The 144179-nt window shown below is 38.5% G+C and overlaps 3 protein-coding genes across 6 annotated transcripts; 1 reads left to right on the top strand and 2 right to left on the bottom strand.

Annotated features, from left to right (window-relative positions):
• Positions 1–23380: 23380 nt before the first annotated feature.
• Positions 23381–64139, bottom strand: LOC133616731 (hydroxylysine kinase-like). 3 transcript variants are annotated; one of them, XM_061976310.2, is made up of 5 exons: positions 63758–64139; positions 54493–54796; positions 47944–48086; positions 40695–40875; positions 23381–24212 (listed from the first exon to the last, which is right to left on the bottom strand). In XM_061976310.2, exons 2-5 carry the CDS (start codon positions 54794–54796, stop codon positions 23758–23760), a joined length of 1083 nt encoding a protein of 360 aa, XP_061832294.1. In that variant the 5' UTR covers positions 63758–64139; the 3' UTR covers positions 23381–23757. The 3 variants fall into 3 exon arrangements, with proteins under 3 accessions (XP_061832294.1, XP_061832295.1, XP_061832296.1); XM_061976311.2 differs by lacking the exon at positions 63758–64139 and adding an exon at positions 61663–61729; XM_061976312.2 differs by lacking the exon at positions 63758–64139 and adding an exon at positions 57869–57949.
• Positions 64140–70119: 5980 nt separating this feature from the next.
• On the bottom strand, positions 70120–108340 carry LOC133616733 (hydroxylysine kinase-like). Of its 2 annotated transcripts, none has more exons than XM_061976314.1 (5): positions 108325–108340; positions 99002–99309; positions 86494–86636; positions 75039–75219; positions 70120–70893 (listed from the first exon to the last, which is right to left on the bottom strand). In XM_061976314.1, exons 2-5 carry the CDS (start codon positions 99303–99305, stop codon positions 70436–70438), a joined length of 1086 nt encoding a protein of 361 aa, XP_061832298.1. In that variant the 5' UTR covers positions 99306–99309; positions 108325–108340; the 3' UTR covers positions 70120–70435. The 2 variants fall into 2 exon arrangements, with proteins under 2 accessions (XP_061832298.1, XP_061832297.1); XM_061976313.1 differs by lacking the exon at positions 108325–108340 and adding an exon at positions 99386–99840.
• A 14713-nt stretch (positions 108341–123053) lies between these two features.
• zranb2 (zinc finger, RAN-binding domain containing 2) lies at positions 123054–143693 on the top strand. The gene is made up of 10 exons (XM_061975473.1): positions 123054–123201; positions 127583–127635; positions 127710–127818; positions 129044–129126; positions 129193–129269; positions 133784–133936; positions 134060–134232; positions 142615–142674; positions 142871–143020; positions 143178–143693. Exons 1-10 carry the CDS (start codon positions 123146–123148, stop codon positions 143233–143235), a joined length of 972 nt encoding a protein of 323 aa, XP_061831457.1. The 5' UTR covers positions 123054–123145; the 3' UTR covers positions 143236–143693.
• The last annotated feature ends 486 nt before the right edge of the window (positions 143694–144179 follow it).

Below are 144179 nucleotides of genomic sequence, written 5' to 3'. Positions count from 1 at the left end.
GTGTAAGAAGGTGTGCTCGCTGTCTGTAAGAGGGAGACACAGGAAAGAGTGAGAAGAGCCTGTCGTGTAATGCCAGCAGCTAAAAGCAACTGCGTGAGAATCCACAGACGTGTGGATGTGTTGAAGGTGTGCTGGAAAATGCGGAACGGAAATTAGGGAGCAGCAGAAAAGTGGAATGTATTATGTAAATCGGTGCGTTGGAAAACACGGACCGGAGTTTTTTTTTTAAACTGGATCTGGATCGGCATTTTCCCATGCCTTGCCGATACGCAATTTTTGGCAAATATCGGCAGCCGATCCGATCCAAATATCGGATCTGGACATCCCTACCTGGGAGTCTTGTTCACGAGTGAGGGAAGAGTGGATGGTGAGGTTGACAGGCGGATCGGTGCGGCGTCTTCAGTAATGCGGACGCTGTATCGATCCGTTGTGGTGAAGAAGGAGCTGAGCCGGAAGGCAAAGCTCTCAATTTACCGGTCGATCTACGTTCACATCCTCACCTATGGTCATGAGCTTTGGGTTATGACCGAAAGGACAAGATCACGGGTACTGAAATGAGTTTCCTCCGCCGGGGGGCGGGTCTCTCCCTTAGAGATAGGGTGAGAAGCTCTGTCATCCGGGGGGAGCTCAAAGTAAAGCCGCGGCTCCTCCACATGGAGAGGAGCCAGATGAGGTTGTTCGGGCATCTGCTCAGAATGCCACCTGAACGCCTCCCTAGGAAGGTGTTTCGGGCACGTCCGACCGGTAGGAGGCCACGTGGAAGACCCAGGACATTTTGGGAAGACTATGTCTCCCGGCTGGCCTGGGAACGCCTCGGGATCCCCCGGGAGAAGCTGGACCAAGTGGCTGGGGAGAGGAAAGTCTGGGCTTCCCTCCTTAGGCTGCTTCCCCCGCGACCCGACCTCGGATAAGTGGAAGAAAATGGATGGATGGATGGATTGTCAGAAGTGATGAGAGGCGATGTGAGGAGCGTCTGCTTGCCAGAAGACATTCCAAGTGGCCCTCGGAGCGTCTAATGTTACATCTTCACACCATCCATCCATCCATCTTCTTCCGCTTATCCGAGGGCAGCAGCTTAAGCAGGGAAGCCCAGACTTCCCTCTCCCCAGCCACTTCGTCCAGCTCCTCCAGGGGGATCCCGAGGCGTTCCCAGGCCAGCCGGGAGAGATAGTCTTCCCAGCGTGTCCTGGATCTTCCCCGTGGCCTCCTACCGGTCGGACGTGCCCGAAACACCTTCCTAGGGAGGCGTTCGGGTGGCATCCTGACCAGATGCCCGAACCACCTCATCTGGCTCCTCTCGATGTGGAGGAGCAGCGGCTTTACTTTGAGCTCCCCCCGAATGACAGAGCTTCTCACCCTATCTCTAAGGGAGAGCCCCGCCACCCGGCGGAGGAAACTCATTTCAGTACCCGTGATCTTGTCCTTTCGGTCATAACCCAAAGCTCATGACCATAGGTGAGGATGGGAACGTAGATCGACGGGTAAATCGAGAGCTTTTCCTTCCGGCTCAGCTCCTTCTTCACCACAACAGATCGATACAGCGTCCGCATTACTGAAGACGCCGCACCGATCCGCCTTTTGATCTCACGATCCACTCTTCCCCCACTCGTGAACAAGACTCCGAGGTACTTGAACTCCTCCACTTGGGGCAAGATCTCCTCCCCAACCCGGAGATGACACTCCACCCTTTTCCGGGAGAGAACCATGGACTCGGACTTGGAGGTGCTGATTCCCATCCCAGTCGCTTCACACTCGGCTTGCGAACCGATCCAGTGAGAGCTGAAGATCTTGGCCGGAGGAAGCCATCAGGACCACATCATCTGCAAATAGCAGAGACCTAATCCTGCAGCCACCAAACCAGATCCCCTCAACGCCCTGACTGCGCCTAGAAATTCTGTCCATAAAGGTTATGAACAGAATCGGTGACAAAGGGCAGCCTTGGCGGAGTCATCTTCACACCCACAGAGGAATATCATCAACACTCATTTTGTCTCAGACTAAACTCTTTTATTGTTTTTTTTTCTGATTTATGACTAAAGGTGAGGTCTGACATCACTTCTGGGTGCAACGTCTTGATATTGTCAGCATAAGACGAGCGGCACCGCAACATCACTTTGTCGCAGCAGAAGAGTGAATCTGAACGTTGGTGATGTATCACTCCCACAGATGGAAGGTCGTCCGTAACAGTTTGCAGAGAAGCATCATTATGACGACATGCATTTATAACCGCAGCATTTATAAACACAGCATTTATAACCGCAGCCTGCCTTGAAGCACAGGCAGGAGTCTTCACTTTTTATGCTGACGTGCCGGGGACTGGATTTTGAAAAGGAAGTGTGAGTGTGTCTGCTTTAGCGATAAGAAGCGCATGAGAGATATGACACAATGAAGCAGCACATCTGCCAGAACAAGCTGTTTCACGCCGCTCTCGTCGGCACTACACCACTCTGCTGGCCTGGATCAGCATGCAAATATTATCAACACCTTAACCAGAGGTGGGTACAGTACCGTATTTTCCGCACTATTAGCCGCACCTAAAAACCACAAATTTACTCAAAAGCTGACAGTGCGGCTTTTAACCCGGTGCGCTTTATATATGGATTAATATTACGATTCATTTTCATAAAGTTTCGATCTCGCAACTTCGGTAAACAGCCGCCATCTTTTTTCCCCGTAGAAGAGGAAGCGCTTCTTCTTCTACGCAAGCAACCGCCAAAGTAAGCACCCGCCCCCATAGAACAGGAAGCGCTTCTTCTTCTACTGTAAGCAACCACCCGCCCGCGTAGAAGAAGAAAAAGCGCGCGGATATACCGTACGTTTCATTTCCTTTGTGTGTTTACATCTGTAAAGACCACAAAATGGCTCCTACTAAGCGTCAGGGATCCGGTTCATGAAAAGACGCAATCTCTCCATCCGCACACGGATTACTATTTCACAGCAACTGATATTCCTGTGAACCGCACTGTGGATACAACGGGAGCACTTACGGTGAATATTCGCACCACAGGGAATGAGAAGTCATCCTTCACTGTGGTTCTAGCTTGCCATGCTAATGGCCAGAAACTTCCACCCATGGTGATATTCAAAAGGAAGACCTTGCCAAAAGAGACCTTTCCAGCCGGCGTCATCATAAAAGCTAACTCGAAGGGATGGATGAAGAAAAGATGAGCGAGTGGTTAAGGTAAGTTTAAGTTTACGCGAAGAGGCCGGGTGGCTTTTTTCACGCAGCTCTGTCCATGTTGATATACGTATGTTTGTGATTGCACATTTGCGTACATTTTGGGAGTGAACAGAGTTGTTAGAACGCTGGTTTTTAATATATTATTAAAGTTTGACTGACCTATCTGACTGTTTTTTTGACATTCCTTTAGCGCAGTTAGATGCGGCTTACAACACGGGGCGGCTTATAGGTGGACAAAGTTATGAAATATGCCGTTCATTGAAGGCGCGGCTTTTAACCCAGGGCGCCTTATGGTGCGGAAAATACGGTAGCCAGAAATTGTACTCAAGTAAGAGTACTGTTACTTTAGAGATTTATTACTCAAGTAAAAGTAAGGAGTAGTCACCCAAATATTTACTTGAGTAAAAGTAAAAAGTATGTTGTGAAAAAACTACTCAAGTACTGAGTAACTGATGAGTAACATACACACTCATATCATATATATATATATATATATATATATATATATATATATATATATATATATATATATATGTATGTGTGGGAAAAAAAATCACAAGACTATTTCATCTCTACAGGCCTGTTTCATGAGGGGGGGTACCCTCAATCGTCAGGAGATTTTAATGGGAGCATTCGCATACCATGGTTTATATAGGGCACAGAGTGGGTGGGTACAGGCTGGCGTAGGGGCGTGGTAATTGGCTCATGTGTTACCTAGGAGGTGTTTCCGTCTATGGCGGCATGTTGTTACAATTTCGCTGCGCTTGTTGAGGGATGACAGGTCTGGACGGTAAATAATAAACAGCTTCTCTTTCAAGCATAGGTGGCATCTTTTATTACCACTATTGTAAGGTGTGCTGGATGCAAGAATTTGCCATGTTATTGAATATTCAACATTATTGTCTTTGAGGTCCCAAATGTGTTTGCTGAGTTCTGTGGTATTTCGCAGGTTTTTGTTCCTGAAAGAAGCCTTGTGGTTGTTCCATCTGGTTTTGAATTCACCCTCGGTTAATCCTACATATGTGTCGGATGTGTTAATGTCCTTGCGTATTACCTTAGATTGGTAGACAACTGATGTTTGTAAGCACCCCCCGTTGAGGGGGCAATCAGGTTTCTTTCGACAGTTACATGCTTTGTTGGTTTTGGAGTCGCTCTGACTGGGGGTCGACGGCTCATTTGCAATTGTTTTGTTGTGGTTTGAGATGATTTGTCGTATATTGTTCATGCAGCTGTAGCTCAATTTAATGTTGTTCTTGTTGAATACTTTTCTTAGGTTGTTGTCTTTGGGAAAGTGTTTGTCAATCAGATTGAGGAATTTGTGTCCAATGTTCGTTGAGACGTTTTTGCTGTATGGGGGGTTGTACCAGATGATGTCGTTTCGTTTTCTGTTCTTTTTTGGCTGGTTTCCTGGCGTGGGTTCATAGGTGAGGGAGAAATTGTATCCGCTTTCATCAAGGGCTTTTTGGTACGGGGGGGTTGCTTGTGTATGTGTATATATATATATATATATATATATATATATATATATATATGTATATATATATATATACACACATATATACACATACATTGATATATACAGTATATCATTTATATTTATTTATTTTGCCGTTTTTGTTTACATGTTAAAGGTGTTTTAATGAATATACATGCATGTTTAACACATATAGATTCCTTTCTTTCATGAAGACAAGAATATAAGTTGGTGTATTACCTGATTCTGATGACTTGCGTTGATTGTAATCAGACCGTAGTGCTGATAGCGTCCACGTTTTCAAATGCAGGAGAAAAAAAGTTCCTCCTTTCTGTCTAATACCACATGAAAGTGGTTGGTTTTTGGCATCTTATTTGTCCAGCTTCCATATTCGTTTTCACACACTTTACAAGAAATACATTGGCGGCAAATTCCGTAGCTTGCTAGCTTGTTTGCGCTGGCTTTCGGAGACTCTTATTTTGAAAGCGCAGGCGCGATGGAGCGGCACTTTTATTGTGAAGACAGGAACTGTGCAGTCAGTCTTTAGGCTTGTGACGGGATGTACGGTTGAAATAAAAAAGTGTCTTTTTTCCTTCACACTTTTGATTGATTGATTGAAACTTTTATTAGTAGATTGCACAGTACAGTACATATTCCCTACAATTGACCACTAAATGGTAACACCCCAATAAGTTTTTCAACTTGTTTAAGTCAGGTCATGTGACCGCCTGGCTCTGTTTGATTGGTCCAACGTCACCAGTGACTGCATCTGATTGGTGGAACGAAGTGAAACGTCATCAGTAAGGCAGGCACTTTGAAGGTCTGTCTGACAGACCAAAACAAACAAAGCGTGCATTAACAGTTCGATAAAAATTAGTAGCGAGTAGCGAGCTGAATGTAGATAAAAGTAGCGGAGTAAAAGTAGCGTTTCTTCTCTATAAATAAACTCAAGTAAAAGTAAAAGTAAGTTGCATTAAAACTACTCTTAGAAGTACAATTTATCCCAAAAGTTACTCAAGTAGATGTAACGGAGTAAATGTAGCGCGTTACTACCCACCTCTGACCTTAACGCATGTCTTTAACACTGGTGTGTCTTCTCTGCTCATACTTGCCAACCCTCCCAGATTTTCCGGGAGACTCCCGAAATTCAGCGCCTCTCCCGAAAACCTCCCGGGACCAATTTTCTCCCGAAAATCTCCCGAAATTCAGGCGGAGCTGGAGGCCACGCCCCCTCCAGCTCCATGGCAGTTTCATTAACGTCCTCCCAGCGCGGTAACAACACACAACAACAGCAGTCAAGTTTTCGTCTACCGTAAAGCAGTTCGTCTGCCGTAAACAGCAATGTTGTGACACTCTTAAACAGGACAATACTGCCATCTACTGTACATGCATATGTGACCCACCCATAATGTGTCACATTTTTGTGTTGATTTATTTATTTTATTTTGTGGTTTGAATTCGTTTTTGGAGCTGTCATTACACATTTATCAGTATTCACATTGGTCAGTAGGGGGCAGTAGGGCGTTTCTTCCCAATTGAATGCAATCACCTGCAGACCGGAAGTGTCTTGTCATTCTGATGAGCGCGACCAGTCTGTGAACAATTGAAACGTCCTGTGTGCTTTTTCCTCCTCTATAACAGGTTAGTTTTGGTGAATCAACTCACTGAATAATATCCATGTGATCTTTATAAGTTTAAGTACACATTCTGATGGTGGAGCCTAACTCTAAAGTGTTTGTGAGTTGTAGTTTGTATTGGTGAATGAATCCAGTGCACAGCTGCAGTAATCAATACAAAAAGGCGACGTGAGTGCGCAATGTTTATATAGGAACTTCTGATCCTAATTCAGACTCCCAGATTAGAGCTCCTGTTTTCTTATTGATTTTATAATGTATATTTGTATAATGTGTGTGTTCTGAAATAGTGACAGAGAATAGAACAAGGATGGACAATTCAACCCTTAACGCAACAATGAGTAGATGAGTGTTATGTGTGTGTATATGTGTAAATAAATGAACACTGAAATTCAAGTATTTATTTTATATATATATATATATATATATATATATATATATATATATATATATATATATATATATATATATATATATATATATATATATATAATAAAATATATATATATATATATATAATAAAATATATATATATATATAATAAAATATATATATATATATATAGCTAGAATTCACTGAACGTCAAGTATTTCTTATATATATATATATATATATACATATATATATATATATATATATATATATATATATATATATATATATATATATATATATATATATATATGAAATACTTTACTTGGTGAATTCTAGCTGTAAATGTACTCCCCCCCTTTTAGCCACGCCCCCAACCACGCCCCCGTCCCACCCCGACCACGCCCACCCCCACCCCTCCCCCCACCTCCCGAAATCGGAGGTCTCAAGGTTGGCAAGTATGTGCTCCATAATATCATCAAAAGGTTCATAGAATCTGGAGAAATCACTGCGCGTAAAATTGAATGCCCGTGACCGTGGATCCCTCGGGCGATAATGCATCAAAAAGCCACATCAGTGTGTAAAGGATATCACCACATGGGCCCAGGAACACTTCAGAAAACCACTGTCAGTAACTACAGTTGGTCGCTACATCTGTAAGCGCGAGTTAAAACTCTACTACGCAAAGCCAAAGCCATTTATCAACAACACCCAGAAACGCGTGTAAACCACTTAACATCTGTGAAGACCAAGTCCTGCAAGCAGATGATATCACCTTCATGTCACCACAGCTGATCTGTCGTACCTCGACGAGGCACAATTACACCCACCGTACTACGCAAACAAGAGCATCAAGTTGCAACTACAGGCTGAAAGTGCATTTATTTTGCTACATGGAGAAGGTTGGACATCTGTAAGTAATCACACAGATCCCATTGTCATCTGAAAAGGTAAATACGTTAATTTGTTGAGGAAGAGTAAATGGTGCACTTTTAAGTTGTTTATGAGTGTGTTTACTACATTATCCATTAGTAGCTATACCTTGTGTGCAGTATTATTCTAAATCATTTTAAAAGTAGGCACTTATTTGCATTTTTATCCAAATATTGGGGTATTCTCTGAAACAAAATGGTATGTATACAAGCAAATAACCTGTGATTAATCATGAGTATTCACGGTTTTGATTAATCTGATTTATAAAATAGTCACTTTAAAAGCCCTAATTATTAATAAACAGTGTTTTCTCTTGGCATGGGCAAACATACACAAAAGTCTTGCAAAAATGAATAAAAAATGTTCTGCTATTGAAAACAGGTATTTATTTTGTGCTTAGAAATACATAAAAATGCTTAATAAATCATAAATGTGTGGACAGGAGAGAGGTTTGATAATAGTAATGGATTAGAATGACATAGCGCTTTTCTAAGGACTAGATACTCAAAGCACTCACAGAGAATTGAGAACTTGTCACGTTTTTGTTTGGCTAGGTTCTGTTTGGTTTCTGGACTCTTTTAGTTTCTGCTTACACTCCATTGTTTTGTCACCATGACTACCATTTGTTTCACGTTTGCACTCACGCACCTGTTGCCAATGATGTCACTATTATTTAAGCCTGTCACTTTCTGTTGGTCGGCCTGGCGACATTACCCTTGCTACCTCCGCGACCGATGCTACCCTTGAGATTCATGTTTAACATAGATCATGCTTCATGCCATGCCACAGTAAGTCTTTTGTTTTATGTCCATAGTTTTGGTCGGCCTGGCGACATTACCCTTGCTACCAATTTAATAACAATTTTACTGACAACAACTTTATTGACATAATTGACAACATTATTGACAACAGTGTTATAGACAACAATGTTTCTGACAACAATTTTACTGACAACAACTTTATTGACATAATTGACAACATTATTGACAACAGTGTTATAGACAACAATGTTTCTGACAACAATGTTATTGACAACAATTTAACTGACAACAACTTTATTGACATAATTGACAACATTATTGACAATAGTGTTATAGACAACAATGTTTCTGACAACAATTTTACTGACAACAACTTTATTGACATAATTGACAACATTATTGACAAAAGTGTCATAGACAACAATGTTTCTGACAACAATATTATTGACAACAATTTTACTGACAACTTTATTGACATAATTGACAACATTATTGACAAAAGTGTCATAGACAACAATCTTTCTGACAACAATGTTATTGACAACAATTTTACTGACAACAACTTTATTGACATAATTGACAACATTATTGACAACAGTGTTACAGACAACAATGTTTCTGACAACAACATTATTGACATAATTGACAACATTATTGACAAAAGTGTCATAGACAACAATCTTTCTGACAACAATGTTATTGACAACAATTTTACTGACAACAACTTTATTGACATAATTGACAACATTATTGACAACAGCATTATAGATAACAATGTTTCTGACAACAATTTTACTGACAACAACTTTATTGACATAATTGACAACATTATTGACAACAGTGTTATAGATAACAATGTTTCTGACAACAATGTTATTGACAACAATTTTACTGACAACAACTTTATTGACATAATTGACAACATTATTGACAAAAGTGTCATAGACAACAATGTTTCTGACAACAATATTATTCACAACAATTTTACTGACAACAACTTTATTGACATAATTGACAACATTATTGACAACAGTGTTATAGACAACAATGTTTCTGACAACAATATTATTGACAACAATTTTACTGACAACAACTTTATTGACATAATTGACAACATTATTGACAAAAGTGTCATAGACAACAATCTTTCTGACAACAATGTTATTGACAACAATTTTACTGACAACAACTTTATTGACATAATTGACAACATTATTGACAACAGTGTTATAGACAACAATGTTTCTGACAACATTATTGACAACAATTTTACTGACAACAACTTTATTGACATAATTGACAACATTATTGACAAAAGTGTCATAGACAACAATCTTTCTGACAACAATGTTATTGACAACAATTTTACTGACAACAACTTTATTGACATAATTGACAACATTATTGACAACAGCGTTATAGATAACAATGTTTCTGACAACAATTTTACTGACAACAACTTTATTGACATAATTGACAACATTATTGACAACAGTGTTATAGACAACAATGTTTCTGACAACAATGTTATTGACAACAATTTTACTGACAACAACTTTATTGACATAATTGACAACATTATTGACAACAGTGTTATAGACAACAATGTTTCTGACAACAATATTATTGACAACAATTTTACTGACAACAACTTTATTGACATAATTGACAACATTACTGACAAAAGTGTCATAGACAACAATCTTTCTGACAACAATGTTATTGACAACAATTTTACTGACAACTTTATTGACATAATTGACAACATTATTGACAACAGTGTTATGGACAACAATGTTTCTGACAACAACATTATTGACAACAATTTTACTGACAACAACTTTATTGACATAATTGACAACATTATTGACAAAAGTGTCATAGACAACAATCTTTCTGACAACAATGTTATTGACAACAATTTTACTGACAACAACTTTATTGACATAATTGACAACATTATTGACAACAGCGTTATAGATAACAATGTTTCTGACAACAATTTTACTGACAACAACTTTATTGACATAATTGACAACATTATTGACAACAGTGTTATAGATAACAATGTTTCTGACAACAATGTTATTGACAACAATTTTACTGACAACAACTTTATTGACATTATTGACAACAGTGTTATAGACAACAATGTTTCCGACAACAATATTATTGACAACAATTTTACTGACAACAACTTTATTGACATAATTGACAACATTATTGACAAAAGTGTCATAGACAACAATATTATTGACAACAATTTTACTGACAACAACTTTATTGACATAACTGACAACATTATTGACAACAGTGTCATGCCACAGTAAGTCTTTTGTTTTATGTCCATAGTTTTGGTCGGCCTGGCGACATTACCCTTGCTACCTCCGCGACCGATGCTACCCTTGAGATTCATGTTTAACATAGATCATGCTTCATGCCATGCCACAGTAAGTCTTTTGTTTTATGTCCATAGTTTTGGTCGGCCTGGCGACATTACCCTTGCTACCAATTTAATAACAATTTTACTGACAACAACTTTATTGACATAATTGACAACATTATTGACAACAGTGTTATAGACAACAATGTTTCTGACAACAATTTTACTGACAACAACTTTATTGACATAATTGACAACATTATTGACAACAGTGTTATAGACAACAATGTTTCTGACAACAATGTTATTGACAACAATTTAACTGACAACAACTTTATTGACATAATTGACAACATTATTGACAATAGTGTTATAGACAACAATGTTTCTGACAACAATTTTACTGACAACAACTTTATTGACATAATTGACAACATTATTGACAAAAGTGTCATAGACAACAATCTTTCTGACAACAATGTTATTGACAACAATTTTACTGACAACAACTTTATTGACATAATTGACAACATTATTGACAACAGTGTTATAGACAACAATGTTTCTGACAACAACATTATTGACAACAATTTTACTGACAACAACTTTATTGACATAATTGACAACATTATTGACAAAAGTGTCATAGACAACAATGTTTCTGACAACAATGTTATTGACAACAATTTTACTGACAACAACTTTATTGACATAATTGACAACATTATTGACAACAGCGTTATAGATAACAATGTTTCTGACAACAATTTTACTGACAACAACTTTATTGACATAATTGACAACATTATTGACAACAGTGTTATAGATAACAATGTTTCTGACAACAATGTTATTGACAACAATTTTACTGACAACAACTTTATTGACATAATTGACAACATTATTGACAACAGTGTTATAGACAACAATGTTTCAGACAACAATATTATTGACAACAATTTTACTGACAACAACTTTATTGACATAACTGACAACATTATTGACAACAGTGTCATGCCACAGTAAGTGTTTTGTTTTATGTCCATAGTTTTGGTCGGCCTGGCGACATTACCCTTGCTACCTCCGCGACCGATGCTACCCTTGAGATTCATGTTTAACATAGATCATGCTTCATGCCATGCCACAGTAAGTCTTTTGTTTTATGTCCATAGTTTTGGTCGGCCTGGCGACATTACCCATGCTACCTCCGCGACCGATGCTACCCTTGAGATTCATGTTTAACATAGATCATGCTTCATGCCATGCCACAGTAAGTCTTTTGTTTTATGTCCATAGTTTTGGTCGGCCTGGCGACATTACCCTTGCTACCTCCGCGAACGATGCTACCCTTGAGATTCATGTTTAACATAGATCATGCTTCATGCCATGCCACAGTAAGCCTTTTGTTTTATGTCCATAGTTTTGGTCGGCCTGGCGACATTACCCTTGCTACCTCCGCGACCGATGCTACCCTTGAGATTCATGTTTAACATAGATTATGCTTCATGCCATGCCACAGTAAGTCTTTTGTTTTATGTCCATAGTTTTTGCCTTTGAGCTAGTTTATTGTTTTCATAGCCAAGTTTGTTCTCCGCCTTGTGCGCACCTTTAGTTTGTACCTTTTGTTAGTGTTAAAATAAAATATGTATTTACCTTCACGCCATGTCCGCTCCAACTTTTATTGCATCTCGGGAAAACAAAACCCCCAAAGTCCTCGTCATGACAGAAGCCATTATTCATTCCCTTCACATTCAAAGTGAAGCAGAGATGAGGAGGAGGCGAGAAGAAAACAAACAGGTTTTTGTTTTTGTTTTGTGATCAAAACTAGCCAAGGTGTCAGCCTTTTTCTCACTCGCAGCAAATGTGTGTTATTGTAGTATCTGCTAGGCTACATAATAACATGTTTTGCCAGATTGCTGTAGTCTACATTCTTGGGGGCAGTTCTGCTAAACAGTGGTCCCTGATTGTGGGCAGGTAATAAAGTATGGCCATTAAGTGTGCTGTGCCCATGTGGGCTGGCACACATCCCGCGAGAGAAAGTCTGAGTACGTCCGTATAAGGTATGCAGAATGACCTTCAGATCCATTGTGAGCGGGCGTTCATGTTTTGGATAAGGACGAGCTAACGGTTAGTTATGTTATGGCCTAAACCAGATGCTTAGGGTGCACTCACATACACCAACATGCCTTTGCATGGCCATGATGGAGTCACCTTCTGGACCGCCACCCTAATGGACTGAGATGACGGAGCGGCTTGTCTGGCCGCCCCTGAGAGAGAGAGAGAGAGGTATCATTTGGCTCAAACCTCTCCAGGTGCTGCGGTGATGCCTGCTTGATCAATAAGGGAGTCTTTGTGCAACACACCCGGGCCACACCGCTGCCCAGGGGAGACGGTGGCTAGGCCGGAGCAACGACGTGATCCACATTGGTGAGTACTAAAGTGCTTGAAATAGTCAACTATTGTCAGCGAGGGTCTGATGAGATGCAAGCTCAGCAATAAAGGTTGGCAAAAACTTTTTGTTTTTAAGTCAACAGTTTTGTCGCTTTTCAACAGCTCTCATTTTCCCACCAGTCACACACTTCCAGCCTTCACCATAATAGTACCGCTTAAACACATCCAGTCCAACTGGCCTAGCACTGTTATTGACAACAATGTATCTGACAACAACATTATTGACAATGCTATTAACAACATTCATTGACAATGTATTTGACAACATTATTGACAACAACATTATTGACAACATTATTAACAACAACATTATTGACAACAACATTATTGACAATGCTATTAACAACATTCATTGACAATGTATTTGACAACATTATTGACGACATTATTGACAACAACATTATTGACAACATTATTAACAACAACATTATTGACAACAACATTATTGGCAATGCTATTAACAACATTCATTGACAATGTATTTGACAACATTATTGACAACAACATTATTGACAACATTATTAACAACATTATTGACAACAACATTATTGGCAATGCTATTAACAACATTAATTGACAATGTATTTGACAACATTATTGACGACATTATTGACAACAACATTATTGACAACATTATTAACAACAACATTATTGACAACAACATTATTGGCAACGCTATTAACAACATTCATTGACAATGTATTTGACAACATTATTGACGACATTATTGACAACAACATTATTGACAACATTATTAACAACAACATTATTGACAACAACATTATTGGCAATGCTATTAACAACATTCATTGACAATGTATTTGACAACATTATTGACGACATTATTGACAACAACATTATTGACAACATTATAAACAACATCATTATTGACAACAACATTATTGACAACATTATTGACAACAACATTATTGGCAATGCTATTAACAACATTCATTGACAATGTATTTGACAACATTATTGACGACATTATTGACAACAACATTATTGACAACATTATTAACAACAACATTATTGACAACAACATTATTGACAACATTATTAACAACAACATTATTGGCAATGCTATTAACAACATTCATTGACAATGTATTTGACAACATTATTGACGACATTATTGACAACAACATTATTGACAACATTATTAACAACAACATTATTGACAACAACATTATTGGCAATGCTATTAACAACATTCATTGACAATGTATTTGACAACATTATTGACGACATTATTGACAACAACATTATTGACAACATTATTAACAACAACATTATTGACAACAACATTATTGGCAATGCTATTAACAACATTCATTGACAATGTATTTGACAACATTATTGACGACATTATTGACAACAACATTATTGACAACATTATTAACAACAACATTATTGACAACAACATTATTGGCAATGCTATTAACAACATTCATTGACAATGTATTTGACAACATTATTGACGACATTATTGACAACAACATTATTGACAACATTATTAACAACAACATTATTGACAACGACATTTTTGACAACATTATTAACAACAACATTATTGACAACAACATTATTGGCAATGCTATTAACAACATTCATTGACAATGTATTTGACAACATTATTGACAACATTATTGACAACAACATTATTGACAACATTATTAACAACAACATTATTGACAACAACATTATTGGCAATGCTATTAACAACATTCATTGACAATGTATTTGACAACATTATTGACAACAACATTATTGACAACATTATTAACAACAACATTATTGACAACAACATTATTGGCAATGCTATTAACAACATTCATTGACAATGTATTTGACAACATTATTGACGACATTATTGACAACAACATTATTGACAACATTATTAACAACAACATTATTAACAACAACATTATTGGCAATGCTATTAACAACATTCATTGACAATGTATTTGACAACATTATTGACGACATTATTGACAACAACATTATTGACAACATTATTAACAACAACATTATTGACAACAACATTATTGACAACAACATTATTGACAACATTATTAACAACAACATTATTGACAACAACATTATTGACAACATTATTAACAACATTCATTGACAATGTATTTGACAACATTATTGACGACATTATTGACAACAACATTATTGACAACATTATTAACAACAACATTATTGACAACAACATTATTGGCAATGCTATTAACAACATTCATTGACAATGTATTTGACAACATTATTGACAACAACATTATTGACAACATTATTAACAACAACATTATTGACAACAACATTATTGGCAATGCTATTAACAACATTCATTGACAATGTATTTGACAACATTATTGACAACATTATTGACAACAACATTATTGACAACATTACTAACAACAACATTTTTGACAACAACATTATTGGCAATGCTATTAACAACATTCATTGACAACGTATTTGACAACATTATTGACAACAACATGATTGACAACAACATTATTGACATAATTTACAACATTATTAACAACAACGTTATTGAGATTATTGACAACAGTGTTATAGACAACAATGTATCTGACAACAATATTGTTGACAACAATTTTACTGACAACAACTTTATTTGACATAATTGACAACATTATTGACAACAGTGTTATAGACAACAATGTTTCTGACAACAATATTATTGACAACAATTTTACTGACAACAACTTTATTTGACATAATTGACAACATTATTGACAACAGTGTTATAGACAACAATGTTTCTGACAACAATATTATTGACAGCAATTTATAATTGACAACATTATTGACAACAGTGTTATAGACCAGTGGTCCCCAACCACCGGGCCACGGCCCCGGTACCAGTCCGTGGATCGATTGGTACCGGGCCGCACAAGAATTTTTTTTTTTTTAATTAAATCAACATAAAAAACACAAGACACACTTACAATTAGTTCACCTACATTATATATCAATATAGATCAATACAGTCTGCAGGGATACAGTCCCTAAGCACACATGATTGTATTTTTTTATGACAAAAAAATAAAATAAAAAAATAAACCCCCCCCCCCCCCCCCCCCCCCCCCCCCCCCCCCCCCCCCGGTCCGTGGGACAAAAAAGGTTCGGGACCACTGTTTTAGACAACTATGTTTCTGACAACAATATTATTGACAACAATTTTACTGACAACAACTTTATTGACATAATTGACAACATTATTGACAACAGTGTTATAGACAACAATGTTTCTGACAACAATGTTATTGACAACAATTTTACTGACAACAACTTTATTGACATAATTGACAACATTATTGACAAAAGTGCCATAGACAACAATGTTTCTGACAACAATGTTATTGACAACAATTTTACTGACAACAACTTTATTGACATAATTGACAACATTATTGACAAAAGTGTCATAGACAACAATGTTTCTGACAACAATTTTACTGACAACAACTTTATTGACATAATTGACAACATTATTGACAAACGTGTCATAGACAACAATGTTTCTGACAACAATGTTATTGACAACAATTTTACTGACAACAACTTTATTGACATAATTGACAACATTATTGACAACAGTGTTATAGACAACAATGTTTCTGACAACAATATTATTGACAACAATTTATAATGGACAACATTATTGACAACAGTGTTATAGACCAGTGGTCCCCAACCACCGGGCCACGGCCCGGTACCAGTCCGTGGATCGATTGGTACCGGGCCACACAATAATTTTTTATTAAATCAACATAAAAAACACAAGACACACTTACAATTAGTTCACTTACAGTATATATCAATATAGATCAATACAGTCTGCAGGGATACAGTCCGTAAGCACACATGATTGTATTTTTTTATGACAAAAAATAAAATTAAAAAATTAAAAAAACCACCCCCCGTGGGACAAATTTTCAGGCGTTGACCGGTCCGCGGTTCCAATAAGGTTGGGGACCACTGTTATAGACAACTATGTTTCTGACAACAATACTATTGACAACAATTTTACTGACAACAACTTTATTGACATAATTGACAACATTATTGACAAAAGTGTCATAGACAACAATGTTTCTGACAACAATGTTATTGACAACAATTTTACTGACAACAACTTTATTGACATCATTGACAACATTATTGACAACAGTGTTATAGACAACAATGTTTCTGACAACAACTTTATTGACATAATTGACAACATTATTGACAACAGTGTTATAGACAACAATGTTTCTGACAACAATGTTATTGACAGCAATTTTGCTGACAACAACTTTATTGACATAATTGACAACATTATTGACAAAAGTGTCATAGACAGCAATGTTTCTGACAACAATGTTATTGACAACAATTTTACTGACAACAACTTTATTGACATAATTGACAACATTATTGACAACAGTTTTATAGACAACAATGTTTCTGACAACAATTTTACTGACAACAACTTTATTGACATAATTGACAACATTATTGGCAACAGTGTTATAGACAACAATGTTTCTGACAACAATTTTACTGACAACAACTTTATTGACATAATTGACAACATTATTGGCAACAGTGTTATAGACAACAATGTTTCTGACAACAATTTTACTGACAACAACTTTATTGACATAATTGACAACATTATTGACAACAGTGTTATAGACAACAATGTTATTGACAACAATTTTACTGACAACAACTTTATTGACATAATTGACAACATTATTGACAACAGTGTTATAGACAACACAGTTCTTCACAACAATTTTACTGACAACAACTTTATTGACATAATTGACAACATTATTGACAAAAGTGTCATAGACAGCAATGTTTCTGACAACAATGTTATTGACAACAGTTTTACTGACAACAACTTTATTGACATAATTGACAACAGTTTTATAGACAACAATGTTTCTGACAACACTTTTACTGACAACAACTTTATTGACATAATTGACAACATTATTGACAACAGTGTTATAGATAACAATGTTTCTGACAACAATGTTATTGACAACAATTTTACTGACAACAACTTTATTGACATAATTGACAACATTATTGACAACAGTGTTATAGACAACAATGTTTCCGACAACAATGTTATTGACAACAATTTTACTGACAACAACTTTATTGACATAATTGACAACATTATTGACAACAGTGTTATAGACAACAATGTTTCTGACAACAATTTTACTGACAACAACTTTATTGACATAATTGACAACATTATTGACAACAGTGTTATAGACAACAATGTTTCCGACAACAATGTTATTGACAACAATTTTACTGACAACAACTTTATTGACATAATTGACAACATTTCTGACAACATTATTGGAATCATTGAAAATATTATTGGCAACATCCTTATCGACAACAATATTTCTGACAACAACATTGACAATAACGTTATTGACAATGTTATTAACAACAGTATTGACAACGTATTTGACAACATTATTGAAGCTGCCTTTTTAACCCAGAAGTTGTGAAAAGGATCAAATCTGAGTTCTCTCCAAAGTAATCCAGATATTATTTTGACAAACCAAACTAAGCATATTTAATATTGTTTTTTTGACGTGTGTCTTTTTTTCCCCCAATGCAAAGTACAAATTAGGTCATTAACCCAAGTGGTGTCTTCTCACAAGAGATTCCACAAGACGAGATGGATGTTTTGTTTCACCTTGTCAGAATTATGAGTGATGAAAGTCCAAAAGCCATTTCCTGTACAGAAAGCCTGAGACGTAGTGGGAGATCATCTCTGTGTCCTAATAAAGACGCTACACGCCTCATAAATCAACTTGGTGTCTTCATGCTTCGCCGTTCCAACAATGTGTGATTAAAAAGTCCTGTTCTATTCATCAAGAGTGCACTTCATTAAGTAGGACTCGCCGAGAGGACGCGTCTCACTTGGCTCCTGTCAAAAGGAGGACAAGATGAAAGGAGTGCAAATGGTGGCTTCTTTCTTGCTGTCAGCTGCTTTAAGTTCAAGTCTCTCTTCTGATGGACGTCCACCATCGTCCAGTCACAAGATCAACATCACTTCACTTTACTACACAAATGTTTGCTTCTAACAGTAAATATTGTTGTATTTACAGTATTGTCAACATGTTAACAACGTACACATTGTCTTTTCCTCCCTTGGTTCATTTCTCATTGCTAGGAGCGCTGGTTGTGCACACCTGTCACTGATCACGAGTCAGAGGGTTTTGTATAAGGCAGCCTCACCGTCCAGTCCTCGCCGGGCCATTACTAGCGTTGTGCTACTGTTTACGTTCCATGCTAGCTGTATGCTATTGTTGACGTTTCATATTTGCTTTGCTATGTTTCACATGCCGCATCCCAGAGGCACCACTTGTTGTAGTTTTGCTACTTAAAGAAGTCAATAACTCATAATAATGTTGTCAATAATGTTGTTATCAATATTGTTGTCGAATACGTTGTCAATACTGTTGCTAATAGCATTGTCAATTACGTTATTGTCACTAATGTTGTTGTCTATAACACTGTTGTCAATAATGTTGTCCATTATGTCAATAATGTTGTTGTCAATAATGTTGTCAAATACGTTGTCAATACTGTTGTTAATAACATTGTCAATTATATTATTGTCAATAATGTTGTTGTCAGAAACATTGTTGTCTACAACACTGTTGTCAATAATGTTGTTGTCAATAATGTTGTCAATAATGTTGTGAAATACGTTGTCAATACTGTTGCTAATAACATTGTCAATTATGTTATTGCCACTAACGTTGTTGTCTATAACACTGTTGTCAATAATGTTGTCAATTATGTCAATAATGTTGTTGTCAATAATGTTGTCAAATACGTTGTCAATACTGTTGTTAATAACATTGTCAATTATATTATTGTCAATAATGTTGTTGTCAGAAACATTGTTGTCTACAACACTGTTGTCAATAATGTTGTTGTCAATAATGTTGTTGTCAATAATGTTGTCAATAATGTTGTGAAATACGTTGTCAATACTGTTGCTAATATCATTGTCAATTATGTTATTGCCACTAACGTTGTTGTCTATAACACTGTTGTCAATAATGTTGTCAATTATGTCAAAAATAGTGTTGTCAATAATGTTGTCAATTATGTCAATAATAGTGTTGTCAATAATGTTGTTGTCAATAATGTTGTCAATTATGTAAATAATAGTGTTGTCAATAATGTTGTCAATTATGTCAATAATGTTGTCAAATACGTTGTCAATACTGTTGTTAAAAACATTGTCAATTATGTCATTGTCAATAATGTTGTTGTCAGAAACATTGTTGTTAATAACAGTGTTATCAATAATGTTGTTGTCAATAATGTTGTCAAATACGTTGTCAATACTGTCGTTAAAAACATTGTCAATTATGTCATTGTCAATAATGTTGTTGTCAGAAACATTGTTGTTAATAACAGTGTTGTCAAAAATGTTGTTGTCAATAATGTTGTGAAATAAATTGTCAATACTGTTGCTAATAACATTGTCAATTATTCTATTGTCACTAATGTTGTTGTCTATAACACAGTTGTCAATAATGTTGTTGTCAATAGTGTTGTTGTCAATAATGTTGTCAAATACGTTGTCAATACTGTTGTTAAAAACATTGTCAATTATGTCATCGTCAATAATGTTGTTGTCAGAAACATTGTTGTTAATAACAGTGTTGTCAAAAATGTTGTTGTCAATAATGTTGTGAAATAAATTGTCAATACTGTTGCTAATAACATTGTCAATTATTTTATTGTCACTAATGTTGTTGTCTATAACACTGTTGTCAATAATGTTGTTGTCAATAGTGTTGTTGTCAATAATGTTGTCAAATACGTTGTCAATACTGTTGTTAAAAACATTGTCAATTATGTCATTGTCAATAATGTTGTTGTCAGAAACATTGTTGTTAATAACAGTGTTGTCAATAATGTTGTTGTCAATAATGTTGTCAAATATGTTGTCAATACTGTTGTTAAACAAATTGTCAATTATGTCATTGTCAATAATGTTGTTGTCAGAAACATTGTTGTTAAGAACAGTGTTGTCAATAATGTTGTCAATAAAGTTGTCAATTACATTGCTGTCAATAATGTTGTTTTCAGAAACATTGTTGTCAATAGAATTGCTGTCAATAATGTTGTTTCAAGAAATAAAGTTTTTGTCAATAATGTTGTCAATAACAATGTTGTCTATAATGTTGTCGATAACATTTCTGTCACTAATGTTGTCGATAATGTTGTTGTCAATAACGTTGTTGTCAATAACGTTGTTATTAATAATGTTGTCAATAACAATGTTGTCAATAATGTTGTCGATAACATTTCTGTCACTAATGTTGTCAATAACAATGTTGTCAATAACGCTGTTTGTCAATAATGTTGTTGTCAATAACGATGTTGTCAATAACATTGTTGTTAATAATGTTGTCAATAACAATGTCGTCAATAATGTTGTCGATAACATTTGTGTCACTAATGTTGTCAATAACGTTGTTGTCAATAACGTTGTTGTCAATAACATTGTCGTCAATAACGTTGTTAATAATGTTGTCAATAACAATGTTGTCAATAATGTTGTCGATAACATTTCTGTCACTAATGTTTTCAATAATGTTGTTGTCAATAACACTGTTTGTCAATAATGTTGTTGTCAATAACGTTGTTGTTAATAATGTTGTCAATAATGTTGTCAATAACAATGTTGTCAATAATGTGGTCGATAACATTTCTGTCACTAATGTTGTTGTCAAAAACGTTGTTTGTCAATATTGTTGTTGTCAATAATGTTGTCAATAACAATGCTGTCAATAATGTTGTTTTCATAAACATTGTTGTCAATAACAATATTGTCAATAATGTTGTCAATTACACTTATGTCAATAATGTTGTCAATAATGTTGTTGTCAATAAAGTTGTCAATAACAATGTTGTCGATAACATTTATGTCACTAATGTTGTCAATAATGTTGTTAATAATGTTGTTTGTCAATAATGTTGTTGTCAATAACGTTGTTTTTAATAATCTTGTCAATAACAATGTTGTCAATAATGTTGTTGATAATATTTATGTCACTAATGTTGTCAATAATGTTGTTGTCAATAACGTTGTTTGTCAATAATGTTGTTGTCAATAACGTGGTTGTCAATAATGTTGTCAATAACAATGTTGTCAATAATGTTGTCGATAACATTTCTGTCACTAATGTTGTCAATAACAATGTTGTCAATAATGTTGTCGATAACATTTCTGTCACTCATGTTGTCAATAATGTTGTTGTCAATAACGTTGTTTGTCAATAACGTGGTTGTTAATAATGTTGTCAATAACAATGTTGTCAATAACATTTCTGTCACTAATGTTGTCAATAACAATGTTGTCAATAATGTTGTCGATAACATTTCTGTCACTAATGTTGTCAATAATGTTGTTGTCAATAACGTTGTTTGTCAATAATGTTGTCAATAACAATGTTGTCAATAACATTTCTGTCACTAATGTTGTCAATAACAATGTTGTCGATAACATTTCTGTCACTAATGTTGTCAATAATGTTGTTGTCAATAACGTTGTTTGTCAATAATGTTGTCAATAACAATGTTGTCAATAATGTTGTCGATAACATTTCTGTCACTAATGTTGTCAATAACAATGTTGTCAATAATGTTGTCGATAACATTTCTGTCACTAATGCTGTCAATAATGTTGTTGTCAATAACGTTGTTTGTCAATAACGTGGTTGTTAATAATGTTGTCAATAACAATGTTGTCAATAATGTTGTTGTCAATAACGTTGTTTGTCAATAACGTGGTTGTTAATAATGTTGTCAATAACAATGTTGTCAATAATGTTGTTGTCAATAACGTTGTTCGTCAATAGCGTGGTTGTTAATAATGTTGTCAATAACAATGTTGTCGATAACATTTCTGTCACTAATGTTGTCAATAATGTTGTTGTCAATAACGTTGTTTGTCAATAATGTTGTCAATGACCTCTACAATGAGATAAACTCTCCTGGCCATCCAAAGAAGTCCAGACCACATGACAATGTGACGACCAATCGGTCTTTTTAGAAAGAAATAGAAGTGGAGAGTTGTAGACAACTTTATTGTGAGTCAGTTGAACACACACCACTAAATATTCCAATAGAAACATATTTGACTCAAATTCATAAACATTGAAAATAGGTCCTTTTTAAATGCCTTCAATAATTCAGACAAATGGAAACCCCACCCAACGTCCTTCAATTGCAACATATTCAGAGCCTGATGTACTAAAAGCTGTGTGTGTGTGTGTGTGTGTGTGTGTGTGTGTGTGTGTGTGTGTGTGTGTGTGTGTGTGTGTGTGTGTGTGTGTGTGTGTGTGTGTGTGTGTGTGTGTGTGTGTGTGTGTGGCTCTTAGTAGATCAGCGTCTAAGTTGAATGCAAACTTTAGGTTGTTGAGTAATAAAAAGATGAAGAGATAATATAGAGCGCATACGACTTGCAACACGCCGATTTATTTCATTTGGGACTTTGTGCGACTGCAGTCAGCAGCCGTCTGGAACCACACCTCCTCCACCCGCTCCTTTCCCAGATCCAAAAGTTGCTGCAGAATCAGACCGTCGTTCTTGGCCGAGTCCACGAAATATTCCTGGTTCTCGGGCTGCACCGTCAGAATCTGCATGCACAGCACCACCGACTGGCAGAAGCGGGACAGAACCAACCAAAAGAGACAATCCCTCTCCGCCTGGTTCAGAGGAAGGACACTTTCCCAGCCTGCCAGGATGGCTCCGCCCACCTCCATGGGGTTTGGGCGCGCCAGCATGGCGTGCATGATGCTGATGGCGAGCTCGTGCACAAAGTACCCCAGGCTCATGTCCCCGAAATCAATGATACCCGACAGCTTGTAGGCGTGGCTCTCGTCCGCTTCAACCAGCATGTTCAGATGCGTCAAGTCGCCGTGTATCACACCTGTGGAGACACAAATGTATCACACCTGTGGAGACAAAAATGTATCACACCTGTGGAGACACAAAGGTATCACACCTGTGGAGACAAAAATGTATCACACCTGTGGAGACACAAAGGTATCACACCTGTGGAGACAAAAATGTATCACACCTGTGGAGACAAGAATAAGTTGTGGTGTATCACACCTGTAGAGACAAAAATAATAATTGTCAAAACGTCAGGATTTTTTCTAAGTATCACTTAGAAAAAATCCAGATTCTTTTGACACTTAGAAAAAATCCAGATTTGTTTGACACTTAGAAAAAATCCCGACTTTTTGACACTTAAAAAAATTCCGACTTTTTGACAAACAATTTCCGACTTTTTGACACTTGGAAAAAATCCCGATTTTTTGACACTTGGAAAAAAATCGTGACTCTTTGACACTTAGGAAAAATTCCAACTTTTTGACAAAAAAATGTCCGACTTTTTGACACTTGGGAAAAAATCCAGACTTTTTGACAAAAATATTTCCGTCTTTTTGACCCAAACATTTCTGACTTTTTGACACTGTGAAAAAAATCCAGATTTTTTGACAAAAATTTTTTTTTCCAATTTATTGACATTTCGACACTAAGAAAAAATCCGGACCTTTTGACAATTACAAAAAATCCAAATTTTTTGACACTTAGAAATAATCCCGATTTTTTTGACATTTAGAAAAAATCCCAACTTTTTGACATTTAGAAAAAATCCTGACTTTGACATTTACAAAAAATCCCGACATTTTGACCAAAAAAAAAATCCAGATTTTTTTGGACAAAAAAATCTTGACTTTTTGACAAAAAAAATTCTGACTTTTTCACACTTAGAAAAAAATCTGGATTTTTGAAATTTACAAAAATATCCGGACTTTTTGAAATTTAGAAAAATCCAGACTTTTTACAAACTATTTCTGACTTTTTGACACTTACAAAAAATCCTGATTTTTTGACCAAAATTTTTTTTGACTTTTTGACACTTAGAAAGTATCCGGATTTTTTGACACTTGGAAAAAAATCTGAACTTTTTGACCCAAAAAATTCCGCCTTTTTGACACTTAGAAAAAAATCTCAACTTTTTGACACTTAAAAAAAGTCCCAACTTTTTGACGCTTGGAAAAAATCCTGATTTTTTTTAAACTTACAAAAAATCCTGATTTTTTTTGAAACTTACAAAAAATCCTGACATTTTGACAAAAAACCCCAGATTTTTTGAAAAAAAAATCCAGATTTTTTGAAGAAAAAAAATACTGATTTTTTTACAAAAAAATCCCGATTTTTTGACAAAAAAAATTCAGATTTTTTGACACTTACAAAAAGTCCTGACTTTTTGAAAGTTAAAAAAATCCAGACTTTTTGACACTTAGAAAAAATCCAGACTTTTTGACACTTTGAAAAAATCCAGATTTTTTGACCAAAGATTTCTGACTTGTTGACACTTAAATTGCTGTGTATCACACCTGTGGAGACAAAAATGTATCACACCTGTGGAGACAAAAATGTATCACACCTGTGGAGACACAAATGTATCACACCTGTGGAGACACAAATGTATCACACCTGTGGAGACACAAATGTATCACACCTGTGGAGACAAAAATGTATCACACCTGTGGAGACACAAATGTATCACACCTGTGGAGACACAAATGTATCACACCTGTGGAGACACAAATGTATCACACCTGTGGAGACACAAATGTATCACACCTGTGGAGACACAAATGTATCACACCTGTGGAGACAAAAATGCATCACACCTGTGGAAACACAAATGTATCACACCTGTGGAGACAAGAATAAGTTGTGGTGTATCACACCTGTGGAGACAAAAATAATAATTGTCAAAAAGTCAGGATTTTTTCTAAGTGTCACTTAGAAAAAAATCCAGATTTTTTTGACACTTGGAAAAAATCCAGATTTTTTTGACACTTAGAAAAAAATCCTGACTTTTTGACACTTACAAAAAATTCAGACTTTTTGACAAACAATTTCCGACTTTTTGACACTTGGAAAAAATCCCGATTTTTTGACACTTGGAAAAAATTCCTGACTTTTTGACACTTGGGAAAAATTCAGACTTTTTCACAAACAATTTCTGACTTTTTGACACTTAAAAAACTTTTTGACAAAAAAATGTCCGACTTTTTGACACTTGGGAAAAAAACAAGACTTTTTGACAAAAATATTTCCGTCTTTTTGACCCAAACATTTCTAACTTTTTGACACTGTGAAAAAAATCCAGATTTTTTGACAAAAAAAAATTCCAATTTATTAACATTTAGAAAAAATCCAGACTTTTCGACACTAAGAAAAAATCCGGACCTTTTGACAATTACAAAAAATCCGGACCTTTTGACAATTACAAAAAATGCCAATTTTTTGACACTTATAAATAATCCCGATTTTTTGACATTTGGAAAAAATCCCAACTTTTTGACATTTAGAAAAAATCCTGACTTTGACATTGACAAAAAATCCCGACATTTTGACCAAAAAAATCCCGATTTTTTTTGGACAAAAAAATCTTGACTTTTTGACAAAAAAAATTCTGACTTTTTCACACTTACAAAAAAATCTGGATTTTTTAAAATTTACAAAAATATCCGGACTTTTTGAAATTTAGAAAAATCCAGACATTTTACAAACTATTTCTGACTTTTTCACACTTACAAAAAATCCCGATTTTTTGACCCAAAAAAATTGTGACTTTTTGACACTTAGAAAGAATCCGGATTTTTTGACACTTGGAAAAAAATCTGAACTTTTTGACCAAAAAAATTCCGCCTTTTTGACACTTAGAAAAAAATCCCAACTTTTTGACACTTAGAAAAAGTCCCAACTTTTTGACGCTTAGAAAAAATCCTGACCTTTTGACACTTAGAAAAATCACAACTTTTTGACACTTAGAAAAAATCCTGATTTTTTTGACACTTAGAAAAAATCCTGATTTTTTTGACACTTACAAAAAATCCTGATTTTTTTTAAACTTACAAAAAATCCTGATTTTTTTTAAACTTACAAAAAATCCTGACATTTTGACAAAAAAAACCAGATTTTTTGAAAAAAAAATCCTGATTTTTTTGAAAAAAAAAATCCTGATTTTTTGACAAAAAAAATTCAGATTTTTTTGACACTTAGAAAAAGTCCTGACTTTGACATTGACAAAAAATCCCGACATTTTGACCAAAAAAATCCCGACATTTTGGACAAAAAAATCTTGACTTTTTGACAAAAAAAATTCTGACTTTTTCACACTTAGAAAAAATCTGGATTTTTGAAATTTACAAAAATATCCGGACTTTTTGAAATTTAGAAAAATCCAGACATTTTACAAACTATTTCTGACTTTTTGACACTTACAAAAAATTCCGACTTTTTGACCAAAAAAAATTGTGACTTTTTGACACTTAGAAAAAATCTGGATTTTTTGACACTTGGAAAAAAATCTGAACTTTTTGACCAAAAAAATTCCGCCTTTTTGACACTTAGAAAAAAATCCCAACTTTTTGACACTTAAAAAAAGTCCCAACTTTTTGACACTTGGAAAAAATCCAGATTTTTTTGAAACTTACAAAAAATCCTGATTTTTTTTAAACTTACAAAAAATCCTGACATTTTGACAAAAAAAAACAGATCTTTTGAAAAAAAAAATCCAGATTTGTTTGACACTTAGAAAAAATCCTGACTTTTTGACACTTACAAAAAATTCTGACTTTTTGACAAACAATTTCCGACTTTTTGACACTTGGAAAAAATCCCGATTTTTTGACACTTGGAAAAGAATCCTGACTTTTTGACACTTGGGAAAATTCCGACTTTTTCACAAACAATTTCTGACTTTCTGACACTTAGAAAAAATCCCAACTTTTTGACAAAAAAATGTCCGACTTTTTGACACTTGGGAAAAAATCCAGACTTTTTGACAAAAATATTTCCGTCTTTTTGACCCAAACATTTCTGACTTTTTGACACTATGACAAAAAAAATTTCCAATTTATTAACATTTAGAAAAAATCCAGACTTTTCGACACTAAGAAAAAATCCGGACATTTTGACAATTACAAAAAATCCAAATTTTTTGACACTTAGAAATAACCCCGATTTTTTGACATTTAGAAAAAATCCCTACTTTTTGACATTTAGAAATAATCCTGACTTTGACATTGACAAAAAATCCCGACATTTTGACCAAAAAAATCCCGATTTTTTGGACAAAAAAATCTTGACTTTTTGACAAAAAAAATTCTGACTTTTTCACACTTACAAAAAATCTGGATTTTTTTGAAATTTACAAAAATATCCGGACTTTTTGAAATTTTGAAAAATCCAGACATTTTACAAACTATTTCTGACTTTTTGACACTTACAAAAAATCCCGATTTTTTGACCAAAAAAAATTGTGACTTTTTGACACTTAGAAAGAATCCGGATTTTTTGACACTTGGAAAAAAATCTGAACTTTTTGACCCAAAAAATTCCGCCTTTTTGACACTTAGAAAAAAAGCCCAACTTTTTGACACTTAAAAAAAGTCCCAACTTTTTGACGTTTGGAAAAAATCCTGATTTTTTTGAAACTTACAAAAAATCCTGATTTTTTTTTAAACTTACAAAAAATCCTGACATTTTGACAAAAAAAAACAGATTTTTTGAAAAAAAAAATCCAGATTTGTTTGACACTTAGAAAAAATCCTGACTTTTTGACACTTACAAAAAATTCCGACTTTTTGACAAACAATTTCCGACTTTTTGACACTTGGAAAAAATCCCGATTTTTTGACACTTGGAAAAGAATCCTGACTTTTTGACACTTAGGAAAATTCCGACTTTTTCACAAACAATTTCTGACTTTCTGACACTTAGAAAAAATCCCAACTTTTTGACAAAAAAATGTCCGACTTTTTGACACTTGGGAAAAAAACAAGACTTTTTGACAAAGATATTTCCGTCTTTTTGACCCAAACATTTCTAACTTTTTGACACTGTGAAAAAAATCCAGATTTTTTGACCAAAAAAAATTCCAATTTATTAACATTTAGAAAAAATCCAGACTTTTCGACACAAAGAAAAAATCCGGACATTTTGACAATTACAAAAAATCCAAATTTTTTGACACTTAGAAATAATCCTGATTTTTTTGACATTTAGAAAAAATCCCAACTTTTTGACATTTAGAAAAAATCCTGACTTTGACATTTACAAAAAATCCCGACATTTTGACCAAAAAAAATCCAAATTTTTTGGACAAAAAAATCTTGACTTTTTGACAAAAAAAATTCTGACTTTTTCACACTTAGAAAAAATCTGGATTTTTGAAATTTACAAAAATATCCGGACTTTTTGAAATTTAGAAAAATCCAGACTTTTTACAAACTATTTCTGACTTTTTGACACTTACAAAAAATCCTGATTTTTTGACCAAGACATTTTTTGACTTTTTGACACTTAGAAAGAATCCGGATTTTTTGACACTTGGAAAAAAATCTGAACTTTTTGACCCAAAAAATTCCGCCTTTTTGACACTTAGAAAAAAATCCCAACTTTTTGACACTTAAAAAAAGTCCCAACTTTTTGACGCTTGGAAAAAATCCTGATTTTTTGGAAACTTACAAAAAATCCTGATTTTTTTGAAACTTACAAAAAATCCTGACATTTTGACAAAAAACCCCAGATTTTTTGAAAAAAAAATCCAGATTTTTTGAAGAAAAAAAATACTGATTTTTTTACAAAAAAAATCCCGATTTTTTTGACAAAAAAAATTCAGATTTTTTGACACTTACAAAAAGTCCTGACTTTTTGAAAGTTAAAAAAATCCAGACTTTTTGACACTTAGAAAAAATCCAGACTTTTTGACACTTTGAAAAAATCCAGATTTTTTGACCAAAGATTTCTGACTTGTTGACACTTAAATTGCTGTGTATCACACCTGTGGAGACAAAAATGTATCACACCTGTGGAGACAAAAATGTATCACACCTGTGGAGACACAAATGTATCACACCTGTGGAGACACAAATGTATCACACCTGTGGAGACACAAATGTATCACACCTGTGGAGACACAAATGTATCACACCTGTGGAGACAAAAATGTATCACACCTGTGGAGACACAAATGTATCACACCTGTGGAGACAAAAATGTATCACACCTGTGGAGACACAAATGTATCACACCTGTGGAGACACAAATGTATCGCACCTGTGGAGACAAAAATGTATCACACCTGTGGAGACACAAATGTATCACACCTGTGGAGACACAAAGGTATCACACCTGTGGAGACACAAATGTATCACACCTGTGGAGACAAAAATGTATCACACCTGTGGAGACAAGAATAAGTTGTGGTGTATCACACCTGTAGAGACAAAAATAATAATTGTCAAAACGTCAGGATTTTTTCTAAGTGTCACTTCGAAAAAAATCCAGATTTTTTTTGACACTTGGAAAAAAATCCAGATTTTTTTGACACTTGGAAAAAAATCCTGACTTTTTGACACTTACAAAAAATTCCGACTTTTTGACAAACAATTTCCGACTTTTTGACACTTGGAAAAAATCCCGATTTTTTGACACTTGGAAAAAAATCCTGACTTTTTGACACTTACAAAAAATTCCGACTTTTTGACAAACAATTTCCGACTTTTTGACACTTGGAAAAAATCCCGATTTTTTGACACTTGGAAAAGAATCCTGACTTTTTGACACTTAGGAAAATTCCGACTTTTTCACAAACAATTTCTGACTTTCTGACACTTAGAAAAAATCCCAACTTTTTGACAAAAAAATGTCCGACTTTTTGACACTTGGGAAAAAAACAAGACTTTTTGACAAAAATATTTCCGTCTTTTTGACCCAAACATTTCTAACTTTTTGACACTGTGAAAAAAATCCAGATTTTTTGACAAAAAAAAATTCCAATTTATTAACATTTAGAAAAAATCCAGACTTTTCGACACAAAGAAAAAATCCGGACATTTTGACAATTACAAAAAATCCAAATTTTTTGACACTTAGAAATAATCCTGATTTTTTTGACATTTAGAAAAAATCCCAACTTTTTGACATTTAGAAAAAATCCTGACTTTGACATTTACAAAAAATCCCGACATTTTGACCAAAAAAAATCCAAATTTTTTGGACAAAAAAATCTTGACTTTTTGACAAAAAAAATTCTGACTTTTTCACACTTAGAAAAAATCTGGATTTTTGAAATTTACAAAAATATCCGGACTTTTTGAAATTTAGAAAAATCCAGAATTTTTACAAACTATTTCTGACTTTTTGACACTTACAAAAAATCCTGATTTTTTGACCAAAACATTTTTTGACTTTTTGACACTTAGAAAGAATCCGGATTTTTTGACACTTGGAAAAAAATCTGAACTTTTTGACCCAAAAAATTCCGCCTTTTTGACACTTAGAAAAAAATCCCAACTTTTTGACACTTAAAAAAAGTCCCAACTTTTTGACGCTTGGAAAAAATCCTGATTTTTTTGAAACTTACAAAAAATCCTGATTTTTTTGAAACTTACAAAAAATCCTGACATTTTGACAAAAAACCCCAGATTTTTTGAAAAAAAAATCCAGATTTTTTGAAGAAAAAAAATACTGATTTTTTTACAAAAAAATCCCGATTTTTTGACAAAAAAAATTCAGATTTTTTGACACTTACAAAAAGTCCTGACTTTTTGAAAGTTAAAAAAATCCAGACTTTTTGACACTTAGAAAAAATCCAGACTTTTTGACACTTTGAAAAAATCCAGATTTTTTGACCAAAGATTTCTGACTTGTTGACACTTAAATTGCTGTGTATCACACCTGTGGAGACAAAAATGTATCACACCTGTGGAGACAAAAATGTATCACACCTGTGGAGACACAAATGTATCACACCTGTGGAGACACAAATGTATCACACCTGTGGAGACACAAATGTATCACACCTGTGGAGACACAAATGTATCACACCTGTGGAGACAAAAATGTATCACACCTGTGGAGACACAAATGTATCACACCTGTGGAGACAAAAATGTATCACACCTGTGGAGACACAAATGTATCACACCTGTGGAGACACAAATGTATCGCACCTGTGGAGACAAAAATGTATCACACCTGTGGAGACACAAATGTATCACACCTGTGGAGACAAAAATGTATCACACCTGTGGAGACACAAATGTATCACACCTGTGGAGACAAAAATGTATCACACCTGTGGAGACACAAATGCATCACACCTGTGGAGACAAGAATAAGTTGTGGTGTATCACACCTGTGGAGACAAAAATAATAATTGTCAAAAAGTCAGGGTTTTTTCTAAGTGTCACTTGGAAAAAATCCAGATTTTTTGGTCACTTAGAAAAAATCCAGATTTTTTTGACACTTAGAAAAAAATCCTGACTTTTTGACACTTACAAAAAATTCCGACTTTTTGACAAACAATTTCCGACTTTTTGACACTTGGAAAAAATCCCAATTTTTTGACACTTGGAAAAGAATCCTGACTTTTTGACACTTAGGAAAAATTCCAACTTTTTGACAAAAAAATGTCCGACTTTTTGACACTTGGGAAAAAATCCAGACTTTTTGACAAAAATATTTCCGTCTTTTTGACCCAAACATTTCTGACTTTTTGACACTATGACAAAAAAAAATTCCAATTTATTAACATTTAGAAAAAATCCAGACTTTTCGACACTAAGAAAAAATCCGGACATTTTGACAATTACAAAAAATCCAAATTTTTTGACATTTAGAAAAAATCCCAACTTTTTGACATTTAGAAATAATCCTGACTTTGACATTGACAAAAAATCCCGACATTTTGACCAAAAAAATCCCGACATTTTGGACAAAAAAATCTTGACTTTTTGACAAAAAAAATTCTGACTTTTTCACACTTACAAAAAATCTGGATTTTTTTTTAAATTTACAAAAATATCTGGACTTTTTGAAATTTACAAAAATCCAGACATTTTACAAACTATTTCTGACTTTTTGACACTTACAAAAAATCCCGATTTTTTTACCAAAAAAAATTGTGACTTTTTGACACTTAGAAAGAATCCGGATTTTTTGACACTTTGAAAAAAATCTGAACTTTTTGACCAAAAAGATTCCGCCTTTTTGACACTTGGAAAAAAATCCCAACTTTTTGACACTTAGAAAAAGTCCCAACTTTTTGACGCTTAGAAAAAATCCTGACCTTTTGACACTTAGAAAAATCACAACTTTTTGACACTTAGAAAAAATCCTGATTTTTTTTAAACTTACAAAAAAATCCTGATTTTTTTTAAATTTACAAAAAATCCTGACATTTTGACAAAAAAACCCAGATTTTTTTTTTTTTTAATCCAGATTTTTTGAAAAAAAAAATCCTGTTTTTTTTTACAAAAAAATCCCGATCTTTTGACCAAAAAAATTCAGATTTTTTGACCAAAAAAATTCAGATTTTTTGACACTTAGAAAAAGTCCTGACTTTTTGAAAGTTAAAAAAATCCAGACTTTTTGACACTTGGAAAAAATCCAGACTTTTTGACACTTAGAAAAAAATCCTGACTTTTTGACACTAACAAAAAATTCAGACTTTTTGACAAACAATTTCCGACTTTTTGACACTTGGAAAAAATCCCGATTTTTTGACACTTGGAAAAGAATCCTGACTTTTTGACACTTAGGAAAATTCCGACTTTTTCACAAACAATTTCTGACTTTCTGACACTTAGAAAAAATCCCAACTTTTTGACGAAAAAAATGTCCGACTTTTTGACACTTGGGAAAAAAACAAGACTTTTTGACAAAAATATTCCCGTCTTTTTGACCCAAACATTTCTGACTTTTTGACACTATGACAAAATTTTTTTCCAATTTATTAACATTTAGAAAAAATCCAGACTTTTCGACACTAAGAAAAAATCCGGACCTTTTGACAATTACAAAAAATCCAAATTTTTTGACACTTAGAAATAATCCCGATTTTTTTTACATTTAGAAAAAATCCCAATTTTTTGACATTTAGAAATAATCCTGACTTTGACATTGACAAAAAATCCCGACATTTTGACCAAAAAAATCCCGATTTTTTTGGACAAAAAAATCTTGACTTTTTGACAAAAAAAATTCTGACTTTTTCACACTTACAAAAAATCTGGATTTTTTTAAATTTACAAAAATATCCGGACTTTTTGAAATTTTGAAAAATCCAGACATTTTACAAACTATTTCTGACTTTTTGACACTTACAAAAAAAATCCCGATTTTTTGACCCAAATTTTTTTTGACTTTTTGACACTTAGAAAGAATCCGGATTTTTTGACACTTGGAAAAAAATCTTAACTTTTTGACCCAAAAAATTCCGCCTTTTTGACACTTAGAAAAAAATCCCAACTTTTTGACACTTAAAAAAAGTCCCAACTTTTTGACGCTTGGAAAAAATCCAGATTTTTTTTGAAACTTACAAAAAATCCTGATTTTTTTGAAACTTACAAAAAATCCTGACATTTTGACAAAAAAAACCCAGATTTTTTGAAAAAAAAAAATCCAGATTTTTTGAAGAAAAAAAATACTGATTTTTTTACAAAAAAATCCCGATTTTTTGACAAAAAAAATTCAGATTTTTTGACACTTAGAAAAAGTCCTGACTTTTTGAAAGTTAAAAAAAATCCAGACTTTTTGACACTTAGAAAAAATCCAGACTTTTTGACACTTTGAAAAAATCCAGATTTTTTGACCAAAGATTTCTGACTTGTTGACACTTAAATTGCTGTGTATCGCACCTGTGGAGACAAAAATGTATCACACCTGTGGAGACACAAATGTATCACACCTGTGGAGACACAAATGTATCACACCTGTGGAGACACAAATGTATCACACCTGTGGAGACACAAATGTATCACACCTGTGGAGACACAAATGTATCACACCTGTGGAGACACAAATGTATCACACCTGTGGAGACAAAAATGTATCACACCTGTGGAGACACAAATGTATCACACCTGTGGAGACACAAATGTATCACACCTGTGGAGACACAAATGTATCACACCTGTGGAGACACAAATGTATCACACCTGTGGAGACAAAAATGTATCACACCTGTGGAGACACAAATGTATCACACCTGTGGAGACACAAATGTATCACACCTGTGGAGGCAAAAATGTATCACACCTGTGGAGACAAAAATGTATCACACCTGTGGAGACAAAAATGCATCACACCTGTGGAGACACAAATGTATCACACCTGTGGAGACAAAAATGTATCACACCTGTGGAGACAAAAATGTATCACACCTGTGGAGACAAAAATGTATCACACCTGTGGAGACACAAATGTATCACACCTGTGGAGACACAAATGTATCACACCTGTGGAGACAAAAATGCATCACACCTGTGGAAACACAAATGTATCACACCTGTGGAGACAAAAATGTATCACACCTGTGGAGACAAAAATGAATCACACCTGTGGAGACACAAATATATCACACTTGTGGAGACAAAAATGTATCACACTTGTGGAGACACAAATGTATCACACCTGTGGAGACAAGAATAAGTTGTGGTGTATCACACCTGTGGAGACAAAAATAATAATTGTCAAAAAGTCAGGATTTTTTCTAAGTGTCACTTAGAAAAAATCCAGATTTTTTTGACACTTAGAAAAAAATCCTGACTTTTTGACACTTACAAAAAATTCCGACTTTTTGACAAACAATTTCCGACTTTTTGACACTTGGAAAAAATCCCGATTTTTTGACACTTGGAAAAGAACCCTGACTTTTTGACACTTGGGAAAATTCCGACTTTTTCACAAACAATTTCTGACTTTCTGACACTTAGAAAAAAATCCCAACTTTGTGACAAAAAAATGTCCGACTTTTTGACACTTGGGAAAAAAACAAGACTTTTTGACAAAAATATTTCCGTCTTTTTGACCCAAACATTTCTGACTTTTTGACACTATGACAAAAAAAAATTCCAATTTATTAACATTTAGAAAAAATCCAGACTTTTCGACACTAAGAAAAAATCCGGACATTTTGACAATTACAAAAAAATCCAAATTTTTTTGACACTTAGAAATAATCCAGATTTTTTGACATTTAGAAGAAAAAAAAAACTTTTTGACATTTAGAAAAAATCCTGACTTTGACATTGACAAAAAATCCCGACATTTTGACCAAAAAAAAATCCCGATTTTTTGGACAAAAAAATCTTGACTTTTTGACAAAAAAATCTTGACCTTTTGACAAAAAAAATTCTGACTTTTTCACACTTACAAAAAATCTGGATTTTTTTAAATTTACAAAAATATCCGGACTTTTTGAAATTTTGAAAAATCCAGACATTTTACAAACTATTTCTGACTTTTTGACATTTAGAAAGAATCCGGATTTTTTGACACTTGGAAAAAAATCTGAACTTTTTGACCCAAAAAATTCCGCCTTTTTGACACTTAGAAAAAAATCCCAACTTTTTGACACTTAAAAAAAGTCCCAACTTTTTGACGCTTGGAAAAAATCCTGATTTTTTTTAAACTTACAAAAAATGCTGATTTTTTTGAAACTTACAAAAAATCCTGACATTTTGACAAAAAAACCCAGATTTTTTGAAAAAAAAATCCAGATTTTTTGAAAAAAAAAATACAGATTTTTTTGAAAAAAAAAATACAGATTTTTTTTACAAAAAAAATACAGATTTTTTGACAAAAAAAATTCAGATTTTTTGACACTTAGAAAAAGTCCTGACTTTTTGAAAGTTAAAAAAATCCAGACTTTTTGACACTTAGAAAAAATCCAGACTTTTTGACACTTTGAAAAAATCCAGATTTTTTGACCAAAGATTTCTGACTTGTTGACACTTAAATTGCTGTGTATCACACCTGTGGAGACACAAATGTATCACACCTGTGGAGACACAAATGTATCACACCTGTGGAGACAAAAATGTATCACACCTGTGGAGACACAAATGTATCACACCTGTGGAGACACAAATGTATCACACCTGTGGAGACACAAATGTATCACACCTGTGGAGACAAAAATGTATCACATCTGTGGAGACACAAATGTATCACACCTGTGGAGACAAAAATGTATCACACCTGTGGAGACAAAAATGTATCACACCTGTGGAGACAAAATGTATCACACCTGTGGAGACACAAATGTATCACACCTGTGGAGACACAAATGTATCACACCTGTGGAGACAAAAATGTATCACACCTGTGGAGACACAAATGTATCACACCTGTGGAGACAAAAATGTATCACACCTGTGGAGACACAAATGTATCACACCTGTGGAGACAAAATGTATCACACCTGTGGAGACAAAAATGTATCACACCTGTGGAGACACAAATGTATCACACCTGTGGAGACAAAAATGTATCACACCTGTGGAGACACAAATGTATCACACCTGTGGAGACAAAAATGTATCACACCTGTGGAGACACAAATGTATCACACCTGTGGAGACAAAATGTATCACACCTGTGGAGACAAAAATGTATCACACCTGTGGAGACACAAATGTATCACACCTGTGGAGACAAGAATAAGTTGTGGTGTATCACACCTGTGGAGACAAAAATAATAATTGTCAAAAAGTCAGGATTTTTTCTAAGTGTCACTTAGAAAAAATCCAGATTTTTTTGACACTTAGAAAAAAATCCAGATTTTTTTGACACTTAGAAAAAAGTCCTGACTTTTTGACACTTGTAAAAAATTCAGACTTTTTGACAAACAATTTCCGACTTTTTGACACTTGGAAAAAAATCCCGATTTTTTGACACTTGGAAAAAAATCCTGACTTTTTGACACTTAGGAAAAATTACAACTTTTTGACAAAAAAATGTCCGACTTTTTGACACTTGGGAAAAAATCCAGACTTTATGACAAAAATATTTCCGTCTTTTTGACCCAAACATTTCTGACTTTTTGACACTGAAAAAAATCCAGATTTTTGGACAAAAAAATAAAAAATTCCAATTTATTAACATTTCGACACTAAGAAAAAATCCGGACCTTTTGACAATTACAAAAAATCCAAATTTTTTGACACTTAGAAATAATCCCGATTTTTTTGACATTTAGAAAAAATCCCAACTTTTTGACATTTAGAAAACATCCTGACTTTGACATTGACAAAAAATCCCGACATTTTGACCAAAAAAAATCCCGGTTTTTTTAAACAAAAAAATCTTGACTTTTTGACAAAAAAAATTCTGACTTTTTCACACTTACAAAAAAATCTGGATTTTTTAAAATTTACAAAAATATCCGGACTTTTTGAAATTTAGAAAAATCCAGACATTTTACAAACTATTTCTGACTTTTTCACACTTACAAAAAATCCCGATTTTTTTACCAAAAAAAATTGTGACTTTTTGACACTTAGAAAGAATCCGGATTTTTTGACACTTGGAAAAAAATCTGAACTTTTTGACCAAAAAAATTCCGCCTTTTTGACACTTAGAAAAAAATCCCAACTTTTTGACACTTAGAAAAAGTCCCAACTTTTTGACGCTTGGAAAAAATCCTGACCTTTTGAGACTTAGAAAAATCACAACTTTTTGACACTTAGAAAAAATCCTGATTTTTTTGACACTTACAAAAAATCCTGATTTTTTTTAAATTTACAAAAAATCCTGATTTTTTTGAAACTTACAAAAAATCCTGACATTTTGACAAAAAAACCCAGATTTTTTGAAAAAAAAATCCTGATTTTTTTGAAAAAAAAAAATCCTGATTTTTTTACAAAAAAATCCCGATTTTTTGACAAAAAAAATTCAGATTTTTTTGACACTTAGAAAAAGTCCTGACTTTGACATTGACAAAAAATCCCGACATTTTGACCAAAAAAATCCCGACATTTTGGACAAAAAAATCTTGACTTTTTGACAAAAAAAATTCTGACTTTTTCACACTTAGAAAAAATCTGGATTTTTGAAATTTACTAAAATATCCGGACTTTTTGAAATTTAGAAAAATCCAGACTTTTTACAAAGTATTTCTGACTTTTTGACACTTACAAAAAATTCCGACTTTTTGACCAAAAAAAATTGTGACTTTTTGACACTTAGAAAAAATCTGGATTTTTTGACACTTGGAAAAAAATCTGAACTTTTTGACCAAGAATTTCCGCCTTTTTGACACTTAGAAAAAAATCCCAACTTTTTGACACTTAAAAAAAGTCCCAACTTTTTGACGCTTAGAAAAAATCCTGACCTTTTGACACTTAGAAAAATCACAACTTTTTGACAAAAAAATGTCCGACTTTTTGACACTTGGGAAAAAATCCAGACTTTTTGACAAAAATATTTCCGTCTTTTTGACCCAAACATTTCTGACTTTTTGACCGTATGACAAAAAAAATTCCAATTTATTAACATTTAGAAAAAATCCAGACTTTTCGACACTAAGAAAAAATCCGGACCTTTTGACAATTACAAAAAATCCAAATTTTTTGACACTTAGAAATAATCCCGATTTTTTTGACATTTAGAAAAAATCCCAACTTTTTGACATTTAGAAAAAAATCCTGACTTTGACATTTGCAAAAAATCCCGACATTTTGACCAAAAAAATCCAGATTTTTTGGACAAAAAAATCTTGACTTTTTGACAAAAAAAATTCTGACTTTTTCACACTTAGAAAAAATCTGGATTTTTGAAATTTAGAAAAATATCCGGACTTTTTGAAATTTAGAAAAATCCAGACTTTTTACAAACTATTTCTGACTTTTTGACACTTACAAAAAATTCCGACTTTTTGACAAAAAAAAATTGTGACTTTTTGACACTTGGAAAAAATCCGGATTTTTTGACACTTGGAAAAAAATCCGGATTTTTTGACACTTGGAAAAAAATCTGAACTTTTTGACCAAAAAAAATCCGCCTTTTTGACACTTAGAAAAAAATCCCAATTTTTTGACACTTAAAAAAAGTCCCAACTTTTTGACGCTTAGAAAAAATCCTGATTTTTTTGACACTTACAAAAAATCCTGATTTTTTTGAAACTTACAAAAAATCCTGACATTTTGACAAAAAAAAACAGATTTTTTGAAAAAAAAATACTGATTTTTTTACAAAAAAATCCCGATTTTTTGACAAAAAAAATTCAGATTTTTTGACTTTTAGAAAAAGTCCTGACTTTTTGAAAGTTAAAAAAATCCAGACTTTTTGACATTTAGAAAAAATCCAGACTTTTTGACACTTTGAAAAAATCCAGATTTTTTGACCAAAGATTTCTGACTTGTTGACACTTAAATTGCTGTGTATCACACCTGTGGAGACAAAAATAAGTCCAGGTGTATCACACCTGTGGAGACAAAGGTTAGGGTTAAAGGGTTAGGTTTAGGATTGGGGTTAAAGGTTAGGGGTTAGGGTTAGAGGGTTAGGCTAGGGTTGAGAACATGATACTTACACTTGCGGAAAGCAGAGTATTTAGGGGCCACATAGGTCTTGTACTGATGGAGAACCGTCCTCACGCCCGCCTGGAGAGGATGTCCATCTAGAAGGTTCATGTAGTCCTCCAGGAGAAGAACATTTGACAAGTTCCATTTGAAGTCGTCTCTCTGCAACGCTGAGAGTTGAGGATGTTCCATCTTGGACAAAAATGGACAAAAATAGTCCGGTACTCTGTAAGATGTTCTCAGTCTTAAAATATGTTGCAGACCTCACACATGTAGACAAAAACGTTGAACAGTTTTCATGTTCTTGCGTGCGTCATGTTATAGATTATACATTCAATGATAGCTAATGCTAGCTATCCAAATTGCTATCATTAGCTAACAACAGCTAAGGCTAACATGCATGCACGTGTGACGTACGTACGTTGTTACCTCATCACGTCTTAGAAGTCGTACGAGGGCGGGATGTAATTGTAAAGTTAGCGCCTTCTAGGTCTGCATAAATGTTGCAAACCTTCCCTTTAAAGGTGAACTGCACTTTTTTGTCATTCATTCACAATCCTATGTAAGACAAGAACACATATGTTTTTCTTTGTTTATGCATTCTAAGTCGTAAATAAATGCTAGCAAAAGTCAGCTATATCCCGCCTACACAATGCCCTAAAAACATCCAAAACCTCCATCAATGTTTTATACACACGCTGTAAGTATATATGTAGTATCTAGTAACATTCCTAATAACATGTAACATATACATGATGTAAGTATATATGTAATGTGGTAACATTTATAATAACATGTAATACATACATGATGTAAGTATATATGTCATGTAGTAACATTCATAATAACATGTCATATATGCATGATGTAAGTATATATGTCATGTAGTAACATTCATAATAACATGTAATATATACATGATGTAAGTATATATGTCATGTAGTAACATTCATAATAACATGTAATATATACATGATGTAAGTATATATGTCATGTAGTAACATTCATAATAACATGTAATATATACATGATGTAAGTATATATGTCATGTAGTAACATTCATAATAACATGTAATATATACATGATGTAAGTATATATGTCATGTAGTAACATTCATAATAACATGTAATATATACATGATGTAAGTACATATGTAGTATCTAGTAACATTAATAATAACATGTAATATATACATGATATAAGTATATATGTAATGTCGTAACATTCATAATAACATGTAATATATACATGATGTAAGTATATATGTCATGTAGTAACATTCATAATAACATGTAATATTTACATATTTTGATCATTTTAAGCATATGGCGGCATTCACTTCCCCTTCAACAACAACAAGACTACTAATCATGGCAGACTTGATGAGAGACAACAAAGACTACTTTGGGACAAATGATGATTCAGAAACTACTATTTTTGAGCCTGAACATAAGGAGGATGATCTACAAGTTTTAGAAGCTGTGTGCTAAACAGATGCAGCTTTTGTCAAACACAAAGCATAATGTAGCAGTATTGCTAAGTGCTAAACAATATACTGTATACAAACATTAAAAAAAGTTTCTTACTGTACAATGTTTGCTCTCACTGGGATAAAGACTGATGTTTATATCTTCCAGTTTGCATCAACAATTCATCATAATCCTCACAATTGAATAAAAAAACGAGTGTCTTTTTGTGGTCTAAGTTGGATGTCAAATTTGACCAACTTGTGGGTTTATGTCCACAACCTTCTACTATCCAGGTGAGAGACATGATTTATCATCTTAAATGAACTTTCACCAACTCAGAGGCGTTGCAGCAGCTCAACATGTCGATATAGCAGCATAACCTATATCGACGTTAGAACTTCCATCCATCCATCCATCTTCCTCCGCTTATCCGAGGTCGGGTCGCGGGGGCAGCAGCCTAAGCAGGGAAGCCCAGACTTCCCTCTCCCCAGCCACTTCGTCCAGCTCCTCCCGGGGGATCCCGAGGCGTTCCCAGGCCAGCCGGGAGACATAGTCTTCCCAACGTGTCCTGGGTCTTCCTCGTGGCCTCCTACCGGTCGGACATGCCCTAAACACCTCCTTAGGGAGGCGCTCGGGTGGCATCCTGACCAGATGCCCGAACCACCTCATCTGGCTCCTCTCCATGTGGAGGAGCAGCGGCTTTACTTTGAGCTCCCCCCGGATGACAGAGCTTCTTACCCTATCTCTAAGGGAGAGCCCCGCCACCCGGCGGAGGAAACTCATTTCGGCCGCTTGTACCCGTGATCTTGTCCTTTTGGTCATAACCCAAAGTTCATGACCATAGGTGAGGATGGGAACGTAGATCGACCGGTAAATTGAGAGCTTTGCCTTCCGGCTCAGCTCCTTCTTCACCACAACGGATCGATACAGCGTCCGCATTACTGAAGACGCCGCACCGATCCGCCTGTCGATCTCACGATCCACTCTTCCCTCACTCGTGAACAAGACTCCGAGGTACTTGAACTCCTCCACTTGGGGCAAGATCTCCTCCCCAACCCGGAGATGGCACTCCACCCTTTTCCGGGCGAGAACCATGGACTCGGACTTGGAGGTGCTGATTCTCATCCCAGTCGCTTCACACTCAGCTGCGAACCGATCCAGTGAGAGCTGAAGATCCTGGCCAGATGAAGCCATCAGGACCAAATCATCTGCAAAAAGCAGAGACCTAATCCTGCAGCCACCAAACCGGATCCCCTCAACGTGTGAGGTGACGTTCCACGTCCCAAGAGCTAGCTTCTGTAGCCGAGGATCGGACCGCCAAGTGCCCTGCCTTCGGCTACCGCCCAGTTCACATTGCACCAGACCTCTATGGCCCCTGCTATGGGTGGTGAGCCCATTGGAGGGGGGACCCACGTTGCCTCTTCGGGCTGTGCCCGGCCGGGCCCCATGGGGACAGGCCCGGCCACCAGGCGCTCGCCATCGTGCCCCAACTCCGGGCCTGGCTCCGGAGGGGAGCCCCGGTGACCCGCGTCCGGGCGAGGGAAATCTGAGTCTCGGTTCTTGCATTTCCATAGAAGTCTTCGAGCTGCTCTTTGTCTGATCCCTCACCTAGGACCTGTTTGTCTTGGGAGACCCTACCAGGGGGCATGGAAGCCCCCGGACAACATAGCTCCTAGGATCATTGGGACACGCAAACTCCTCTACCACGTTAAGGTGGCAGCTCAGAGTTAGAACTTATAATAACAATATTGCTGATACTTGGTAATATTCACATGTAAATGTAGTATTGTTGGTTTTTTGGGATGTTTTAAAACAATATCATCATGACTCCTACTGACTCCGATAGCTGACTTTTACTTGCGTTCATTTACCAGTTAGAATGCATAAAAAACTCACGCGTGTTTTTGTTGATTGGTTGTTTGATTGTGAATAATGGGCGACATTCCAAAAAAGTGCAGTTCCTTTTGAAGAGCAGTTTGTAAATGGCAAGCATTGACATTTACCTACACGTCAGCTCCTTAGAAGGTTCTTATTAGAACTCCAAAGTGCAAACAAAGAAATGGGAGAGAGCGGAAAATACATTTGAGTCATCAATGCTTTGAAGTGAAATATCCAAAAATGAAGACCACAGCCTTTAAAAGCACAAACGTGGTTTTCGCAGCTTACTGCGAGTTCGTTCTCCCAGGATGCAAACGGACTATTCCGGACAAGGCTTGCAGGTAGGAACATATTTATGAATCTAACTACAAAATAGGAGGAACAGTGTGGTTTTCGTCCTGGTCGTGGAACTGTGGACCAGCTCTATACTCTGGGCAGGGTCCTTGAGGGTGCATGGGATTTTGCCCAACCAGTCTACATGTGTTTTGTGGACTTGGAGAAGGCATTCGACCGTGTCCCTCGGGAAGTCCTGTGGGGAGTGCTCAGAGAGTATGGGGTATCGGACTGTCTGATTGTGGCAGTCCGCTCCCTGTATGCTCAGTGCCAGAGCTTGGTCCGCATTGCCGGCAGTAAGTCGGACACGTTTCCAGTGAGGGTTGGACTCCGCCAAGGCTGCCCTTTGTCACCCATTCTGTTCTGAACTTTTATGGACAGAATTTCTAGGCGCAGTCAAGGCGTTGAGGGTATCTGGTTTGGTGGCTGCAGGATTAGGTCTCTGCTTTTTGCAGATGATGTGGTCCTGATGGCTTCATCTGGCCAGGATCTTCAGCTCTCACTGGATCGGTTCGCAGCCGAGTGTGAAGCGACTGGGATGAGAATCAGCACTTCCAAGTCCGAGTCCATGGTTCTCGCCCGGAAAAGGGTGGAGTGCCATCTCCGGGTTGGGGAGGAGATCTTGCCCCAAGTGGAGGAGTTCAAGTACCTCGGAGTCTTGTTCACGAGTGAGGGAAGAGTGGATCGTGAGATCGACAGGCGGATCGGTGCGGCGTCTTCAGTAATGCGGACGCTGTATCGATCCGTTGTGGTGAAGAAGGAGCTGAGCCGGAAGGCAAAGCTCTCAATTTACCGGTCGATCTACATTCCCATCCTCACCTATGGTCATGAGCTTTGGGTTATGACCGAAAGGACAAGATCACGGGTACAAGCGGCCGAAATGAGTTTCCTCCGCCGGGTGGCGGGGCTCTCCCTTAGAGATAGGGTGAGGAGCTCTGTCATCCGGGAGGAACTCAAAGTAAAGCCGCTGCTCCTCCACATCGAGAGGAGCCAGATGAGGTGGTTCGGGCATCTGGTCAGGATGCCACCCGAACGCCTCCCTAGGGAGGTGTTTAGGGCACGTCCGACCGGTGGGAGGCCGCGGGGAAGACCCAGGACACGTTGGGAAGACTATGTCTCCCAGCTGGCCTGGGAACGCCTCGGGGTCCCACAGGAAGAGCTGGACGAAGTGGCTGGGGAGAGGGAAGTCTGGGCTTCCCTGCTTAGGCTGCTGCCCCCGCGACCCGACCTCGGATAAGCGGAAGAAGATGGATGGATGGAATGAACTACAAAATAACAGGCAAACAACTAAGGCAAGCGTGCTTATCGCACGCGGAAGCTGAGGCGAAAACTTAGCGCAGGAAACATGGAACTATGGACAAGGCAAAAACTCTCTAACTGTGGCATGAAATAAACAAGACTTACGTGGAGGGTTGCGTGAAGCAAACAAATTACGCCAGGGCATAGACTAAATAGCCCTCTGATTAGTTCCCGGGCAACAGGTGAGCGTCCCGAACACTAACCAGAGGCAGGAAAGTGCAATACGTAACCAAACTCAGGAGGTGCACAAAGAGGAACTAAAAGAGTCCAAAACTAACGGAACATAACAAAAACATGATCCGGACCCCGGATCATGACACCAACATTATTGGCATGACAAGATGATCCCACCTGGGGGGTTTTCCACGCAGCTCATCCTGATCTTTGTCCCTCAGTGGAACAATGGAGCTTCAGGTTGTGTCCAACATCTCACGTGGAGATGTTGCAAATGCATCCTTCAGGCCTGAAGGCTCTGATGAACCTCGATCACCTCAACTTTACAAACATGGACACCAGTTCCTCAGTGAAGACATTGGAGCAACATCTCCACAAGCCTCCTGGAAACTCTGACATCCAGCATGCAAGAAAACTGCTTTTATGGCCAAACTCCCGTTTTTAAGTCCTTCCTTCACATTTCTATGTTTGTTTTCCATTCATCCGTCCAGCAGCCTAAGCAGAGGAGCCCAGACTTCCCTCTCCCCAGCCACTTGGTCCAGCTCCTCCCGGGGAATCCCGAGGAGTTTCCAGGCCAGCCGGGAGACATAGTCTTCCCAACGTGTCCTGGGTTTTCCCCTTGGCCTCCTGCCGGTTGGACGGAGGTGTTTGGCTGACATCCTGACCAGATGCCCGAACCACCTCATCTGGCACTTCTCCATGTGGAGGAGTAGCAGCTTTACTTTGAGCTCCTCCCGGATGACAGAGCTTCTCACCCTATCTCTAAGGGAGAGCCCTGCCACCCGGCGAAGGAAACTCATACCCGTGATCTTGTCCTTTCGGAGCTCATGACCATAGGTGAGGATGGGAACGTAGATCAACCGGTAAATTGAGAGCTTTGCCTTCCGGCTCAGCTCCTTCTTCACCACAACGGATCGATACAGCGTCCGCATTACTGAAGACGCCTGTCGATCTCACGATGCACGATCAGGATGTTTGTCTTTTAAATGTTTTTCTAGTTTTCACTTTAGATCAGCTATAAACAGACTATTTCACTTTAAGACTTTGATGCTCAGATGTATTTTTGTCTCACTCCCATTTCTTTGTTTTGAATTTTGAAGGTCTGCTTAGAACCTTCTTTAGATTCCACAAGGCAAAAATGTCAATCCTTGCAAATCTGCTCTTGTGTGGATCTCTCTTGAAAACGTTTTGTGTTTTTCTCCTCGCTCGCCCTAAAAAAGCCGTAGTCCGTCAAATTGGAAAGTCTTCTGTAGACACCAGATCAGGTGGGAGGGCATGAAACGAGAAGGAATAACAGCAGAGACCCCAATAGTCTTCTGGGCTGACGCCGAGGAGGAGGAGTCTGGTAGACGGCGGATGCTCAAAAGCCCACATAAGTACGTCCGTCAATCCGTGACATCACAGATTCTCTCTTGACCTAAGATTCTAAAATGGAGCGTTCAGAGGCATCCCGAACTGCCTGCTAGGCTAACCCGGCTGTCAGGCTTGTTTGGTTAGGTTTGGGTTTTCCTCTGTGTTTGTTTATTTCCTGTCCGCGCTCTTATTTTGGCTCCATTTCCTGCATCTTTCCCTCACCTGTCCCTGTTTGGCAGCCTGGCACACCTAATTGGAGTTGCCAATCAGGCTACTATTGCCTGCCTGCCTCGACCTCCAGTCAGGGCTCGATGATCTTATCCTGTTGCCTGTTTCCTGTCTCCTGTTATTCTGTTTCCTGGTTCCTGTTGGCTGGTTCCTGTTGCCTGTTTCCTGGTTCCTGTTTTCCCTGCATGTGCACTTACCATTTGTTTTTTTTTACATTAAAGTCATGTTTTCCTGCACTACACCTGCCATCTTTGCATCTTGGGGTTCAAGGCCGACAGCAGTCCCTGACACCGGCTGGATTGGTCCCTGCACCCAAGACTCCAACCTGGGTCTCCCGCATACCGAGCTATCAACATGATAGCCAGCACTGCTCTTGAGGTGGTCAGTGAGTGAGGTTTTACCAACATACTCATGAGACAGCCACGCTGCAAGAACCTTATGATTTGACACTTTTGAACACAACCATCCAACATTGTACCAACATTTATCAGTCTGACAAGTGGACAATCATGGAGTTAGTTGTACCTCTTTGAGGACCAGGTCCATCCTGGCTGCTGTCTGGCCCAAGTCATAAAGCAGTTCTGGTGAGAGAGGAGCCTTGGCGATTTGGATCCCTGGCAAATAAGTCAACAGGCGCACCAGGAACTTCTGTAGACCATGGCCACAGTCTGCCAAAGACAACAAGTCAACAATTGGAAGAGATTGTCTTGGGGCGGTATAGCTCGGTTGGTAGAGTGGCCGTGCCAGCAACTTGAGGGTTTCAGGTTCGATCCCCGCTTCCGCCATCCTAGTCACTGCCGTTGTGTCCTTGGTCAAGACACTTTACCCACCTGCTCCCAGTGCCACCAACACTGGTTTAAAATTGTAACTTAGATATTGGGTTTCACTATGTAAAACGCTTTGAGTCACTAGAGAAAAGCACTATATAAATATAATTCACTTCACTTCACTTGTCTGTTTCCACTCCTGTTACTTGACATCATGTTGTGTGTACAACCCATACTACACCTTGTTTACACTCTATACTTCTGCATTGTTCAGGTTCTCCTATATAAATGAAGTGGATTGGATTGGATTCACCAAGTTTTAGACCACAACCTCATAGTTTAGTGTAATTGTGACCTGTGCACCCTGTTTGGCTAATAGTTAAATATCTTATGGCAATCTTTAAGCCGGCTATCAATAACTACTACAATAACGGTGCATACACAACACAAAGAAAAACTTCCTGTAAGCAAGCATCATTTCCTCTGGCCATTTGCTGGGGAACTCAACTGAGTCAAAATGTACAATGTTTACATCCAATTCTACATCTATAATGAATGACTTAAGCTCAGAGTCACCACAGATAACTATTTTACCAAACTTAGTCACTTGGTAAAAACTTAATTCGGAAATGAATACTTGGTGTCAACCTGGCTGTAGATCTAGGTGAATAGAGTTTGGGACCCCTGCACTAGATAGGTATTCCAAACCACTAAATCCGATACGGTTGTCTGAAACAACCTATTGCATACTTGCCAACCCTCCCGGATTTTCCGGGAGACTCCCGAAATTCAGCGCCTCTCCCGAAAACCTCCCGGGACAAATTTTCTCCCGAAAATATCCCGGAATTCAGGCGGAGCTGGAAGCCACGCCCCCTCCAGCTCCATGCGGACCTGAGTGACGTCAGGTGCGCAACACCACGTAAATCGTTGGCCAACCAAAAAGTAACCCCAGTACGCTATAGCCAACATTCACCAGGAGATGGCAACAGACAAACATAGATCACTCTATTACATTAGTCCCCTTTTAGAAATGTATAGAAGTTACTCAAAATAAATAAACAACCCAACCAAAAAATGCAGCAGCTCAATTAAAAAACTGTACTTAAGCCACATTCTTTTCTTTTTTTTGTAGTACTGAACTCTTAACCCTCATTTGTAAAAAAAAAAAAAAAATAACATGCTTATTATACAAACAGTATTTGTACACCTTTAACACAGATTTGTATACTGTCTTCAGAGATTCAGTTTTTTTGGTGGTACTCGAAACCTTTCTGGGTACCTGCGAAAGGGTGTTCAGCATGGTTGGAAAAATAGTGACAGAGAATAGAACAAGGATGGACAATTCAACCCTTAACTCAACAATGAGTAGATGAGTGTTATGTGTGTGTGTATATGTGTAAATAAATGAACACTGAAATTCAAGTATTTCTTTTATTTATATATATATATATATATATATATATATATATATATATATATATATATATATATATATATATATATATATATATATATATATAATAAAATAAATATATATATATATAGCTAGAATTCACTGAAAGTCAAGTATTTCTTATATATATATATATATATATATATGAAATACTTGACTTGGTGAATTCTAGCTGTAAATATACTCCTCCCCTCTTAGCCCCGCCCCCAATCACGCCCCCGCCCCACCCCGACCACGCCCGCACCCCCCACCTCCCGAAATCGGAGGTCTCAAGGTTGGCAAGTATGACCTATTGTCTCTTCAGGCTCTAGTACTCTGGAATGCCATCTATGCTACCTCAGTAGAAGCATTTAAGTACCATCTTAAATCTCATTTGTATACTCTAGCCTTTAAATATACCCCTTTTTTAGACCAGTTGATCTGCTGTCTCTCTTCTCTGCTCTGCCCCTCCTCTCCTGCGTGCAGAGGTTATCAGGTGGCCACAGATGACGTTCAAAGTCGGGACCCGGGGCAAACCACTCCTCTGTGCGTCAGTCGGTGACGTCTCTGCGCCCCAACATGTCTACATACAAGAGGATCCCCTGCTGGCCCCACTATGGACTAGGCCAGGGGTCGGCAACCTTTACCAGTCAAAGAGCCATTTTGACCAGTTTCGCAAATTATAGAAAACAAGAATGACAAACACATTTCGGGAGAACATCTGCACCGTAACACAACATAAACACAACAGGACAAATACCCAGAATCCCATGCAGCCCTAACTCTTCCGGGATACATGCTCAATGGGTTGAGGTTATTTTTTGCCCTGATGTGGGATCTGAACCCAGGATGTCATTGTGGCTTGTGCAGCTCTTTGAGACACTTGTGATTAAGGGTTGTATAAATAAACTTTGATTGATTGATTGATTGATTGATTGATTGAAACAAGTGCACACATTACTTTTCATATTTCAGAGGCAGAGGTGTGGACTCGAGTCACATGACTTGGACTCGAGTCAGACTCGAGTCATGAATTTGATGACTTTAGACTCGACTTGACAAAATGTAAAAAGACTTGCAACTCGACTTAGACTTTAACATCAATGACTTGTGACTTCACTTGGACTTGAGCCTTTTGAATTGACATGACTTGACATGACTTGCTACTTTCCCCAAAACCCAAAGATGAAAAAGTTATTCGGGAGCGCTCCGTATTTTTCATTGTGTACTTGTCTATCAGCGTTGCGTGTGTCAGCTGGTGTGGTCTCAGTACAACAGCCAATCAAATTAGATCTACTTTGTTTTCATCACACAGCATTCATCCAATCAAATTGCAGGAAGAAGACATGTCCAAACCACACGCCAGTGAACAAAAAATGATACCTAAAATAATTTCGTTTGGGTATAGAAATTACGAGGTGGTCAACACAAAACGGTTTGCAGTATGCAACACATGCGGTTCGAAAATTACTGATGGAGAGGCAACAACTTCCAACTTCGTCCGGCATTTGAAGTTGCACAAAGAACGGTAAGTTTTGAATGTAAGATAACGTTTATTGGCTAAGTAACGTGACTTTTATTTGCTGTGTAGTTAAATCAGTGAGGCTGTAAACTCACTGCTAACGTTATAACGTTATTGCAAACACGGAAATCTGTTGCAGTTCACTACCTTATTCATACTTTTTGTTCAGTGATTTTTTTAAGCAGGGTTACGTTAGTCAATATATCACACGTAACGTTAGACGGCGGTCAGCAGCACTGCGTATTTTAGCCACCTAAAAAAAAGACAAAAATAGTAAAATAAAGGTCAGTTAAAATGTATACTATATTATGAATATGTGTACCGTTTTAGCTAGCTTTCTGACATACTGTTGGTTGTTTACCTCAGTGGTCCCCAACCACCGGGCCGCGGCCCGGTACTGGTCCGTGGATCGATTGGTATCGGGCCGCACAAGAAATTTTTTTTTTTTTTTTTTTTTTTTTTTTTTAAATTAAATCAACATAAGAAACACAAGATACACTTACAAGTAGTGCACCAACCCAAAATAACTCTCTCCCCCTTTTGTTCTGGGCATTGAACATGAAGACTCTTCCTTCACTGTTCCGAGTGGCCATGAGAGTCTTGGCAGTGCCTGCCTCCAGTGCTCCAGTGGAGCGAGTTTTCAGCCATGGTGGCATCATACTACGCCCCCATCGTGCACAAATGACTGACAGACTCTTGGCTAATTTGGTCTTTTGCAAATGCAATGCAGCATAGGGCCCTGACATATAAAAAGTACACCTGTTTTGTTATGTTCACGTATATGTCATGTTTTTTCAATGTTAACACTTTTGTACAAATAAGTACATTTGCACTTTATTTTTCAATGTGTTTGTTCTGTAAAGGAATGAGTTAATGTTTAAAATGACTGGTTAATAGTGCTATTATGAAGTGCAATGTCAGCACAATTTTCTTTCCTGCAATTTAAAATGCACTTATTTTAATAAATAAATACAGCGTTTGAAAAGCATACACAATCTGTGTTAATATATTAGTCTGTGGTTAAAAGGACTTGAAAGGACTCGACACTCAAAATGCAGGACTTAGGACTTGACTTGAGACTTTCCAGTCTTGACTTTGGACTTGACTCGGGGCTTGCCTGTCTTGACTCGGGACTTGACTCGGACTTGAGGGCAAAGACTTGAGACTTACTTGTGACTTGCAAAACAATGACTTGGTCCCACCTCTGTTCAGAGGCACGTCCTCCCTTTATTTCACACCAACAGGTAGAATCTAGGTTCTGTTCCTAAAATTAATATTTCCTTGTCTCTGGCGCTAAATGCTTTCTCATATGGGGTTAAATTGTTTTTGTGTCTATAAGGAGCATTGGTTTCATGTTGTCAGTTGCCTCTGTAACCTCCCTGGTCCAGCCCTTGCTTTTGTTTCGCCCGGGACTTGAACTTAAGTCTGCAAAATGAGTGTTTAGAGTGCTAGGCACCAAGCGAAGAGCCTAAGCCAGGGGTGCTCATTACGTCGATCGCGAGCTACCGGTCGATCTCGGAGGGTGTGTCAGTCGATCACCAGCCAGGCATTAAAAAAACAGTCCTAAAAATGAGCGATCATAAATCTTCACTATGACGTCACTTTCGTCACTTGATTGACATTCACGGCACCCGAGGGTCTTCTGAGATGACGCTGGCTGCTGCCAGCTCATTAAAATGACCGACTGGAAGGCGAGAAACACTTTATTTCAACAGACTCTGGCGCCGTACCTGTCGTCAAAACTCCAAAGACCGACTGCACAGTTGCACAGTTGCGCTAACAAAATAAGAGACTCAGAAAGCCATCGCAAACAAGCTAGCAAGCTACGGAGTTTGCCGACAATGTATTTCTTGTAACGTGTATAAAAAGGAGTACGGAAGCTGGACAAATAAGATGCCAAAAACCAACCACTTTCATGTGGTATTGGACAGAAAGGAGGACTTTTTTTCTCCTCCATTCGAAAATGCGGACATTATCAGCACCACTGTCTGATTCCTATCAATGCAAGTCATCAGAATCAGGTAATACACCAACTTATATTCTTGTCTTCATGAAAGAAAGGAATCTATATGTGTTAAACATGCTTGTATTATCTTTAAACACCTTTAACTTGTTAACAATATTAACTATATGCGTTAAACATGCTTGCATTATCTTTAAACACCTTTAACTTATTAACAATATTAACTATATGTGTTAAACATGCTTGTATTATCATTAAACACCTTTAACTTGTTAACAATATTAACTATATGTGTTAAACATGCTTGCATTATCTTTAAACATCTTTAACTTGTTAACAATATTAACTATATGTATTAAACATACTTTTATTATCATTAAACACCTTTAATTTATTAACAATATTAACTATATGTATTAAACATTCTTGTATTATCATTAAACACCTTTAATTTATTAACAATATTAACTATATGTGTTAAACATGCTTGTATTATCTTTAAACACCTTTAACTTGTTAACAATATTAACTATATGTGTTAAACATGCTTGCATTATCTTTAAACACCTTTAACTTATTAACAATATTAACTATATGTGATAACATGCTTGTATTATCATTAAACACATTTAACTTGTTAACAATATTAACTATATGTGTTAAACATGCTTGCATTATCTTTAAACACCTTTAACTTGTTAACAATATTAACTATATGTATTAAACATGCTTGCATTATCTTTAAACACCTTTAACTTATTAACAATATTAACTATATGTGTTAAACATGCTTGCATTATCTTTAAACACCTTTAACTTATTAACAATATTAACTATATGTATTAAACATGCTTGCATTATCTTTAAACACCTTTAACTTGTTAACAATATTAACTATATGTGTTAAACATGCTTGCATTATCTTTAAACATCTTTAACTTGTTAACAATATTAACTATATGTATTAAACATACTTTTATTATCATTAAACACCTTTAATTTATTAACAATATTAACCATGTGTTAAACATGTGTTAAACATGCTTGCATTATCATTAAACACCCTTAACTTGTTAACAAAAACATATATTTCATAAATAAGTAAATATAAATGATATATATGAATGAGGTAGATCCCCACGACTTGATCAATTGAAAAGTAGCTCGCCTGCAGAAAAAGTGTGAGCACCTCTGGCCTAAGCTGTCAACTCAGAGTCCAGCACAAGTTCTTAAGGTATCAGGGAGTGAGGTTTCCTCATGTCCACAATGCCTGGCTTTTGTTACATCTCTAAGTACGTAAAAAACGGACCTGAATTCTCGTTTTGACGTACACACATTTACATACTCATCAATTCAAAGGCATAGAAGTCGTGAGTGACTGGTGTCCTACCGATGTCTTCCAGGAACATGACTTGTCCTGTGGTGGTTTTCAGTACTTTCTGTGTAGGAAATCCCTTCTCCTGCAGAAGGTTCATGGCATACGTCTGCACTTCAGTCATGGCGGGGTTCTTATTGGTCTTTGAATTCATAATCTTCAGCACAAACTGTCCCCCGTCCACCGTCACAACGCGGAGGTTCTGGTCGTCCCAGCTGGGCAGACTGTGGACTTCAGAGGGAGTCAGGTCGTAGCATCTCTTCACGAGTTCTGCGGCCTGAGCCCGGCTGAGTTTGGGTATGGCATGCATGGCTGACATCTTGATGGGAAAAAAAAACACGTATGTGGTAATCATACCTGGACTCATACCAGTTTTGACTGGTTGGTTTGGCTGGTTTAAAAACAGGTCTGAATTCCACAATCAGACAGTCCGAAACCCCATACTCTCTGAGCACTCCCCACAGGACTTCCCGAGGGACACGGTCGAATGCCTTCTCCAAGTCCACAAAGCACATGTAGACTGGTTGGGCAAACTCCCATGCACCCTCAAGGACCCTGCCGAGAGTATAGAGCTGGTCCACAGTTCCACGACCAGGACGAAAACCACACTGTTCCTCCTGAATCCGAGGTTCGACTATCCGGCGTAGCCTCCTCTCCAGTACACCTGAATAGACCTTACCGGGAAGGCTGAGGAGTGTGATCCCACGATAGTTAGAACACACCCTCCGGTTCCCCTTTTTAAAGAGAGGAACCACCACCCCGGTCTGCCAATCCAGAGGTACTGCCCCCGATGTCCACGCGATGCTGCAGAGTCTTGTCAACCAAGACAGCCCCACAGCATCCAGAGCCTTAAGGAACTCCGGGCGGATCTCATCCACCCCCGGGGCCTTGCCACCGAGGAGCTTTTTAACTACCTCAGCAACCTCAGCCCCAGAAATAGGAGAGCCCACCATAGATTCCTCAGGCACTGCTTCCTCATAGGAAGACGTGTTGGTGGGATTGAGGAGGTCTTCGAAGTATTCCCTCCACATACAATGATTTGCAAATCATTTTCAACCCATATTCAGTTGAATATGCTACAAAGACAACATATTTGATGTTCAAACTGATAAAAAAATGTTTTTTTGCAAATAATCATTAACTTTGGAATTTGATGCCAGCAACACGTGACAAAGAAGTTGGGAAAGGTGGCAATAAATACTGATAAAGTTGAGGAATGCTCATCAAACACTTATTTGGAACATCCCACAGGTGAGCAGGCTAATTGGGAACAGGTGGGTGCCATGATTGGGTATAAAAGTAGATTCCATGAAATGCTCAGTCATTCACAAACAAGGATGGGGCGAGGCTCACCACTTTGTCAACAAATGCCTGAGCAAATTGTTGAACAGTTTAAGAAAAACATTTCTCAAGCAGCTATTGCAAGGAATTTAGGGATTTCACCATCTACGCTCCGTAATATCATCAAAGGGTTCAGAGAATCTGGAGAAATCACTGCACGTAAGCAGCTAAGCCCGTGACCTTCCATCCCTCAGGCTGTACTGCGTCAACAAGCGACATCAGTGTGTAAAGGATATCACCACATGGGCTCAGGAACACTTCAGAAACCTACTTGTCAGTTGGTCGCTATATCTGTAAGTGCAAGTTAAAACTCTCCTTTGCAAACCGTTTATCAACAACACCCAGAAACGCCGTCGGCTTCGCTGGGCCTGAGCTCATCTAAGATGGACTGATACAAAGTGGAAAAGTGTTCTGTGGTCTGACGAGTCCACATTTCAAATTGTTTTTTGGAAACTGTGGACGTCGTGTCCTCCGGACCAAAGAGGAAAAGAACCATCCGGATTGTTCTAGGCGCAAAGTGTAAAAGGCAGCATGTGTGATGGTATGGGGGTGTATTAGTGCCCAAGACATGGGTAACTTACACATCTGTGAAGGCACCATTAATGCTGAAAGGTACATACAGGTTTTGGAGCAACATATGTCGGCATCCAAACAACGTTACCATGGACGCCCCTGCTTATTTCAGCAAGACAATGCCAAGCCACGTGTTACATCAACGTGGCTTCATAGTAAAAGAGTGCGGGTACTAGACTGGCCTGCCTGTAGTCCAGACCTGTCTCCCATTGAAAAATGTGTGGCGCATTATGAAGCCTAAAATAGCACAAGGGAGACCCCCGGACTGTTGAACAACTTAAGCTGTACATCAAGCAAGAATGGGAAAGAATTCCACCTGAGAAGCTTCAAAAATGTGTCTCCTCAGTTCCCAAACCTTTACTGAGTGTTGTTAAAAGGAAAGGCCATGTAACACAGTGGTGAACATGCCCTTTCCCAACTACTTTGGCACGTGTTGCAGCCATGAAATTCTAAGTTAATTATTATTTGCAAAAAAAAAAAAATAAAGTTTATGAGTTTATTATTTATTATTACCATTTATGAGTTTGAACATCAAATATGTTGTCTTTGTAGTGCATTCAATTAAATATGGGTTGAAAAGGATTTGCAAATCATTGTATTCCGTTTATAATTACACCTAACACAATTTCCCAACTCATATGGAAACGGGGTTTGTAATATAAAACAGTGCAGTTGCCCTTTAAATTTTTTATGTTTTTACTTCTCAAATCATTCCAAAAGTGAGTAATACTCAATAGTATTAAATACAGTTTCTGACGGAAGAGTTAACCATGCCAACAATGAAGCGCTATAATAGCAAACATTATTATATATATATATACATATATATATATATATATATATATATATATATATATATATATATATATATATATATATATATAGCAGCGAGAATACCAAGAAGCGCATATGCCAAATTTTCAAAGAGAACGGCCTACGGATCACGATTGAAGCCAACAAGCAAACCGTCAACTTCCTTGACGTCACTTTCAACCTGAGAAATAACAGCTACCAACCATTCACGAAACCCAACACAACACTCCAATACGTGCACCATGACAGCAACCACCCACCCACCACCACGAAAAGAATACCTACCTTATACTTACCTTATATATATATATATTTAATATATATATATATATATATATATATATATATATATATATATATATATATATATATACATATATATATATATATATATGTATATATATATATATATATATATATATATATATATATATATATATATATATATATATATATATATTTAATACATATATATATATATATATATGTATATATATATATATATATATGTATATATATATATATATATATATATATATATATATATATATATATATATATATATATATATATATATATATATATATATACATACATATACAGTATATATATACAGTATATATACATACACAGATTAAGTAAATATAAATTCCTTCCAACTCACCACACCTCAGTATGAATGCGTTCAACAAAATAAACTTGCTAAACAAGAAGGAGCTGCCTTTTATCTTGTAGGTAGGAGGTGGGTACATCTGTGGTGGTTGTTTGCATTCATCATGTCTTTAAATATTCCAACTATTCTTGTGTGCAGACTCCATACCAATATGTTGGTACAAAACAAGTGATGTTGTTACGTTATGTAAATGGTAAATAAAAAGACAATACAAAGATTTGCAGATCCTTTTCAACTTATATTCAATTGAATAGACTGCAAAGACAAGATATGTCATGTTCACACTGAGAAACGGAATGTTTTTTTGCAAATAATCATGAACTTAGAATTTAATGGCAGCAACACATTGCAAAAAAGGCATTTTTACAACTGTGTTACATGGCCTTTCCTTTTAACAACACTCAGGAAAGGTTTGGGAACTGAGGAGACACATTTTTGAAGTGGAATTCTTTCCCATTCTTGCTTGATGTACAGCTTAAGTTGTTCAACAGTCTCCCTTCTCATATTTTAGCCTTCAACATTTTCAATGGGAGACAGGTCTGGACTACAGGCAGGCCAGTCTAGTACCCGCACTCTTTTACTATGAAGCCACGCTGTTGTAACACGTGGCTTGGCATTGTCTTGCTGAAATAAGCAGGGGCGTCCATGAAAAAGTCCTTGCTTGGATAGCAACATACAGTATGTTGCTCCAAAAGGTGTATGTACCTTTCAGCATTAATGGTGCCTTCACAGATGTGTAAGTTACCCATGTCTTGGGCACTAATACACCCCCATACCATGTCTGGGTTTCGTCTGTTTTCATGTTGTCTTGTCATTTCCTATTTTATTTTGAAAGGTTAACTCTCCCTCTTGTTTCAGGTCACTTGCCCTTCCTCCTGTTTCACTGGTCTGATGTCTCTCCTGATTGCCTGATTGTGTCCACCTGTGTCACCCACCCCTGCGCATTTCTGTCTCGCCGGCTCAGCCCTGCAGAACGTAACTATGATGTTGGCAACAGGAAACTGCTGGTGGTTAAGGCAGCACTGGAAGAGTGGCGACATTGGTTAGAGGGGGCACCGCATCCTTTCATAGTTTGGACAGACCACAAAAATCTTGAATATATCAAACAGGCCAAGAGGCTGAATTCACGCCAGGCCAGGTGGGCATTGTTTTTCAACCGTTTTAACTTCACGTTGTCTTACAGGCTGGGGTCCCGCAATGTCAAGTCAGACGCCTTGTCTCGCCTCTACGACCCGAGCCTGTTACCAAGGTACCAGAGCCCATCCTTCCACTGAACTGTGTGGTTGGAGCGGTCACTTGGCAGATAGAACAAGAAGTAAGACACGCCAACGGTGAGAACCCTCCACCTAGTGGGTGCCCAGAGAATCGCTTGTTTGTCCCGGTCAATCTGCGCCCACAGGTGATCCATTGGGCTCACACCTCGCTGCTTACTTGCCATCCGGGGGTCCGGAGAACTATGTTTATGATCTCACAGTGGTTCTGGTGGCCATCCATGGAGGCGGGGGTCCGGGAGTACATCGAGGTGTGTCCGGTCTGCGCTCGCAATAAAACATCCTCCGGGCCACGTGTTGGACTGCTACAGCCTCTGCCCATTCCCTCCAGACCGTGGTCGAACATCTCTATGGACTTCGTCACGGGCCTCCCGGTCTCAAGAGGTAACACCGGTTGACCGATTCTCTAAGATGACACATTTTATTGCCTTGCCAAAGTTGCCCACAGCCAAAGAGACTGCTCAGATACTGATGCAGCATGTTTTTAGAATTCATGGATTTCCCACAGACATTGTATCGGACCGGGGGCCCCAATTCATCTCACGGTTCTGGAGGGAGTTCTGCAAACTCATTGGAGCTACAGCCAGCCTGACATCAGGATACCACCCGGAGGCAAACGGCCAGACCGAGCGCCTCAACCAACAATTGGAAACCGGCCTCCAATGCCTCGTGTCCCAGAACCCAACAACATGGAGTTCCCACCAGGTCTGGGTGGAATACGCCCATAACTTCTTGCCCACCTCTGCCACTGGCTTTTCTCCTTTCAAGTGTGTCTACGGCTACCAACCACCAGTGTTCCCGGACTCAGAGCCAGAAGTTTCCGTTCCCTCCGCCCACGCCCTGGTGCCCCGATGCCGTCGCATCTGGCTTGCGGCCCGACAAGTGCTCGCTCGTCAAGGTGATCAGGTCAAGAAAGCAGCCGACCGAAAGTGCCGCCCAGCACCTGATTACCAGCCAGGACAGCGAGTATGGCTAGCTGCCAAAGACCTGCACCTCAAGGTGCCATCCAAAAAGTTGGCGCCCAGATTCGTCGGTCCCTTCCCCATCGCCAAGGTCATCGGTCCAGCAGAAGTACGCCTACGCCTACCCAGGTCGCTCCGCGGCCACCCTACTTTCCATGTCAGCCAAGTCAAGCCTGCCAAAGAAAACCCCATGGTCCCAGCCACCAAACCCCCCCCGCCCCCCCTTGCCACTGGAAGCGGCAGACAGAGGACTTCTGTACCGGGTCAAGAAACTCTTAATGGTACGCAACAGAGGTCGAGGTAGACAGTTCTTGGTGGATTGGGAGGGGTATGGTCCTGAAGAGAGACAGTGGATTCCCCAACGGAACATTGATGACCCCTCCCTCATCCGGGACTTCTATAGACTCCACCCTGAGGTCCCTGGGCCGTCAGGAGTCGGCCCAAGAACGGGGGGTTCTGTCACACCTGGGTGAAGTCTTGTCTGGGTTTCGTCTGTTTTCATGTTGTCTTGTCATTTCCTATTTTATTTTGAAAGGTTAACTCTCCCTCTCGTTTCAGGTCACTTGCCCTTCCTCCTGTTTCACTGGTCTGATGTCTCTCCTGATTGCCTGATTGTGTCCACCTGTGTCACCCACCTTCATGTCACCCACCTTCACCTTCCTTCTGTCCTGTGCCAGTGTTTTCATATCTTTTGTGCGAACCTCCAGCGTTCCATGTCCACAGCCATTGCCACGTTGTTCGTACCCTTTTTGTCAGGTAAGATTAGTTGTTTAGCATTGCCTCTCTTGGAGCGTCTTTTGTTATATTTTGCATATTGTTCTCTTTGCAACCTTTTTCCCTCCGCAGCTGGAGCGTTATGAGTTCATTGAGATTGTTATTAGTTTAGAGGTTAGATAAGCTCGGCTTTTGATAGCCTGCTAAGTTTCTCCCCTTTTTGACCCTTTCTCTTGTTTGGAATAAATATTTGTTGTCAACTCCTGCATCTGTGTCCAGAGTCCTGTTCAGGTCGTGACACATAGTAGAGTTTTAACTTGCACTTACAGATGTAGCGACCAACTGTCGTTACTGACAGTGGTTTTCTGACGTGTTCCTGAGCCTATGTGGTGATATCTTTTACACACTGATGTCGCTTTTTGATGCAGTACCGCCCGAGGGATCCAAGGTCTGTCATGATCCGTGGTCCGGATCATGTTTTGTTTAGTTATGCTGTTAGTTTTGGACTTCCTTAGTTCCTGGTTTCACTTCTTTGTTTGAGTTTGTTTTGTTTCCATGGTTACCCATTAGTTTCACCTGTTCCACATTTGGACTCACACACACCTGTCACCAATCATGTCACTGTTATTTAAGCTTACCTTTGTTCATCACTCGTTCTGCCTGCATTGTCGTTATGTCACACCGGTTCATGTCTCGTTTTGACCAAGTAAGTTTCCATGTCCATGTCCTAGTTTCTGTTAATTAGCAGCTTCTTGTGTTTTAGGCACACTTGCCTTTTTTGGTTGTATTTTTGTGTTTTGTGGTAGTGAGTGATTTATGTCAATAAATCCAAGCCCACCTCCACGCTGTCGTCCGGAGCCGTCTCTTTTGCGTTGGAAGAACAACCCCGCAGCTAGCTGTGACCCCCTACGTGACAGAATGCAGGCAGCTGACGTTCTTCCGCAGACCGGCCCCGAGGAGGTGATGGAGACGCGCTGGCAAAGATGGAAGCCAGCCAGAAAGGCTTTTTCTCGCCAGCATGATGCGTTGTTCCCCCAAAATCCTCATCCGGACAACAAGATTCCCCAACCAGCCCATTCTTCCTTGCCGCCGCAGGAGACCCGTGCTGATGACGTCATCCCGCCCACTGGTGATGACGTCAGAAACCAAGATTTTTTTTTTGATTCTATTTACGCCCTGTGTCAGCCGCCCACTATGGACTTTGTTTAAAAAACAAATCCTTTTGAGAAAATGTTCTCTAAATTTAGATTTTTTCAGACCCAGTCTAAAGTGGGGGTAGGGAATAGACATTTTGGACAATTTAGTGGGGAGGATTCTGCCCCCCTCCTGACCTCCCTCCGCCCGCCCCGAAAGACGGTTCCAAACTGCGGGGAGCGCGTCTGGTATCCGCCCCTTGAGGGGGGGGCTGGGGCCGGGAGCTGTGCTGGTGGGGTGACTCAGACGCACCCAACCAGGCAGCAACCTCCAGCCCGTCCTCCACCACCAGTCCGTCGGCATGTCAAGCCGCAATCCCCAGCTAGACCGCCTCCGCCATGCTCATGGCTAACCTCAGCTCGGGTGGGCCTGCAGACGCCACCATCATCTCCGGTGGGCTAGCAGACGCCACCATCATCTCCGGTGGGCTTGCAGATGCCACCATCTCCAGTTCCTGTTCCTCGGCTAGCACCTGTCCCTGTTCCTCGGATAGCACCTGTCCCTGTTCCTCGGCTAGCACCTGTCCCTGCTCCTCGGCTAGCACCTGTCCCTGCTCCTCGGCTAGCACCTGTCCCTGCTCCTCGGCTAGCACCTGTCCCTGCTCCACGGCTAGCACCTGTCCCTGCTCCTCGGCTAGCACCTGTCCCTGCTCCACGGCTAGCACCTGTCCCTGCTCCTCGGCTAGCACCTGTCCCTGCTCCACGGCTAGCACCTGTCCCTGCACCACGACAAGCTTCGCCGCCGGTACCTGCACCACGACAAGCTTCGCCGCCGGTACCTGCACTACGCCAAGACCCAAGCCAAGACCCGTCTGCTGCTGCGTCCACGCCTGACCCGTCTGCTGCTGCGTCCACGCCTGACCCGTCTGCTGCTGCGTCCACGCCTGCCACGTCTGCTGCTGCGTCCACACCTGCCACGTCTGCTGCTGCGTCCACGCCTGCCACGTCTGCTGCTGCGTCCACGCCTGCCACGTCTGCTGCTGCGTCCACGCCTGCCACGTCTGCTGCTGCGTCCAAGCCTGCCACGTCTGCTGCTGCGTCCAAGCCTGCCATTACACCGCCGACACGTCCACCTCCCCGTTGACCACGGATGTGGCCGCTCCCTGGTCGTCCGCCTCGCCAAGTGCGCCCACTTTCCAGTCGGTCACGAATGTGGCCATTCCCTGGGCGCCCGCCTCGCCTGCTGCAGCGGCGTTCCACTCGCCGCCGCCACTTGACTTTGCCTCGGTGGATTCGGGGACACTTGGCCTGGTGACCCACCGCCTAGTCCTCCCTCCGCCCTCCCGTGACTTTTGACCCTGCTTGTTTTTTGTTTTTTTTGTTATATGGACATCTGATATCTGTCCTTGAGAAGGGGGTTCTGTCATGATCCGTGGTCCGGATCATGTTTTGTTTAGTTATGCTGTTAGTTTTGGACTTCCTTAGTTCCTGGTTTCACTTTCTTGTTTGAGTTTGTTTTGTTTCCATGGTTACCCATTAGTTTCACCTGTTCCACGTTTGGACTCACACACACCTGTCACCAATCATGTCACTGTTATTTAAGCTTACCTTTGTTCATCACTCGTTCTGCCTGCATTGTCGTTATGTCACACCGGTTCATGTCTTGTTTTGACCAAGTAAGTTTCCATGTCCATGTCCTAGTTTCTGTTAATTAGCAGCTTCTTGTGTTTTAGGCACACTTGCCTTTTTTGGTTGTGTTTTGTGGTAGTGAGTGATTTATGTCAATAAATCCAAGCCTACCTCCACGCTGTCGTCCGGAGCCGTCTCTTTTGCGTTGGAAGAACAACACGCGCAGCTAGCTGCGACCCCCACGTGACAAGGTCCGTAATATCATGGCTTACGTGCAGTGATTTCTCCAGATTCTCTGAACCCTCTGATGATATTACGGAGCGTAGATGGTGAAATCCCTAAATTCCTTGCAATAGCTGGTTGAGAAATGTTGTTCTTAAACTGTTCGACACACATTTGTTGACAAAGTGGTGACCCTCGCCCCGTCCTTGTTTGTGAATGACTGATCATTTCTTGGAAGCTGCTTTTATACCCAGGATGTTTCCACCAGTTGGGAGGATTTTTTCACCAGTATTAAATTTTGTTGACCAAAAATTTCCGCCTTAGTTATCGTCAACGACCTATTTACCCCTGACCAAATTAGGAAGATAACAAATCAAAATAAATGCATGTTGACTAAAACACTGACGAAATGAATTGACGATTTAGACGACCAATTTAAGGGGGGACCCTTACCCAAAAATGTAAAACTTTGTCTTACAAATATATGCAACAATACATATATGTAATGCTAACTTGAAATACAAAAGAAAGCAGATAAATGGAGCGAACTGTATTAACCTTGTAGATTGTTATAGTAACAATAGGTTAAGCTTTGTCAGTGTGCCATGTGTTACCCAGTTTCCCCTAGGGCAACAACGTTAATATATGTTTGATGAAACGTTATTATATGCATGAGTGTATGTATATATATGTACTTGTATACAGTATGTGTATATGTATGTTTGTACAGTGAATGTATATGTACAGTACGTGTATATGTATGTTTGTACAGTGAATGTATATGTACAGTATGTGTATATGTATGTTTGTACAGTGAATATATATGTACATGTATGTGTAAAAAGGCAAGGAATCAAACAGAGACAGAATTCAATTTGGACTCAATATTGAGGAGAGACATGGCCACTGCACTCTCTGTACAGTCCTGCACCACGCTCTGACGAAGAAGGTTTACGTCTCCTCTTTTATTTAAATATTCAATGTTCACGCACCAACACATGTCTCAGCAGGAATGGGAAGTATGTAAAACAGTCATTGTTTTCAGTCACATTGAAGACCAAGAAGAGGATGTCTCGGGCTTGGGCTCTTCCTTGATCCAGCTGGGGCAGGTGTTGGAGGACAATGGATGACCCCTCCCGTCTCCTGACCACAGCTGCTTCAAGAGGGCAGCGGGTCGTAAATAGCGTTGACCTCGGTTACCAATTAGTTGGAAGAGAGTTTGTGAAATACTTCAAAGAGAGTTTGTTAAATACTTTAAAGAGAGTTCCTCTAAAATACTTCAAAGAGCGTTCGTAAAACACTTCAAAAGAGTTCCTCTGGAAGTTGAGCAGATCCTGCCATCTGTCCGTGTTGAAATCACAATGGAGTTTCACAAGCCTTCTTCCTCTTGGTAGGCCTCGAAAGACAGCCTTCATCTTCTTATCAGGAACATAATGTAATATCTTTTGTGATAACTTACAAACAATTATTCCAACAGATCACTAATAAGTAATTATTCAGGTTAAAGTGCTCAGTCAACCTGCTAATCAGGATCTTGTTAAAAGCTGAAGAAACGTCTCCACATAAAAGTCTCTTAGAAGCGTCTGGTGGTGTTCCATAGAATCTCTGAATCCTGGACGTACTGGTGTTAAAGATTACTCAGGTACATTTGACATAGTTTCTTGGCCGAGCTCTGGGTCAGGTAAGGATGGAGAGGAGTTACCATGAGGGTATGCCAATTCTTCCAGCAATGCCACAGATTGCAGTGCTTCCTTGTCCCAATCAGACATCTCTTTTTCTCCCGAGTCAACTTCACTCTCAGATATGTTAATAACGCTGTCTAAAGTAAAGGGTTTCTCAATATCTTTTTGACTGGCCCTGTGGGCCGAGTGGGCCACTTTTGGTAAGCAGAACTGGCGCTGCGGGATGAACCGAACGCCGGGTTAAGGCGCCCGATGCCGACGCTCATCAGACCCCAGAAAAGGTGTTGGTTGATATAGACAGCAGGACGGTGGCCATGGAAGTCGGAACCCGCTAAGGAGTGTGTAACAACCCACCTGCCGAATCAACTAGCCCTGAAAATGGATGGCGCTGGAGCGTCGGGCCCATACCCGGCCGTCGCCGGCAGCGAGAGCCGCGAGGGCTAGGCCGCGACGAGTAGGATGGCCGCCGCGGTGCGCGCTGAAGCCTCGGGCGCGAGCCCGTGTGGAGCCGCCGCGGGTGCGAGGGACATCGCACCTCCACGCGCTTGGAGGTGCGCTCAGCGCGGCTCCCAGATGATTGCGCACTGGTGTGCGTCTGGGCCGTGACAGCGTGGCACGCGAATGTCTCTGCTGCATTGGATCAGTCTCCTTTCTTTAACAGGCAAAAGCTTTATAACCTCACTAATGCCTTGCATCGTCTATATTAGATATATAACAGCGGGCGGGTGCGGTTTTGATTAAATGTTAGATCGGGTGGATGGCGGATGTTTGACGACTTTTGTGATGCGGTTGCGGATGAAATAATTGCCTATCCGCGCATCTCTAGTAGGTAGGTAGGTCTTTATTGTCATTGCACAAGTACAACAAAACTTTGTTTTCAGCACAAACCTGTTCAAGATGAGACAAACAAAGAGTATGCAGGGTTACAGAACAGGAACGCTGATGGGTCGCCACAAGGCGCCCCATAAAAGATGGGAAAAAGGTCAACGCTGGGGGAGGATGAGTAAAAAAATACAATCTAGACTGGGCTCCTAAGGGGGCCCAGTTTGGAGTGGGAAAAAACCTCCATAGCAAAGCACATATACATATTACAAAAACAACTCGAGACTTGCAACAGAGGGGAGGGAGTGGGGGTTACGTTGGCAGGCTGCAGCTCTTCAGGCACTGCCCAGCCATCCATCACCCCTAAGGGATTCACGTCAAGGGCGTTGGATGGGGGCTGGGGTATGTGTATTGACGGAGGCAGATAATTGCATACATCCATATTTGTGTGTTACTTCTTTATTTTCATAGTCATATTACAAAACAGCTAGTGTTCTTTATTTGTTCTCTTTTGGTTGTCTGCAAGTACTGTGTGCCAACTTTGAATCTTAGGAATGTGAGGAGGGATCTTCTCTGCTTCTCGTCTCAGGCCGACTTTAGATAAGAGACACAATGGACTTGTGTTGAGGTGAGAGAGATGGGGGGGGGGGGGGATAGGAGAGGAGAGTGTTTTTCCATTTCTTTCCTTTTCTGGTTATCCTCAAGTCCAAGGGGAGTAGCAATAAATCATTTCTCTTATCTGTTCCTGTGCCCGCCTGTGGAGGGGGAGGACAACGAGGGTGGGGGCAAGGGAGACGTTATAGAAGAGTGTTTTCCGTGATGTTGGATTAGACCATTTTTAGCTGCGCTAGTGAGCGCTTCTGTACTGGATTTGGTCTCACGTTTGTTTCCAAAGGCTTTGGAAATAAATTACAAAATACCTATTCTGTCTCTGATGGTCCTTCTTACTCAGCTTATGTGTCACCAAAAGAGCTTGGGAGTGACCAGCAACTTGAATTCCCTGGGAGGAACAACTGGTCGAAACGCAACAGTATGTAGCGTATATTTTTTGTGGATGCATGTGTGTGTGTGTGCAAGCCTGCCGCGTTTCTCTGTTCCGCGGCCTTGGTGTTCTGGTCAGTCAGTCCAAAGTCAACAACAACAGGTGTGTGTCCACGAGAGACAAGAAGGGAGTTTGTTGTGTCTTCCCTACACTCTCCTTCAGGAGAGTCTCGAAGGCAGGGAAACAATCCAAGTTAGAATGTTTAGTATGCGAGTGGAAATAAAATGTGCTTTTCACTCTAAATTGTCTATGACTGGTCCTCAAATTCAGCCTGCGGGGCAGACAGTCTTATGTGATCCAAATCACAAGAGTGTCCACAGTTCTTCTCGCATCCTCCAATCATTTGTGGCAGCTTTGGGGTACTTTGAAGACCGCCAGCAACTTCCGATTTGTCGACAAACCAGAGCAACACTTGCTCCAATCAGCAGATGTCCTGTTGTCATAATTCCTAATAGGTAAATATCTTCACGTTCTCCACTGAAAGGGTCGCCAAGCATGCGGCACTCATTTTTTTCCCAAGAGTCCGTCGTGTGTCCAGCAACAACCGCTCCGTCTCGACAGGTATGTTCCCCCAAACCCAAGATATTGTCAATTTCGTAGAGGCCAGTTAAATAGTTGTGCACCTGTCACTACAATATCCATTTCATCTGTGATGTAGCAGGTTGGCCTTTCTCCCCTTTTTCCTCTCCCTTATCTCTCCTGCTTGCTTCTTTGTCTTCTCTTAACTTTTTTGTTGCCTCTTTTTGCACTGCTCTCCAAATCTAAACATTGGAACTATTTAACTGGCCTCAACGAAATTGACAAGACCCTGGGTTCGGGGGAACCTACTTGTCGAGACGGAGCGGTTGTTGCTGGACACACCACGGACTCGTGCGGCAAAGACACAACAAACTCCCTTCTTGTTTCTCATGGACACACACCTGTTGTTGTTGACTTTGGACTTATCGGCTGCACAACATCAAGGCCGCGGAACAGAGACACACTGCAGGCTTACTCACACACATGCATCCACAAAAAACTATACGCCATATAAGATATCCAACGCCCTTGACGCAAATCCCATAGGAGTGATGGAAGGATGGGCAGCACCTGAGAGCTGCGGCCCGCCACCATGGCCCCCCACTCCCTCCCCCCTGTTGCTAGATATCTCGAGATGTACGTTGTAATATGTACAGGTAAAAGCCAGTAAATTAGAATATTTTGAAAAACTTGATTTATTTCAGTAATTGCATTCAAAAGGTGTAACTTGTACATTATATTTATTCATTGCACACAGACTGATGCATTCAAATGTTTATTTCATTTAATTTTGATGATTTGAATTGGCAACAAATGAAAATCCAAAATTCCGTGTGTCACAAAATTAGAATATTACTTAAGGCTAATACAAAAAAGGGATTTTTAGAAATGTTGGCCAACTGAAAAGTATGAAAATGAAAAATATGAGCATGTACAATACTCAATACTTGGTTGGAGCTCCTTTTGCCTCAATTACTGCGTTAATGCGGCGTGGCATGGAGTCGATGAGTTTTTGGCACTGCTCAGGTGTTATGAGAGCCCAGGTTGCTCTGATAGTGGCCTTCAACTCTTCTGCGTTTTTGGGTCTGGCATTCTGCACCTTCCTTTTCACAATACCCCACAGATTTTCTATGGGGCTAAGGTCAGGGGAGTCGGCGGGCCAATTTAGAACAGAAATACCATGGTCCGTAAACCAGGCACGGGTAGATTTTGCGCTGTGTGCAGGCGCCAAGTCCTGTTGGAACTTGAAATCTCCATCTCCATAGAGCAGGTCAGCAGCAGGAAGCATGAAGTGCTCTAAAACTCGCTGGTAGACGGCTGCGTTGACCCTGGATCTCAGGAAACAGAGTGGACCGACACCAGCAGATGACATGGCACCCCAAACCATCACTGATGGTGGAAACTTTACACTAGACTTCAGGCAACGTGGATCCTGTGCCTCTCCTGTCTTCCTCCAGACTCTGGGACCTCGATTTCCAAAGGAAATGCTAAATTTGCATGGTTGGGTGATGGTTTGGGGTGCCATGTCATCTGCTGGTGTCGGTCCACTCTGTTTCCTGAGATCCAGGGTCAACGCAGCCGTCTACCAGCAAGTTTTAGAGCACTTCATGCTTCCTGCTGCTGACCTGCTTTATGGAGATGGAGATTTCAAGTTCCAACAGGACTTGGCGCCTGCACACAGCGCAAAATCTACCCGTGCCTGGTTTACGGACCATGGTATTTCTGTTCTAAATTGGCCCGCCAACTCCCCTGACCTTAGCCCCATAGAAAATCTGTGGGGTATTGTGAAAAGGAAGATGCAGAATGCCAGACCCAAAAACGCAGAAGAGTTGAAGGCCACTATCAGAGCAACCTGGGCTCTCATAACACCTGAGCAGTGCCAGAAACTCATCGACTCCATGCCACGCCGCATTAACGCAGTAATTGAGGCAAAAGGAGCTCCAACCAAGTATTGAGTATTGTACATGCTCATATTTTTCATTTTCATACTTTTCAGTTGGCCAACATTTCTAAAAATCCCTTTTTTGTATTAGCCTTAAGTAATATTCTAATTTTGTGACACACAGAATTTTGGATTTTCATTTGTTGCCACTTCAAATCATCAAAATTAAATGAAATAAACATTTGAATGCATCAGTCTGTGTGCAATGAATAAATATAATGTACAAGTTACACCTTTTGAATGCAATTACTGAAATAAATCAAGTTTTTCAAAATATTCTAATTTACTGGCTTTTACCTGTATATGTGCTTTGCTATGGAGGTTTTTTCCCACTCCAGACTGGACCTCCTTAGGAGCCAAGTCTGGATTGTATTTTCTTACTCATCCTTCCCCAGCTTTTTACAATTTCCCCATTTTTACGGTGTGCCTTGTGGCGACCCATCAGCATTCCATTTTCGTCATTTATTTAGAAATATGGACAATGATATTTGTTACACGTTTGTCTCTATTACAATGTTGTGTGCAATTTCTTGTTCGTAAAAAGATGAATAGATATTACGGAGTTCATGCATGCATGTGGAGGTTATACATGGGTTATCGTTATACTGGTTATACATGACTCAGTTAATTATTTCTGTCTTTTTGTGATTGAGGTCAGCAGCAGTTTTGAACCACACCTTCTCCACCTGCGCCTTCCCCACCTTTAAAAGTTCCAGTAAAATCCGAACGCCGTTCTTGGACGTGTACATCAGATATTCCTCATTTTCAGGCTGCAGGGTCACAGCGTGCTTGGAGAGCACCAAGGTCTGGCAGAAACGGGACAGAACCAACCAAAACAGACAATCTTTCTCCGTCTTGTTGAGAGGAAAGATACTTTCCCAGCCGGCTAAGATAGCTCCGCCCACCTCAATGGGTTTAGGGTGTTCCAGCATCATGTACATGATGGTGATGGCCAGCTCATGCACGTAATAGCCAAAGTGGATCTCCCCAAAATCAATGATACCGGAAATCTTGTAAGCCTTGCTCTCGTCAGCTTGGACCAGCACATTGAGATCATTTAGGTCGCCGTGTATCACACCTGTGGAGACAAAGAAAAGAGATACATCACACATTACTTAAGGCATTGACGAGTCCTTTGAAGTTTCAGTACATTAATACTCGTCCCACACATACTTTTGGTCTTGGCATAGGACGGTCATCCTGGTTTCACATCTATGTTAGTCAGTGCCATTTTACACATCAATGATTCCATTCCTCACATGTCTTTCACTTAAGAGACAGCGATGAATGGAAAAAAACATATATATATATATATATATATATATATATATATATATGTATGTGTGGGAAAAAAATCACAAGACTATTTCATCTCTACAGGCCTGTTTCATGAGGGGGGGTACCCTCAATCATCAGGAGATTTTAATGGGAGCATTCGCATACCATGGTTTATATAGGGCACAGAGTGGGTGGGTACAGGCTGGCCTAGGGGCGTGGTGATTGGCTCATGTGTTACCTAGGAGGTGTTTCCGTCTATGGCGGCATGTTGTTACAATTTCGCTGCGCTTGTTGAGGGATGACAGGTCTGGACGGTAAATAATAAACAGTTTCTCTTTCAAGCATAGGTTGCATCTTTTATTACCACTATTGTAAGGTGTGCTGGATGCAAGAATTTGCCATGTTATTGAATATTCAACATTATTGTCTTTGAGGTCCCAAATGTGTTTGCTGAGTTCTGTGGTATTTCGCAGGTTTTTGTTCCTGAAAGAAGCCTTGTGATTGTTCCATCTGGTTTTGAATTCTCCCTCGGTTAATCCTACATATGTGTCGGATGTGTTAATGTCCTTGCGTATTACCTTAGATTGGTAGACAACTGATGTTTGTAAGCACCCCCCGTTGAGGGGGCAATCAGGTTTCTTTCGACAATTACATCCTTTGTTGGTTTTGGAGTCGCTCTGTCTGAGGGCCGACGGCTCATTTGCAATTGTTTTGTTGTGGTTTGAGATGATTTGTCGTATATTGTTCATGCAGCTGTAGCTCAATTTAATGTTGTTCTTGTTGAATACTTTTCTTAGGATGTTGTCTTTGGGAAAGTGTTTGTCAATCAGATTGAGGAATTTGTGTCCAATGTTCGTTGAGACGTTTTTGTTGTATGGGGGGTTGTACCAGATGATGTCGTTCCGTTTTCTGTTCTTTTTTGGCTGGTTTCCTGGCGTGGGTTCATAGGTGAGGGTGAAATTGTATCCGCTTTCATCAAGGGCTTTTTGGTACGGGGGGGTTGCTTGGTCAAATTCATCTTTGCTAGATGACAGCATCGATAGCCTTTTATTGATTCCGGTAGGTATTCTTTTCGTGGTGGTGGGTGGGTGGTTGCTGTCATGGTGCACGTATTGGAGTGTTGTGTTGGGTTTCGTGAATGGTTGGTAGCTGTTATTTCTCAGGTTGAAAGTGACGTCAAGGAAGTTGACGGTTTGCTTGTTGGCTTCAATCGTGATCCGTAGGCCGTTCTCTTTGAAAATTTGGCATATGCGCTTCTTGGTATTCTCGCTGCTCCTTGGCGAGGCGCGACACACTGCCATATATATATATATATATATATATATATATATATATATATATATATATATATATATATATATATATATATATATATATATATACACAGTCGTGGTCAAAAGTGTACATACACTTGTAAAGAACATCATGTCATGGCTGTCTTGAGTTTCCAATAATTTCTACAACTCTTATTTTTTTGTGATGGAGTGATTGGAGCACATACTTGTTGGAAAAAATTTGCAAAAAAAGCTAGCATATTAGCGTTAGCATGCGAAAATGTTATCGTTAGCAAGTGTCAAGTAACACAATATTTGATTCTGAAGTGTATACCAGGAAAAGATTTGCAAATAAATCTAGCATGTTAGCGTTAGCATGCGAAAATGTTATCGTTAGCAAGTGTCAAGTAACACAATATTTGACTCTGAAGTGTATACCAGGAAAATATTTGCAAGGAAATCTAGCTTATTAGCGTTAGCATGCTAACAATTTATCAGTTAACATGTGTCAAGTAACACAATATTTGACTCTGAAGTGTATACCAGAAAAATATTTGCAAAGAAATCTAGCATATTAGCGTTAGCATGCGAAATGTTATCAATTAGCATGTGTCAAGTAACACAATATTTGATTCTGAAGTGTATACCAGGAAAATATTTGCAAAGAAATTTAGCATATTAGCGTTAGCATGCGAAATGTTATCAGTTAGCATGTGTCAAGTAACACAATATTTGACTCTGAAGTGTATACCAGGAAAATATTTGCAAATAAATCTAGCATGTTTGCGTTAGCATGCTAAAATGCTATCAGTTAGCATGTGTCAAGTAACACAATATTTGACTCTGAAGTGTATACCAGGAAAATATTTGCAAATAAATCTAGCATATTAGTGTTGGCATGCTTACAATTTATCAGTTAGCATGTGTCAAGTAACACACTATTTGACTCTCAAGTATATACCAGGAAAATATTTGCAAAGAAATCTAGCATATTAGCGTTAGCATGCGAAATGTTATCATTTAGCGTGTGTAAAGTAACAAAATATTTGACTCTGAAGTGTATACCCGGAAAATATTTGCAAATAAATCTAGCATGTTAGCGTTAGCATGCGAAAATGTTATCGTTAGCAAGTGTCAAGTAACACAATATTTGACTCTGAAGTGTATACCAGGAAAATATTTGCAAATAAATCTAGCATGTTAGCGTTAGCATGCTAAAATGTTATCATTTAGCGTGTGTAAAGTAACACAATATTTGACTCTCAAATGTATACCAGGAAAATATGTGCAAATAAACCTAGCATGTTAGCATTAGCATGCAAACATTTGATCAGTTAGCATGTGTCAAGTAACACAATATTTGACTCTGAAGTGTATACCAGGAAAATATTTGCAAATAAATCTAGCATGTTAGCGTTAGCATGCTAAAATGCTATCAGTTAGCATGTGTCAAGTAACACAATATTTGATTCTGAAGTGTATACCAGGAAAATATTTGCAAATAAATCTAGCATATTAGCGTTAGCATGCGAAATGTTATCATTTAGCGTGTGTAAAGTAACAAAATATTTGACTCTGAAGTGTATACCAGGAAAATATTTGCAAATAAATCTAGCATGTTAGCGTTAGCATGCTAAAATGCTATCAGTTAGCATGTGTCAAGTAACACAATATTTGACTCTGAAGTGTATACCAGGAAAATATTTGCAAAGAAATCTAGCATGTTAGCGTTAGCATGCTAAAATGCTATCAGTTAGCATGTGTCAAGTAACACAATATTTGACTCTGAAGTGTATACCAGGAAAATATTTGCAAATAAATCTAGCATGTTAGCGTTAGCATGCTAAAATTCTATCAGTTAGCATGTGTCAAGTAACACAATATTTGACTCTGAAGTGTATACCAGGAAAATATTTGCAAATAAATCTAGCATGTTAGCGTTAGCATGCTAAAATGTTATCATTTAGCGTGTGTAAAGTAACACAATATTTGACTCTCAAATGTATACCAGGAAAATATGTGCAAATAAACCTAGCATGTTAGCATTAGCATGCAAACATTTGATCAGTTAGCATGTGTCAAGTAACACAATATTTGACTCTGAAGTGTATACCAGGAAAATATTTGCAAATAAATCTAGCATGTTAGCGTTAGCATGCTAAAATGCTATCAGTTAGCATGTGTCAAGTAACACAATATTTGATTCTGAAGTGTATACCAGGAAAATATTTGCAAATAAATCTAGCATATTAGCGTTAGCATGCGAAATGTTATCATTTAGCGTGTGTAAAGTAACAAAATATTTGACTCTGAAGTGTATACCCGGAAAATATTTGCAAATAAATCTAGCATGTTAGCGTTAGCATGCTAAAATGCTATCAGTTAGCATGTGTCAAGTAACACAATATTTGACTCTGAAGTGTATACCAGGAAAATATTTGCAAAGAAATCTAGCATGTTAGCGTTAGCATGCAAACATTTGATCAGTTAGCATGTCTAGGACAATGTTGGATTCCTGAAAATGTGAGCGTTTTTTAAAATATCATAAATGAGTTGAATATTTTGTAAGTGTTGTATGGAATCGGACCAAAATTAAAGAACGAAAACGATATCAATGTATTTTCAAGCACCAATTGACATGCGATACATGCAGGATGAACATGATACTTACACTTGCGGAAAGCAGAGTATTTAGGGGCCACATAGTTCTTGTACTGATGGAGAACCGTCCTCACGCCCGCCTGGAGAGGATGTCCATCTAGAAGGTTCATGTAGTCCTCCAGGAGAAGAACGTTTGACAGACTCCAAGTTAAGTCGTCCCTCTGCAACACTGACAGTTGAGGATGTTTCATCTTAGACACAAATGGAGGGAAAAATACTTAAAGAGCAGCTTTGAGGGTTCAAGGTTGCTGGTTTACCCAGACCCCTTTGCTCAAGTAGAATGTGCCTAACCAGTAGTAGTAAAAAACGTTGTGAGTTCCCTAACTAGTAGTCGTTTCATGCTGTGAGTTGCCAAACTAGTAGTAGTTTCATGTTGTGAGTTGCCTAACTAGTAATAGTTTCATGATGGGAGTTGTCTAACTAGTAGTAATGTCATGTTGTGAGTTACCTAACTAGTAGTAGTTTCATGTTGTAAATTGCCTACCTAGTAGTAAATTCATGTTGTGAGTCGCCTAACTAGTAGTCGTTTCATGCTGTGAGTTGCCAAACTAGTAGTAGTTTCATGTTGTGAGTTGCCTAACTAGTAATAGTTTCATGATGGGAGTTGTCTAACTAGTAGTAATGTCATGTTGTGAGTTACCTAACTAGTAGTAGTTTCATGTTGTAAATTGCCTACCTAGTAGTAAATTCATGTTGTGAGTCGCCTAACTAGTAGTCGTTTCATGCTGTGAGTTGCCAAACTAGTAGTAGTTTCATGTTGTGAGTTGCCTAACTAGTAATAGTTTCATGATGGGAGTTGTCTAACTAGTAGTAATGTCATGTTGTGAGTTACCTAACTAGTAGTAGTTTCATGTTGTAAATTGCCTACCTAGTAGTAAATTCATGTTGTGAGTCGCCTAACTAGTAGTCGTTTCATGCTGTGAGTTGCCAAACTAGTAGTAGTTTCATGTTGTGAGTTGCCTAACTAGTAATAGTTTCATGATGGGAGTTGTCTAACTAGTAGTAATGTCATGTTGTGAGTTACCTAACTAGTAGTAGTTTCATGTTGTAAATTGCCTACCTAGTAGTAAATTCATGTTGTGAGTCGCCTAACTAGTAGTCGTTTCATGCTGTGAGTTGCCAAACTAGTAGTAGTTTCATGTTGTGAGTTGCCTAACTAGTAATAGTTTCATGATGGGAGTTGTCTAACTAGTAGTAATGTCATGTTGTGAGTTACCTAACTAGTAGTAGTTTCATGTTGTAAATTGCCTACCTACTAGTAAATTCATGTTGTGAGTCGCCTAACTAGTAGTAGTTTCATGTTGTGATTTGTCTAACTACTAGTAGTTTCATGTTGTGATTTGCCTATCTAGTAGTACTGTCTTGTCGTAAATTGCCTATCTAGTAGTAAATTCATGTTGTGAGTCGCCTAACTAGTAGTCGTTCAATGTTGTGAATTTCCTATACTAGTAGAAGTTTCATGTTGTGAGTCGCCTAACTAGTAGTAGTTTCATGTTGTGATTTGCCTATTTAGTAGTAGTTTTGTGTAGTAAATTGCCTATCTAGTAGTAAATTCATGTTGTGAGTCGCCTAACTAGTAGTAGTTTCATGTTGTGAGTTGCCTAACTAGTAATAGTTTCATGATGGGAGTTGTCTAACTAGTAGTAATGTCATGTTGTGAGTTACCTAACTAGTAGTAGTTTCATGTTGTGATTTGCCTATCTACTAGTAAATTCATGTTGTGAGTCGCCTAACTAGTAGTAGTTTCATGTTGTGATTTGTCTAACTAGTAGTAGTTTCATGTTGTGATTTGCCTGTCTAGTAGTATTTTCATGTAGTAAATTGCCTATCTAGTAGTAAATTCATGTTGTGAGTCGCCTAACTAGTAGTAGTTCAATGTTGTGAATTTCCTAAACTAGTAGAAGTTTCATGTTGTGAGTCGCCTAACTAGTAGTAGTTTCATTTTGTGAGTTGCCCAACTAATAGTAGTTTCATGTTGTGAGTTGCCTAACTAGTAGTGGTTTCATGTTGTGATTTGTCCAACTAGTAGTAGTTTCATGTTGTGATTTGTCTAACTAGTAGTAGTTTCATGTTGTGATTTGCTTATCTAGTAGTAGTTTCTTGTTGTAAATTGCCAATCTAGTAGTAAATTCATGTTGTGAGTCGCCTAACTAGTAGTAGTTGCATGTTGTGATTTGTCTAACTAGTAGTAGTTTCATGTTGTGATTTGCCTATCTAGTAGTAGTTTTGTGTAGTAAATTGCCTATGTAGTAGTAAATTCATGTTGTGAATTGCCTAACTAGTAGTAGTTCAATGTTGTGAATTTCCTAAACTAGTAGAAGTTTCATGTTGTGAGTCGCCTAACTAGTAGTAGTTTCATTTTGTGAGTTGCCCAACTAATAGTAGTTTCATTTTGTGAGTTGCCCAACTAATAGTAGTTTCATGTTGTGAGTTGCCTAACTAGTAGTGGTTTCATGTTGTGATTTGTCCAACTATTAGTAGTTTCATGTTGTGATTTGTTTAACTAGTAGTAGTTTCATGTTGTGATTTGCCTATCTAGTAGTAGTTTTGTGTAGTAAATTGCCAGTGTAGTAGTAAATTCATGTTGTGAGTTGCCTAACTAGTAGTAGTTCAATGTTGTGAATTTCCTAAACTAGTAGAAGTTTCATGTTGAGAGTCGCCTAACTAGTAGTAGTTTCATGTTGTGATTTGTCTAACTAGTAGTAGTTTCATGTTGTGATTTGCCTATCTAGTAGTAGTTTCATGTTGTAAATTTCCTACCTACTAGTAAATTCATGTTGTGAATCGCCTAACTAGTAGTAGTTTCATGTTGTGATTTGTCTAACTAGTAGTAGTTTCATGTTGTGATTTGCCTATCTAGTAGTATTTTCATGTAGTAAATTGCCTATCTAGTAGTAAATTCATGTTGTGAGTCGCCTAACTAGTAGTAGTTCAATGTTGTGAATTTCCTAAACTAGTAGAAGTTTCATGTTGTGAGTCGCCTAACTAGTAGTAGTTTCATTTTGTGAGTTGCCCAACTAATAGTAGTTCCATTTTGTGAGTTGCCCAACTAATAGTAGTTTCATGTTGTGAGTTGCCTAACTAGTAGTGGTTTCATGTTGTGATTTGTCCAAGTAGTAGTAGTTTCATATTGTGATTTGTCTAACTAGTAGTAGTGTCATTGTGTGAGTTGCCCAACTAATAGTAGTTCCATTTTGTGAGTTGCCCAACTAATAGTAGTTTCATGTTGTGAGTTGCCTAACTAGTAGTGGTTTCATGTTGTGATTTGTCCAAGTAGTAGTAGTTTCATGTTGTGATTTGCCTATCTAGGAGTAGTTTCTTGTTGTAAATTGCCTATCTAGTAGTACATTCATGTTGTGAGTCGCCTAACTAGTAGTAGTTTCATGTTGTGATTTGTCTAACTACTAGTAGTTTCATGTTGTGAGTCGCCTAACTAGTAGTAGTTCAAAGTTGTGAATTTCCTAAACTAGTAGAAGTTTCATGTTGTGAGTCGCCTAACTAGTAGTAGTTTCATTTTGTGAGTTGCCCAACTAATAGTAGTTCCATTTTGTGAGTTGCCCAACTAATATAGTTTCATGTTGTGAGTTGCCTAACTAGTAGTGGTTTCATGTTGTGAGTTGTCCAACTAGTAGTAGTTTCATGTTGTGAGTTGTCTAACTAGTAGTCGTTTCATGTTGTGATTTGCCTCTCTAGTAGTAGTTTCTTGTTGTAAATTGCCTATCTAGTAGTAAATTCATGTTGTGAGTCGCCTAACTAGTAGTAGTTTCATGTTGTGATTTGTCTAACTAGTAGTAGTTTCATGTTGTGATTTGCCTATCTAGTAGTATTTTCATGTAGTAAATTGCCTATCTAGTAGTAAATTCATGTTGTGAGTCGCCTAACTAGTAGTAGTTCAATGTTGTGAATTTCCTAAACTAGTAGAACTTTCATGTTGTGAGTTGCCTAACTGGTAGTAGTTTCATTTTGTGAGTTGCCCCAACTAATAGTAGTTCCATTTTGTGAGTTGCCCAACTAATAGTAGTTTCATGTTGTGAGTTGCCTAACTAGTATGGGTTTCATGTTGTGATTTGTCCAAGTAGTAGTAGTTTCATATTGTGATTTGTCTAACTAGTAGTAGTTTCATTTTGTGATTTGTCTAACTAGTAGTAGTTTCATGTTGTGATTTGCCTATCTAGTAGTAGTTTCTTGTTGTAAATTGCCTATCTAGTAGTAAATTCATGTTGTGAGTCGCCTAACTAGTAGTAGTTTCATGTTGTGATTTGTCTAACTAGTAGTAGTTTCATGTTGTGATTTGTCTAACTAGTAGTAGTTTCATGTTGTGATTTGCCTATCTAGTAGTATTTTCATGTAGTAAATTGTCTATCTAGTAGTAAATTCATGTTGTGAGTCGCCTAACTAGTAGTAGTTCAATGTTGTGAATGTCCTAAACTAGTAGAAGTTTCATGTTGTGAGTCGCCTAACTAGTAGTAGTTTCATTTTGTGAGTTGCCCAACTAATAGTAGTTTCATTTTGTGAGTTGCCCAACTAATAGTAGTTTAATGTTGTGAGTTGCCTAACTAGTAGTGGTTTCATGTTGTGATTTGTCCAAGTAGTAGTAGTCTTGTATTGTGATTTGTCTAACTAGTAGTAGTTTCATGTTGTGATTTGTTTAACTAGTAGTAGTTTCATGTTGTGATTTGTCTAACTAGTAGTAGTTTCATGTTGTGATTTGCCTATCTAGTAGTAGTTTCTTGTTGTAAATTGCCTATCTAGTAGTAAATTCATGTTGTGAGTCGCCTAACTAGTAGTAGTTTCATGTTGTGATTTGTCTAACTAGTAGTAGTTTCATGTTGTGATTTGCCTGTCTAGTAGTATTTTCATGTAGTAAATTGCCTATCTAGTAGTAGTTCAATGTTGTGAATTTCCTAAACTAGTAGAAGTTTCATGTTGTGAGTCGCCTAACTAGTAGTAGTTTCATTTTGTGAGTTGCCCAACTAATAGTAGTTTTGTATTGTGATTTGTCTAACTAGTAGTAGTTTCATGTTGTGATTTGTCCAAGTAGTAGTAGTTTCATGTTGTGATTTGTCTAACTAGTAGTAAATTCATGTTGTGAGTCGCCTAACTAGTAGTAGTTTCATGTTGTGATTTGTCTAACTAGTAGTAGTTTCATGTTGTGATTTGCCTGTCTAGTAGTATTTTCATGTAGTAAATTGCCTATCTAGTAGTAAATTCATGTTGTGAGTCGCCTAACTAGTAGTAGTTCAATGTTGTGAATTTCCTAAACTAGTAGAAGTTTCATGTTGTGAGTCGCCTAACTAGTAGTAGTTTCATTTTGTGAGTTGCCCAACTAATAGTAGTTCCATTTTCTGAGTTGCCCAACTAATAGTAGTTTCATGTTGTGATTTGTCCAACTAGTAGTAGTTTCATGTTGTGATTTGTCTAACTAGTAGTAGTTTCATGTTGTGATTTGCCTATCTAGTAGTACTGTCTTGTTGTAAATTGCCAATCTAGTAGTAAATTCATGTTGTGTCGCCTAACTAGTAGTAGTTTCATGTTGTAATTGGCTAACTAGTAGTAGTTTCATGTTGTGATTTGCCTATCTAGTAGTAGTTTTGTGTAGTAAATTGCCTATGTAATAGTAAATTCATGTTGTGAGTCGCCTAACTAGTAGTAGTTCAATGTTGTGAATTTCCTAAACTAGTAGAAGTTTCGTGTTGTGAGTCGCCTAACTAGTAGTAATTTAATTTTGTTAGTTGCCCAACAAATAGTAGTTTCATTTTGTGAGTTGCCCAACTAATAGTAGTTTCATGTTGTGAGTTGCCTAACTAGTAGTACTTTCATGTTGTGATTTGTCCAACTAGTAGTAGTTTCATATTATAATTTGCCTAACTAGCAGTAGTTTCATGTTGTGAGTTTCCTAACTAGTAATAATTTATGTTGTGAATTGCCTAACTAGTCGTAGTAGTATAATGTTGTGATTTTCCTAACTAGTAGTAGTTACATGTTGTTTGTTGCCTAACCAATAGTAGTTTCATGTTGGGAGTTTTCTAACTAGTAGTAGTTTTATGTTGTGATTTTTCTAACTAATAGTAGTAGTAGTAGTTTCATGTTGTAAAGGTTGCCTAATTAGTAGTAGTTTCATGTTGTGAATTGCCTAACTAGTAGTAGTTTAATGTTGCAAGTTGCCTAACTAGCAATAGATTAATGTTGTGAGTTACATAACTAGTATTAGTTTCATGTTGTGATTTGCCTATCTAGTAGTAGTTTCATGTTGTGAGTTGCATAACTGGTAGTAGTTGTTTTTTTGTGAATTACCTAACTAGTAGTAGTAGTTTCATGTTGTGAGTTGCCTAACTAGTAGTAGTTTCATGTTGTGACTTACCTAACTAGTAGTAGTTTCATGTTGTTGGTTGCCTAGCTAGTAGTAGTTTCAAGTTGTGAGTTACCTAGCTAGTAGTAGGGGAGGTAGAGGCCGACAGCATTGATTACAATGCCCATATAAGTACGTCCACCACACTGTGACATCACACTGTATCCACTGGTAAAAACTCAACATGAGAAACAGCCGACATACAATAACTTTATCATTGGACCCTTTTGAACACAACCATCCAACATTGTAACAACATTTACTAGTGTGACAAGTAAACAATCCAACATTGTAACATTTACTAGTGTGACAAGTAAACAATCCAACATTGTAACATTTACTAGTGTGACAAGTAAACAATCCAACATTGTAACATTTATTAGTGTGACAAGTAAACAATCCAACATTGTGACAACATTTACTAGTGTGACAAGTAAACAATCCAACATTGTATCAACATTCACTAGTGTGACAAGTAAACAATCCAACATTGTAACAACATTTACTAGTGTGACAAGTAAACAATCCAACATTGTAACAACATTCACTAGTGTGACAAGTAAACAATCCAACATTGCAACAACATTTACTAGTGTGACAAGTAAACAATCCAACATTGTAACAACATTTACTAGTGTGACAAGTAAACCATACAACATTGTAACAACATTTACTAGTGTGACAAGTAAACAATCCAACATTGTAACAACATTCACTAGTGTGACAAGTAAACAATCCAACATTGTAACAACATTTACTAGTGTGACAAGTAAACAATCCAACATTGTAACAACATTTACTATTGTGACAAGTAAACAATCCAACATTGTAACAACATGTATTAGTGTGACAAGTAAACAATCCAACATTGTAACAACATTTACTAGTGTGACAAGTAAACAATCCAACATTGTAACAACATTTACTAGTGTGACAAGTAAACAATCCAACATTGTAACAACATTTACTAGTGTGACAAGTAAACAATCCAACATTGTAACAACATTTACTAGTGTGACAAGTAAACCATCCAACATTGTAACAACATTTACTAGTGTGACAAGTAAACAATCCAACATTGTAACAACATTTACTAGTGTGACGAATAAACAATCCAACATTGTAACAATATGTATTAGTGTGACAAGTAAACAATCCAACATTGTAACAACATTTACTAGTGTGACAAGTAAACAATCCAACATTGTAACATTTACTAGTGTGACAAGTAAACCATCCAACATTGTGACAACATTTACTAGTGTGACAAGTAAACAATCCAACATTGTAACAACATGTATTAATGTGACAAGTAAACAATCCAACATTGTAACAACATTTACTAGTGTGACAAGTAAACAATCCAACATTGTAACAACATGTATTAGTGTGACAAGTAAACAATCCAACATTGTAACAACATTTACTAGTGTGACAAGTAAACAATCCAACATTGTAACAACATTTACTAGTGTGACAAGTAAACAATCCAACATTGTAACAACATTTACTAGTGACAAGTAAACAATCCAACATTGTAACAACATGTATTAGTGTGACAAGTAAACAATCCAACATTGTAACAACATTTACTAGTGTGACAAGTAAACAATCCAACATTGTAACATTTACTAGTGTGACAAGTAAACCATCCAACATTGTGACAACATTTACTAGTGTGACAAGTAAACAATCCAACATTGTAACAACATGTATTAGTGTGACAAGTAAACAATCCAACATTGTAACAACATGTATTAGTGTGACAAGTAAACCATCCAACATTGTAACAACATTTACTAGTGTGACAAGTAAACAATCCAACATTGTAACAACATTTACTAGTGTGACAAGTAAACAATCCAACATTGTAACAACATTTACTAGTGTGACAAGTAAACAATCCAACATTGTAACAACATGTATTAGTGTGACAAGTAAACAATCCAACATTGTAACAACATTTACTAGTGTGACAAGTAAACAATCCAACATTGTAACAACATTTACTAGTGTGACAAGTAAACAGTCTAACATTGTAACAACATTTACTAGTGACAAGTAAACAATCCAACATTGTAACAACATTTACTAGTGTGACAAGTAAACAATCCAACATTGTAACAACATTTACTAGTGTGACAAGTAAACAATCCAACATTGTAACAACATTTACTAGTGTGACTAGTAAACAATCCAACATTGTAACAACATTTACTAGTGTGACAAGTAAACCATCCAACATTGTAACATTTACTAGTGTGACAAGTAAACAATCCAACATTGTAACAATATTTACTAGTGTGACAAGTAAACCATCCAACATTGTAACAACATTTACTAGTGTGACAAGTAAACCATCCAACATTGTAACAACATTAACTAGTGTGACAAGTAAACAATCCAACATTGTAACAACATTTACTAGTGTGACAAGTAAACAATCCAACATTGTAACAACATTTACTAGTGTGACAAGTAAACAATCCAACATTGTAACAACATTTACTAGTGTGACAAGTAAACAATCCAACATTGTAACAACATGTGTTAGTGTGACAAGTAAACAATCCAACATTGTAACAACATTTACTAGTGTGACAAGTAAACAATCCAACATTGTAACATTTACTAGTGTGACAAGTAAGCAATCCAACATCTTAACAACATTTACTAGTGTGACAAGTAAACAATCCAACATTGTAACGACATTTACTAGTGTGACAAGTAAACAATCCAACATCTTAACAACATTTACTAGTGTGACAAGTAAACAATCCAACATTGTAACAACATTTACTAGTGTGACAAGTAAGCAATCCAACATCTTAACAACATTTACTAGTGTGACAAGTAAACAATCCAACATTGTAACAACATTTACTAGTGTGACATGTAAACAGTCCAACATTGTAACAACATTTACTAGTGTGACAAGTAAACAATCCAACATTGTAACAACATTTACTAGTGTGACAAGTATACAATCCAACATTGTAACAACATTTACTAGTGTGACTAGTAAACAATCCAACATTGTAACAACATGTATTAGTGTGACAAGTAAACAATCCAACATTGTAACAACATTTACTAGTGTGACAAGTTAACAATCCAACATTGTAACAACATTTACTAGTGTGACAAGTAAACAATCCAACATTGTAACAACATTTACTAGTGTGACAAGTAAACAATCCAACATTGTAACAATATGTATTAGTGTGACAAGTAAACAATCCAACATTGTAACAACATTTACTAGTGTGACAAGTAAACAATCCAACATTGTAACAAGATGTATTAGAGTGACAAGTAAACAATCCAACATTGTAACAACATGTATTAGTGTGACAAGTAAACAATCCAACATTGTAACAACATTTACTAGTGTGACAAGTAAACAATCCAACATTGTAACAAGATGTATTAGTGTGACAAGTAAACAATCCAACATTGTAACAACATGTATTAGAGTGACGAGTAAACAATCCAACATTGTAACAACATTTACTAGTGTGACAAGTAAACAATCCAACATTGTAACAAGATGTATTAGAGTGACAAGTAAACAATCCAACATTGTAACAACATGTATTAGTGTGACAAGTAAACAATCCAACATTGTAACAACATTTACTAGTGTGACAAGTAAACAATCCAACATTGTAACAAGATGTATTAGTGTGACAAGTAAACAATCCAACATTGTAACAACATGTATTAGTGTGACAAGTAAACAATCCAACATTGTAACAACATTTACTAGTGTGACAAGTAAACAATCCAACATTGTAACAACATGTATTAGAGTGACGAGTAAACAATCCAACATTGTAACAACATTTACTAGTGTGACAAGTAAACAATCCAACATTGTAACAACATTTACTAGTGTGACAAGTAAGCAATCCAACATCTTAACAACATTTACTAGTGTGACAAGTAAACAATCCAACATTGTAACAACATTTACTAGTGTGACATGTAAACAGTCCAACATTGTAACAACATTTACTAGTGTGACAAGTAAACAATCCAACATTGTAACAACATTTACTAGTGTGACAAGTATACAATCCAACATTGTAACAACATTTACTAGTGTGACTAGTAAACAATCCAACATTGTAACAACATGTATTAGTGTGACAAGTAAACAATCCAACATTGTAACAACATTTACTAGTGTGACAAGTTAACAATCCAACATTGTAACAACATTTACTAGTGTGACAAGTAAACAATCCAACATTGTAACAACATTTACTAGTGTGACAAGTAAACAATCCAACATTGTAACAATATGTATTAGTGTGACAAGTAAACAATCCAACATTGTAACAACATTTACTAGTGTGACAAGTAAACAATCCAACATTGTAACAAGATGTATTAGAGTGACAAGTAAACAATCCAACATTGTAACAACATGTATTAGTGTGACAAGTAAACAATCCAACATTGTAACAACATTTACTAGTGTGACAAGTAAACAATCCAACATTGTAACAAGATGTATTAGTGTGACAAGTAAACAATCCAACATTGTAACAACATGTATTAGAGTGACGAGTAAACAATCCAACATTGTAACAACATTTACTAGTGTGACAAGTAAACAATCCAACATTGTAACAAGATGTATTAGAGTGACAAGTAAACAATCCAACATTGTAACAACATGTATTAGTGTGACAAGTAAACAATCCAACATTGTAACAACATTTACTAGTGTGACAAGTAAACAATCCAACATTGTAACAAGATGTATTAGTGTGACAAGTAAACAATCCAACATTGTAACAACATGTATTAGAGTGACAAGTAAACAATCCAACATTGTAACAACATGTATTAGTGTGACAAGTAAACAATCCAACATTGTAACAACATGTATTAGAGTGACGAGTAAACAATCCAACATTGTAACAACATTTACTAGTGTGACAAGTAAACAATCCAACATTGTAACAACATTTACTAGTGTGACAAGTAAACAATCCAACATTGTAACAACATTTACTAGTGTGACAAGTAAACAATCCAACATTGTAACAACATTTACTAGTGTGACAAGTAAACAATCATTTTCTTTAACTAGGTAGTTAGTTACCTCTTTGAGGACCAGGTCCATCCTGGCTGCTGATTGGCCCACATCATAGAGCAGTTGTGGTGAGAAAGGAGCCTTGGCTATTTGGATCCCTGGTAAATAAGTCAAGAGGCGCACCAGGAACTTCTGTAGACCATGGCCACAATCTGCCAAACACAACTAGTCAACAACTAGTAGACATTGTCTATCTCTTATTGAAAATGTCTTCAATGTTTCAAATGTGAACAGAATTCATTTCCAGCTAAAGTGTTGCTTGCACTTTATTCAAATACCATGTGAATGCATTGTTTGCTTGTGTCATAATTCATGTATTCATCATTCCTTACAAGAAATACTATTATGTGTTGTTTACTTGTTTGTTTGTATCATAGTTCATGTATTCATCATTCCCTACAAGAAATAACATGAATTTTTGTTTACTTGTTTGTATCATAATTCATGTATTCATCATTCCTTACAAGATAACACATTAATTGTTGTTTACTTATTGTGTGTATCATAATTAATGTATTCATCATTCCTTACAAGATATAACATTAATTGTTGTTTACTTGTTTGTTTGTATCATAATTCATGTATTCATCATTCCTTACAAGAAATAACATTATTTGTTGTTTACTTGTTTGTTTGTATCATAGTTCATGTATTCATCATTCCCTACAAGAAATAACATGAATTTTTGTTTACTTGTTTGTATCATAATTCATGTATTCATCATTCCTTACAAGATAACACATTAATTGTTGTTTACTTATTGTGTGTATCATAATTAATGTATTCATCATTCCTTACAAGATATAACATTAATTGTTGTTTACTTGTTTGTTTGTATCATAATTCATGTATTCATCATTCCTTACAAGAAATATTATTATTTGTTGTTTACTTGTTTGTTTGTATCATAGTTCATGTATTCATCATTCCCTACAAGAAATAACATGAATTTTTGTTTACTTGTTTGTATCATAATTCATGTATTCATCATTCCTTACAAGATAAATCATTAATTGTTGTTTACTTATTGTGTGTATCATAATTAATGTATTCATCATTCCTTACAAGATATAACACTAATTGTTGTTTACTTGTTTGTTTGTATCATAATTCATGTATTCATCATTCCTTACAAGATATAACATTATTTGTTGTTTACTTGTTTGTTTGTATCATAATTCATGTATTCATCATTCCTTACAAGAAATACCATTAATTGTTTAACTTGTTTGTTTGTATCGCAATTCATGTATTCATCATTCCTTACAAGAAATAACATTTGTTGTTGTTTACTTGTTTGTTTGTATCATAATTCATGTATTCATCATTCCTTACAAGAAATATTATTATTTGTTGTTTACTTGTTTGTTTGTATCATAGTTCATGTATTCATCATTCCCTACAAGAAATAACATGAATTTTTGTTTACTTGTTTGTATCATAATTCATGTATTCATCATTCCTTACAAGATAACACATTAATTGTTGTTTACTTATTGTGTGTATCATAATTAATGTATTCATCATTCCTTACAAGATATAACATTAATTGTTGTTTACTTGTTTGTTTGTATCATAATTCATGTATTCATCATTCCTTACAAGAAATATTATTATTTGTTGTTTACTTGTTTGTTTGTATCATAGTTCATGTATTCATCATTCCCTACAAGAAATAACATGAATTTTTGTTTACTTGTTTGTATCATAATTCATGTATTCATCATTCCTTACAAGATAAATCATTAATTGTTGTTTACTTATTGTGTGTATCATAATTAATGTATTCATCATTCCTTACAAGATATAACACTAATTGTTGTTTACTTGTTTGTTTGTATCATAATTCATGTATTCATCATTCCTTACAAGATATAACATTATTTGTTGTTTACTTGTTTGTTTGTATCATAATTCATGTATTCATCATTCCTTACAAGAAATACCATTAATTGTTTAACTTGTTTGTTTGTATCGCAATTCATGTATTCATCATTCCTTACAAGAAATAACATTTGTTGTTGTTTACTTGTTTGTTTGTATCATAATTCATGTATTCATCATTCCTTACAAGAAATACTATTATTTGTTGTTTACTTGTTTGTTTGTATCATAGTTCATGTATTCATCATTCCCTACAAGAAATAACATGATTTTTTGTTTACTTGTTTGTATCATAATTCATGTATTCATCATTCCTTACAAGATAAAACATTAATTGTTGTTTACTTATTGTGTGTATCATAATTCATGTATTCATCATTCCTTACAAGATAAAACATTAATTGTTGTTTACTTATTGTGTGTATCATAATTAATGTATTCATCATTCCTTACAAGATATAACACTAATTGTTGTTTACTTGTTTGTTTGTATCATAATTCATGTATTCATCATTCCTTACAAGAAATACCATTAATTGTTTAACTTGTTTGTTTGTATCGCAATTCATGTATTCATCATTCCTTACAAGAAATAACATTTGTTGTTGTTGACTTGTTTGTTTGTATCATAATTCATGTATTCATCATTCCTTACAAGATATAACATTAATTTTTGTTTACTTGTTTGTTTGTATCATAAATCATGCATTCATCATTCTTTACAAGAAATACAATTAATTGTTGTTTACTTGTTTGTTTGTATCATAATTCATGTATTCATCATTCCTTACAAGAAATACTATTATTTGTTGTTTACTTGTTTGTTTGTATCATAGTTCATGTATTCATCATTCCCTACAAGAAATAAGATGAATTTTTGTTTACTTGTTTGTATCATAATTCATGTATTCATCATTCCTTACAAGATAAAACATTAATTGTTGTTTACTTATTGTGTGTATCATAATTCATGTATTCATCATTCCTTACAAGATATAACACTAATTGTTGTTTACTTGTTTGTTTGTATCATAATTCATGTATTCATCATTCCTTACAAGATATAACACTAATTGTTGTTTACTTGTTTGTTTGTATCATAATTCATGTATTCATCATTCCTTACAAGAAATAACATTAATTGTTTAACATGTTTGTTTGTATCGCAATTAATGTATTCATCGTTCCTTACAAGAAATAACATTTGTTGTTGTTTACTTGTTTGTTTGTATCATAATTCATGTATTCATCATTCCTTACAAGAAATACCATTAATTGTTTAACTTGTTTGTTTGTATCACAATTCATGTATTCATCATTCCTTACAAGAAATAACATTTGTTGTTGTTTACTTGTTTGTTTGTATCATAATTCATGTATTCATCATTCCTTACAAGATATAACATTAATTTTTTGTTTACTTGTTTGTTTGTATCATAAATCATGCATTCATCATTCTTTACAAGAAATACAATTAATTGTTGTTTACTTGTTTGTTTGTATCATAATTCATGTATTCATCATTCCTTACAAGAAATAACATTTGTTGTTGTTTACTTGTTTGTTTGTATCATAATTCATGTATTCATCATTCCTTACAAGATATAACATTAATTTTTGTTTACTTGTTTGTATCATAATTCATGTATTCATCATTCCTTACAAGATAAAACATTAATTGTTGTTTACTTATTGTGTGTATCATAATTAATGTATTCATCATTCCTTACAAGATATAACACTAATTGTTGTTTACTTGTTTGTTTGTATCATAATTCATCTATTCATCATTCCTTACAAGAAATACCATTAATTGTTTAACTTGTTTGTTTGTATCGCAATTCATGTATTCATCATTCCTTACAAGAAATAACATTTGTTGTTGTTTACTTGTTTGTTTGTATCATAATTCATGTATTCATCATTCCTTACAAGATATAACATTAATTTTTGTTTACTTGTTTGTTTGTATCATAATTCATGTATTCATCATTCCTTACAAGATATAACATTCATTTTTGTTTACTTGTTTGTTTGTATCATAAATCATGCATTCATCATTCTTTACAAGAAATAAAATTAATTGTTGTTTACTTGTTTGTTTGTATCATAATTCATGTATTCATCATTCCCTACAAGAAATACCATTAATTGTTTAACTTGTTTGTTTGTATCGCAATTCATGTATTCATCATTCCTTACAAGAAATAACATTTGTTGTTGTTTACTTGTTTGTTTGTATCATAATTCATGTATTCATCATTCCTTACAAGATATAACATTAATTTTTGTTTACTTGTTTGTTTGTATCATAATTCATGTATTCATCATTCCTTACAAGATATAACATTCATTTTTGTTTACTTGTTTGTTTGTATCATAAATCATGCATTCATCATTCTTTACAAGAAATAAAATTAATTGTTGTTTACTTGTTTGTTTGTATCATAATTCATGTATTCATCATTCCTTACAAGAAATACCATTAATTGTTTAACTTGTTTGTTTGTATCACAATTCATGTATTCATCATTCCTTACAAGAAATAACATTTGTTGTTGTTTACTTGTTTGTTTGTATCATAATTCATGTATTCATCATTCCTTACAAGATATAACATTAATTTTTTGTTTACTTGTTTGTTTGTATCATAAATCATGCATTCATCATTCTTTACAAGAAATACAATTAATTGTTGTTTACTTGTTTGTTTGTATCATAATTCATGTATTCATCATTCCTTACAAGAAATAACATTTGTTGTTGTTTACTTGTTTGTTTGTATCATAATTCATGTATTCATCATTCCTTACAAGATATAACATTAATTTTTGTTTACTTGTTTGTATCATAATTCATGTATTCATCATTCCTTACAAGATAAAACATTAATTGTTGTTTACTTATTGTGTGTATCATAATTAATGTATTCATCATTCCTTACAAGATATAACACTAATTGTTGTTTACTTGTTTGTTTGTATCATAATTCATCTATTTATCATTCCTTACAAGAAATACCATTAATTGTTTAACTTGTTTGTTTGTATCGCAATTCATGTATTCATCATTCCTTACAAGAAATAACATTTGTTGTTGTTTACTTGTTTGTTTGTATCATAATTCATGTATTCATCATTCCTTACAAGATATAACATTAATTTTTGTTTACTTGTTTGTTTGTATCATAATTCATGTATTCATCATTCCTTACAAGATATAACATTCATTTTTGTTTACTTGTTTGTTTGTATCATAAATCATGCATTCATCATTCTTTACAAGAAATAAAATTAATTGTTGTTTACTTGTTTGTTTGTATCATAATTCATGTATTCATTAGACCTTACCAGAAATAACATTCAATGTTGTTTACTTGTTTGTTTGTATCATATTCATGTAATTATCATTCCTTACAAAAAATAATATTTATTGTTGTTTACTTGTTTATTTGTGTCATAATTCATGTATTCATCATTCTTTACAAGAAATAACATTTGTTGTTGTTTACATGTTTGCTAACATTTGTAACATTTGAACCTTTATGATACTGACACTACACTTTATGATAGTCACACTACACTTTATGAGAGTGACAATACACTTTATGATAGTCGCACTACACTTTATGATACTGACACTACACTTTATGATAGTCACACTACACTTTATGATACTGACACTACACATTATGATAGTGACACTACACTTTATGAGAGTGACACTACACTTTTCGATTCTGATACTATACATTATGATAGTGACACTACACTTTATGATAGTGACACTACACTTTATGATACTGATACTACACGTCATGATAGTGACACTTCACTTTATAATAGTGACACTACACTTTATAGCAGTGACACCACACTTTATGATAGTGACACTACATTTCATGATAGTGACACTACACTTTATGACAGTGACAGTACACTTTATGATACTGACACGACACTTTATGACAGTGACACTACACATTATGATAGTGACACTACACTTTATGATAGTCAGAATATACTTCATTACAGTAACACTACACTTTATGATACTGACACTACACTTTATGATCGTCGCAATATACTTTATAACATTGACACTACACCTTATGATAGTCGCACTACACTGTATGATGTTGGCACTACACGTTATGATAGTCGCAAAATACTTTATGACGGTGACACTACACTTTATGATACTCACACTACACTTTATAAAGGTTACACTACACATTATGATAGTCACACTACATTTCATAATAGTTACAGTACACTCTATGATAGTGACACTACACTTTATATTTGTGACACCATAATTTATGACAGTGACACTACACGTTATGAAAGTCACACTATACTTCATGATAGTGACACTTCACTTTATAGTAATTACAGTGACTTGCCTAACTAATAGTAGTTTCATGTTGTGAGTTGTATAACTAGTAGTAGTTTTAATGTTGTGAGTTCCTTAACTAGTAGTAAATTCATGTTGTTAGTTGCCTAACTAGTAGTAGTTTCATGTTGCGAGTTGTCTAACAAGTAGTAGTTTCATGTTGTGAGTTGTCTACTAGTAGTAGTTTCATGTTGTGATTTTCCTAACTAGTAGTAGTTTAATGCTGTGTGTTGCCCAACTAGTAGTAGTTTCATGTTGTGAGTTGCCTAACTAGTAGTAGTTTCCTGTTGTGAGTTGCCTATATAGTAGTAGTTTCATGATGTGAGTTGCCTAACTAGTAGTAGTTTCATGATGTGAGTTACCTAACTAGTAGTAGTTTCATGATGTGAGTTGCCTAACTAGTAGTAGTTTCATGTTGTGAGTTGCCCAACTAATAATAGTTTCATGTTGTGAGTTGTCTACTAGTAGTAGTTTCATGTTGTTAGTTCCCTAACTAGTGGTAGTTTCATGTTGTGAGTTGCCAAACTAGTAGTAGTTTTAATGTTGCAAGTTACCTAACTAGTAGTAGTTTCATGTTGTGAGTTGCCTATCTAGTAGTAGTTTATTGTTGTAATTTGCTTAACTAGCAGTAGTTTAATGTCCTGATTTTCCTAACTAGTAGTAGTTTCATGTTGTGAGTTCCCTAACTAGTGGTAGTTTCATGTTGTGAGTTGCCAAACTAGTAGTAGTTTTAATGTTGTAAGTTCCCTAACTAGTAGTAGTTTCATGTTGTGAGTTGTTTATCTAGTAGTAGTTTCATGTTGTAATTTGCCTAACTAGTATTAGTTTAATGTCCTGATTTTCCTAACTAGTAGTAGTTTAATGCTGTGTGTTGCCCAACTAGTAGTAGTTTCATGTTGTGAGTTGCCTAACTAGTAGTAGTTTCCTGTTGTGAGTTGCCTATATAGTAGTAGTTTCATGATGTGAGTTGCCTAACTAGTAGAGGTTTCATGATGTGAGTTACCTAACTAGTAGTAGTTTCATGATGTGAGTTGCCTAACTAGTAGTAGTTTCATGTTGTGAGTTGTCTACTAGTAGTAGTTTCATGTTGTTAGTTCCCGAACTAGTGGTAGTTCATGTTGTGAGTTGCCAAACTAGTAGTAGTTTTAATGTTGTAAGTTCCTTAGCTAGTAGTAGTTTCATGTTGTGAGTTGCCTATCTAGTAGTAGTTTCATGTTGTAATTTGCCTAACTAGTAGTAGTTTAATGTCCTGATTTTCCTAACTAGTAGTAGTTTCATGTTGTGAATTGACTAACTAGTAGTAATTCCATGTTTTGTGTTGCATAACTAGTAGTAATTTAATGTCCTGAGTGTCCTAACTAGTAGTAGTTTCATGTTGTGATTTGCCTAACTAGTAGTAGTTTAATGCTGTTTGTTGCCCAACTAGTTGTAGTTTCATGTTGTGCGTTGCCTAACTAGTAGTAGTTTCCTGTTGTGAGTTGCCTAACTAGTAGTAGTTTCATGATGTGAGTTGCCTAACTAGTAGTAGTTTCATGATGTGAGTTACCTAACTAGTAGTAGTTTCATGATGTGAGTTGCCTAACTAGTAGTAGTTTCATGTTGTAAGTTGCCCAACTAATAGTAGTTTCATGTTGTGAGTTGCCTACTAGTAGTAGTTTCATGTTGTTAGTTCCCTAACTAGTGGTAGTTTCATGTTGTGAGTTGCCAAACTAGTAGTAGTTTTAATGTTGTAAGTTCCCTAACTAGTAGTAGTTTCATGTTGTGAGTTGCCTATCTAGTAGTAGTTTCTTGTTGTAATTTGCCTAACTAGCAGTAGTTTAATGTCCTGATTTTCCTAACTAGTAGTAGTTTCATGTTGTGAGTTCCCTAACTAGTGGTAGTTTCATGTTGTGAGTTGCCAAACTAGTAGTAGTTTTAATGTTGTAAGTTCCCTAGCTAGTAGTAGTTTCATGATGTGAGTTGCCTATCTAGTAGTAGTTTCATGTTGTAATTTGCCTAACTAGTAGTAGTTTAATGTCCTGATTTTCCTAACCAGTAGTAGTTTCATGTTGTGTGTTGACTAACTAGTAGTAATTCCATGTTGTGAGTTGCATAACTAGTAGTAATTTCATGTCCTGAGTTTCCTAACTAGTAGTAGTTTCATGTTGTGAGTTGCCTATCTAGTAGTAGTTTCATGTTGTGATTTGCCTAACTAGTAGTAGTTTAATGTTGTGTGTTGCCCAACTAGTAGTAGTTTCATGTTGTGAGTTGCCTAACTAGTAGTAGTTTCCTGTTGTGAGTTGCCTATATAGTAGTAGTTTCATGATGTGAGTTGCCTAACTAGTAGTATTTTCATGATGTGAGTTACCTAACTAGTAGTAGTTTCATCATGTGAGTTGCCTAACTAGTAGTAGTTTCTTGTTGTAATTTGCTTAACTAGCAGTAGTTTAATGTCCTGATTTTCCTAACTAGTAGTAGTTTCATGTTGTGAGTTCCCTAACTAGTGGTAGTTTCATGTTGTGAGTTGCCAAACTAGTAGTAGTTTTAATGTTGCAAGTTCCCTAACTAGTAGTAGTTTCATGTTGTGAGTTGCCAAACTAGTAGTAGTTTTAATGTTGCAAGTTCCCTAACTAGTAGTAGTTTCATGTTGTGAGTTGCCTATTTAGTAGTAGTTTCTTGTTGTAATTTGCTTAACTAGCAGTAGTTTAATGTCCTGATTTTCCTAGCTAGTAGTAGTTTTAATGTTGTAAGTTCCCTAGCTAGTAGTAGTTTCATGTTGTGAGTTGCCTATCCAGTAGTAGTTTCATGTTGTAATTTGCCTAACTAGTAGTAGTTTAATGTCCTGATTTTCCTAACTAGTAGTAATTCCATGCTGTGAGTTGCATAACTAGTAGTAATTTCATGTCCTGAGTTGCCTAACTAGTAGTAGTTTCATGTTGTGAGTTGCCTATCTAGTTATAGTAGCATGTTGTGAGTTGTAGTAGTTTCATGTCGTGATTTGCCTAACTAGTAGTAGTTTAATGCTGTGTGTTGCCCAATTAGTAGTAGTTTCATGTTGTGATTTGCCTAACTAGTAGTAGTTTAATGCTGTGTGTTGCCCAACTAGTAGTAGTTTCATGTTGTGAGTTGCCAAACTAGTAGTAGTTTTAATGTTGTAAGTTCCCTAGCTAGTAGTAGTTTCATGTTGTGAGTTGCCTATCCAGTAGTAGTTTAATGTCCTGATTTTCCTAACTAGTAGTAATTCCATGTTGCTAGTTGCATAACTAGTAGTAATTTCATGTCCTGAGTTGCCTAACTAGTAGTAGTTTCATGTTGTGAGTTGCCTATCTAGTTATAGTTGCACGTTGTGAGTTGCCTATCTAGTAGTAGTTTCATGTTGTGATTTGCCTAACTAGCAGTAGTTTAATGCTGTGTGTTGCCCAACTAGTAGTAGTTTCATGTTGTGAGTTGCCTAACTAGTAGTAGTTTTCTGTTGTGAGTTGCCTATATAGTAGTAGTTTCATGATGTGAGTTGCCTAACTAGTAGTAGTTTCATGATGTGAGTTACCTAACTAGTAGTAATTTCATGATGTGAGTTGCCTAACTAGTAGTAGTTTCATGTTGTAAGTTGCCCAACTAATAGTAGTTTCATGTTGTGAGTTGTCTACTAGTAGTAGTTTCATGTTGTTAGTTCCCTAAATGGTAGTTTCATGTTGTGAGTTGCCAAACTAGTAGTAGTTTTAATGTTGTAAGTTCCCTAACTAGTAGTAGTTTCATGTTGTAAGTTGCCGATCTAGAAATAGTTTCTTGTTGTAATTTGCCTAACTAGCAGTAGTTTAATGTCCTGATTTTCCTAACTAGTAGTAGTTTCATGTTGTGAGTTCCCTAACTAGTGGTAGTTTCTTGTTGTGAGTTGCCAAACTAGTAGTAGTTTTAATGTTGTAAGTTCCCTAGCTAGTAGTAGTTTCATGTTGTGAGTTGCCTATCTAGTAGGAGCTTCATGTTGTAATTTGCCTAACTAGTAGTAGATTAATGTCCTGATTTTCCTAACTAGTAGTAGTTTCATTTTGTGTGTTGACTAACTAGTAGTAATTCCATGTTGTGAGTTGCATAACTAGTAGTAGTTTCATGTTGGGATTTGCCTAACTAGTAGTAGTTTAATGCTGTGTGTTGCCCAACTAGTAGTAGTTTCATGTTGTGAGTTGCCTAACTAGTAGTAGTTTCCTGTTGTGAGTTGCCTATATAGTAGTAGTTTCATGATGTGAGTTGCCTAACTAGTAGTAGTTTCATGATGTGAGTTACCTAACTAGTAGTAGTTTCATGATGTGAGTTGCCTAACTAGTAGTAGTTTCATGTTGTAAGTTGCCCAACTAATAGTAGTTTCATGTTGTGAGTTGCCTACTAGTAGTAGTTTCATGTTGTTAGTTCCCTAACTAGTGGTAGTTTCATGTTGTGAGTTGCCAAACTAGTAGTAGTTTTAATGTTGTAAGTTCCCTAACTAGTAGTAGTTTCATGTTGTGAGTTGCCTATCTAGTAGTAGTTTCTTGTTGTAATTTGCCTAACTAGCAGTAGTTTAATGGCCTGATTTTCCTAACTAGTAGTAGTTTCATGTTGTGAGTTCCCTAACTAGTGGTAGTTTCATGTTGTGAGTTGCCAAACTAGTAGTAGTTTTAATGTTGTAAGTTCCCTAGCTAGTAGTAGTTTCATGATGTGAGTTGCCTATCTAGTAGTAGTTTCATGTTGTAATTTGCCTAACTAGTAGTAGTTTAATGTCCTGATTTTCCTAACCAGTAGTAGTTTCATGTTGTGTGTTGACTAACTAGTAGTAATTCCGTGTTGTGAGTTGCATAACTAGTAGTAATTTCATGTCCTGAGTTTCCTAACTAGTAGTAGTTTCATGTTGTGAGTTGCCTATCTAGTAGTAGTTTCATGTTGTGATTTGCCTAACTAGTAGTAGTTTAATGTTGTGTGTTGCCCAACTAGTAGTAGGTTCATGTTGTGAGTTGCCTAACTAGTAGTAGTTTCCTGTTGTGAGTTGCCTATATAGTAGTAGTTTCATGATGTGAGTTGCCTAACTAGTAGTAGTTTCATGATGTGAGTTACCTAACTAGTAGTAGTTTCATGATGTGAGTTGCCTAACTAGTAGTAGTTTCTTGTTGTAATGTGCTTAACTAGCAGTAGTTTAATGTCCTGATTTTCCTAACTAGTAGTAGTTTCATGTTGTGAGTTCCCTAACTAGTGGTAGTTTCATGTTGTGAGTTGCCAAACTAGTAATAGTTTTAATGTTGCAAGTTCCCTAACTAGTAGTAGTTTCATGTTGTGAGTTGCCAAACTAGTAGTAGTTTTAATGTTGCAAGTTCCCTAACTAGTAGTAGTTTCATGTTGTGAGTTGCCAAACTAGTAGTAGTTTTAATGTTGCAAGTTCCCTAACTAGTAGTAGTTTCATGTTGTGAGTTGCCTATTTAGTAGTAGTTTCTTGTTGTAATTTGCTTAACTAGCAGTAGTTTAATGTCCTGATTTTCCTAGCTAGTAGTAGTTTTAATGTTGTAAGTTCCCTAGCTAGTAGTAGTTTCATGTTGTCAGTTGCCTATCCAGTAGTAGTTTCATGTTGTAATTTGCCTAACTAGTAGTAGTTTAATGTCCTGATTTTCCTAGCTAGTAGTAATTCCATGCTGTGAGTTGCATAACTAGTAGTAATTTCATGTCCTGAGTTGCCTAACTAGTAGTAGTTTCATGTTGTGAGTTGCCTATCTAGTTATAGTAGCATGTTGTGAGTTGTAGTAGTTTCATGTTGTGATTTGCCTAACTAGTAGTAGTTTAATGCTGTGTGTTGCCCAACTAGTAGTAGTTTCATGTTGTGAGATGCCTAACTAGTAGTAGTTTCATGATGTGAGTTGCCTAACTAGTAGTAGTTGCATGATGTGAGTTGCCTAACTAGTAGTAGTGTCATGTTGTGAGTTGCCTAGTAGGTAAACAACAGGTGAACTGTGGTTTTGAGGCTCACATACTTTAGCAATGAGATAGTGGTGAGTGACTTATCAGGCGGTTGCGCTGGTATGGCCACGTCATCATTGTTTTTAATCCCCAGTAGACACGGCCCACAGGTCCGTGTCCGTGGCTGGATGTATTCGTCCAGGACCTTAAAGAATGGAACATGACTCCGGCACAAACACAACACCTTGCCCACAATAGACCCAAATGTAGAGTCCTGGTTGCCCCGGTTGGCTCTACATGCCTTGAGGTGCAAGAGGACTATGGAAAGAAAAGGTAAGTGTCCTACCGATGTCTTCCAGGAACATGACCTGTCCTGTGGTTGTTTTCAGGGTATTCTGAGTAGGAAGTCCCTTCTCCCGCAGGAAGTTCATGGCGTAAGTCTGCACCTCGACAACGGCGGGCTTCTTACTGTCCTTGGAGTTCATAATCTTCAGCACAAACTGCCCTCCTTCCTCAGTCACCACGTGAAGGTTCTGGTCTTCCCAGGCGGGCAGAAAGCGGACTTCAGAGGCAGTCAGGTTGTAGCGTTTCTTCACGAGTTCTGCGGCCTGGGACTGGCTGAGGTTGGGAGTGTTGCTCTTCACCGACATGTTGCTGTCAAGAACACACAAGAAAGAAGACAGGGTATAATACCTGGACTCAGCCCAGGTGCGCCTAATTATGGACGCACTTCTTGTTTGGCGTGTGGAATGTGGCAAGTCTCGTCCTCTTCACAAGCAGAGCCCCCTGGGGCGCTGGGGCTCTGATGGCAAGCAGAAACTTGAGGGCTCTCGGTTGGAATTCAGCTTTTGCCAGCCTGATCACTGCCATTGTGTCCTTGGGCAAGACACCGTACCCACTTTGCTCCCAGTGTCACCCACACTGGTGTAAACGTAGACTGCAAAGTACTTGGAGTCAAAGAAACATGACTCACTGAGCGGCTGTTACGAAATATGAAAAAACATGTCTGAGTGTGGACAACCCTGCCCTAGAGGTTCTTTCCTTCTGGTGCAAACAATCAAACTTCAACAGTCTAAAACAAACCTGGGCAAATGAAGCTTTTCAATCTGGCCCGCCGGACATTCCCAAATCATTTTTTTAGATCTTTAAGATGGAAACTGTTGCCATTATGATGGGCACTCATGTTTCTAATGACCGTAAGTCTTCAACCAGGCCCGGCCCTAACCAATCTGGTTAGGGCCGGGCACGGGTAGATTTTGCGCTGTGTGCAGGCGCCAAGTCCTGTTGGAACTTGAAATCTCCATCTCCATAGAGCAGGTCAGCAGCAGGAAGCATGAAGTGCTCTAAAACTTGCTGGTAGACGGCTGCATTGATCCTGGATCTCAGGAAACAGAGTGGACCGACACCAGCAGATGACATGGCACCCCAAACCATCACTGATGGTGGAAACTTTACACTAGACTTCAGGCAACGTGGATCCTGTGCCTCTCCTGTCTTCCTCCAGACTCTGGGACCTCGATTTCCAAAGGAAATGCAAAATTTGCATGGTTGGGTGATGGTTTGGGGTGCCATGTCATCTGCTGGTGTCGGTCCACTCTGTTTCCTGAGATCCAGGGTCAACGCAGCCGTCTACCAGCAAGTTTTAGAGCACTTCATGCTTCCTGCTGCTGACCTGCTCTATGGAGATGGAGATTTCAAGTTCCAACAGGACTTGGCGCCTGCACACAGCGCAAAATCTACCCGTGCCTGGTTTACGGACCATGGTATTTCTGTTCTAAATTGGCCCGCCAACTCCCCTGACCTTAGCCCCATAGAAAATCTGTGGGGTATTGTGAAAAGGAAGATGCAGAATGCCAGACCCAAAAACGCAGAAAAGTTGAAGGCCACTATCAAAGCAACCTGGGCTCTCATAACACCTGAGCAGTGCCAGAAACTCATGGACTCCATGCCACGCCGCATTAACGCAGTAATTGAGGCAAAAGGAGCTCCAACCAAGTATTGAGTATTGTACATGCTCATATTTTTCATTTTCATACTTTTCAGTTGGCTAACATTTCTAAAAATCCCTTTTTTGTATTAGCCTTAAGTAATATTCTAATTTTGTGACACACGGAATTTTGGATTTTCATTTGTTGCCACTTCAAATCATCAAAATGAAATGAAATAAACATTTGAATGCATCAGTCTGTGTGCAATGAATAAATATAATGTACAAGTTACACCTTTTGAATGCAATTACTGAAATAAATCAAGTTTTTCAAAATATTCTAATTTACTGGCTTTTACCTGTACTCACAAGAAACCGAATAGCTTTGTCTTTGACCTTTTTTTTTTTACTTAAAGAAAGCAAATTAACAATCAGAATAGTTAACAAGATTTTTAAAAAATATGAATAAATAAATGAATGCAAAAAATAAAAAATGAATATATGAAATACAATATTTTTTACATACATATTGCTTAATTAACATTAATGATGTGCACTTTAACAACTAGGCTTACAACTATACCTAATATATAAAGGGGTGGAAAAGTGACTATTACCTGCAGAGCAAACATTAGCTAACCAGAAGGCAATAACAATGTAAACAAAAAACACCTGCTTAAAAGATCTAATACAAATGTCCCTGAGGAATGTAAGGTGGGAGTACTGTAATTACCTAACGTTACATTATTATTTTCCATAACAATTTAGCCCCCTCCACAATATTAACCCGACGTTAAAACAGAACTAGCTATTTATTGATTAGCAATTGCCGAATCATGTAACATTAGCTTAATGCTAAAAAGCCAGGTTACTATCACATTCTGTAACAGACAAATAATTTCATGTAGGCTAACGTTACCTACCTGCTACCTCTTGTCTTTTTCTCGTTTCTCCTCCTCTTCTTTTCTCTTATTTCTTCCCTGGGCACCTGACAGTTTTGGCCGTTTTGACATCTTGTGTTGATTTTTTGATGTGGTGACGTCCAAAAAGAGTCATGATACGGGAAGGGAGGGGGCGCACCGTGCCGTAACAAATAATATTTCTGTTGTATAGGCTTTACTTTGCATTTTAATTAACGTGGGATTATTTTTTGTATTCAGAAATAATAGTACCAACTTTTTTTTTCTTTTTTCTCCAACATTTGTGGCACTGGCGTGGCGCCCCCTGATGGACGGCGCCCTTAGCATTTGCCTATACGGCCTATGCCACGGGCCGGCCCTGTCTTCAACTATACTAAGTCTTTCCATGCTTGGAATCTGGGCTTTTGCATGATATACTAGTTACTATGTTACTAGTTACTAATCAGCACCTCCAAGTCCGAGTCCATGGTTCTTTCCCGGAAAAGGGTGGAGTGCCATCTCCGGGTTGGGGAGGAGACCCTGCCCCAAGTGGAGGAGTTCAAGTACCTCGGAGTCTTGTTCACGAGTGGGGGAAGAGTGGATGGTGAGATCGACAGGCGGATCGGTGCGGCGTCTTCAGTAATGCGGACGCTGTATCGATCCGTTGTGGTGAAGAAGGAGCTGAGCCGGAAGGCAAAGCTCTCGATTTACCGGTCGATCTACGTTCCCATCCTCACCTATGGTCATGAGCTTTGGGTCATGACCGAAAGGACAAGATCACGGGTACAAGCGGCCGAAATGAGTTTCCTCCGCCGAGTGGACTAGTTACTATTGTAATCTAATTAGTTACTATGGTCATCTAATTAGTTACTATGATCATCTAAGTCACAGCAGCTCAGACGAGGCACCAAGCAGTGTGGGTGGGGAGCGTTTCCACAGAGTGTTTCCAGAGCGAGCCTGAAAATGCAGGTGTCAGGGACAGACGCGGAAGGAGATTTTCACAACAAAGTTCTAAAGCTTAGTGATGTATCAGATACATCAGATTGTATAGGTGGAGTTTTTTTTACCATTCGCGTTCATATTTTGCTGTGTTTGTTGCATTTTTGTTGCATTTCGCTTGATTGTAAAATATGTCGATCGAGAGGGGGTGTGACGTTAATATGTTGTCAATATTCAGTGTTTTATCGTCCATAGTTAATATTGTAAATCCCACATTCTTTATTTTCATGTACATTCTGGGCAGAGGTGGGTAGAGTAGCCAGAAATTGTACTCAAGTAAGAGTACTGTTACTTTAGAGATTTATTACTCAAGTAAAAGTAAGGAGTAGTCACCCAATTATTTACTTGAGTAAAAGTAAAAAGTATGTTGTGAAAAAACTACTCAAGTACTGAGTAACATACAGCCACATATCATATATATATATATATATATATATATATATATATATATATATATGGCAGTGTGTCGCGCCTCACCAAGGAGCAGCGAGAATACCAAGAAGCGCATATGCCAACTTTTCAAAGAGAACGGCCTACGGATCACGATTGAAGCCAACAAGCAAACCGTCAACTTTCTTGACGTCACTTTCAACCTGAGAAATAACAGCTACCAACCATTCACGAAACCCAACACAACACTCCAATACGTGCACCATGACAGCAACCACCCACCCACCACCACGAAAAGAATACCTACCGGAATCAATAAAAGGCTATCGATGCTGTCATCTAGCAAAGCTGAATTTGACCAAGCAACCCCCCCCGTACCAAAAAGCCCTTGATGAAAGCGGATACAATTTCACCCTCACCTATGAACCCACGCCAGGAAACCAGCCAAAAAAGAACAGAAAACGGAACGACATCATCTGGTACAACCCCCCATACAGCAAAAACGTCTCAACGAACATTGGACACAAATTCCTCAATCTGATTGACAAACACTTTCCCAAAGACAACATCCTAAGAAAAGTATTCAACAAGAACAACATTAAATTGAGCTACAGCTGCATGAACAATATACGACAAATCATCTCAAACCACAACAAAACAATTGCAAATGAGCCGTCGGCCCTCAGACAGAGCGACTCCAAAACCAACAAAGGATGTAATTGTCGAAAGAAACCTGATTGCCCCCTCAACGGGGGGTGCTTACAAACATCAGTTGTCTACCAATCTAAGGTAATACGCAAGGACATTAACACATCCGACACATGTAGGATTAACCGAGGGAGAATTCAAAACCAGATGGAACAATCACAAGGCTTCTTTCAGGAACAAAAACCTGCGAAATACCACAGAACTCAGCAAACACATTTGGGACCTCAAAGACAATAATGTTGAATATTCAATAACATGGCAAATTCTTGCATCCAGCACACCTTACAATAGTGGTAATAAAAGATGCAACCTATGCTTGAAAGAGAAACTGTTTATTATTTACCGTCCAGACCTGTCATCCCTCAACAAGCGCAGCGAAATTGTAACAGCATGCCGCCATAGACGGAAACACCTCCTAGGTAACACATGAGCCAATCACCACGCCCCTAGGCCAGCCTGTACCCACCCACTCTGTGCCCTATATAAACCATGGTATGCGAATGCTCCCATTAAAATCTCCTGATGATTGAGGGTACCCCCCCTCATGAAACAGGCCTGTAGAGATGAAATAGTCTTGTGATTTTTTTCCCACACATACATATATATATATATATATATATATATATATATATATATATATATATATATATATACACACATATATATATACATACATTGATATATACAGTATATAATTTATATTTATTTATTTTGCTGTTTTTGTTTACATGTTAAAGGTGTTTTAATGAATATACATGCATGTTTAACACATATAGATTCCTTTCTTTCATGAAGACAAGAATATAAGTTGGTGTATTACCTGATTCTGATGACTTGCATTGATTGTAATCAGACAGTAGTGATGATAGCGTCCACGTTTTCAAATGGAGGAGAAGAAAAGTTCCTCCTTTCTGTCTAATACCACATGAAAGTGGTTGGTTTTTGGCATCTTATTTGTCCAGCTTCCATATTTGTTTTTATACACTTTACAAGAAATACATTGGCGGCAAACTCTGTAGCTTGCTAGCTTGTTTGCGCTGGCTTTCGGAGACTCTTGTTTTGAAAGCGCAGGCGCGATGGAGCGGCACTTTTATTGTGAAGACAGGAACTGTGCAGTCAGTCTTTAGGCTTTTGACGGGATGTACGGTTGAAATAAAAAAGTATCTTTTTTCCTTCACACTTTTGATTGATTGATTGGAACTTTTATCAGTAGATTGCACAGTACAGTACATATTCCGTACAATTGACCACTAAATGGTAACACACCAATAAGTTTTTCAACTTGTTTAAGTCAGGTCATGTGACCGCCTGGCTCTGTTTGATTGGTCCAACGTCACCAGTGACTGCATCTGATTGGTGGAACGAAGTGAAACGTCACCAGTAAGGCAGGCACTTTGAAGGTCTGTCAGACAGACCAAAACAAACAAAGCGTGCATTAACAGATCGATAAAAATTAGTAGCGAGTAGCGAGCTGAATGTAGATAAAAGTAGCGGAGTAAAAGTAGCGTTCCTTCTCTATAAATATACTTAAGTAAAAGTAAAAGTATGTTGCATTAAAACTACTCTTAGAAGTACAATTTATCCCAAAAGTTACTCAAGTAGATGTAACGGAGTAAATGTAGCGCGTTACTACCCACCTCTGATTCTGGGCATACTTGCCAACCCTCCCGGATTTTCCCGGGAGACTCCCGAAATTCAGCGCCTCTCCCGAAAACCTCCCGGGACAAATTTTCTCCCGAAAATCTCCCGAAATTCAGGCGGAGCTGGAGGCCACGCCCCCTCCAGCTCCATGCGGACCTGAGTCCGCTTTCCCACGATATAAACAGCGTGCCTGCCCAAACACGTTATAACTGTAGAATGATGGAGGGCGAGTTCTTGGTTTCTTATGTGGGTTTATTGTTAGGCAGTTTCATTAACGTCCTCCCAGCGCGGTAACAACACACAACAACAGCAGTCATGTTTTTGTCTACCGTAAAGCAGTTCGTCTGCCGTAAACAGCAATGTTGTGACACTCTTAAACAGGACAATACTGCCATCTATAACATCAATAACATGTACGGCTTTTTGAGAGTGAGTGCAGTGCACAACTGCGCACACAACAAGGAGACGAAGCAGAAGAACGAGGAAGATACAGCCACGGCGACATTGACGACGAGTAAGATGAAGAAATACGCTTTGTTGCACCTTTCCTGCCTGAGTCCGGCGATTAGTTGCAAATCTTGCTTTATGGATTGCTTGCACACAGCCAATCCAACACAAAACAAACTAGTCCCCTCCCGCACTCACGCTACCGCTCCCTCTCTTCTCTCGCCCACACACTCACTGACGTCACTCACCTCACATGCTCACCTATTAAAGGGCCACACCCACACATACGCTACTCTCATAACAGCTTGTAAGTTCCAAGCCGCAGCTGCGATTGGACCTGGGTAGCCTCCGGGAAGAAGTAGTGGACTACCAAGTGCTTGGCACTGAAGATCTTCCTCAGGAAGCAAAGATTGACCGGTTTTGGGCCATGCTAGGGAGAGATGGAAGATTCCAGACTCTAATGCATTTGATGAAAGCACTTTTGTGCGTGCCACACATCAATGCATCATCAGAGAGGGTGTTCAGCATGGTTAGAAAAATAGTGACAGAGAATAGAACAAGGATGGACAATTCAACCCTTAACTCAACAATGAGTAGATGAGTGTTATGTGCGTGTATATGTGTAAATAAATTAACACTGAAATTCAAGTATTTCTTTTATTTATATATACATATATATAATAAAATTAATATATATATATATATATATATATATATATATATATATATATATATATATATATATATAGCTAGAATTCACTGAAAGTCAAGTATTTCTTATATATATATATATATATATATATATATATATATATATATATATATATATATATATATATATATATATATATATATATATATATATATATATATATATATATATATATGAAATACTTGACTTGGTGAATTCTAGCTGTAAATATACTCCTCTGAAACTAATGAAACTAATAGTAGTTTCATGTTGTGAGTTGTCTACTAGTAGTAGTTTCATGTTGTTAGTTCCCTAACTAGTGGTAGTTTCATGTTGTGAGTTACCAAACTAGTAGTAGTTTAATGTTGTGTGTTGCCCAACTAGTAGTAGTTTCATGTTGTGAGTTGCCTAACTAGTAGTAGTTTCCTGTTGTGAGTTGCCTATATAGTAGTAGTTTCATGATGTGAGTTGCCTAACTAGTAGTAGTTTCATGATGTGAGTTACCTAACTAGTAGTAGTTTCATGATGTGAGTTGCCTAACTAGTAGTAGTTTCATGTTGTAAGTAGCCCAACTAATAGTAGTTTCATGTTGTGAGTTGTCTACTAGTAGTAGTTTCATGTTGTTAGTTCCCTAACTAGTGGTAGTTTCATGTTGTGAGCTGCCAAACTAGTAGTAGTTTTAATGTTGTAAGTTCCCTAGCTAGTAGTAGTAGTTTCATGTTGTGAGTTGCCTATCCAGTAGTAGTTTCATGTTGTAATTGGCCTAACTAGTAGTAGTTTAATGTCCTGATTTTCCTAACTAGCAGTAGTTTCATGTTGTGAGTTTCCTAACTAGTTGTAGTTTCATGTTGTGAGTTGCCTATCTAGTAGTAGTTTCATGTTGTGATTTGCCTAACTAGTAGTAGTTTAATGCTGTGTGTTGCCCAACTAGTTGTAGTTTCATGTTGTGTGTTGCCTAACTAGTAGTTGTTTCCTGTTGTGAGTTTCCTAACTAGTAGTAGTTTCATGATGTGAGTTGCCTAACTAGTAGTAGTTTCATGATGTGAGTTACCTAACTAGTAGTAGTTTCATGATGTGAGTTGCCTAACTAGTAGTGGTTTCATGTTGTGAGTTGCCCAACTAATAGTAGTTTCATGTTGTTAGTTCCCTAACTAGTGGTAGTTTCATGTTGTGAGTTACCAAACTAGTAGTAGTTTAATGTTGTGTGTTGCCCAACTAGTAGTAGTTTCATGTTGTGAGTTGCCTAACTAGTAGTAGTTTCCTGTTGTGAGTTGCCTAACTAGTAGTAGTTTCCTGTTGTGAGTTGCCTATATAGTAGTAGTTTCATGATGTGAGTTGCAATTTATGTAACGGCGTAAATGTAGCGCGTTACTACCCACCTCTGATTCTGGGCATACTTGCCAACCCTCCCGGATTTTCCCGGGAGACTCCCGAAATTCAGCGCCTCTCCCGAAAACCTCCCCTCTTAACCACGCTCCCGCCCCAACCACACCCCCGCCCCACCCCCGACCACGCCCACCCCACCCCCCTCCCCCCACCTCCCGAAATCGGAGGTCTCAAGGTTGGCAAGTATGATTCTGGGTGTCTCATTCAGTAAAAAAACCCTTAAATTCCATTCCGTTTTTTTAAGGCGGTCTGTGATAAAGTTTTAGCATTCAATCAGACATTATTGTGAGGTTTTGTATTAGTGTTCCTAAAAATCAGATATACCGGCCCCCCCAGACACATTTTTTCTCTAAATTTGGCCCCTCGAGTCAAAATAATTGCCCAGGCCTGGTCTAAAACACACATTATGAAGAGACAGCTATTTTGTTTACTTCTCAAAACTATTACAAAAGTGAGTAATTCATTATTATTACTAGGGTATGTTATTTGTACAAAGTTGTGCCAACAATGAAGAGCTAAATCAGCAATCATCACTACAAAAAACCACACAAATGTAAAAACAAATTGAAAAGTCAACTCACCGCGGTATGTTTGTGTTCAAGCAGGATCTGGACTGACCTGCTGATCCAGAAAGATCCCTGTAGTCACGTCTGGCATCGCCCACAAGGTGTGTGCTGCACCACACTTCAAAGCATGGCCCGCACAACTTGATTTTTACTGTACAAATGTTAAAGGAGCCAGAAATGGTACTGTAACACTGAAGTCCTCTCCCCCTCCTCCTGACTGAGGAACTTTAAACTTCCACTGCCTCTTACTAGGGGTTGAGGTCTGGGACCATAATAGCTGAATAGACAAGCCTTTTGTCAATAACAAATCTCTAACCAACACAAATCACACAGAAATGAGGCTATTTTCAGGAAGACGTACGCCATGCCTGCGTACAATATCACAACAAAAGGCAATCATATGGATATTGTCAGTACTATCAGAAAACAAAGACTAAAACCAACAGGTGAAAATAAGTATAGCATGCTTAGCAGCCTAATGCAGTGTTTTTCAACCTTTTCTGAGCCGAGGCACATTTTTTTTCATTGGAAAAAACCCAGAGGCACACCACCAGCAGAAAATATAAAAAAAATAAAACTCAGCAGCCGATATTGACAATAAAAAGTCGTTCTCGCAATTTTGGATATGAATTCAAACCAAGTTTAGGAGGAGATCTTGCCCCAAGTGGAGGAGTTCAAGTACCTCAGAGTCTTGCTCACGAGTGAGGGAAGAGTGGATGGTGAGATCGACAGGCGGATCGGTGCGGCGTCTTCAGTAATGCCATACTTGCCAACCTTGAGACCTCCGATTTCGGGAGGTGGGGGGAGGGGGAGGGGTGGGCGTGGTCGGGGGTGGGGCGGGTGCGTGGTTAGGGGCGTGGTTATGAGGGGAGGAGTATATTTACAGCTAGAATTCACCAAGTCAACTATTTCATATATATATATCTAACAAATACTTGACTTTCAGTGAATTCTAGCTATATATATTCCTTTATTTTATTATATATATATACAGGTAAAAGCCAGTAAATTAGAATATTTTGAAAAACTTGATTTATTTCAGTAATTGCATTCAAAAGGTGTAACTTGTACATTATATTTATTCATTGCACACAGACTGATGCATTCAAATGTTTATTTCATTTAATTTTGATGATTTGAAGTGGCAACAAATGAAAATCCAAAATTCCGTGTGTCACAAAATTAGAATATTACTTAAGGCTAATACAAAAAAGGGATTTTTAGAAATGTTGGCCAACTGAAAAGTATGAAAATGAAAAATATGAGCATGTACAATACTCAATACTTGGTTGGAGCTCCTTTTGCCTCAATTACTGCGTTAATGCGGCGTGGCATGGAGTCGATGAGTTTCTGGCACTGCTCAGGTGTTATGAGAGCCCAGGTTGCTCTGATAGTGGCCTTCAACTCTTCTGCGTTTTTGGCTCTGGCATTCTGCATCTTCCTTTTCACAATACCCCACAGATTTTCTATGGGGCTAAGGTCAGGGGAGTTGGCGGGCCAATTTAGAACACAAATACCATGGTCCGTAAACCAGGCACGGGTAGATTTTGCGCTGTGTGCAGGCGCCAAGTCCTGTTGGAACTTGAAATCTCCATCTCCATAGAGCAGGTCAGCAGCAGGAAGCATGAAGTGCTCTAAAACTTGCTGGTAGACGGCTGCGTTGACCCTGGATCTCAGGAAACAGAGTGGACCGACACCAGCAGATGACATGGCACCCCAAACCATCACCCAACCATGCAAATTTTGCATTTCCTTTGGAAATCGAGGTCCCAGAGTCTGGAGGAAGACAGGAGAGGCACAGGATCCACGTTGCCTGAAGTCTAGTGTAAAGTTTCCACCATCAGTGATGGTTTGGGGTGCCATGTCATCTGCTGGTGTCGGTCCACTCTGTTTCCTGAGATCCAGGGTCAACGCAGCCGTCTACCAGCAAGTTTTAGAGCACTTCATGCTTCCTGCTGCTGACCTGCTCTATGGAGATGGAGATTTCAAGTTCCAACAGGACTTGGCGCCTGCACACAGCGCAAAATCTACCCGTGCCTGGTTTACGGACCATGGTATTTCTGTTCTAAATTGGCCCGCCAACTCCCCTGACCTTAGCCCCATAGAAAATCTGTGGGGTATTGTGAAAAGGAAGATGCAGAATGCCAGACCCAAAAACGCAGAAGAGTTGAAGGCCACTATCAGAGCAACCTGGGCTCTCATAACACCTGAGCAGTGCCAGAAACTCATCGACTCCATGCCACGCCGCATTAACGCAGTAATTGAGGCAAAAGGAGCTCCAACCAAGTATTGAGTATTGTACATGCTCATATTTTTCATTTTCATACTTTTCAGTTGGCCAACATTTCTAAAAATCCCTTTTTTGTATTAGCCTTAAGTAATATTTTAATTTTGTGACACACGGAATTTTGGATTTTCATTTGTTGCCACTTCAAATCATCAAAATTAAATGAAATAAACATTTGAATGCATCAGTCTGTGTGCAATGAATAAATATAATGTACAAGTTACACCTTTTGAATGCAATTACTGAAATAAATCAAGTTTTTCAAAATATTCTAATTTACTGGCTTTTACCTGTATATGTATATATTAATAAAAGAAATACTTGAATTTCAGTGTTCATTTATTTACACATATACACACACATAACACTCATCTACTCATTGTTGAGTTAAGGGTTGAATTGTCCATCCTTGTTCTATTCTCTGTCACTATTTTTCTAACCATGCTGAACACCCTCTCTGATGATGCATTGATGTGTGGCACGCACAAAAGTGCTTTCATCAAATGCATTCGAGTCTGGAATCTTCCATCTCTCCCTAGCATGGCCCAAAACCGGTCAATCTTTGCTTCCTGAGGAAGATCTTCAGTGCCAAGCACTTGGTAGTCCACTACTTCTTCCCGGAGGCTATCCAGGTCCAATCGCAGCTGCGGCTTGGAACTTACAAGCTGTTATGAGAGTAGCGTATGTGTGGGTGTGGCCCTTTAATAGGTGAGCATGTGAGGTGAGTGACGTCAGTGAGTGTGTGGGCGAGAGAAGAGAGGGAGCGGTAGCGTGAGTGCGGGCGGGGACTAGTTTGTTTTGTGTTGGATTGGCTGTCTGCAAGCAATCAATAAAGCAAGATTTGCAACTAATCGCCGGACTCAGGCAGGAAAGGTGCAACAAAGCGTATTTCTTCATCTTACTCGTCGTCGGCGTCGCCACGGCTGTATCTTCCTCGTTCTTCTGCTTCGTCTCCTTGTTGTGTGCGCAGTTGTGCACTGCACTCTCTAAAAGCCGTATATGTTATTGATGTTATAGATGGCAGTATTGTCCTGTTTAAGAGTGTCACAACATTGCTGTTTACGGCAGACGAACTGCTTTACGGTAGACAAAAACGTGACTGCTGTTGTTGTGTGTTGTTACCGCGCTGGGAGGACGTTAATGAAACTGCCTAACAATAAACCCACATAAGAAACCAAGAACTCGCCCTCCATCATTCTACAGTTATAACGTGATTGGGCAGGGACACTGTTTATATCGTGGGAAAGCGGACTCAGGTCCGCATGGAGCTGGAGGGGGCGTGGCCTCCAGCTCCGCCTGAATTTCGGGAGATTTTCGGGAGAAAATTTGTCCCGGGAGATTTTTCGGGAGAGGCGCTGAATTTCGGGAGTCTCCCGGAAAATCCGGGAGGGTTGGCAAGTATGGTAATGCGGACGCTGTATCGATCCGTTGTGGTGAAGAAGGAGCTGAGCCGGAAGGCAAAGCTCTCAATTTACCGGTCGATCTACGTTCCCATCCTCACCTATGGTCATGAGCTTTGGGTTATGACCGAAAGGACAAGATCACGGGTACAAGCGGCCCAAATGAGTTTCCTCCACCGGGTGGCGGGGCTCTCCCTTAGAGATAGGGTGAGAAGCTCTGTCATCCGGGAGGAGCTCAAAGTAAAGCCGCTACTCCTCCACATGGAGAGGAGTCAGATGAGGTGGTTCGGGCATCTGGTCAGGATGCCACCCGAACGCCTCCCTAGGGAGGTGTTTGGGGCACGTCTGACCGGTAGGAGGCCACGGGGAAGACCCAGGACTCTTTGGGAGGACTATGTCTCCCGGCTGGCCTGGGAACGACTCGGGATCCCCCGGGAGGAGCTGGACCAAGTGGCTGGGGAGAGGGAAGTCTGGGCTTCTCTGCTTAGGCTGCTGCCCCCGCGACCCGACCTCGGATAAGCGGAAGAAAATGAATGGATGGATGGAATTCAAACCATAACCAAGCATGCATCACTATAGCTCTTGTCTCAAAGTAGGTGTACTGTCACCACCTTTCACATCGTGCCGCAACTTATTTTGAAGTTTTTGGTGTTTTCCTGTGTGTAGTGTTTTAGTTCTTACCTTGCGCTCCTATTTTTGGTGGCTTTTCCTGTTTTGTTGGTATTTTCCTGTAGCAGTTTCATGTCTTCCTTGAGCGATATACCCCGCACCTGCTTTGTTTTCACAATCAAGACTATGTAAGTTGTTACTATACTTCTTTGCGGGGACATTGTTGATTGCCATGTCATGTACGGATGCACTTTGTAGACGCTGTCTGCTCCACACGCTGTAAGTCTTTGCTGTCGTCCAGCATTTTGTTTTTGTTGACTTTGCAGCCAGTTCAGTTTTAGTTTCATTTTGCATAGCCAACCCTAAGCTTCAATGGCTTTTCTTAGCGGCACTCGCCTTTTGTTTAATTTTGGTTCTAGCGTTAGACACCTTTTTACCTGCACACTGCCTCCCGCTGTCGTCTGCATATCGTGACCATGAGACACCATGTTGACATCCATCCATCCATCCATCCATCCATCTTCTTCCGCTTATCCGAGGTCGGGTCGCGGGGGCAGCAGCCTAAGCAGGGAAGCCCAGACTTCCCTCTCCCCAGCCACTTCGTCCAGCTCCTCCCGGGGGATCCCGAGGCGTTCCCAGGCCAGCTGGGAGACATAGTCTTCCCAACGTGTCCTGGGTCTTCCTCGTGGCCTCCTACCGGTCGGACGTGCCCTAAACACCTCCCTAGGGAGGCGTTCGGGTGGCATCCTGACCAGATGCCCGAACCACCTCATCTGGCTCCTCTCCATGTGGAGGAGCAGCGGCTTTACTTTGAGCTCTCCCCGGATGACAGAGCTTCTCACCCTATCTCTAAGGGAGAGACCCGCCACTTGGCGGAGGAAACTCATTTCGGCCGCTTGTACCCGTGATCTTGTCCTTTCGGTCATAACCCAAAGCTCATGACCATAGGTGAGGATGGGAACGTAGATCGACCGGTAAATTGAGAGCTTTGCCTTCCGGCTCAGCTCCTTCTTCACCACAACGGATCGATACAGCGTCCACATTACTGAAGACGCCGCACCGATCCGCCTGTCGATCTCACGATCCACTCTTCCCTCACTCGCGAACAAGACTCCGAGGTACTTGAACTCCTCCACTTGGGGCAAGGTCTCCTCCCCAACCCGGAGATGGCACTCCACCCTTTTCCGGGCGAGAACCATGGACTCGGACTTGGAGGTGCTGATTCTCATCCCAGTCGCTTCACACTCGGCTGCGAACCGATCCAGTGAGAGCTGAAGATCCTGGCTAGATGAAGCCATCAGGACCACATCATCCGCAAAAAGCAGAGACCTAATCCTGCAGCCACCAAACCGAATCCCCTCAATGCCTTGACTGCGCCTAGAAATTCTGTCCATAAAAGTTATGAACAGAATCGGTGACAAAAGGCAGCCTTGGCGGAGTCCAACCCTCACTGGAAACGTGTCCGACTTACTGCCGGCAATGCGAACCAAGCTCTGACACTGATCATACAGGGAGTGGACCGCCACAATCAGACAGTCCGAAACCCCATATTCTCTGAGCACTCCCCACAGGACTTCCCGAGGGACACGGTCGAATGCCTTCTCCAAGTCCACAAAGCACATGTAGACTGGTTGGGCAAACTCCCATGCACCCTCAAGGACCCTGCCGAGAGTATAGAGCTGGTCCACAGTTCCACGACCAGGACGAAAACCACACTGTTCCTCCTGAATCCGAGGTTCGACTATCCGGCGTAGCCTCCTCTCCAGTACACCTGAATAGACCTTACCGGGAAGGCTGAGGAGTGTGATCCCACGATAGTTAGAACACACCCTCCGATTCCCCTTCTTAAAGAGAGGAACCACCACCCCGGTCTGCCAATCCAAAGGTACTGCCCCCGATGTCCACGCGATGCTGCAGAGTCTTGTCAACCAAGACAGCCCCACAGCATCCAGAGCTTTAAGGAACTCCGGACGGATCTCATCCACCCCCGGGGCCTTGCCACCGAGGAGCTTTTTAACTACCTCAGCAACCTCAGCCCCAAAAATAGGAGAGCCCACCACAGACTCCCCAGGCACTGCTTCCTCATAGGAAGACGTGTTGGTGGGATTGAGGAGGTCTTCGAAGTATTCCCTCCACCGATCCACAACTTCCGCAGTCGAAGTCAGCAGAACACCATCCGCACCATACACGGTGTTGGTAGTGCACTGCTTCCCCTTCCTGAGGCGGCGGATATGTTGACATATACAAAGCAATTATCTACCTGCTGCCACCTACTGATACGGAAGAGTATTACATGGTTACTCTGCCGATCTCTAGACAGTGCAGACACTCAACAACAGCACATTTGCGGGTTATAATTACTGGTTTGCAAAAAATATTTTTAACCCAATTAGGTGAAGTAACATAATCTATATAAAAAAAACATTTTTCTTTAAAAAGGCTGTTTAGTTGTCAGAATTATACTGTAAAGTAAAACCACCATTTTTAATTTGCATTTAAAAATAAATGTAAATGAAAATAAATAAATAGTCATTTTACAGGAAAAAAAATTAAATGTTACTCAAACATCTGCTTGACCGATGGAATCAAAGCAAGTTATCCATCAAAATGTAAATAATCTCTGAAGTCACACGACTGAACATAATCAGAATATATACAACATAAATGATACCTATTTGATGCATTAATTGTTCCATGGAACAAAATTAAATAAAAATTAATTAATAAAAAAATAATATTACTTTTACATATTTATCCATCCATCCATTTTCTACCGCTTATTCCCTTTGGGGTCGCGGGGGGCGCTGGAGCCTATCTCAGCTACAATCGGGCGGAAGGCGGGGTACACCCTGGACAAGTCGCCACCTCATCGCAGGGCCAACACAGATAGACAGACAACATTCACACTCACATCCACACACTAGGGCCAATTTTATGATTATTTTAATTATTATTATTACAACTATTATTCATTTAATTAGTTTTATTTTTGTTTATATTCTCACCATCCTGGCAAGGGTAAAAATAACTATAAGTTATTTTACTAATACGTTTATCTTGAAAACAAATATGCAGCATACTCTACCATCATATCTTTATGATTCAAATATCAACCACTATGTTATAAAGTCGGAGATAATTGCACAAACATAACACAAATACACACAGTGATAGAAAGAGTTGTGCCATTTATGTAAAATATAACAGCACAGTGAATTTAACAATATCCAACAACATAATCAGAATATATACAACATAAATGATCAGGGCCGGCCCGTGGCATAGGCCGTATAGGCAAATGCTAAGGGCGCCGTCCATCAGGGGGCGCCACGCCAGTGCCACAAATGTTGGAGAAAAAAAAGAAAAAAAAAAGTTGGTAATATTATTTCTAAATACAAAAAATAATCCCACGTTAATTAAAATGCAAAGTAAAGCCTATTTAATATAAATATTATTTGTTACAACATTCCCCCCCCCCCCCCCCCTCTCCTCCTCCCCCCGCACGGTGGGCCCCTCCCTTCCCGTATCATGACTCTTTTTGGACGTCACCACATCAAAAAATCAACACAAGATGTCAAAACGGCCAAAACTGTCAGGTGCCCAGGGAAGAAAAAAGAGAAAAGAAGAGGAGGAGAAACGAGAAAAGACAGAGATAGCAGGTAGGTAACGTTAGCCTACATGAAATTATTTGTCTGTTACAGAATGTGATAGTAACCTGGCTTTTTAGCATTAAGCTAATGTTACATGATTCGGCAATTGCTAATCAATAAATAGCTAGTTCTGTTTTAACGTCGGGTTAATATTGTGGAGGGGGCTAAATTGTTATGGAAAATAATAATGTAACGTTAGGTAATTACAGTACTCCCACCTTACATTCCTCAGGGACATTTCTTTCTTTCTTTAGTTTATTTGGAACATGAACACACTTACATCATAATACATCACACAATTTCATATCATTTCATTTGACATCATGCCCGAAAAGGAGTAGGAAGAAGCAAAGCTTATTTAATCCTACCCCTTTCCCACTTCAAAGCGTTTACAAATATATAGAATCATTTACTGACCTTTTTATATAATAAAATAACATCTATGAATTAGTATACAACAGTTTTGTAATATGTAATTAATGAATTAATTCAGTCATTATTAACATACTGAGATGAAGAATATCTTATTTTCAATAAGGTTGAAAGTATTTCTCATAATTCTTCTTCTTTGTACTCTGTAAGCACTATTATTTTGAACAACCTCTTAAACTGGATCATATCAGTACAATTTTTAACTTCTTTACTTAATCCATTCCATCATTTAATTCCACATACTGATATGCTAAAAGTTCTAAGTGTTGTACGTGCATATAAATGTTTGTATTAGATCTTTTAAGCAGGTGTTTTTTGTTTACATTGTTATTGCCTTCTGGTTAGCTAATGTTTGCCCTGCAGGTAATCGTCACTTTTCCACCCCTTTATATATTAGGTATAGTTGTAAGTAAAAAAAAAAAAAAGTCAAAGACAAAGCTATTCGGGTTCTTGTGAGTATATACACTTCACTGCCGATGTGGGGGGGCGCCACCTAAAATCTTGCCTAGGGCGCCAGATTGGTTAGGGCCGGGCCTGTAAATGATACCTATTTGATATGGAACAAAATTAAATAAAAATTAATTAATAAAAAAATAATATTACTTTTACATATTTATTATTATTTTAATTATTATTATTACAACTATTATTCATTTAATTAGTTTTATTTTTGTTTATATTCTCACCATCCTGGCAAGTGTAAAAATAACTAACACTCTATTTAAAGAATATATATATATATATATATATATATATATATATATATATATATATATATATATATATATATATATATATATATATTCTTTATATATGTTTTCTGGAAGTACAATGGTTGTGTAACTCACTAGATGGATGAATAAAATACATTAGAGAAAAATAGATTGTTTATATCTTAGCATCACGTGACATCTAGTGGCCATGTGTGAAAGTTGTAGAGAAGAAAATGTTCAAATGTTGCATTTTCATTCGAGACTCATTATTAACACCTATTGTTGTAAAATCTTAATAAATTAAAAAGTAAAAATATTGTTAAATTCAAATGTTGTTGTATGACCAATGACTGTAACGGTGCGTTTGTGTGTTTTAACACATTTCTCCACTATTTGGGGAATACACACTTGTACACTTGAGGTGTGCCTATATTTAAAATAATCGCAGCCATTTATTAAAAAAAATAAAATAAAAACATTTAAAAAATGAACAATAGTGTGACAGTGACTTACACTTGCATCACATCTCATAAACTTGACAACACATTGTGTACAATATTTACCACAATGGTAAAAGAAGTCATATTTTAGGTTCATTTAATAGTTAAAACACATTTAAATAATAGATGCCATATTCCAATATATGACTCATTATCTACACTAAATGCAGTTTTTTCTACTTATATCATCTCCATAGCTTGTGTATACCAGTCTGTATGTATTATGTGTGCATACCAGTCAGTATTTATTATGTGTGTATACCAGTCAGTATGTATTATGTGTGTATACCAGTCAGTATGTATTATGTGTGTATACCAGTCAGTATGTATTATGTGTATACCAGTCAGTATTTATTATGTGTGTATACCAGTCAGTATGTATTATGTGTGTATACCAGTCAGTATGTATTATGTGTATACCAGTCATTATTTATTATGTGTGTATACCAGTCAGTATTTATTATGTGTGTATACCAGTCAGTATTTATTATGTGTGTATACCAGTCAGTATTTATTATGTGTGTATACCAGTCAGTATGTATTATGTGTGTGTATACCAGTCAGTATTTATTATGTGTGTATACCAGTCAGTATGTATTATGTGTGTGTATACCAGTCAGTATGTATTATGTGTGTATACCAGTCAGTATGTATTATGTGTGTATACCAGTCAGTATGTATTATGTGTGTATACCAGTCAGTATGTATTATGTGTGTATACCAGTCAGTATTTATCATGTGTGTATACCAGCCGGTATGTATTATGTGTGTATACCAGTCAGTATGTATTATGTGTGTATCCATCCATCCATTTTCTACCGCTTGTCCCTTTTGGGGTCGCGGGGGGTGCTGGCGCCTATCTCAGCTGTATTCGGGCGGAAGGCGGGGTACACCCTGGACAAGTCGCCACCTCATCGCAGGGCCAACACAGATAGACAGACAACATTCACACTCTCATTCACACACTAGTGTATACCAGTCAGTATTTATTATGTGTGTATACCAGTCAGTATTTATTATGTGTGTATACCAGTCAGTATGTATTATGTGTGTATACCAGTCAGTATGTATTATGTGTGTATACCAGTCAGTATGTATTATGTGTGTATACCAGTAAGTATTTTATATGTGTGTATACCAGTCAGTATGTATTATGTGTGTATACCAGTAAGTATTTTATATGTGTGTATACCAGTCAGTATGTATTATGTGTGTGTATACCAGTCAGTATGAGTTGGACTATCAACATCTATCCATTTTTTTTATATATTACTCTTAGAAATGCATTTTACTTTTTGATTAAATGTTACTAAATTGCTTTTGGTTGTGATTTTTATTCAAATGCAAAAATGTTGCCAACAGAGTATTTTATTTGTATTGTTTTTGTCATGTCTGTGTGATCAGGTTTTATTTTTGGACTTTTTGTGCAGTTTTGTTTTGTCACCATCGTTACCCATTAGTTTCACCTGTCATGTCACGCACCTGTTTTGAGTCACGCACCTGTTGTTAATCATGTCCATAAGTATTTAAGTTCATTCATTTTCTGTTGTTCGTCCTGACGACCTCACACCACATTTATGCTCTGTCCATTCCTCTAAGATCCTGCTTCATGTCCCTTGTCAAAGTAAGTTTTGGTTCCATGTTTATAGTCTTTTTGTTTTTCGTAGTTTGTTCTCCGCCACTGTGCGCGCTTTCATTTATTCCTTTTTTTTGATAATAATAAATCATGAACCTTAATTCCCGTCTCGCCCGTGCCAACTTTCCGTTGCATCCTGGGAAAGCAAACTCCCAAGATCAAGTCGTGACAGTTTTATTGAACTTGGACATTTAAAAGCTTACATTCCAATTGCAATGTCAAAATATACAAAGAATATTACCGCATTTGAAAGGGTATACTTCAGTGTAGACACATTATTAATTAATTGATTTTTGAGCAATCTCAATAAATTAGAAAGTAAAAATATTGTTCTATTTTTGTGTTTTTGAATTTTTTATTTTTTATAAAGCTGTATTTATAATATGCAACATTTACATACAAGCAAATAAATAATAATAATCAAAACAAGTACAAAAACAGTACAAAACAGCGCCATTGATTGATTGATTGAAACTTGTATTAGTAGATTGCACAGTACAGTACATATTCCGTACAATTGACCACTAAATGGTAACACCCCAATAAGTTTTTCAACTTGTTTAAGTCGGGGTCCACTTAAATTAATTCATGATACAGATATATACTATCAGATATATACTATCATCATAATACAGTCATCACACAAGTTAATCATCAGAGTATATACATTGAATTATTTACATTATTTACAATCCGGGGTGTGGGATGTGGAGGGGGGTGAGGGGGTGGGGGGGTTAGGTTTGGTTGATATCAGCACTTCAGTCATCAACAATTGCATCATCAGAGAAATGGATATTGGAACAGTGTAGGACTGACTTGGTAGGATATGTACAGCAAGTATGTGGACATAGAGAGAGAGCGATCAGAAAGCATAAGAACAAGTATCTACATTTGATTATTTACATTTGAGTATTTACAATCCGGGGAGGTGGGATGTGGAAGGGAGGGTGTTAGTTCAGGGTTGTAGTTGCCTGGAGGTGTTCTTTAGTGCGCTTTTGAAGGAGGATAGAGATGCCCTTTCTTTTACACCTGTTGGGAGTGCATTCCATATTGATGTGGCATAGAAGGAGAATGAGTTAAGACCTTTGTTAGATCAGAATCTGGGTTTAACGTGGTTAGTGGAGCTTCCTCTGGTGTTGTGGTTATGGCGGTCATTTACGTTAAGGAAGTAGTTTGACATGTACTTCGGTATCAGGGAGGTGTAGTGGATTTTATAGACTAGGCCAGCGTTTCTCAAAGTGTGGGGCGCGCCCCACTGGTGGGGAATAGAGACATGACAGGTGGGGCGCGAGGAACGGGAGGAAATGTCACTTTGAATTTTTTTATTTATTATTATATTCTTAGATTTTTTTTTTTTTTACTATGCTTTCATTTTCTATACACACTGTAAATCACTTTGTGATTCTGTCTATGAAATCCGCTATATACATAAATGGAAATTACCGGTACTTATTTTTACTGTAGGCTTTAAATTTCTCGGTAGAAGCGAAAGTTTGACAGACATAGCAACAGTACCTGTCTTGCCAAATGCATAGCTCCTCCTTTTTTTTTGCAAAGATTGCAAAGTGGCACTTTTATTTCATTTATTATTGAACTTGACGCAAGTTATTTGATTTATTATTGAACTTGATGCAAGTTATAACCCTTTTTTTTAAATTTATTATTGAACTTGATGCAAGTTATAACACTTTTGTTTTATTTATTATTGAACTTGATGCAAGTTATAACACTTTTTTTGATTTATTATTGAACTTGATGCAAGTTATTTGATTTATTATTGAACTTGATGCAAGTTGTAACACTTTTTTTAAATTTATTATTGAACTTGATGCAAGTTATAACACTTTTTTTAAATTTATTATTGAACTTGATGCAAGTTATAACACTTTTTTTGATTTATTATTGAACTTGATGCAAGTTATTTGATTTATGATTGAACGTGATGCAAGTTCTAACACTTTTTTTTATTTATTATTGAACTTGATGCAAGTTATAACACCTTTTTTTGGTTTATTATTGAACTTGATGCAAGTTATAACACTTTTTTTGATTTATTATTGAACTTGATGCAAGTTATAACACTTTTTTTGATTTATTATTGAACTTGATGCAAGTTATAACACTTTTTTATTTATTATTGAACTTGATGCAAGTTATAACACTTTTTTTTTATTATTGAACTTAATGCAAGTTATAACACTTTTATTTGATTTATTATTGAACTTGATGCAAGTTATAACACTTTTTTTGATTTATTATTAAACGTGATGCAAGTTATAACACTTTTTTTGATTTATTATTGAACTTGATGCAAGTTATAACATTTTTTTTTTTATTGAACTTAATGCAAGTTATACACTTTTATTTGATTTATTATTGAACTTGATGCAAGTTATAACACTTTTTTTGATTTATTATTAAACGTGATGCAAGTTATAACACTTTTTTTGATTTATTATTGAACTTGATGCAAGTTATAACACTTTTTTTGATTTATTATTGAACGTGATGCAAGTTATAACACTTTTTTTGATTTATTATTGAACTTGATGCAAGTTATAACACTTTTGTTTGATTTATTATTGAACTTGATGGAAGTTATTTTATTTATTATTGAACTTGATGCAAGTTATACCACAGCTGCACAGTTATTTTATTTATTATTGAACTTGATGTTATTTTATGTTATTGAGTTTGAATGTATACAACTTGATGTTCAATAAATTTGAAAATGTTAAAGCTTGGCATTAGCGCTCTGTTGGGGCGATGGGGGCAGGTGGGGCTTGAAAACTCCCCCTTGTCTAAAGTGGGGGATGACAAAAAAAGTTTGAGAACCACTGGACTAGGCTCAGTGCAAGTTGTTTTACTCTGTCCTCCACCTTGAGCCAGCCCACTTTGGATAAGTGGGTAGGAGTGAGGTGTGATCTGGGGTGGAGGTCTAGAAGTAATCTGACTAGCTTGATCTGGGATGTTTGGAGTCTAGATTTGAGGGTTTTGGAGGTGCTGGGGTACCAGGGGGGTTGTAAACTCAATAAAGTAACTAAAATAGAATGCAAAATATACATATGTAACAAAATGTAAAGCCATAAGCTCACACAAGCTCCATAAATAATCCAAATTTGGAACACAGCATCATAGTTTTCACAGCTTTTTGGTTTTAAAGTAGAGTTGTAATTATTTTTTAAAGGCACAAAAAACAATATATATAATATATAAAACTTAGCCAATAGTATAATGAGGTTGCAAAGGTAAAATTAATTTTCTTTTTTTTTTCATACAGTGTAAATCCAAATAGCAAAAAAATATTGTTTTATTCAAACGTTGTTGTATGACTGTAACGGTGCGTTTGCGTGTTGTAAGACTTTTCCAAACGATTGGGGAATACACATTTGTACACTCCCGGTGTGGCTATATTTAAAAGAATCGAGTTTATGTGGCTGTTAAATAGGCATGTGCATTGACTCCACGTCACGCTGCGTGTTTATAAAGTGTAATTGGACTCCGTGAAAAAAAGCGACAGAGTCGGAGATGGCGCACAGTCCTTGAAGGCACCATTGGGTGTTGAACACGTCCAGCTCGCCAGGCTCCTCCACGCACACACACAACGTAATGTCGACCAAGAGCTTCCGAGTGAGCGACGGGGACTGGATATGTCCTGATAAAAAGTAAGTTAGTATAAAGGAGAATAACAAAGTGTGTTTGTTCGCTCCAGGGCCAAGTATATCTGGAAGTAGCTTATGGTGCTAACAGGGCAACTTTCTTTAGCCTGCTAGGCCCTGCGCCGTTAGCATAGCATAGCTAGCATCGTCATTGTTTGTTTTATTATACCTATGTTGTTTGTTTTATCACATCTATTGCAGACGAGGACGCCGAATTAAAAACATCAAATGTTACGTGTTTGTGGGAAATGATGGGTGCTTAAGGGCGTAACCAGTCTGTGACCGCTAGCTCGCAGGCTCGCTAACGTTAGCTCGAAATTGAAAGGGACAAGCGGTAGGAAATGGATGGATGGAAGCAAAAGATCATGTACTGAGAGTTTACCTTGCAGCCCACTTTTATAACTTCTCGTGTGACAGACAACTGCACTCCCTCAGTGAATGAATGTCACATTACAAAATGTTTCAAAATGGGGTCCCAGGGGCCCCCATTAAGTCATGAAATTGGGGTCCCACTATTTTTGTAAGCGTTTTTGAAAATAAATGATAAATGTATGCATTATCCTGTTATATCTCACATTCTATATCAGGCCTGGGCAATTATTTTGACTAGGGGGGGGCAAATTTAGACAAAAAAAAATGTGTCCGGGGGGCCTGCATATCGGATTTTTAGGAACACTAATACAAAACCTCTAATACAAAAAGCTCCTCGGTGGCAAGGCCCCGGGGGTGGATGCGAGCCGCCCGGAGTTCCTTAAGGCTCTGGATGTTGTGGGGCTGTCTTGGTTGACAAGACTCTGCAACATCGCGTGGACATCGGGGGTGGTACCTCTGGATTGGCAGACCGGGGTGGTGGTTCCTCTCTTTAAGAAGGGGAACCGGAGGGTGTGTTCCAACTATCGTGGGATCACACTCCTCAGCCTTCCCGGTAAGGTCTATTCAGGTGTACTGGAGAGGAGGCTACGCCGGATAGTCGAACCTCGGATTCAGGAGGAACAGTGTGGTTTTCGTCCTGGTCGTGGAACTGTGGACCAGCTCTATACTCTGGGCAGGGTCCTTGAGGGTGCATGGGAGTTTGCCCAACCAGTCTACATGTGCTTTGTGGACTTGGAGAAGGCATTCGACCGTGTACCCCGGGAAGTCCTGTGGGGAGTGCTCAGAGAGTATGGGGTAACGGACTGTCTTATTGTGGCAGTTCGCTCCCTGTATGATCAGTGCCAGAGCTTGGTCCGCATTGCCGGCAGTAAGTCGGACACGTTTCCAGTGAGGGTTGGACTCCGCCAAGGCTGCCCTTTGTCACCGATTCTGTTCATAACCTTTATGGACAGAATTTCTAGACACAGTCAGGGCGTTGAGGGGATCTGGTTTGGTGGCTGCAGGATTAGGTCTCTGCTATTTGCAGATGATGTGGTCCTGATGGCTTCCTCTGGCCAAGATCTTCAGCTCTCGCTGGATCGGTTCGCAGCCGAGTGTGAAGCGACTGGGATCGGAATCAGCACCTCCAAGTCCGAGTCCATGGTTCTCTCCCGGAAAAGGGTGGAGTGCCATCTTCGGGTTGGGGAGGAGATCTTGCCCCAAGTGGAGGAGTTCAAGTACCTCTGAGTCTTGTTCACGAGTGGGGGAAGAGTGGATCGTGAGATCGACAGGCGGATCGGTGCGGCATCTTCAGTAATGCGGACGCTGTATCGATCCGTTGTGGTGAAGAAGGAGCTGAGCCGGAAGGCAAAGCTCTCGATTTACCGGTCGATCTACGTTCCCATCCTCACCTATGGTCATGAGCTTTGGGTCATGACCGAAAGGACAAGATCACGGGTACAAGCGGCCGAAATGAGTTTCCTCCGCCGAGTGGCGGGGCTCTCCCTTAGAGATAGGGTGAGAAGCTCTGCCATCCGGGAGGAGCTCAAAGTAAAGCCGCTGCTCCTCCACATGGAGAGGAGCCAGATGAGGTGGTTCGGGCATCTGGTCAGGATGCCACCCGAACGCCTCCCTAGGAAGGTGTTTCGGGCACGTCCGACCGGTAGGAGGCCACGGGGAAGACCCAGGACACGCTGGGAAGACTATCTCTCCCGGCTGGCCTGGGAACGCCTCGGGATCCCCCGGGAGGAGCTGGACGAAGTGGCTGGGGAGAGGGAAGTCTGGGCTTCCCTGCTTAAGCTGCTGCCCCCGCGACCCGACCTCGGATAAGCGGAAGAAGATGGATGGATGGATGGATAATACAAAACCTCACATTAATGTCCGAATGCTACAAACGTTATGACAGACCGCCTTAACCCTTGTGTGGTGTTCGGGTCTGTGGGACCCGTTTTCATTTTTTTATATTAAAAGAAAAACTATACAATTAATTTTTCAAACTGAGACTCACTGACTTTGGCTCATTTTCTGTGAAGAACATATATCAGAATACATATTTAATGACCACACACACACCATACACTCCCCCCCTACACATTTCTATTATATACAAGATGTCCGGTACCACACACACACACACCAACAGCAGGCCTAGACAGGAGGAGGACAGAGTGTAGGTACACAGAACATCAGAGGGTCAAATGTGCGAGAAAATGAGAGCAGACAATGTTGCAACCTTGTGTGGGAACCGCCGGTGCTGAAACACAAAAGAAGAATCCCTGTGGGATGCAGAAACTGGCAGAGAAATTTCCCGTGCAACGTTCATATTGTTGTTACTCAGCCAGCGTTTGTGGGTCTGATGGACCCGTTGCATTTTGTGGCTTTTAATGCCTCACAATCAAACACTGTTATGTTAAAATACTGAACATGTGTTTATTGGGATATGGTAAACATCTGTTCAGTATTTTAACATTCTATATTGTGTTTTGGAAAAAGGTTGTCATCATTTATTTAAAAAAAAAAAATACAAAAGAAAACCATTTTTTATGTAAATGTATTCAGTTATAAAAATTAATTCACTTTCTTCTTTCCTTCGTGGGTCTAAACCTTACCGCTGCCGGTAGTTTTTGTTTCTATATTTGTATTTAATAAGTTGTAGGTGTATTTATTTCAGTATAAAAGTGTAAAAACTGTTTTGCATGTGTGCCTTGTCATACATGCATTATTTATTCAACGCTTAAATCTCTTGTTTTTTTGTTTGTTTGTTTTCTGACCTCTTGTCAAAGAAAACTGTTTTTTTTATGGCAAACACACAAAATATGCAAACTCTTCCACCAAAATATTTTTCAAAGTGTAATTGATGTGAAGTAATGGGAGCTTTGGATAGGTCAATAATTCATAAAAACATTGATTTTGATTCAATATTATGTTTTGAGCAATGACCGTTTTAAAGAAGAAAAAAACAGCTTTGTTTTATTAGTCAACATTGCAACTTTTTCTAAATGATATTTCACCTGTAAGCTTTTTTATTCCACTTTTGTTTTGTTTTTGTTTATTTTAATAGTATGTTAAGAATGTGCCTTAGGCCTTTTAAAACATTAGCTGCGGGCCGCAAATGGCCTCCGGGCCACACTTTTGACACCCCTGCTATAGATAATAAATAATTAATTCTGATATGTCTATGGATAAAAAGTTGATCATAACGCACAGTCAGCATCTCTGCTTCAGTAAACAATGACGGTGATGATGTCAGCGATGCGAGCGACACTTGCTAACTTGTCAGTCATTTCTCCAAGACTCGCACATTAACACTTCAAAAGGCACATATTTTCCCCGTTTGTTGACCTGCAAAGTATGTTTTTGGGGTGGAGGAGTCTGGTCGGGTGCTGGTTAGCTTGAAGCTAACAGCTAGCCTGTCTCCATCCTTGGAACGATGTCACTTCAGGGGGAGATAAAAGTGGAGTTTCCATGGACTCACAAAGACTAAAACAAGTCATTTACTGGAGCCATGGCACAGGATGAAGTTAAAAAGGTTGACTTTACACTCACCTTAGTGTTTACCATCAAGTCTTTCTTTTGACAGTCCCTCGCGGTAAAGCTTTCCGAGTGCAAACTGAGGCAGTATTTGTCATTGATGAAACTTTCGGCGAATCGAAATTCACGACCAATAAAAACGCAATAAAAGGGGACGAAAATTTGATCTGGTAAATATAAACAAAACAAAACACCAGCAGAAAGCGATAACCGATCAAATTTTAAAAAACAAGCAAACGGGCAGTAAAAAAAAATAAAAAATCCACGTCTGGGCGGCGCACAGGCTTCTGGAATTGCGTGTCCTTTTTGATTTCAATACGTAAAAAGGCACAAAAAGTGCGTTAACGCCAACACTGGTGTGACAGACAACTGCACTATTTATTGCCCAGTTGCCCCACCCCCTCAGTGAATGCAAGTCATATTACTCCTGGGTGTGCACAAAGTCGTCCTTGTGTGTGATTCCACATAGAAGGTGTTTACATCCATGCCTCTTCTGCTTGAACAGGTGTGGAAATGTCAACTTTGCAAGAAGAACAAGTTGTAATAGATGTGGAAGAGGTGAGACACACACAATTCTCAACATGTCATCCAAGAAATGCAGCCTCACATGTTAGATTTTTGTTTTGGTGCAGACAAAACCACAGAGGCCAAGATGATGAAAGCAGGAGGAACGGAGATCGGGAAGACTCTGGCCGAGAAGAGTCGAGGTCTTTTCAGCGCAAATGATTGGCAGTGCAAAACGTAGGTGCCACGTGTGATGCTTCACCAGACCTGGGCAGATATTCCATAAGTCAATAACTTTGACAGGCGTTGATACGGGCTGCAGGAGCAGTCACTTTTTCAGTATTTCAATAGGTTTATTACAGTAAAACGGTAATAACGAACAGACTAGCTTGCTATAGTTTAAATGCTAACATGAAAACAAGAAGCCTTAATGTCTAAACTTGTGTAATGACATTACCGTGTAAACAACTCACACATTAAAACATAAAGGCGGTGTTGTCTTTGCATAAAGTGATCGATATAAACTCAAGTTGAAACGTCCGATCAACAAAGTGAACTCGCGTGACGTCACATAAACCGGAAGTGATCACCTCATTTGCATTTATGAAAATCATTCGAAAAGGTTAAGTTAAAATGGAAGATCGACACATTAAAACAAACAAATTAAAATAAGGCTCTTATGTGTGTGTGTGTATACCAGTCAGTATGTATTATGTGTGTGTATACCAGTCAGTATGTATTGTGTGTGTGTGTATACCAGTCAGTATGTATTATGTGTGTGTATACCAGTCAGTATGTATTATGTGTGTGTATACCAGTCAGTATGTATTGTGTGTGTGTGTATACCAGTCAGTATGTATTATGTGTGTGTATACCAGTCAGTATGTATTGTGTGTGTGTGTGTATACCAGTCAGTATGTATTATGTGTGTGTATACCAGTCAGTATGTATTGTGTGTGTGTGTGTATACCAGTCTGTATTTATTATGTATGTGTATACCAGTCAGTATGTATTATGTGTATAACAGTCGGTATGTATTGTGTGTGTATACCAGTCAGTATGAGTTGGACTGTTACCATCTATCCATTTTTTAAATATTACTGTTTGTTATGATGCATATTGAACAAAATGCATTTTTACTCTTTGATGACACGTTACTAAATTGCTTTTGGTTAAGATTTTTCTTCAATCTATTTCTATTTTTATTTGTTTTATTGAACTTGGATCTTTATAACCTTACATTCCAATTGCAATGTTAAAAACATACGAAGAATATTACTGCATTTATAAGAGTATACCTGCATTATTATTATGTAGTATCTTTACATCAGTGGTTAATTTGGATGTCATTTATCAGCATTAATTTGTAGGTCAAAATATCATTGAGCAGATTGTGTTATCAGCCCAGGCCTATGAATGACGTAATACTTGTTTATTTCCCCCTCCTGCCCTCCCCATGCAGGTGTGGTAACGTGAACTGGGCACGGAGGTCAGAGTGCAACATGTGTAACACTCCAAAATACGCCAAGCTTGAAGAGAGAACAGGTAATGTTTCCCATTTTTTATTATGCAACACAGTTCTTCTCATTTTCTCCCCCCACGTGCTTCCAGGCTATGGTGGAGGTTTTAATGAAAGGGAAAATGTGGAGTACATTGAGCGAGAGGAGTCTGATGGCGAATACGATGAGGTGTGTACTACTTTGTCACATTTCTCTTTATTTGAGGAGCCGTCCTTTACAAACTGTTAATTCCAGTAACGACTTTCGATCGTAAGTTAGCCTGGGTTCACCTCGACGAATGTTTTGAAGCCGGATTGTAACAAACTTGACGACAAAGTTCTTGTTTGCATTAGGGTTGTACGGTATTCCGGTACTAGTGAAGTACTGCGATACTAATGAATCATATTCGGTGCTATACCGCCTCTCAAAAGTACCGTATAATGGGCATGACGGTGCGTCGTTGGCACGTTATGACATTGCTGGTTTTGCGAGCAGAGGAGCATGTTGGGCAGCGCACACACACAGATTACTTACAGGCAGACACAGTTTGTAGACAGAAAAGGGAGAATGGACGCATAAAAAGATAAAGGTGAAGTAATAACACTGAAATACCCTCAGGAAGAGGTGCTTTAAGACAGTGGTCCCCAACCACCGGGCCGTGGCCCGGTACCGGTCCGTGGATCAATTGGTACCGGGCCACACAAGAATTAAAAAAATTTTTTTTTTTTTTTTTTTTTTTTTTTTTTATATTTTTAAATCAACATAAAAAACACAAGCTACACTTACAACTAGTGCACCAACCCAAAAAAACATCCCTCCCCCATTTACGCTCATTCACACTCATTCGCACAAAAGGGTTGTTTCTTTCTGTTATTAATATTTCTGATTCCTACATTATATTCTCAATACAGTCTACAGGAATACAGTCCGTAAGCACACATGATTGTATTTTTTTATGACAAAAAAAAAATCACAACTAAATAGCCTCTCACTACACTTTCTAGGCCAGGGGTCGGCAACCCGCGGCTCCGGAGCCGCATGCGGCTCTTTGATCACTCTGATGCGGCTCAGCAGCTTACTTGCTGAACCCCCCAATTTTCCCGTGAGACTTCCGGATTTCAGTGCCTCTCGCAGAAAACTCCCGGGATTAATATTCACCGATTTTCACCCTTACAGCTATAATAAGGGCGTGCCATGATTGTACAACATTTGGCGCTCTCTATAATCTGTATTAACAGCGTGCCAGCCCAACTCTTGTTATACAATATACATCTTCTGCTTGCACACGTACGTGACAGCAAGGCATACTTGGTCAACAGCCACACAGGTTACACTGACGGTGACCATATAAAACAACTTTAACACTCTTACTAATAATGCGCCACACTTTGAACCAAAACCAAACAAGAATGACAAACACATTTCGGGAGAACATCTGCACCTTAACACAACATAAACACAACAGAACAAACACCCAGAATCCCATGCACACCCAGAATCCCATGCAGCCCTGACTCTTCCGGGCTACATTATCCACCCCTGCTACCCCCCCCCCCCCTCTCTCTGTGCGTTGGTTGAGGTGGGCGGGGTTTGGTAGCGGGGGTGTATAATGTATCCCGGAAGAGTTAGGGCTGCATGGGATTCTGGTATTTGTCCTGTTGTGTTTATGTTGTGTTACTGTGCAGATGTTCTCCCGAAATGTGTTTGTCATTCTTGTTTGGTGTGGGTTCACAGTGTGGCGCATTATTAGTAAGAGTGTTATAGTTTTTTTTATACCGCCACCGTCAGTGTAACCTGTGTGGTTGTTGACCAAGTATGCCTTGCAAGCGGAAACACCATACAACGTGTGGCTGATCAGGCACGCTGGTTGTAGTGGGTGCTATATGCTGTACCATCACGGCACGCATGACGCTGACAAGTGCCATTCATTTAAAACCTGCGTGCCGCACCAGCTTTCAAATTCCATATAAAGGTGTGGGCAGCGTGTCTGAGACCCCTGGTTTATACATAGAACAAAGCAAAAAGAAAACTTTGTATGCAGTGTTATTTCATTTAAAATTTCAAAAAAAAATTGCGGCTCCCATTGTTTTCTATAATTTGCGAAACTGGTCAAAATGGCTCTTTGACTGGTAAAGGTTGCCGACCCCTGTTCTAGGCGGAAGAAATATTATATAATATTGTTCTGGCTACTTGAGCCAAATATTTTTTATTTGAGTGTTTCAAATATTTGTCTTTTTCCGTGGTTATTTGTTAAAGTTTTAGTGTTATTTTAATAATAAAGAAAATACGTGTGCTTTGTGTATCACGTCCTTCTGAATCGATTATTTTCAATACCGTATTTTCCGCACCATAAGGCGCCCTGGGTTAAAAGCCGCGCCTTCAATGAACGGCATATTTCAAAACTTTGTCCACCTATAAGCCGCCCGGTGTTGTAAGCCGCATCTAACTGCGCTAAAGGAATGTCAAAAAAACAGTCAGATAGGTCAGTCAAACTTTAATAATATATTAAAAACCAGCGTTCTAACAACTCTGTTCACTCCCAAAATGTACGCAAATGTGCAATCACAAACATACGTATATCAACATGGACAGAGCTGCGTGAAAAAAGCCACCCGGCCTCTTCGCGTAAACTTAAACTTACCTTAACCACTCGCTCATCTTTTCTTCATCCATCCCTTCGAGTTAGCTTTTATGATGACGCCGGCTGGAAAGGTCTCTTTTGGCAAGGTCTTCCTTTTGAATATCACCATGGGTGGAAGTTTCTGGCCATTAGCATGGCAAGCTAGAACCACAGTGAAGGATGACTTCTCATTCCCTGTGGTGCGAATATTCACCGTACGTGCTCCCGTTGTATCCACAGTGCGGTTCACAGGAATATCAGTTGCTGTGAAATAGTAATCCGTTTGCGGATGGAGAGATTGCGTCTTTTCATGAACCGGATCCCTGACGCTTAGTAGGAGCCATTTTGTGGTCTTTACAGATGTAAACACACAAAGGAAATGAAACGTACGGTAATATCCGCCCGCTTTTTCTTCTTCTACGCGGGCGGGTGGTTGCTTACAGTAGAAGAAGAAGCGCTTCCTGTTCTATGGGGGCGGGTGCTTACCTTGGCGGTTGCTTGCGTAGAAGAAGAAGCGCTTCCTGTTCTACCGGGAAAAAAGATGGCGGCTGTTTACCGAAGTTGCGAGATCGAAACTTTATGAAAATGAATCGTAATATTAATCCATATATAAAGCGCACCGGGTTAAAAGCCGCACTGTCAGCTTTTGAGTAAATTTGTGGTTTTTAGGTGCGGCTAATAGTGCGGAAAATACGGTAATCGTTTTGGGTGGAAAAAATGTTTTTTTTTTGTCTTTAATAGGAATAAATATTTTAATAACATTTTAGGCCATCTCCTTGCAACCAGAAGGAGCTTTTTTTAATCCTGCAACCTGTTATGTCATTATAATTGATTATAGCAATTAACACATCGCGAGAATTGGTTTGATTCAAGAATCAATTCTAAATCGGATCAAGTCCTTTTTGGTTCCCAAAGATTCCCACCTCTGCATGTCTACACTAAGTCTTGTATCCCCTTGAACAAATTATTATTTAGCCTAAGCCCCGTTTCAGCCACACTAAACCAGCATTTAAGGTCCTCCTCCTCGGACAAATTTTTACACGGCTAAATGCGCCGTGTATTTCTTGAATCTCTGGCACTTAGCTTTGTATGGACTCATTGATCATTTACAAACTGAGTTCGGAGAGGAAGTGACGCCAGAAAGACCGCGCCCCACACAGGAAGTGACATCAGAAAGAAGACACCACAGCCAGCTTCATAATAAAGCGGTTTCGTAACCACTGGAAATATGGAGGCGAGTCATCCAGACATGCCCGTGTTTCTCCTTCTTCTACATGTACAGACGCTTGTGGAAATCACACATGAATACCTTAAGAGAAAGCCATTGCAGCTATTTGGGATACAACACTTCTCAGACGGCAAGAGAACTTTCAAAAGTCAGCTGTGATTTTACTTAGGGAAAAACTTTGTGCATTTGTCAAAGGAGAGACAACAAGAATGCGAGCTCTCGTGGATGTGATAAAAAAAGGTAGCGTGTGCTTTGTATTACCTGGCCGTCGAGGGAAGACTAACTACGGAAAGCGGCGAATGCTTCTGGACTGGCAAAGCAGACTGTATCAGTTATTGTCCGCTATGTATGTCGCGGACTCAACGTCTAGATCCAGAGTATAGGAAGTCACCAAAAAGTAATGGACAATGAAGGTGAAGGCAAAAGAGTGAGGAGTGTCCTGACCAGATATCTAGATCCCTAGATTGATTGATGTTAAGTGTTCTTTATCACATTGTTTACATGTCTAATAAAGATTTGATTAATGTATGATGTCTCAGGTGTGATTCACTACAATAGGACCCCACAGCACACTGGATTCCAGTTCATTGAAATACCACAACACTGGATATTGTTCATATAAGTTACATTTAATTTAAGAACTTGCACACAAAGCAACACTGGAGGTGACTATGACGTGCGCATTTTCCACGCATGCGTACTAGGTCGCGTTGCGCCGGCGGACGGAGGGGCAGAAGGGGTCTTAAACGGTGGCATTGTTGTGTGTGTGGACACGGATAAGGTTAGATGGGATTTACCCTGATACCCTGTAAACAGGCCCTAAGAAACACTTTGTGAAATATGTTTACTATACAGTTTGGGAGGAAAAAGAAGAAGTATCGTGGGAAGAACGAGGGCAAGTCTTCCTCAAAAGGAAGTGAAAAGAAAGTAGAGGTCAAGAAAGTGGAGGTGGTGGAAGAAGAGGATGACGACGACGAAGACGGCGACCTGTCCAAGTACAAACTGGATGTGAGCAAACTTCACAAATATAATTCTTTTCTTGATAGCGTTACAGGCAAAGTAGTGCATGACTATTTATTTCGAGCATGCAACATTTTTAAAGTGTTTTTTTTTCCAACACTTGGTGTCCAGGATGAAGACGAAGATGACGGCGATGGCGACCTGTCCAAGTATGACCTAGACGCCAGCGATGAGGAGAAGGAGAAGGAGAAGGAGAAGGAGCAGGCCAAGAAAGATGGCAGCCACTCGGCGAGCTCCCGCTCGTCCTCGCGCTCATCCAGCTCCAGTTCTCGGTCGAGGTCCAGGTAAACGGGTACAGGTCAATCCGGGCAAAATGTCAGTATCAGTTCAACTTCCTTCTGATTTAATGGTCAACATATTTATTTTCTATTTGTCATGTTTCAGACACTTTAATGTGTGATGATCATTCTCCTGGGTTTTTTAAGGAAAGGAATAATTGAATGTCATCTTAGGCCATGTAAATATTCAACTCCACTGTTAACATCTCCATAAAACACATTACAGATGGAAAGATTCTGATGCTCCTTCATGAAATAGTGGCATATTACATATATGACATGTTCATTGATATGTGCGTCAGCTTTAAAAGCATCACTTGTCTTCAGAGATGGGGAACTTCAGTATCATTATCATTGAGGTATTAGGTTATTTAGTCAACAACAGATGGCACTGTCATCCTTAACTTTGAAGCTGTGACAGCAGTCTGATGCATTTTCTGTCAACAACCTTTTATAACTTCTGACATGGAGAGAAATAAATCATAAAATCACATTGTTGTTTGTAACACGCCTGATACCATGTATCAGTTGTGCTTCTTCCAAAATAAATCTTCTAAAATAAAAGTTAAAAAAATAGCTCCTGAAGCTCTGTTCCTTGAATTAGTGTAAACAAAAATGTTATGAATTACAGTCAACATAAAGTGAAAGACAGTCTTTCTCGACAATAGTTTTCTTTGTATACAGGTAAAAGCCAGTAAATTAGAATATTTTGAAAAACTTGATTTATTTCAGTAATTGCATTCAAAAGGTGTAACTTGTACATTATATTTATTCATTGCACACAGACTGATGCATTCCAATGTTTATTTCATTTAATTTTGATGATTTGAAGTGGCAACAAATGAAAATCCAAAATTCCGTGTGTCACAAAATTAGAATATTATTTAAGGCTAATACAAAAAAGGGATTTTTAGAAATGTTGGCCAACTGAAAAGTATGAAAATGAAAAATATGAGCATGTACAATACTCAATACTTGGTTGGAGCTCCTTTTGCCTCAATTACTGCGTTAATGCGGCGTGGCATGGAGTCGATGAGTTTCTGGCACTGCTCAGGTGTTATGAGAGCCCAGGTTGCTCTGATAGTGGCCTTCAACTCTTCTGCGTTTTTGGGTCTGGCATTCTGCATCTTCCTTTTCACAATACCCCACAGATTTTCTATGGGGCTAAGGTCAGGGGAGTTGGCGGGCCAATTTAGAACAGAAATACCATGGTCCGTAAACCAGGCACGGGTAGATTTTGCGCTGTGTGCAGGCGCCAAGTCCTGTTGGAACTTGAAATCTCCATCTCCATAGAACAGGTCAGCAGCAGGAAGCATGAAGTGCTCTAAAACTTGCTGGTAGACGGCTGCGTTGACCCTGGATCTCAGGAAACAGAGTGGACCGACACCAGCAGATGACATGGCACCCCAAACCATCACCCAACCATGCAAATTTTGCATTTCCTTTGGAAATCGAGGTCCCAGAGTCTGGAGGAAGACAGGAGAGGCACAGGATCCACGTTGCCTGAAGTCTAGTGTAAAGTTTCCACCATCAGTGATGGTTTGGGGTGCCATGTCATCTGCATGTCATCCACTCTATTTCCTGAGATCCAGGGTCAACGCAGCCGTCTACCAGCAAGTTTTAGAGCACTTCATGCTTCCTGCTGCTGACCTGCTATATGGAGATGGAGATTTCAAGTTCCAACAGGACTTGGCGCCTGCACACAGCGCAAAATCTACCCGTGCCTGGTTTACGGACCATGGTATTTCTGTTCTAAATTGGCCCGCCAACTCCCCTGACCTTAGCCCCATAGAAAATCTGTGGGGTATTGTGAAAAGGAAGATGCAGAATGCCAGACCCAAAAACGCAGAAGAGTTGAAGGCCACTATCAGAGCAACCTGGGCTCTCATAACACCTGAGCAGTGCCAGAAACTCATCGACTCCATGCCACGCCGCATTAACGCAGTAATTGAGGCAAAAGGAGCTCCAACCAAGTATTGAGTATTGTACATGCTCATATTTTTCATTTTCATACTTTTCAGTTGGCCAACATTTCTAAAAATCCCTTTTTTGTATTAGCCTTAAGTAATATTCTAATTTTGTGACACACGGAATTTTGGATTTTCATTTGTTGCCTCTTCAAATCATCAAAATTAAATGAAATAAACATTTGAATGCATCAGTCTGTGTGCAATGAATAAATATAATGTACAAGTTACACCTTTTGAATGCAATTACTGAAATAAATCAAGTTTTTCAAAATATTCTAATTTACTGGCTTTTACCTGTATATAAAAACAAGCAACGTCAACATTTTATAATCTGCTTTTTTACAATGTGCTACAATCCCACACCCTCCACTTCAGCATGAGGTGCCTCTTCATTCATTGCCGTCTTTGCCAACCAGTCTTTAGTACTTTAGTTGGAGTGTTAGTCCTGTCCCAGTCACCCCTCTTAAAAGATGCAGGGATTGAACGTTGTTTTTTGCTGGTGACTATTCCTTGTCATTTGGCACACTTGGATGACATGTAGGATGTTACTGACAGCTGGCCCTCCCCTGTGGTTGTCCAGCACTCAGTTACACAGTAGAAGCGTGCAGTACCGGTAATTCCAAGCCACCAAAGCAGCAGTTTCATCTCCAACGTTCTTGCCGCTGTGACAACATGTCTGCAACTTCTACGGCACCAACGCCTCTGAACTCTCCTGCTTCTCTATCACTTCATGATGGCGACTTGTGTGATCACAACTACAAAGTTATTAGCACAAAAGAAACACATTATTTTCAACAACACCTTTTGGAATTGTTCTTAATCAGAAAAATAATTGTGCAGAGAAAAAAATTATATTTTTAAGTATTTATTTGAGATCGCTATAAATATCAGATTGCAAAGGAGAAAGTTGACGCTGCTACAGAAAGAAAGAAGTAGAGGAAGATGAGGTGAGAGAGGCAAATACATCTTTAAGATGTTTATATCTGCTTTGGGTAATGTGAGGAAGAGGAGGGGTTGGGCAAAACGTCCTGTCCTGTCCTGTCCTGTCAGGGGGAAGGAAGATGAGCAAAACACACCATCTCATTGTGACCAGGAATGTTTTGATTAAACATGGTCCTCAATCATACAGGAAACCCCTTTTGACCAAAAGACAAATACTATTAAATTAGTGATCTTCGAACATCATAGCAATCTGTCATACTTGAAGAGGGGGGGTTAGGGCAAGCTCGTAAAATGTGTAAAGGTCATAAAAGTGTCTTATTTTAGGACAAAACCAGACCAATGCAATGACAAAGCAGCGCACAAAAACAGTTGCACTCAAATTGTGGTGACAGATTACTCAAATCATAATTTTGCCATAACACACACTCTGAAACGTGTTCAGTCATCTGAACACTTCACTTTTTATTTAACTGTTCCATCCCAAATAAAAACTTTGGACATTAGAACAACTTTATAATGGAATAATGTTAAAAAAATCAGTAGACATCTACACAAAAGACAATTGTTTTTTTCAAAGATTGTTTGTTCGGTCTTGCCCCAAATTTCCACTGAATACGTTGCGGCAGAAGAACAGTGATTCTTTCATTTTGGACCTCCAGAATCAGCATGTCCTCCATTTGTGTCATGCTGAAATTGCCTCCTTTGACAAGCTGACTTAAAAAGTATTTTATTTTGAAAGCAAACAGGATCATTTGTTTAGTGTCTGTGCATGACTAGCTGTCCAGCACAAGCAGATTAGAGCTAAATTGACCCACCGTGTTGTTGCGACCGACAAATATAGAAGCGCAGAGATGTGGAACAGCACATTGACTACGTCCACACTGCAGGATGTTTTCATATAGTCCATAAAAATGTCATGTCTAATGTGAACACAATCTGACCTGCATGCAGACGTGACGTCATGTGCTTACGGAAGTAAACATGGCTCCATTTTGTGGCAATTCCAGGGATTTTGTGCAATCAAAGTCATTATTTTCTGCGTGTAGAAGATTAAAAAGGAAGAGTCTGAGCATTTTGGCTCTCGCCGTTTGTAGGACATTTACTTGGACATCTGCTCTGAAGAACGTGTGGGTAGTTGTCTGAGACAGGAGTGGTGGAACATTGGCTTGACTTCCTAAAACATTTGATTTCCGCCTGTTTTCTGCTCATTTGTCAACTATTTTGTAACCGTCTATTAGGGTTGTACGGTATACCAGTACTAGTATAGTATCGCGGTACTAATTAATCAAAAACTGTACTATACTCTTTCTGAAAAGTACCGGTTCCCCATACCAATATATATATATATATATATATATATATATATATATATATATATATGTATGTGTGTGTGTGTGGGGGAAAAAAAAATCACAAGACTATTTAATCTCTACAGGCCTGTTTCATGAGGGGGGGTTCCCTCAATCATCAGGAGATTTTATATATATATATATATATATATATATATATATATTTAATGGGCATGACGACGCGTCATCACGTCATGACATTGCTGGTTATACGAGCAGAGGAGCATGTTCGGCAGCGCGCGCACACAGAGTACTTACAAGCAGACACAATGTGTAGACAGAAAAGGGAGAATGGACGCATTTTGGTTTAAAAACTAAAGATAAAGTTAAAGTTATAACACTGAAACACCCTCAGGAGGAGCTAGCTATCGGCTAAAATCCATCCGCAGTCTGAAGTGTTTTAGCTGCTTCTAAATCACTAATCCTGCCCTCCATGGCGACAAATAAAGTACGTTTCTTACAGGTATTATTATCACTGGAGGACGAGAAATAGCTAAACATGCTTCACTACACACTGTAGGAGGATACAGTAGCTCACCGCTAACAGCAAGCTAGCACCCCTGAATGTACACAAATGCCATGGGCGGATCTACACCTGACATCCACTGTAATGATACCAAGTACAGGAGCATATGTAGTCGTTTCTATGATTATATCGATATTTTTAGCATCACAACATCTTTTTTCCTTTTTTTAAATTCATATTATGTTTATAAAGTGAACTTACGCGCCAAACCGCAGCTCAGAGTACCCACCCTTTTTGGATTCACTCGAGGGAGTACTTGAGAGTGCTCCCCCGGGTGATTCCCTCGTTCTACTGGGGGACTTCAATGCTCATGTTGGCAGCGACAGTGAAACCTGGAGAGGCGTGATTGGGAAGAATGGCTGCCCGGATCTGAACCCGAGCGGTGTTATGTTATTGGACTTTTGTGCCCGACACAGATTGTCCATAACGAACACCATGTTCAAACATAAGGGTGTCCATATGTGCACTTGGCACCAGGACACCCTAGGCCGCAGTTCCATGATCGACTTTGTAGTTGTGTCATCGGATTTGCGGCCTCATGTTTTGGACACTCGGGTGAAGAGAGGGGCGGAGCTTTCTACCGATCACCACCTGGTGGTGAGTTGGCTGCGATGGTGGGGGAGGATGCCGGACAGACCTGGCAGGCCCAAACGCATTGTGAGGGTTTGCTGGGAACGTCTGGCAGAGTCTCCTGTCAGAGAGAGTTTCAATTCCCACCTCCGGAAGAACTTTGAACATGTCACGAGGGAGGTGCTGGACATTGAGTCCGAATGGACCATGTTCCGCGCCTCTATTGTCGAGGCGGCTGATTGGAGCTGTGGCCGCAAGGTAGTTGGTGCTTGTCGTGGCGGTAATCCTAGAACCCGTTGGTGGACACCGGCGGTGAGGGATGCCGTCAAGCTGAAGAAGGAGTCCTATCGGGTTCTTTTGGCTCATAGGACTCCTGAGGCAGCGGACAAGTACCGACAGGCCAAGCGGTGTGCGGCTTCAGCGGTCGCAGGGGCAAAAACTCTGACATGGGAGGAGTTCGGTGAGGCCATGGAAAACGACTTCCGGACGGCTTCGAAGCAATTCTGGACCACCATCCGCCGCCTCAGGAAGGGAAAGCAGTGCACTATCAACACCGTGTATGGTGGGGATGGTGTTCTGCTGACCTCGACTGCGGATGTTGTGGATCGGTGGAGGGAATACTTCGAAGACCTCCTCAATCCCACCGACACGTCTTCCTATGAGGAAGCAGTGCCTGGGGAATCTGTGGTGGGCTCTCCTATTTCTGGGGCTGAGGTTGCTGAGGTAGTTAAAAAGCTCCTCGGTGGCAAGGCCCCGGGGGTGGATGAGATCCGCCCGGAGTTCCTTAAGGCTCTGGATGCTGTGGGGCTGTCTTGGTTGACAAGACTCTGCAGCATCGCGTGGACATCGGGGGCGGTACCACTGGATTGGCAGACCGGGGTGGTGGTTCCTCTCTTTAAGAAGGGGAACCGGAGGGTGTGTTCTAACTATCGTGGGATCACACTCCTCAGCCTTCCCGGTAAGGTCTATTCAGGTGTACTGGAGAGGAGGCTACGCCGGATAGTCCAACCTCGGATTCAGGAGGAACAGTGTGGTTTTCGTCCTGGTCGTGGAACTGTGGACCAGCTCTATACTCTCGGCAGGGTCCTTGAGGGTGCATGGGAGTTTGCCCAACCAGTCTACATGTGTTTTGTGGACTTGGAGAAGGCATTCGACCGTGTCCCTCGGGAAGTCCTGTGGGGAGTGCTCAGAGAGTACGGGGTATCGGACTGTCTGATTGTGGCAGTCCGCTCCCTGTATGATCAGTGCCAGAGCTTGGTCCGCATTGCCGGTAGTAAGTCGGACACGTTTCCAGTGAGGGTTGGACTCCGCCAAGGCTGCCCTTTGTCACCGATTCTGTTCATAACTTTTATGGACAGAATTTCTAGGCGCAGTCATGGCGTTGAGGGGATCTGGTTTGGTGGCTGCAGGATTAGGTCTCTGCTTTTTGCAGATGATGTGGTCCTGATGGCTTCATCTGGCCAGGATCTTCAGCTCTCACTGGATCGGTTCGCAGTTGAGTGTGAAGCGACTGGGATGAGAATCAGCACCTCCAAGTCCGAGTCCATGGTTCTTGCCCGGAAAAGGGTGGAGTGCCATCTCCGGGTTGGGGAGGAGATCTTGCCCCAAGTGGAGGAGTTCAAGTACCTCGGAGTCTTGTTCACGAGTGAGGGAAGAGTGGATCGTGAGATCGACAGGCGGATCGGTGCGGCGTCTTCAGTAATGCGGACACGGTATCGATCCGTTGTGGTGAAGAAGGAGCTGAGCCGGAAGGCAAAGCTCTCAATTTACCGGTCGATCTACGTTCCCATCCTCACCTATGGTCATGAGCTTTGGGTTATGACCGAAAGGACAAGATCACGGGTACAAGCGGCCCAAATGAGTTTCCTCCGCCGGGTGGCGGGTCTCTCCCTTAGAGATAGGGTGAGAAGCTCTGTCATCCGGGAGGAGCTCAAAGTAAAGCCGCTGCTCCTCCACATCGAGAGGAGCCAGATGAGGTGGTTCGGGCATCTGGTCAGGATGCCACCCGAACGCCTCCCTAGGGAGGTGTTTAGGGCACGTCCGACCGGTAGGAGGCCGCGGGGAAGACCCAGGACATGTTGGGAAGACTATGTCTCCCGGCTGGCCTGGGAACGCCTCGGGGTCCCACAGGAAGAGCTGGACGAAGTGGCTGGGGAGAGGGAAGTCTGGGCTTCCCTGCTTAGGCTGCTGCCCCCGCGACCCGACCTCGGATAAGCGGAAGAAGATGGATGGATGGATGGTTTATAAAGTCAGGAAATATGTCTCTGGACACATGAGGACTTTGAATATGACCAATGTATGATCCTGTAACTACTTGGTATCAGATCGATACCTAAATGTGTGGTATCATCCAAAACTAATGTCAAGTATCAAACAAGAGAAGAATAAGTGATTATTACATTTTAACAGAAGTGTAGATAGAACATGTTAAAGCAGAAAATAAGCAGATATGAACAAGTGGATTAATAATATTTTTTTTACAGTTTGTCCCTCATAATGTGTACAAAATAATAGGTGTATAAATGACACAATATGTTACTGCATATGTCAGCAGACTAATTAGGAGTCTTTGTTTACTTACTACTAAAAGACAAGTTGTCTAGTATGTTCAACATTTTATTTAAGGACTAAATGACAATAATAAACATATGTTTCATGTACACTAAGAATTTTTGTTCAAATAAAGCCAATAATGCCATTTTTTGTGGTCCCTTTTATTTAGAAAAGTATCGAAATACATTTTGGGGACAACTCTACCGTCTGTCTTTGTGACCAATAATGACTCTTACCGACCTGCGGTCGCATGGCAGACTTATCAGATTCCTATCCACATACGAAAGAGGCCTGGGTCTGAAATGAAAAATTCAAATTGACATGAAAAAGTCCGATACAGGTTGCATATGGACAAAAAATGACTAAAAACGGAAAGAGTCCGCTGCCGGCGCCGTTACGCATCCAGTGGAAAACCGGGGTTGAACTTTGCAGCCACCTTCAAAAAATATTGGACAGTTTTTGTGTTTTTGTCTTTCAGGTCCCGCTCGAGAAGCTCCTCTAGTTCCCGATCTGGATCTCGTTCGAGGTCCCGCTCCAGGTGAATGAGGTGACTCTCTCCCTGCAGAGAGTGTAGTGTGATGCCCAGGCTCTTTACACTGTTGTACGCTAGTTTGATGACCTTTTAACTTGAAATGTTGCCCTTACTTCAAATACTAATGGAAGAGCTCAGAAGTCCTAGCTTGTTCTTTCCAGCTTGCCCACTGACCTCACTGCTTGGTTTATCCCTCCAAAAGATCCAGCTCCAGGTCTGGAAAGGGCTCCTCGCCCCGGAAGAAGCCCGTCTCTCCTCCCTCCTCACCTGAGGTGGGACAGAAGCGCAGTCGCTCCCGCTCGTCATCTGCAGGAAGAAAACGGAAGCGTTCGAGATCCCGTTCGTCCGAAAGGTTTGGGTTTAAAGTGGAATACCACAGTGGCACTCACTATGATTAGCCATCTTTAAGCTCCCGGCCTTGTCCTGCTGGTTTTCATGCTCCTCTGACTTTGACGTGTATGCACAGACCTGCTAACTTCTACCTTCCCCTGGTGTTTGTGTGCTTGCAGGCGCAGCAACCGCTCCTCCGGCTCCTCCCACTCCGGCTCCAGTAGTAAAAAGAAATAACTTACTGTAAGACGACGAGAGGAACCTCAGTCCAAGTGCATGTCAACATGTGAAGATCCTGCATAAAGTACGCCGTTCATTTTTTAATTTAGTTTCATTTTTAGAAGCTTGGCTCTCAATTGTGTCCGACTAAAGTTACCAATATTCACACAGCCGTAAAATGCAAATACTGGCTGTGTTCCTGTTGAGGAGCATTCATAACTTCTTAAAGGTTTAGCAACAGTGCCTGATGATAAATTAATTAACTCTTTTTAAGGTAAGTATTACAAACTTTTTGTTCTCACTCAATGGCACAAATCTCACCCTAATTTGGCTTGGATGTTTATCGTTTGTCAAACGCTGGTCATAAACTGGAGGACGCCACAACTATTAGTGTTACAAGACTTTGACAGTAGATTGTGCCGAGTCAGGCTTTCTACCAGGAAACGTGTGTGTAAATAAAAGTCTTGTCAACATTATTTCTTGTCAATTCTAATTTGAAGACCATTTATGATGAACACAAATGTCCAAACCTTTTTTTCACAGACAAATTCACCTTTCACAATATTGTATTTTATGTCAATAAGTCATTGTTGGTGTGAGATCTTCAAATATGTCCACTTTCCCATTTGCCTCTGTTATGTTTCATGTTTCATTGTAGGTCTTGAGCATTCAACTGTATTTGGTTATTTTTTACAGAATAACCTTCTTTGAACCCGTAAGTCAAGCTGACAAGCAGATGTTTCTTTTTCATAACTGGAACATCAGATAATCAAGTGTATACAGGACTGTCTCAGAAAATTAGAATATTGTGATAAAGTCCTTTTATTTTTTGTAATGTAATTTAAAAAAAAAAAATGTCATACATTCTGGATTCATTACACATCAACTGAAATATTGCAAGCCTTTTATCCATCCATCAATCCATCTTCCGCTTATCCGAGGTCGGGTCGCGGGGGCAGCAG

This window comes from Nerophis lumbriciformis, linkage group LG14 (genome assembly GCF_033978685.3).
Source record: "Nerophis lumbriciformis linkage group LG14, RoL_Nlum_v2.1, whole genome shotgun sequence".
NCBI lineage: Eukaryota > Metazoa > Chordata > Actinopteri > Syngnathiformes > Syngnathidae > Nerophis > Nerophis lumbriciformis.
Note: the sequence above shows the minus strand (reverse complement) of the source record. Positions and strands in the feature narration are given on the sequence as shown.

What these genes read in the sequence shown, in the direction of transcription:
- zranb2 (XM_061975473.1), top strand. Translation starts at nt 123,146, where the DNA reads ATGTCGACCAAGAGCTTCCGAGTGAGCGACGGGGACTGGATATGTCCT. An exon ending in TTGTAATAGATGTGGAAGAG is followed by an intron (nt 127,636 to 127,709) that starts GTGAGACACACA and finishes GTTTTGGTGCAG; the next exon opens with ACAAAACCACAGAGGCCAAG. An exon ending in AATGATTGGCAGTGCAAAAC is followed by an intron (nt 127,819 to 129,043) that starts GTAGGTGCCACG and finishes CTCCCCATGCAG; the next exon opens with GTGTGGTAACGTGAACTGGG.
- LOC133616731 (XM_061976310.2), bottom strand. Translation starts at nt 54,796, where the DNA reads ATGTCAGCCATGCATGCCATACCCAAACTCAGCCGGGCTCAGGCCGCA. An exon ending in TGGACCTGGTCCTCAAAGAG is followed by an intron (nt 40,876 to 47,943) that starts GTACAACTAACT and finishes TTTTTGTCCAAG; the next exon opens with ATGGAACATCCTCAACTCTC. An exon ending in ATACTCTGCTTTCCGCAAGT is followed by an intron (nt 24,213 to 40,694) that starts GTAAGTATCATG and finishes GTGTCTCCACAG; the next exon opens with GTGTGATACACGGCGACTTG.
- LOC133616733 (XM_061976313.1), bottom strand. Translation starts at nt 99,525, where the DNA reads ATGGCAGTGATCAGGCTGGCAAAAGCTGAATTCCAACCGAGAGCCCTC. An exon ending in TTCCACACGCCAAACAAGAA is followed by an intron (nt 99,310 to 99,385) that starts GTGCGTCCATAA and finishes TGTTCTTGACAG; the next exon opens with CAACATGTCGGTGAAGAGCA. An exon ending in TGGACCTGGTCCTCAAAGAG is followed by an intron (nt 75,220 to 86,493) that starts GTAACTAACTAC and finishes TTTGTGTCTAAG; the next exon opens with ATGAAACATCCTCAACTGTC.